General features: G+C 42.8%; 1 protein-coding gene across 1 annotated transcript; it reads left to right on the top strand.

Moving 5' to 3' along the window:
* Nucleotides 1-36,632: 36,632 nt before the first annotated feature.
* Nucleotides 36,633-142,233, top strand: ARMC2 (armadillo repeat containing 2). The gene is made up of 18 exons (XM_065888821.1): nt 36,633-36,848; nt 42,971-43,231; nt 43,715-43,787; nt 51,828-51,999; nt 59,123-59,324; nt 72,404-72,480; nt 76,839-76,937; nt 81,084-81,259; nt 86,329-86,431; nt 88,035-88,258; nt 102,312-102,457; nt 106,653-106,752; nt 121,143-121,458; nt 132,382-132,504; nt 132,817-132,930; nt 134,876-135,008; nt 135,358-135,518; nt 141,825-142,233. Exons 2-18 carry the CDS (start codon nt 43,014-43,016, stop codon nt 141,980-141,982), a joined length of 2,595 nt encoding a protein of 864 aa, XP_065744893.1. The 5' UTR covers nt 36,633-36,848; nt 42,971-43,013; the 3' UTR covers nt 141,983-142,233.
* The last annotated feature ends 1,946 nt before the right edge of the window (nt 142,234-144,179 follow it).

Raw genomic sequence — 144,179 nt, 5'->3', positions numbered from 1 at the left:
TGGCTGTGTCAATTTACATTCCCACCAACAATGCAAGAGGGTTCCCTTTTCTCCACACCCTCTCCAGCATTTGTTGTTTGTAGATTTTCTGATGATGCCCATTCTAACTGGTGTGAGGTGATACCTCATTGTAGTTTTTTCTTTTTTTTTTCTCATTGTAGTTTTGATTTGCATTTCTCTAATAATTAGTGATGTTGAGCAGCTTTTCACGTGCTTCTTGGCCATCTGTATGTCTTTGGAGAAATTTAGGTCTTTATTTAGGTCTTCTGCCCATTTTTGGATTGGGTTGTTTGTTTGTTTTTTTGATATTGAGCTGCATGAGCTGTTTATATATTTTGGAGATTAATCCTTTGTCCGTTGATTCGTTTGCAAATATTTTCTCCCATTCTAAGGGTTGTCTTTTCATCTTATTTGTAGTTTCCTTTGCTGCGCAAAAGCTTTTAAGTTTCATTAGGTCCCATTTGTTTATTTTTGTTTTTATTTCCATTACTCTAGGAGGTGGATCAAAAAAGATCTTGCTGTGATTTATGTCAAAGAATGTTCTTCCTATGTTTTCCTCTAAGAGTTTTATAGTGTCTGGTCTTACATTTAGGTGTCTAATCCATTTTGAGTTTATTTTTGTGTGTGGTGTTAGGGAGTGTTCTAATTTCATTCTTTCACATGTAGCTGTCCAGTTTTCCCAGCACCACTTATTGAAGAGACTGTCTTTTCTCCATTGCATATCCTTGCCTCCTTTGTCATAGATTAGTTGACCATAGGTGTGTGGGTTTATCTCTGGGCTTTCTATCCTGTTCCATTGATCTATATTTCTGTTTTTGTGCCAGTACCATATTGTCTTGATTATTGTAGCTTTGTAGTATAGTCTGAAGTCCGGGAGCCTAATTCCTCCAGCTCCGTTTTATTTCCCTCAAGACCGCTTTGGCCATTTGGGGTCTTTTGTGTCTCCATACAACTTTTAAGATTTTTTATTCTAGTTCTGTAAAAATTACCAATAAATGCCATTGGTAATTTGATAGGGATTGCATTGAATCTGTAGATTGCTTTGGGTAGTGTAGCCATTTTCACATTGTTGATTCTTCTAATCCAAGAACATGGTATATCTCTCCATCTATTTGTTTCATCTTTAATTTCTTTCATCAGTGTCTTATAGGTTTTTTAATTAATTAATTAATTAATGGCTGCTTTGGGTGTCTGTTGCTGCATGTGGGCTTCTCATTGCGGTGGCCTCTCCTGCCATGGAGCATGGGCTCCAGGCATGCGGGCTTCAGTAGCTGTGACTCAAAGGCTCCAGAGCCCAGGCTCAGCAGTTGTGGCACACGGGCCCAGTTGCTCTGCAGCATGTGGGATCCTCCTGGACCAGGGCTCAAACCCACGTCTCTTGTACCGGCAGGCAGATTCTCAATCACTGCGCCACCAGGGAAGCCCGAGTGTCTTATAGTTTTCTGCATACAGATTTTTGTCTCCCTTGGTAGGTTTATTCCTAGGTATTTTATTCTGTTTGTTGCAATGGTAATTGGGAGTTTTTCCTTAATTTCTCTTTCATATTTTTCATCATTAGTGTATAGGAATGCAAGAGATTTCTGTGCATTAATTTTGTATCCTGCAACTTTACCAAATTCATTGATCAGCTCTAGTAGTTTTCTGGTAACATCTTTAGGATTCTCTATGTATAGTATCATGTCATCTGCAAACAGTGACAGTTTTACTTCTTCTTTTCCAATTTGTATTCCTCTTTTTTCTTTTTCTTCTCTGATTGCTGTGGCTAGGACTTCCAAAACTATGTTGAATAATAGTGGTGAGACTGGACATACTTGTCTTGTTACTGATCTTAGAGGAAATGCTTTCAGTTTTTCACCATTGAGAATGATGTTTGCTGTGGGTTTGTTGTATATGGCCTTTATTATGTTGAGGTAGGTTCCCTGTATGCCCACTTTCTGGAGAGCTTTTATCATAAATGAGTGTTGAATTTTGTTAAAAGCTTTTTCTGCATCTATTGAGATGATCATATGGTTTTTATTCTTCAGTTTGTTAATATGGTCTATCACATTGATTGATTTGCATATATTGAAGAATCCTTGCATCCCTGGGATAAATCCCACTTGATCGTGGTGTGTGATCCTTTTAATGTGTTGTTGCATTCTGTTTGCTAGTATTTTGTTGAGGATTTTTGCATCTATATTCATCAGTGATATTGGTCTTTAATTTTCTTTTTTTGTAGTATCTTTGTCTGATTTTGGTATCAGGGTGATGGTGGCCTCATAGAATGAGTTTGGGAGTGTTCCTTCCTCTGCAATGTTTTGGAAGAGTTTGAGAAGGATGGGTGTTAGCTCTTCTCTAAATATTTGATAGAATTCACCTGTGAAGCCATCTGGTCCTGGACTTTTGTTTGTTGGAAGATTTTTAATCACAGTTTCAGTTTCAGTGCTTGTGATTGGTCTGTTCATATTTTCTGTTTCTTCCTGGTTCAGTCTTGGAAGGTTATACCTTTCTAAAAATTTATCTGTTTCTTCCAGGTTATCCATTTTATTGGCATAGAGTTGCTTTTAGTAGTCTCTTAGGATGCTTTGTATTTCTGCAGTGTCTGTTGTAACTTCTCCTTTTTCGTTTCTAATTTTATTTTATTATTTTATTTTTTGAATTTTATTTTTTTAGACAGCAGGTTCTTATTAGTTATGCATTTTATACATATTAGTGTATATATGTCAATTCAAATCGCCCAATTCATCACAGCCCCACCCACACCCCGCCACTTTACCCCTTCTAATTTTATTGATTTGGGTCCTCTCCCTTGTTTTCTTGATGAGTCTGGCTAATGGTTTATCAATTGTGTTTATCTTCTCAAAGAACCAGCTTTTAGTTTTATTGATGTTTGCTATTGTTTTCTTTGTTTCTATTTCATTTATTTCTGCTGTGATCTTTATGATTTCTTTCCTTCTACTAACTTTGGGTTTTGTTTATTCTTCTGTCTCTAGTTCTTTTAGGTGTAAGGTTAGATTGTTTATTTGAGATGTTTGTTGTTTCTTGAGGTAGGACTGTATTGCTATAAACTTCCCTCTTAGGACTGCTTTTGCTATGTCCCATAGGTTTTGGATCATCATGTTTATGTTGTCATTTGTCTCTAGGTATTTTTTGATTTCCTCTTTGATTTCTTCAGTGATGTCTTGGTTATTTAGTAACGTATTGTTTAACCTCCACGTGTTTGTGTTTTTCACGTTTTTTTCCCCTGTAATGGATTTCTAATCTCATAGCACTGTAGTCAGAAAATATGCTTGATATGATTTCAATTTTCTTAAATTTACTGAGGCTTGATCTGTGACCCACAGTGTGATCTACCCTGAGAATGTTCCGTGCGCACTTGAGAATAAAGTGTAATCTGCTCTTTTTGGAAGGAATGTCCTATAAATATCAATTAAATCTATCTGGTCTATTGTGTCATTTAAAGCTTGTGTTTCCTTATTAAGTTTCTGTTTGGATGATCTGTCCATTGGTGTAAGTGCGGTGTTAAAGTCCCCCACTATTATTGTGTTACTGTTGATTTCCTCTTTTATAGCTGTTAGCAGTTGCCTTATGTATTGTGCTCCTATGTTGGGTGCATATATATTTATAATTGTTATATCTTCTTCTTGGATTGATCCCTTGATCATTATGTAGTGTCCTTCCTTGTCTCTTGTAACATTCCTTATTTTAAAGTCTATTTTATCTGATATGAGTATTGGTGCTTCAGCTTTCTTTTGATTTCCATTTGCATGGAATATCTTTTTCCATCCCCACACTTCCAGTCTGTATGTGTCCCTAGGTCTGAAGTGGGTCTCTTGTAGACAGCATATATATGGGTCTTGTTTTTGTATCCATTCAGCAAGCCTGTGTCTTTTGGCTGGAGCGTTTAATCCATTCACGTTTAAGATAATTATCGATATGTATGTTCCTGTGACCATTTTCTCAATTGTGTTGGGTTTGTTTTTGTAGGTCCTTTTCTTCTCTTGTGTTTCCCACTTAGAGAAGTCCTTTAGCATTTGTTGTAGAGCTGGTTTGGTGGTGCTGAATTCTCTTAGCTTTTGCTTGTCTGTAAAGCTTTTGATTTCTCTGTCGAATCTGAATGAGATCCTTGCCGGATTAAGTAATCTTGGTTGTACGTTCTTCCCTTTCATCGCTTTAAATATGTCATGCCACTCCCTTCTGGCTTGTAGAGTTTCTGCTGAGAGATCAGCTGTTAACCTTATGGGAGTTCCCTTGTATGTTATTTGTCGTTTTTCCCTTGCTGCTTTCAATAATTTTTCTTTGTCTTTAATTTTTGCCAGTTTGATTACTATGTGTCTCGGCGTGTTTCTCTTTGGGTTTATCCTGTATGGGACTCACTGTGCTTCCTGGACTTGGGTGGCTATTTCCTTTCCCATGTTAGGGAAGTTTTTGACTATAATCTCTTCAAATATTTTCTTGGGTCCTTTCTCTCCCTCTTCTCCTTCTGGGATCCCTGTGATGCGAATGTTGTTGAGTTTAATGTTGTCCAGAGGTCTCTTTGGCTGTCTTCATTTCTTTTCATTCTTTTTTCTTTATTCTGTTCCGCAGCAGTGAATTCCACCATTCTGTCTTCCAGGTCACTTATCCATTCTTCTGCCTCAGTTGTTGTGCTATTGATTCCTTCTAGTGTAGTATTCATTTCAGTTATTGTATCGTTCATCTCTGTTTGTTCTTTAATTCTTCTAGGTCTTTGTTAAACATTTCTTTCACCTTCTCGATCTTTGCCTCCGTTGTTTTTCCATGGTCCTGGATCATCTTCACTATCATTATTCTGAATTCTTTTTCTGGAAGGTTGCCTATCTCCCCTTAATTTAGTTGTTTTTCTGGGGTTTTATCTTGTTCCTTCATCTGGTACATAGCCCTCTGCCTTTTCATCTTGTCTATCTTTCTGTGAATGCGGTTTTTGTTCCACAGGCTGAAGGATTGTAGTTCTTCTTGCTTCTGCTGTCTGCCCTCTGGTGGATTAGCTACAGGTGACTTTCAATTTTTATTTCTCTTATTTCTTTAATCAAATTCTTTATAATAATGAGCATATATTATTTTAGTAATCATTAAAAAATAAGATATTTCCACTTTGGAAAACTGAACAATAGTACATTTTTCTGTTACAGTGGTAATTGCACCAAACTTGGTCCCTTGAAGGAAGGGGCTACATGCTCTGCCCTGTGCGACTAGGGTCTGGCTTACTGGATGCCCCGAGATAGGTGCTCAACACATGTTTACACAAGTGTAATTGATCATGGTTCCTTATCTGGATAGCTCGATGGATAGTAGGTAATGACCTACTATTTCTGAGATGAGAAACATGAAAAAGGTATAAACTCAGAATATGTGCATTCTGAGTTTCTCATAGATCATTAATTGGGCACTGGGAATACAAATTTGGAGATCAGAGATGGAGATATGAAGCTCCTCTGAAGAGAGGTGATTAGTTGAATATGTGGGTATAGAGTGGGAGCATGGGCTTTCAGTTTCACCCCACTCCTCCCCACAAGACCAAGTCCAAATATTTTTCAACAATGACACCCATTCCACAGCAATTTTCTAAGCACCTACCACATACCAGGCACTAATGGTACAGGAGTGAACAAGAAATGTTCAAATGTCTCTGCCCTCGAGCAGTTTATGTTTTATGGTGAGAGGCAGACAACAAGCAATAGTGAAACAAATAATTAAAATATAGAGTGTATTCTATAGTGATAAGGAGGAAAAACATGGAAGGGGAAAGGGAACTCCGGGTGTTGCCATGTTTGACAGGGTAAGTCAGGGTAGGCCTTGCTGAGGACATAACACTTGAGTGTAAGACCTTAAGGAGGTACCAGGTAACTGTGACTACTGGGGAGCATAGTCCAGATAGAGGGAACAGAGAGGGCCAAGGCCTTGAGGTGGGAACATACTTGTGTTTAGAGAAGCAGCAAGGAGTTCAGTGTGTCTGGATGAGTAAGGGGGTCAGTGGTAGAGGAGTTTAGGGAGATAATGAGAAGTAGAAGGGAGGGGTGGACAGACCCCATGAGGCCTCATCAGCAGACTGTTGGAGGAACTTTGACTTTTACTCTAAGTGACATGGGAAGCTCCTGAAGTTCGATTAGAGGAGTAGGTAGCATAACCTGACTTGTGTTTTAAACTGACCGGCCTGGTTCCTATCTTGATAATGAATGGATAAAGGGCAAGGGAGAAGCTGGGAGAACATTAAGGAAGTTATGGCAGTAATAGGTGATGGGTGTGTGGGCTGGAATGGTGGCAGTGGAAGAGATAAGAAGAGGTCAGGTCCTGGATATATTTTGCAAGTGCAGCCAACATAATATACTCGTGGATTTGATGTGGCACATGAGAGAAAGAGGGAAACAAGGATAACTCCATGGTTTTGGGCATGAGCAACAGGAATGATGGAGTTGCTGAGAGGTGAAGACCTCAGGGAGAGTGGTTTGGGGTAGGAATTTAGGAGTTCAGTTATAGACATGATAACTTTGAGATGCCCTTAGATATCCAAGAGGAAATGGAAAGTAGGTGGTTGGCTATGTGAGCCTAGAGTTCAGGGGCGTGATCCAGGCTGAATACGTACATGGGAGAGTTCTCAGCAGATCAGTAATGTTTCAACTGTGAGAATGGATGAGATCATCTAGGAAAAAGTGCAGAGAGAAAAGGGGTCTGGGGACTGAGCTCTGGAGCCCCCCACCCTTTAAAGCAGAGGAGAAAAAGACCAAGCAGCAAAGGAAAATGAATGATTGGTCAGTGAGGGAGGAGGTCAACTGCGTCCCAGCGTGTTTCTAGGTAGAAGACCTGCTACAGCAGGGTCAAAGGCAATGAGAACCAAGAACTGTCCAATGAATTTAGCTGGGTGGAGGTCACAGGCGACCAGACAAGAACAATGTGGTGGAGGTGCGGGGTGGGAGGTGGGGTGACTGAAGGAGGTTCAAAGGAGAATTCAAAAAGAGGAATCGGAGACAGTTTAAACAACTGTTTTAGGGAATTTTGCTGCAAAGGAGAATAGGAGGCATGGAGCCTCCTGGAGAGAGAGATGAATCCAAGAAAGTATCTTCTTTCTTTTTTCTCTATTTTAAGGTGGGAGAAATGGCAGTGGTGTGTATCCCCCTAGCACCCAGCCCATCATACTCATTTGATAAGCATTTGTTGAACTGACACAAGCGGATCTAAGGGTAAGACATGAGCAAATATCCCCATCATCCCTGAATGATGTCAAATAAGTGAAATGAGAAAAAAATTTCGATGCTTCCTATAAGAGACTGAACATTAACACTTGGAGACTTGTGGCTATAGGGATTCCTTTACTTAATACTTGTACTTAATACTTGTACTTTACTTCCTTGTACTTAATACACTGCTTTTTAACAACACAGGGTCAGGATCTATTTTTAAGTGGAAACTTTTGGGTTGAAATTTTTTAAGGGCACACAAATATAGGGAAGAAAATAGCAATGACCCACATTCCCACCAGGCAGAATTAAGTACTGTTAACATGTGGGCATATTTGTTTCCAGCCTTTTCATTCAATGCTCTGTTTTTAAAACCTACACGGTGGAATTATGTGCTAAAAAACGATGTGTTCCAGTGTGTGTGTACACTGTGAACTCACACATACATACCTGCTCACACATTTGTGGCTTTTTGCTTGCTCTTTCCTGGAGTTTCCGAGTTGGTAGGTGCTGTGTTATAAACTGCTATGGCAATAATGGAATCGTGAAGCCATGACTTCACATGTCAGTATACAGAATGCACTGGCCGAAGAATACTTTTTTTAAACCTAAAAACTGTAAGTAATCTGTGCACACTGGAAAAAATTCCAACACTACCCTTCTGGCCTACAGTCCTTCGTTTTTTTTTCCCAGACACGACTGGCATTGCCAGCTCCTTGTGAATGTTTCCAGAAGTAGCACTTGCATATGCAAACATGTATTTTCTGATTTCCTACACAGGTGGTAGCATACTGTTGTATACGGTTTGGTACTTAAGCACAGGGTTTTGAAAATTTTGGAAGTGCTTCTTAGCAGTAAGCTTTCTTTTTTTTAAATTTGTTTCATTGAGGTGTAGTTGACATATAAAAACAGTAAGTTTTCTACATGTGCATATTAGCAATCATGCTCTTCCTTCTTGCCTGGTCTCAGACAATTAACTCAGGGTTGTGGGCGGGGGGGTGGTGTTAAGAATGTTCTACACTAGCTGGACAGGTCCCTTCAAATCACAGACTCCCATGTCAGTGCCACACAGTTTGTTCTGACTCTCTCTGGTTGAACTTACTTCACAGCTCACAAGAAAACCCTTTATATTTTTGGTAGCTAAACCAAAGTCCTGCAGAACACAACAAAACCAAACAGGGGGAAATTTGGGGCTCAGCTTAAAATACAGATGGGCAAGCCCATACTTAGCTGCTGGAATAACAACCAGCTGGGAGGGTCCAGCTAAATTTAGCTTGGAACCTTACACACTGGTCAGCTCCAAAGTCAACAGCCCCCATCCCCGCCACAGAGCACTCTCCCCCATCTCTGAAGCTGGTAGAGAAGAAGGAACAACCCTGCTTGTCCAAAATGCTGACTTTGCAAAAACCACCTAGTCGATCTGGTGTGACTTAATAGGTTGTAAAAGCTTCGATTTACAGCTGATCAATAGGCAAACAGTGGGATTTGTTGCCGGGGGAATATAGAGCACAGGGACCAGGATGAGGCCAAACAGTGGGAAAGGTTAATTAACATTGTAAATGTTCATTTAAAATTTTCTTTAAGAAAGCAAGAAGGGGAACAAACTGGAACTGTAGGTGGGTCTCGAAGTCAAGGCTGGCCTGAAGGAAAACGGATGTGAGCAGAACCGGTGTGCTCCACTAGCCCTCTTGGGAGGCCTCCACGTACACCCTGTCCCGGACCCCAGGGGAGGGCTGCAAAGGACAGGGAGCCCCATGCACGGGCTCAGTCTTGGCTTTATGACGTGGTGGGCCTCAGTTTCCTGGTTTGCTCAAGTGGTAGAGTTGGAGTAGATGAACCCCCCCAGGCCTGGAATTCTTGGTGATTTGGGCCTCCTACAACTACCTGCCTTGCAGCCTGGAGCTCGCTACACCCTCTACCCTCACTCTCTGGAAACCTAAGTAGGGAGGAGGGACACACAGGGCCCCTAGTGCCTCAAGATGAGACCACGTGTTGAAAACATAACTTGCTAAGTGGGGAGGATTAGGCCCCTGAGAGATCCTGCCATCCGTCCCGGCACTGGCACCTGGGGAGGCCTGACAACTTGCACAGAAACTCAGATGTGAGCTGGGCCTCCTCTAGGCGAGGCATGTGACATACTTTATGGAAAAAACAACAAGATGAGGTTGCCAAGTGTAGCCTAGGTGGTACCCAGGGAGTGATTGCAGTGAGAAGCAGGACTTCTGTTGTGTTCACTGTGCTTGCATGTGCAAAATAACGTATGTCGTGGTTTCTGTGAGGCCCCTACCCACTGGATGGAGGTAAAGGGAAGCCAGACTGAGTGACCAGTTTCGACTTCGATGCAGTGATCACTACACCGTCTTTAGGGTGACTTCTGTCTCCATGCTGCTCAATCTTCCAGGCTCGCCTCCACTCCTCTGCTCCTATCTTAGAAGCTGCCTAGCGGAGAGGCGGCAGCAGAGGCCTCCCAGGATGTCATGGCAGTTGGGGGTGGGATGGGCCCCCGGCCTTATGCTGGTCTGTGTGTGTGAACACTCTCTGGGACCCCTAAGCTGTGTTTGGCTGGTTTGATGTTTCACTGGTCTCAGCTGCCTGTGAACTCCTGGTGTGTTCTTTCTCAGCCTATTTGTGGGCTCGCTGCCCCTCCCTGTGGATCTGGGCTCCTCTTGCCTCTCTGTCATCACAGTCACCTCAGAATCTCTGCCATCCTCTCCCCCTGGGCCCCGGCCAGGCTGCCCCGCACAGCCTTGGGTGCAGGGTCACTTTGTCCCCCGCCACATTAGGGCCCTGGCAGATCTCCTGGCTCAAGGGGGCAAAAAGGTGCTCCAGATGCAAGCTAGACCCTCTCTCTTGCTGTGCCCTTCACATCTCGGAGGTGGGGTGTAGGGGTAGACGTCCCCCCCCGGAGACGGTGTCCTGCCTCCTCAGGTCCCGGTGGAACAGGGGAGGTCTTGGGGGTGTGCATTGCAATCAGGACTGAGGGTTCCGCAGTCTCACAGGCCTGCTTCAGCCCCAGCTTTGTACTGAGTGGGGGTATGGCTTCAGGCCAGGGCCTTGACCGCTGCTTAACCAGGAGAAGGATACACACCTCATGGGATGTGCTGATGGTCGATGAGATTTTCGTAAAGCAGCTTCTTTTTTTTTTAAACATCTTTATTGGGGTATAATTGCTTTACAATGGTGTGTTAGTTTCTGCTTTATAACAAAGTGAATCAGCTATACATATACATATGTTCCCATATGTCTTCCCTCTAAAGCAGCTCCTTTTTGAGGTAGGAGAGCTAGCGCGTAGAGGAAAGAAGTATCCTTTGCTAGCGAAGCAGCGGGTGGTAGGATTCCTCCCTAAGAATTCTCATCCTGCCCCTGCCCCATCCCCATGCATCACCTGAACTGGGCATGTGCCAGTTCCTGCTTTTTCTGAGTCTGTTTATCAATGTCTCAGTGACTGAAATACCACCCTCTGACTTGGCCAATAAGTCATTTTTAAAAATAGCAAATTTTATGTTACTTCAATTATCAAATCTCCTGGGGATGAAGTCAGTTTACAGTGATCGGTCGACATTGCCGTAAAGGGCGTGGCTTCCTCTCCGGGCTTGGACGCAGTGTGTGAAGGCGCCAGGAAGGCGGGCGTCATTGGCAAGTAGGGAGCTGGTTATGGCACCTCCCTCAGGAAGATGGTGAAGGAATTTGAAATCAACCTGTACACTTGCTCCTTCTGTGGCAGAACCAAAAGCAAGAGGTGAGCCGCTGGGGCTCTGGTGCTGTGGTGCCTGGAGCAACACCATCACCTCCACTGTCACCGTGAAGGCAGCCGTCAGATGACTGAAGGGACTGAAGGACCAGTAGACTGCCCCAGCGGAAACGCTGACAACTAGACCAAATGGGCGAACTTACATAACCAAGCAAAGAAGGGTCCTGGGGCCGCGCACTGCTTCCTTAGGCTAACCCGCGGCACGGTGTCTGCTGTCTTGGGTCCACTGAGGGTAACAGGGGGACTCCCCAGAGTCGGGACGCCTTCCAGGTCCCTCTTCTGTCGCAGGCTCTCCACTTCACAAGCTCCTCCCTCTCTCTTGACAGCCCACCCCCAGGTGAACGTCCAGTTCCCTGTAGCCGCCTTTGGCTGGAGGGAAGGTTAAGGTAACCGGTTCTTCCACAGGAGGTGTGACCCTGCCAAGCTTTCATTTCAAGCCTTCTGTCGTTACCTTTTTCCTCTTTAACAGGGTTTCAGGTCTCCGTAGGTAGGGGAGGAGAGGTCCATTTTCAGGGCAATGGCTGTGGGCCAGTAGGTGCTCCAGAATTGTCCCAGGCGTGGTGGTGACAGGTTGGCCCTTAGGGAACCCTGGGTAGTGAACCAGCGCCTAAGAGTCCCCTGCTTCCTCCAATCAGTGTGGTCCAGCGGGATGGGGCCTGACCCCAGGAGAGCTGATGAGAGGGGGAACTTGGGCCTCTTTTTGTGAGCCTCTCATGTTCACTTTCCTACCTAAAGACATCTCACATCTGTCCTCACATCTGTCCCTGCCTTGCCTGCTTTGACCCCGAGACTCCTAGACACATACATTATCATCCAAGTGACAGCATTTTAGATCATATTTAATGATTTCTTTCTACCAACCTTCCTGGCCTTATTTCCTATACCTTACCTCCCCTACCCCCGATTTTTTAAAATTAATTAATTAAATTTTGGCTGCGTTGGGTCTTTGTTGCTGCCCATAGGCATTCTGTAGTTGCGGCGAGTGGGGGCTACTCTTCCTTGCGGTGTGTGGGCTTTTCATTGCAGTGTCTTCTCTTGTTGTGGAGCACAGGCTCTAGGTGCGCGGGCTTCAGTAGTTGTGACTCACGGGCTCTAGAGCACAGGCTCAGTAGCTGTGGCGCACAGGCTTAGTTGCTCCACGGCATGTGGGATCTTCCAGGACCAGGGTTCAAACCCGTGTCCCCCGCGTTGGCAGGTGGATTCTTAACCACTGCGCCACCAGGGAAGCCTTCTCCTCCGATTTTATTTTTCCCTCTACTGATAAAGTGTCTGCCAAGGAAATGTCATTGGAACCATCCTTTTTGTTAATAGAGGTATTACTTTATAGGAAGTCCACAAGGCATTTTGAGGACATAAAATGCCCCATCAATAATATAACTAGAGCAGAAACATTGACTTGAGACTAAAAACCCAAAAGAGGAATTAGAACCATATTGTTCCTTAACTTCAGGGGCTGGAGAAGGGAAGGAAGCAGTTTAATTTGAGGGCTATTCCTGGTGGGGAATTTGGTCATGTCAGGAAAGTTGCAAGCCAGCGGGAAAATTTGGTAAAATCAGAAGAGGTTTGTTGTGTGACAATGCTATTACAATGTCTGCGCTCTTCTTGGAGGTGAACTCAGGCAACTGAAATAAGAGCAGGCAGGTCAAAATGTCAGGTTGCTGAGCTATGAGGACCTGCCCTCGCAAATATGTTGTTTGACTTCTGGTTACTTCTCTCCACGATTCAAGTTGTTTAGGTACCTTGTAGAATCCAGACAAGGCCATGGTAGCTCACAAACAGGCTGGTCCATTATCCGTTTGCTGGAGTGTAAGTTGGGACTTAGGCTCTTCATTCCACTTCTCTTTTAAAAGACAGTTTCATGTTTTGTCTTAAGCCACCACAAAACCGAATCTGGAGGTATGTGGTATCTAAATAAAAGGCAGTTAACATGTCCTTGCTGTCAGATGCAAATTCTTCAGGGCCCACACCCCATCACCCTTACTGCAAAATTGAGGACAAATACCTCGACCCCGAGTTCCAGGATCTCTATGGAGGGCCTCAGTGGGCCTCTCTGGTTCTTTCTCACTGTTCCCCACATGGAAACAACCACCTTCTTCTTCCGTGAAGCCAGCGCCCATCTTGGCCCCCAAACCAGACCCCGTCCTCTTCTGCATTCACAGTGCGTGTCCCTTTTCATGGCCCTGCCCTCCTTTTATCTTGCAGTAGATGCATTTACTTACCTTTCTGCCTACTTCTCCACACAAACCGTCTCCCAGACCACACATCGTAGGGCCTCGGAGGGCAAGGACTGTGCTTACTTGTCTTTGCAATCCTGCGAGTGCTGAGAATAATATCTTGAAATAGTTAAGAGCTGATAACTATATGTTGGTTAGTGGCGTGTCAGAAATTTTTTATAAGGACATTATGAAGAGAATTGTACCTCAGTCATCCATGGGAGTTACCTGTGCTAATTTTTTGAGCCAGAGGCAACAGGAATTCTACAACCTACCAGGTAAGCCCACCTTTCAATTGAATCACTTTCAGAACAAAGCTTTTATTATTTTGGCAAACTGGAAGACAATGCTTCTGCAAATTTAAACATTTTCTCTAATTTCAACTTTCATAAAGTTACAGAAAAGCTTGTTGACCCTTTATAAACTTGGAGAGAGATATTAAGTCAGTTTTTTTTTTTTTAAACGGCTAATAAGCAATTTGGTCTAAATAGGAAGGAATAAAAAAAAGAAGAAGAAGACGACTCAGCTTTGAGATGGGCACATTTAAAAATTGTTTTCCTACTTAGGGACTTCCCTGGTGGTGCAGTGGTTAAGAATCCGCCTGCCAATGCAGGGGACACAGGTTCGAGCCCTGGTCCGGGAAGGTCCCACATGCCACGGAACAACTAAGCCCGTGCGCCACAACTACTGAGCCTGCGCTCTAGAACCCGGGAGACACATCTACTGAAGCCCGTGGGTCTAGAACCCATGGTCCGCGACAAGAGAAGCCACCACAATGAGAAGCCCACGTGCCGCAACGAAAAGTAGCCCCCGCTCGCCGCAACTAGAGAAAGCCCGTGTGCAGCAATGAAGACCCAACAGTCAAAAATTTTTAAATAAATAAGTAAATTTATTTTTTAAAAAATTGTTTTCCTACTTAAAAGCAAGATTCATAGCTTGCTCAATAACTCATTTGATGAAGGATACCAAACAGCTCTAGTTCTTCTTGCCAAATAATGATGCATATACTGGCTATTAAAAGAGGCCTTACTTACTTATTTCCCCCACCTTACTCCCAAAAGGAATCGAGTCAGCTTTATACAAATACACACAATATATCAAACTAAGAATAAACAAATAGAGGTAGGGAAAAAGGAAAATAAAAGATAAAGAAAAGGATAAAGTTAGTTTGTAGAAATGTATGTCAGAAATTTTTGAACTTTTGAGTTTAGATCCGGGTGTCCTGGGGACCAAAGCAAAGAAAGGAACACAACTGACTGCAAATTTCACAGTGTGTCAAACCTTAGTTCCTCAGTGTCTGCGTGCCCACCTCTCAGTGGTTTTCTTCATTTGGGTTAGTTAGTCTGGTGCCTGCCGTGATGGGCCACATGTGTTTGAAACCATGGGATAGAGGGGAGTCCTCAGTTTAGCCTGTGGACCTGCTGTCTTTAAGCACAATGCCCATTCTTTTCAAGAGTCAACCCAATGAGGGTGAGAAAAATAAGTCAAAAGGGGAACTCATTTCCATGCCGGCATCACATGCAGGGTTTTCAGTAGTGATCAAAGTTATGAGAGTTGCCTCCAAAAAGACCCTAGAAAAGTCCAAAGAGGCAAAAGAGTCCTTAACATCTTTTTGACAATTAACATTTTCCTCTTCCTGCCCTCCAGAAGCTATGATATTCTCTGGTGCCTAAAGCACCAGCCTGCTTTCCCCAGAGTCCTCTGCCAAGTGCCCTGGCTCCACAATTGCCTCTCTTCCTTTTCCAAAGGGAAAAAAGAAAGATGACACGCTTCTCTCTCAGATAGCCATGTAAGTAAAATAATTAATACAATGATGTGCATGACTGATATATACGCCACCCAGGAATAGACTGTATTTTTTTAAGAGTGGCTTTTTAACCCACTTAAAACTCGAATTAACTGACTGGAGGGTTGATTGATTAATAGATTGTGTGTGTAGAGCAGAGTGAGAGATTTTAAAACGATGACACCTTCTTTATATGTCTGTCATGCCTTTAGTGACCATTTTGTCATCCATCAAAGGATTTAGCAACTTGACCTCCAGCTTCTAAAAACTGACTACTGTTTCCCTAGTGATATGTGAGACACACTGGAGTCACTTAAGCAGTTACCTCACCAAGCCTCAGTCTTAATTTATAAAGAGGAATAACAGTAGAAGTTACTTTAGGGAATTTGGATATGAAAGTAATAGGAGTGCTTTTTCTTCCCTCTTTTGCTATCAGCCACCCTCCCTCCCTCATGCCTTCGACAAATGTAAACCTACTAAACAACTGGTTTCATGCTTGAAATTGTATGTCCTCAAAAGCACTTTCCTTCCCACCCTGCCTGAAGTTGCACTGTTTCTGGAGAGTATACAGTGTCTGCTCATGTATCATTCCACTGTCCAACTTCCACATATATCTCTCCTATTGGTGTTGTCTCATAATTAAGGCTATACGCCTGATGGTTGGCTAGTTGTGCCAACGGGTTGGATGTGGAGTACTCACTGCTAACCACTCAGGATTTAGATGGTCCATGCCCCACCTGCCCCAAACTGCTTTGTCCTACATCAGTTGCCAATGGAGCAGAATTGTCAGCAGCAACCATCAAGGGATAGCACCTTGTGAATGGATATATATATATATATATGTATATGTGTATATACATAGATATATGTTCATTCTATGTGCTTTTTTGTATTGAGGTCCAAATTGTGCTTTATTTTGCCCTATGTATAGCTAGGTTCCAGATATGAGCACCTGGGTAATTTTGAGCTTCTCAATAAACAATTCCCAATATTTTGAATATGTTTTAAAATAATCACCAATAGTGACAGAGTACTTTGGTTAGACAAGCCTTCCCAAATAATAACTATAATATTTGGGAAAAGATTTTTAATGAAAATGGCTATCAGAAAGCACTGAAGAATAATCAAAAGCTGAGAGAAACTAGACAAGAATCTACCATGGTGGGATTTGCTATTTGCAGCAGCTGTTAGCTTCTGATAACTTCCCGATCTCTGTACAGCTCAGAGGCAGCGGAACTCCACAGTCTCACTGGGTCAGTGAGTTAGCTGGCAGAGTTTGGTATGGGATACCACCACATACCCAACAGAATTGCTAAAATTTAAAAGATTTATAAAGCTAAACGTTAGTGAGAATATGGAGTAACTGGAATTCTCATATGTTGATGTACAAAGTTGGATATACGTTGGACTACAAAATGGTACAACCACTTTGGAAAATGGCTTGACAGTGTCATACAATTAACATAGAGCTACACTTTGACTTAGCAATTCCATTCCTAGGCATTATCCAAGAGAAACGAAAACACACACACACACACTCACACACACATAAACAAAAACAAAAAAACCCCGCTTGTACAAGGATGTTCATAGCAGCTTTTTTTTTTTTAACAGTAGCCAAAAGCTGGAAGCAACTCACTGTCCATCAACCAAATAGTAAGACCCATCTAACAATGGTCCTTCCACTTAAGAACCAGTATTCTCACAATGGGATGCCTCGCAGCAGTAATCGAGAAGGAATTACTTAACAAAATGGATGACCCTCACAAATATTATGCCGAGTGGAAGAAGGCAGATTGAAAGAGGATGATTCCATTTATGTGCAGTTCTAGAACAGGCAAAAATAATCAAAAGCTAAAAAATCAAAACTGGCTTATCACTGATTGGGGAATGACTAAGAGGAGACATGAGGGAACTTTCTGAGGAGATGGGAAAGTTCTGTATTGTGATAGGAGTGGAGGTTATGTGGGAGTGTTTATTTGCCAGTATTACATGGTTAAGATTTGTGTATGTTAATGTGTAGAAATTACCTAAAAGAATGAACAATAATAGTTGTAACTGAGTGCGGGGGGGCGGGCAGTGGAGATATACATGAAACAAGAATGGCAGAATATTAATAATTGTTGCAGCTGGAGGTTGGGTACATGGGGGTTATTTTCTGTTCACTTTGTATGCATTGGAAATTTTCCATAATAGAAGTTTTAAAAAATATAAGAGCTAAAATATAATTCCTTTTGACTACAGCAAGACCCACTGAACATTATCCAGCATTTTTAATTAGCTGGAGGTTAAAAATGAGAAATTAAGTGGCTTTCATCATGAACCTGTTTCTCTTTATTTCTTGGATCATTTTCATTTGTTTCAGTGTTCAAAAATACGAGAGGTCATCACTGTAATGCAGTCTCAGTAGTAAACTTTATTTTATTTTATTTTATTTTTACATCTTATTGGAGTATAATTGCTTTACAATGGTATGTCAGTTATACATATACATATGTTCGCATGTCTCTTCCCTCTTGCGTCTCCCTCCCTCCCACCCTCCCTATCCCACCCCTCTAGGTGGTCACAAAGCACCGAGCTGATCTCCCTGTGCTATGCAGCTGCTTCCCACTAGCTATCAATTTTACGTTTGGTAGTGTATATATGTCCATGCCACTCTCTCACTTTGTCACAGCTTACCCTTCTCCCTCCCCATATCCTCAAGTCCATTCTCTAGTAGGTCTGTGTCTTTATTCCTGTCTTACCCCTAGGTTCTTAAATTCCATATATATGTGTTAGCATATGGTATTTGTCTTTCTCTTTCTGACTTACTTCACTCTGTATGACAGACTCTAGGTCCATCCACCTCACTACAAATAGCTCAATTTCGTTTCTTTTTATGGCTGAGTAATATTCCATTGTATATATGTGCCACATCTTCTTTATCCATTCATCTGATGATGGACATTGAGGTTGTTTCCATCTCCTGGCTATTGTAAATAGAGCTGCAATGAACATTTTGGTACATGACTCTTTTGGAATTATGGTTTTCTCAGGGTATATGCCCAGGAGTGGGATTGCTGGGTCATATGGTAGTTCTATTTGTAGTTTTTTAAGGAACCTCCATACTGTTCTCCATAGTGGCTGTACCAATTCACATTCCCACCAGCAGTGCAAGAGTGTTCCCTTTTCTCCACACACTCTCTAGCATTTGTTTCTAGATTTTTTGATGATGGCCATTCTAACTGGTGTGAGATGATATCTCATTGTAGTTTTGATTTGCATTTCCCTAATGATTAATGATGTTGAGCATTCTTTCATGTGTTTGTTGGCAGTCTATATATCTTCTTTGGAGAAATGTCTATTTAGGTCTTCTGCCCATTTTTGGATTGGGTTGTTTGTTTTTTTGTTATTGAGCTGCATGAGCTGCTTGTAAATTTTGGAGATTAATCCTTTGTCATTTGCAAATATTTTCTCCCATTCTGAGGGTTGTCTTTTGGTCTTGTTTATGGTTTCCTTTGCTGTGCAAAAGCTTTGCAGTTTCATTAGGTCCCATTTGTTTATTTTTGTTTTTATTTCCGTTTCTCTAGGAGATGGGTCAAAAAGGATCTTGCTGTGATTTATGTCATAGAGTGTTCTGCCTAAGTTTTCCTCTAAGAGTTTGATAGTTTCTGGCCTTACATTTAGGTCTTTAATCCATTTTGAGCTTATTTTTGTGTATGGTACTAGGGAGTGATCTAATCTCATACTTTTACATGTACCTGTCTAGTTTTCCAAGCACCACTTATTGAAGAGGCTGTCCTTTCTCCACTGTACATTCCTGCCTGCTTTATCAAAGATAAGGTGACCATATGTGCATGGGTTTATCTCTGGGCTTTCTATCTTGTTCCATTGATCTATATTTCTGTTTTTGTGTCAGTACCATACTGTCTTGATTACTGTAGCTTTGTAGTATAGTCTGAAGTCAGGGAGCCTGATTCCTCCAGCTCCGTTTTTCGTTCTCAAGATTGCTTTGGCTATTCGGGGTCTTTTGTGTTTCCATACAAATTGTGAAATATTTTGTTCTAGTTCTGTGAAAAATGCCAGTGGTAGTTTGATAGGAATTGCATTGAATCTGTAGATTGCTTTGGGTAATAGAGTCATTTTCACAATGTTGGTTCTTCCAATCCAAGAACAAGGTATATCTCTCCAACTATTTGTATCACCTTTAATTTCTTTCATCAGTGTCTTATAGTTTTCTGCATACAGGTCTTTTGTCTCCTTAGGTAGGTTTATTCCTAGATATTTTATTCTTTTTGTTGCAATGGTCAAGATTAGGTTGTTTATTTGAGATGTTTCCTGTTTCTTAAGGTAGGATTGTATTGCTATAAACTTCCCTCTTAGAACTGCTTTTGCTGCATCCCATAGGTTTTGGGTCATTGTGTCTCCATTGTCATTTGTGTCTAGGTATTTTTTGATTTCCTCTTTGATTTTTTCAGTGATCACTTCGTTATTAAGTAGTATATTGTTTAGCCTCCATGTGTTTGTATTTTTTACAGATCTTTTCCTGTAATTCATATCTAGTTTCATAGCGTTGTGGTCAGAAAAGATACTTGATACAATTTCAATTTTCTTAAATTTACCAAGGCTTGATTTGTGACCCAAGATACGATCTATCCTGGAGAATGTTCCATGAGCACTTGAGAAAAATATGCATTCTGTTGTTTTTGGATGGAATGTCCTATAAATATCAATTAAGTCCATCTTGTTTAATGTATCATTTAAAGCTTGTGTTTCCTTATTTATTTTCATTTTGGATGATCTGTCCATGGGTGAAAGTGGGGTGTTAAAGTCCCCTACTATGAATGTGTTACTGTCGATTTCCCCTTTTATGGCTGTTAGTATTTGCCTTATGTATTGAGGTGCTTCTATGTTGGGTGCACAAATATTTACAATGTTTATATCTTCTTGGATCGATCCCTTGATCATTATGTAGTGTCCTTCTTTGTCTCTTCTAATAGTCTTTATTTTAAAGTCTATTTTGTCTGATATGAGAATTGCTACTCCAGCTTTCTTTTGGTTTCCATTTGCATGGAATATCTTTTTCCATCCCCTTACTTTCAGTCTGTATGTGTCTCTAGGTCTGAAGTGGGTCTCTTGTAGACAGCATATATATGGGTCTTGTTTTTGTATCCATTCAGCCAGTCTGTGTCTTTTGGTGCGAGCATTTAATCCATTTACATTTAAGGTAATTATCGATATGTATGCTCCTATTCCCATTTTCTTAATTGTTTTGGGTTTGTTATTATAGGTGTTTTCCTTCTCTTGTGTTTCTTGCCTAGAGAAGATCCTTTAGCATTTGTTGTAAAGCTAGTTTGGTGGTGCTGAACTCTCTCAGCTTTTCCTTGTCTGTAAAGGTTTTAATTTCTCCGTCAAATCTGAATGAGATCCTTGCTGGGTAAAGTAATCTTGGTTGCAGATTTTTCTCCTTCATCACTTTAAATATGTCCTGCCAGTCCCTTCTGGCTTGCAGAGTTTCTGCTGAAAGATCAGTGGTTAACCTTATGGGGATTCCCTTGTGTGTTATTTGTTGTTTTTTCTTTGCTGCTTTTAATATGTTTTCTTTGTATTTAATTTTTGACAGTTTAATTAATATGTGTCTTGGCGTGTTTCTCCTTGGATTTATCCTGTATGGGAGAGTCTGTGCTTCCTGGACTTGATTAACTATTTCCTTTTCCATATTAGGGAAGTTTTCAACTATAATCTCTTCAAATATTTTCTCAGTCCCTTTCTTTTTCTTTTTGTCTTCTGGAACCCCTATAATTCGAATGTTGGTGCATTTAATGTTGTTCCAGAGATCTCCGTGACTGTCCTCAGTTCTTTTCATTCTTTTTTTCTTTATTCTGCCCTGCAGTAGTTATTTCCACTATTTTATCTTCCAGGTCACTTATCCGTTCTTCTGCCTCAGTTATTCTGCTATTGATCCCTTCTAGAGTATTTTTAATTTCATTTATTGTGTTGTTCATCATTGCTTGTTTCATCTTTAGTTCTTCTAGGTCCTTGTTAAATGTTTCTTGCATTTTGTCTATTCTATTTCCAAGATTTTGGATCATCTTTATTATCGTTATTCTGAATTCTTTTTCAGGTAGACTGCCTATTTCCTCTTCATTTGTTAGGTGTGGTGGGTTTTTATGTTGCTCCTTCATCTGCTGTGTGTTTTTCTGTCTTCTTATTTTGCTTATCGTACTGTGTTTGGGGTCTCCTTTTTGCAGGCTGCATGTTCAACTTTGGGGCTTCCTTCAAATGGTAGGATAGAAACAGGACACCTATCCAGCACACAGGTCAATGAATCAGTCTGCACACATCAACATCTGCTTCCTTTTTGACATTCCTTCACTGGTCAAGGTCGTTTTAATTGTTGCTAGCAAAAACTTGCACGCCCTCCAAGCCGCACTCAGCCTAAACATGATGAATGCCGGAGCCCAGTAGTAAACTTTATAACTAACATTTCTGCAGACAGCAGACTAAAGAATTCTAATTTTATGAGAAAATTCACAAGTGTTCATGGTAGCAAGTTGTATGAGCATATAATTTGATAAACCCAAAACATTCAATTGTCTAATTTTTTAAAAATTCTACTGAACTATACACTTTAAAATGGTTAGAATACTATGTGTATTTTACCACAATAAAAAATTTACATAAGAAAAATGTTCCAGATGAAGAGATAAAATGGTTTTCTTTTTCCTCCACATACTCAATATTTATTTCTCTTGCCCTTGGATGTCACATGTTACTCAGTATCACAGTTCCTGGAAATAAAATACTTTAAAAAATATTTCCAATAATTGTCTTCAAGTTTCCAACAAGCAAAGATCCAGGATTCCAGTATTCACTGAAATTTATAAACAGAAATGCTTCATGAACAGTTGCATCATCTGTAAACTTCTTGATGAGTTTAATTTTAGCAGCTTGTTTTATATCAGCCTTTTTATTTTATAATATAAAACCCCAATTTTGGGGTGGGGGTCCAGAAGGAGAAGAAATAATATGGCTTTCATGCATAAAGAACATTTCAGTATAAATTCACTGAAGCAATCCTTACAGAAAGAGGCGGCATTGTAGAAACAGCTTTTCGTAATGTTTTAATTCGGATTTTCTTCAAGTGTATAAGCTTTCACAGCTGGAATGTCTCTGGCTGGGCTACTGCGGTGGTTTTGAAATCTCTGTTTCCTGGGAACTCAGTGGTTTTAGAGACAGAACAGATATTCCTCCAGGGTAGCTTTGGGCAACGAGGCAGCAGGAACGACTCAGCAGTCCTGGCCAGGGAGTAGGGCTGGAGTGAGAGGTTTTTGGAATGAATGAATACCTACTACTACTTTCCGTCGTTGAGTCATTTGGTCGGAGAGATCAAGTCTTGAGAGAAAGAGTCTGATTGCCTGCGCTTAGGCCTGAGCCTGCCCCTGGCTGTCGGAGTGAGAGGGGATGCGGGTGGGGTTGTGACAGGAGGTTTCTGCCAGAAGGAACCTCCAGGAACTCCTTCAGCCTTCTCAGTGTCAGGACAGAGTGTCTTCAATTACTGGAGGAAATGAAATTCACAAAAGGAAATAGGATGTTGTTGCAGTCAGGGTATGGATGGGTCCACTTCTGAGAGGGAAAGCTCTTCAGAAGGGACTTTCCTAATATGGCCACATGTTATCCACCCATTTCATTTTCACGGATACATCCTCAGGCTCCTCCAGTACAAGAAGATGACCATGCCTATGTTCCCACTCATTCTCAATCATCCTTGCAATACTGGACAGAGTGGGTAGATCGGGATACTTTGGGCTGCAAGGAAAACCTCAACTGGCTCAGACAAGACAAAAGAGTATTATTTCACATAGCAAGTAGTCCTGAGATAGGATGGGTTGAGTCAGTGGCTAAGCAATGTTATCAAGGATCCACATGAATTCCATCTTTCTGCTCTGCCATTTTAAGTGTGTCAGTCACTGGACGGTGGTGGCAGCTCCAGAGTTCAAATCCCCACACACTATCCAGAGGCAGAACAAAGGGATTACTGTGTCCTTGTGTCTCTCCGTAAGAGCTAAGAAACCTTTCTCAGAAGACCCTCAGCAGATGTCTTTTCATGCCTCATTGGTCAGAATTGGGTCACACAACTTTTTTGGCCAGTTACCATGAAGGAAAATGGCATTTCCACAACTGGCTTAATCGAGATAGCTGGGAATGGGGCCAGCCTGCCCCAGAGCTCATGGCCAAAAAAAGTAAAATGGACAACTAGACAAAGTTGGGTTAAGTTTTGTGGACACATCACATTTGTGGCTCCCTATATTTGAGAAATTTCCCACATGATGAGTCCCAGATGGAAGCAGAACTCACCTTCCCAGTTGGTAGGTAAGTTTGGGTGCAGGTATGTTACCTGAACTCCACCAACCAGATACACCTGCACAAGACTTGGATTTAGAACCAAGCAAAGTGAGGGATCAGATGCCAGGCAGATTCCTTTTTCCAGTGAAGCTGGAGGAGCATTTCAGATAGACAATGCAGTTTTCTGAAACAGCTGAGTGGTAACATCTCGCGCATTGCATCCACGTTATAGGTGGCAATGGCCACGGGTCTCCACTGGAGCAATCTGGTGGTATAATTTGGGTATTGTTCCAGGTTATATAGTCTTCAAGCCTGATTTTCCAGCCCTCCTGGGGATTCTGTGAGCTCCCTGTGTCCTTAAAGAAACTCCTTTCTAGCTTAAACTAGCTTGAGTTGGTGCTGTTGTTTATTACCAGGAACTCTGCAAGGAAGAAGTGAAGAATAGCTGTTGGGTAGGCAAAACCATGTCTACTCCAGCAGGGGATCAGTAGGTAGTCAGCACTGCAAACCAGCAGGGGGCTGTATTCTGTGGGGTGCACCCCACTTATGATGCCCTGCTGCTGAACCTGGCTCCCTTTCTCCATTGTCCTCCTTGGGATAACTCAAGGATTACTACCTTTTTCTGGAAATCTGCTCTTACTGCCTCTCTTTTTAAGCAGTTCCAAATGGCTTCATACCCTGAGAATTTTCCCCCTTGGCCTAATGGGTAGGTGTAACTTAATACTGTGTGGAAGAAACCACAGACCAGTCTAGCCAAGTCAAGCCAAGCATAAATAAAATGGTTAAAAAAAAGAGACGTTGTATATGCATGATTCTGTATCCTCTTATAAATAACTAGAAGGTAATGAACCTTCCTTGCAATTTATTTAACATTTTTATTAAACAAACAAATAAATTTATGGTAACATTAGTGAAACTTTCAACAACAGAAGGAAAAACTGTACTTATAATTCTGCCCCTCCTGCTGCCTTGACAGAACTCCTTGTGCCTCTTAACACTATTATTTGCATATACCAATGCCTTTCATTAAGTGGGTATAACATATCTTACCTAACCACCAACTACACTCACTATTTAGGAGGCTTCCAAGCTTACAGACTTTTTTCTATTAATTTTGCATTAAGCAGGTGCAAAACATTGTTCTTCCTCTGAATAATGCAAATCACTGAATCAGATAAACATTTTGAATGGCTTTGCCTGGCATTGCTGTTTTGCATTGCCATCATCAGTGTACATGTGGACCCGTTTTGCTACACCATCTCCAGCAACGAGTGTGTTTAAAATATCTTATTAATTTAATAGAAGCAAAATGCAACCTTATTGCTCTTTTATTTCATATATTTTAATTATTATTGAGGTTTTCCTACGATTCTGATCGTGAAGATTCCCTCGTTCAGCATTATCATAGAATGTTCCAAGACAGAGTCAGCACCAGGCTCATGGGTTGTAAATGTAATAACGGCGTGCATATTATCAAGAATGTTTCAGAAGGTGCCATGTGGTTTTTTCAGGAGATGGTTTTAGGCAGAATTAATCCTTTTAGAGGGTTATTATATTGGATTGTCCTAGTTATGTCAAAGGATGGCCTGGGGGAGGGGACTTCTTCATTTGTTTGAACATTGCTGAACATTTAATTTCAAATTTTCTGCTTAGTACATAATGAAAAGTGTTCACTGAATTTGTGGCAGTAAATATAAACTGTAGTTTTGACATTTGAAAAATTTGAAATAGATTAATATTACAGAACTGCATTAGTTCTCTGTAGCATCCCTCCCAAAAATAGAACTGCTGTTTTTTAGATAAATGACTCCTCCTCTTTTTCTCTTATTTTCTCTGCTGCAAACAAACAGTCACTTTTAAAAAAAAATTAGCCATTAAAAGAAATTTACATTCTGGCAAACACTGCTTAATTTGGAATGCTAGTATAGAATTTCTCACAGAAAGCTGGGGTCCCGGAAAACAGAATGTTCTTTTTTGAACTGCACTTTGAAAAGGGAGACTAACTGTGACTCTTGCTTTTCCAGGCCTTGCCATCCTGGGGGAGGACAAACAAAAAAGTAACAAAAACAGTTTTTGCCTCCAAGTGCCCACCAGTGGAAATGCTGTAACCCATGTCCTCTAAGTTCTTTTCTTCCCCTCCCAGATGACCCTCTGGGTAAAACCTGCATCAGTGGTAGCCATTTAATGTGCTCCCACTTGGTACCCCCCCTCTGCTCTGCCCCCTGGTGGCTCGGTCAGCCATTGCTGCCTCCATATATTTTGACTTTTTGCCCGAAAGCCACCTGCCCTTTGTCACTGCCCCCACCCTCCTGCCAGCCTCAGGTGTCTGCGGAAGCTGTTCTCGCTGAGAAGGAAAGGAATTTGTTCCTTCAATGCATTACAGCAACCACTGCGCAGTCACTCTCTGGTGAGCTCATGCCCTCAGAATCTTACAGGCCCTTTTCCTGAAAACCTCTACTCAGGTTCCCTTGGCCCTAGATCAAAGGACATTTAAGTGACACAATGTTATTATTGCCTCAGAAAAAGTCTCTCACCTCTCTTCAACAGCTGGAACAACTTGGATAGTCACGTGCAAAACAATGAAGTTTGACCATTACTTACACCATATAAGAATTCACTCAAAATGGACCAAAGACGACTTTTTTTTTTTTTTTTTTTTTTTTTTTTGCGGTACGTGGGCCTCTCACTGTTGTGGCCTCTCTCGTTGCGGAGCACAGGCTCCGGACGCGCAGGCTCAGCGGCCATGGCTTACAGGCCCAGCTGCTACCGCGGCATGTGGGATCTCCCCAGACCGGGGCAACGAACCTGTGTCTCCTGCATTGGCAGGCGGACTCTCAACCACTGCGCCACCAGGGAAGCCCCAGACCAAAGACTTTTAAACTTAAGAGTTAAAACTGTAAAACTCTTAGAAGAAAAGAGGAAAAAATCTTCATGACCTTGGATTTGGCAATACGTTCTTAGATATGACACCAAAAACACAAGCAACAAAGGAAAAAAATAATCTTGACTAGGAGTGTGGCCAGCCATCCTGTATGACTGCACAAAAGAACCACATCTGCTTTTCATCCCGTGGAAGCTCCAAGAACCTAAGAGGTGACCTTGCCTAAGAGGTGTCTTTTATCTCTGCACTTGCTACAGAAGCTTCCCCTGTTAGCTCCTGGGGTGGGCTATCTCCTCCCCATGACCAGAGGGGCGCTCCCTTACATGCCTTTCCTGGCTAACCATTGATTTACCATGCCTCCAGCTGCTTCCCAGGCCTCTCGCCTTCACTTTCTTCTCCCTCACATAGCTCATGGTACCACAGACTGCTGGAACCCACTTTCCTTCACACACCCAGAAAGGAAGGCCCAAGAAACTCCCACAGATTCTTTCTCCCACGTTACAAAGCAGTCAGGGGAAAGATGTGAGGCTTGACCTCAGACTCCGGGCCCTAAGCCCAGGGCTCTTTCCTGGGTAGTTCATACCAGACCTCTGCTAACTGGAGACCTGGGAGGTTGGCGACCCCTGCAGGTGCCTGTCTGCAGGAGCCGATTTGCAGGAGAGCTTTCGGCTCACACTGACACTGACGGGAAAGGAAGGAGTTTCTTGGTGCCGAAAGGAATAGAGAAATAAGAAAAAGAGGGATGAAGGGGTTCTGACCCTTAGCCAGGCCTGTGGACCGGTTTTGAGCCCCCGAGGGAGGAGCAGGTGAGAAATGAGGATCCTCTGTTTGTGAATGGCTGTGTGAGGCTCTGGGCGGAAGCAGTGCTGGCCCCGGGCCCTGGAGACGAGGTGCACAGAGGACCAGGAGAGCCCACCCCAATGCTCCCACTCCAGGCTGGCACCAGACCACACTCTCCCAAAGAAAGGGCTCCCACAGCTGGGCAGTGAGATGGCGTGAGCTGAGGAGCGTGATGGGGCTTGTTTCTGATCAGAGGTGAGACTGCACAGCCACAGGCACTCCCAGAAATAACTGACAAGAGACTGGCGGTAGGCGGGGCTAGAGGGGGCTGGGGGTGGCTGTCAGTGGACTGATACCATGGAACATACAAGGTACACCTCATGACACTCTGGCCCTGAATATCATCTTCTCAAGCCCACATTCACTTGTTCATTTATTCAAGTATTTATTAAACATCTATGTGTTCTGGCTACCATTCTCGTATCAAGGATACCCAAAGGTGAGCGAGAGGGACAAACCCTCTGCTCGCAAGTACTTACCATCCTGCTTAGCTATGCAGTTCCAGTCTCTTCTCCTTGGGGTTCTCCTCTCTAGGACCCAAATGAACAAGAAGTATAATATGCAGTGAGAAAAATAATAACCAAGAAAGAGATGGTTTGGAGCATCTTTAAAAACTTGCTACAGAGGCATTAATCTTTCTTTTTGGTGAGGTTCTCGAAAACAAGGACTATCTGGGTGTGGGACACCTGTACTGAGGGCTCGGGGAACATGAAATGATGCTGTTCCATGCCGGATAAGCTTTCCTCATGGCAAATCATGACCTCAGAGTGTGTCCTGGCCAGAGAACTAAAGTGTGCTCTGCCTGGAGCTGTTTTAGGAGACCAGCTGGTACAAGATGCAATCACATGGCTTCTTAAGAACTTAAGCCACTTAGTGCAAAGCCTGGCAGATCTTTAGTGTTGGGTGCTAGGCTGAAACAGGAGGTGGCACAGTGCGTGGTGAGCAATGGTTGGCTAGGGGCTTGGCCCCTGCAGCTTAATTAGAGGGCAGGGGAAGGTAGGACCAGTGCGGGGGGTCTGGAGCAGCTGCAGCCAATGGGCAGAGAGTAGCAGGGGCCTGGAGGAGCCAGGGGGTCTCCACTCCTAGTAGAAAATGAGCTGCTTCGAACACGGTCATCTATGCCAAAAATTCCTTCTCTTAGTTTGAGTTTGAGCTCTCAAAATCAAAACGGTTTAAAACATTGAAAAGCTTCTGTTTCTATCCATACCCTAATAAGAACTGTCACAATGAAGTTAAAAACAACAACAACAAACCTGATTGACACACTGTTTATTTTAACAACCTCTGGGTGTGAACTTAGAAAACACCCAGAAAGAATACTTTCACTGAGACTTTCAGTGCTGAAACTTCACGTTTCTTGATCAGTCAAGGCCAATGCACTGTTTTCAAAGTTCAGACAGAAATTGTTTTATCCACACTGCATCCTGGGATAATCATCCTGTTTATTTCTGGATTTATATTTCCTCTGTGTTCCCATCATAGCTTTTCATTTTATGAGCCTTGTAGAGATGAAGTAGGAAGTGAGAGGGTGAAGTGGTTTATTTGAAACTTTTTACTTTGAGGTCTTGTAGATTCACATGCAGTTGTAAGAAACGACATGGTGAGGTCCTGTGTACCCCTTACCTAGTTTCCCAGTGGTAACATTTTGCAGAACTATGTACAACGTCACAGCCAGGACAATGACATTGTCACTAACAAAATCCATCATTGTCAGATTTCCTGTTTCACATGTACTGGTGTGTGTGTGTGTGTGTGTGTGTGTGTCTGTGTGTGTGTGTGTGTGTATTTAGCTCTATGAAATGTGAAGTGTCTGGGGCTCTGATGCAAAGTGCTTTGCAAGTACACAGTGATTATGATGAGGTTTTCATTGGTTTGTGGCTTTTACTTTTGCTTTCCTGGTAGATAATATTGTGGACCCAATTTATGTAATATCTTTTATCTGAATAGTATAAAGAATTGTATGATTCTTCTCATCTCAATGAACATAGGTGCTTAGCACCTTTAGCTCTTAAAGATACTGCTATTAGCAGCCCAGATACTATCAGCTAGATTTGGGACCTGCTAGGATTCCTTCTGCCTGAATGCTGAAACTCTACACTTCCTTGATCACCTGAATTCCCACAGCTAAATTAAACTTTTTTCCCTCTATTTAAATTTTCTTTCTTGTCATATTGCCAAGATAATATATTCTTGGGCTGGTAACTCAGTACAGAAGTACATTGTTTTGAAAATCAAACAAACTGAATTTGAGAGCCCCAAGGAGTGGCAAAGTAAGCCTCCTGGGTGAGCTCCTCTAGGCCCACGGGTCTCCAGACTGGTTAGGGGGCTCCTTCTCAGGGCAACTCATTGCCGTCACCACCCAAGAGCGCTGAGAAGCCTCTCTCTCCTAGGGCCTCAAGCCCTGGAGTCACAGCCTTCTCTGGGGCTGCCAGGTTCTGTGGGGAGACACTTGTACACGGGTGTTACTAGCATGAGAGTCGAGGAACAAACTACTTGATGGGTCAAGTTCTTCTCTCCCTCTGTCCCTGCCTTGTCAGCACTTCCTCTGGCCTCCTTAGGCCCCCGGCCACCCTGACTTTCCCCGGGGTAGTGGCCAGCCAGGCCACACCTTGGACCTCATTGTCTGGCTCTCACAGCTGAGCCACTTCTAAAATCTCTAGCCCTCAGCCCTCTCTCTGACTACAACCTCCTGCCGTGGAATGGCAGAGCTTGGCTGTATCTCAAGGGTCATGTAGTTCACCCTCCACATCTCACAGGCGAGAAAAGCACAGCTATTCGGGGACGTGCTGAAGCTAAGGAATGGCAGAGGCAGCATTTGAAGCAAGGTCTCCTGACTCCTGGTCCAGGACTCTTTCTACCGCAGCACACTCCTCATTCCCTCCCTCAAGACACCTCATCTGCTCTGTGCCCTGGCGTGACCTCTGTGCCCTGGCGTGACCTCCTCCCCCAAACCTTCAGACCAGCACACTCTCCTCTCCCTTTACTCCCCCATACAGCCTAGGCCTGTAGCCCTTCCCTTCAGCTTCAGACTTAAGCCTCTGGGCCAACCCCGGTCCTGGTCGTCCCCATACACACTATTTCTGCTCTTCTTCCTGGGCCACGGGGCATTGTACAGAAAGCCACAGAAGTGTCCTGACTAGATCCACCATGAACTTGACCAGTGGACAACAGGAGGCAGGAGGGAATGAGCAGATACATGTCATCGTCTTCCTCTCTCCTGTGGGCTACCCCAAGGTAAGTTCCACTTTGCAGTCCTTCCAGAGGAGTGCCTGGTTTGTGTAAACGTCCCTACTCAGTGCCCTGGCTTTCTAAGGGCAAGGGACCATTCAAAGCCAAGGCAAGGAGGTGGGGAGCTGTAGGAGTGTCCAGGGAATGGCAGCAGTTCAGTTTGTCTGAGTACATGGTATGTGTAGGAACATGGCCTCCAGAATCACACTAGCAGGGCTTGAGTCCTAGATCCACCATTTTTACCAACTGTGTGACCTGGGCAAATAAACTAAACTGCCGTTTCCTTGCATGTAAAGTGAGAATAATTGTAGAACTTCAGGGTTGAAAGATTTGCCAGTTTAAAGTCATCGAAGCACTTACTACACGGCTAAGTGCTGTTATACCCCCCAAATAAATCCTAGTTATTATAAAAAGGTAGAAGCAGCAGCTGCAGTACAGAACCCAGAGGATCTGGGATATACTTTGGTGGTCGATGGGCACACAGTGAGAGCTTGTGAGCAGAGACAGGCCCATCCAGGACTGTGGTCTATGACAGGTACTTTGGTTGCTGCCTGTAGGACAGACTTGGAGCAGGAGGAGAATGGACTGGGGTCAGAGGGACCAGGGGTACAGTAGATATAAAAAGTGCCAGGATGGCATGGTAACAGGATGGGGGCACATCAAGGATAGCACCCTGAGTCTCTGAGACTCATCTCTGAGTCATGCATCGTAAGAGGTCTCTCTTTTCCTTCTGCTCTGAAGCCAAGGATTCTTGGGACATCTCTGCCTCCTGTTTGGATCCTGGCTGAGGCCTTCAGACAGGGGAGCTCTGACCTTCACTGGGGCTGGGGTTCTCCATGCTGGTTGCTGCATGTTATAGCTTCCTCAGCAGCTCTAAAAAATGCCGAACCCTTTGCCCTGTGCTCCCCTCCACCAGCAACTGGACCAACATGGGGGTTGGTGCTGGGCACAGATGCTTTTTTTTTTTTAATTAATTAATTTGTTTTTGGTTGCGTTGGGTCTTCGTTGCTGCACGTGGGCTTTCTCTAGTTGCGGAGAGCGGGGGCTACTCTTCGTTACGGTGCGTGGGCTTCTCATTGTGGTGGCTTCTCTTGTTGTGGAGCACAGGCTCTAGGCGCGCGGGCTTCAGTAGTTGTGGCTCGTGGGCTCTAGACCGCAGGGTCAGCAGTTGTGGCACACGGGCTTAGTTGCTCCGCGGCATGTGGGATCTTCCTGGACCAGGGATCGAACTCATGTCCCCTGCATCGGCAGGCAGATTCTTAACCACTGTGTCACCAGGGAAGTCCCCAGATACGCTTTTTGAAGCTCTCTGGGTGATTCTAATGGCAGCCACGATTGGGCAGCAGTGAGACCAGGGACCACAGCCTCACTTCAGGACTTGGCACCAGAGCACCCTGTCTGGCATTACTCGTTTGGTTCTCTCGTTCCAATCAGGACGAGCAACTTTCAAAATCTCTTGCCTATCAGGAGACATTCTTCATTAGTTCACCCAGACATTGTGGCAGATGTTGTCGGCATCTACCCAACAGCCATTGCCCCTTCTCCCTGATGAACAGCCTCCAGTTTGGTTCAGGTTGTGGTGGCAAAGTACTGAGAGAAGATGGGCTCCTCCCCCAACCCCCAGGGGACGAAACTCGATTGATCTAAATCAATCATAGTCATAGTCATCCTCTTCATCTCTGCCAGCAACTGCTGTGGGGACACGTGACACAGTTCTGGCCAATGAGGTGTAAGGAGAACACAGCTGAGGCGTTGCTGGGACATTTTTTCCTTCTCGGTGTAAAGAGTGTATGGAGAGCACTCTGCCCCTTCTCTCTCTCTCTTCCCTGCTCTGAGACGCTATCATGTGAGAACGCACAGGTCAGTGCTGCCACCACTGTCTTGTGACAATGTGGGGAGGAGGCATGACTGACACTCCTTAATGCCATCCCTGAGCTTCAGGGCCAACCCTGAAATAGCCCACTTTGAGATTTAAACAACATAATAAACGTCCTTGGTATTTAAGCTACTTTTCATAGAGTATCCTGTTATTCACAGCTGAAAGCTTCCAAAAGATACAGGCATCCTCACTTAGTAATGCCTCACAGGTGAGTTTGACAAAGAATGGGGGTTTCTGATGGTCTCTTCTACAGGAGGTACTTCAGCAGTTGTTTTAAGATGAAGCAATTTGTAGCTAAGACTCCTGACTCAAAACTAGAGTAGTTAGAGACTCTTTGTGATCACCTGGTAATTAAATGCACCCTCTTTGTTAGCATCCTCAGCAATGCTTGACGTGGCTGCTCCTGCAGAGCGTGGCCCAGGTGGTGCAGGTTCCATGGTAAGATAATGTGTTTAAAGGCAAAGACCGAAGGTGCACAGATTAGAGCTGAGCTCCATTAAATAGACTTTTCATGTAATTTTTTTTTCAGTGAATACACTTTAGGACCTTTCCACAGTCTTTTGTCTATCCAGTTCCATGAAATTAGTTAACTTCCATTGCGCTGTAAATTTCCACCAAGTTGCATTCTAATGTATTTGTACCTTTAAATCTGCGTGCAAAGTCTGCATAGGCTATCAATTTGATGAACGCCTCATGGGGATACGTGATAAAAATAATTAAAGCACCGAGATTCCATATTGGCAAAAGCAGAAAGTATCTCAAACGGAATATTAGAATTCTAAACTGGTGATTTTTATTTCAAGCCAGAAGCAATTATTTTTTCTCTGTGAGTCACATCTTTGTTATGGTCGTAAAAACCATTGAAGGAATTGTGAGCATGAAAGAAGTATTTATTTAACTTGTATCTTTTCAAGAATATGTCTAATGTACAAATAAAGACAGGTTACAGATGTTAAATATGAAGTATATGTAATGTAAACTAGTATAAACTATAAAACACACTGGTCGTCTGTGGTTGAAAGTAGCTATCATTCTGTTGTACTTCTGCACCTTAGGGTACGTAAAATTATATTATTACCTGCTCTACCACCTATATAATGCTCACCTTAACCCCAAATCCAGAAATCCAGCAGACATTTTCAGGTGAATGTAAAGATTCTTAAGTTCCTCTTGCTCCCTATAGCCCCACACAGGATATACTTTGAGATAAGTGAGGGGAGAAAATGAAGAGCATATCTTAACAGCATCGGCAGCCTAGGAGGTACCTGTCAATGCTGTGAACAAGAGGCCTCAGCCTGAAAAATTACATTTACATGTGTACAATGGTGTATGACACATGGGACCTGGGCACCAAAAACACCAGGTCTCAGATCACTTTACTAGCTGTGTGACTGTGGGCAGGTCACTTACCCTCTCTGAACCTCAGTTTTGTCCACTCTCAAATTGGGATAATAATCCCCAAACCAACTACCTCTCAGGCTTACTGTAAACTCTAAATAAAACAATAAAAAGGAAATGCTCCAAATGAAAGCAGTTTAGAAACTATAAAGTGCTTTATAAATGTTAGAGACTAAATGTTTTCCTCTTTTTTTTTTTTTTTTTTTTTTTTTGCGGTACGCGGGCCTCTCACTGTTGTGGAGCACAGGCTCCGGACACGCAGGCTCAGCGGCCATGGCTCACAGGCCCAGCTGTTCCGCGGCACGTGGGATCTTTCCGGACCGGGGCACGAACCCGCGTCCCCTGCATCAGCAGGCGGACTCTCAACCGCTGCGCCACCAGGGAAGCCCTAAATGTTTTCCTCTTTAATACTTGTAAGGTATAAGGAATGTCAACAATTTTGTTTCTAAAATAATTCCACTTATAAGCTTAACTATGTCAAATTCGGTTAAATAGCCATCAGGTAACCATGGAGGAACAGCCAGGTCAATATAATAGGCCACTGCTATGATATCCTCAAGACTTTCCCATGTCGTGCCCTTCAGTGAGGTAAGCTGGGCAGCTTTATTGCTTTGAAATAACTGCTGCCTATAATTCTGCCCTTGTCATTCTTTTCAATCGTTCTGACTTGCCTGGCAGACATTTCCTGGCCAACTGAGCCGGTCACCTTCACGTTCCAGTAGTGTGCTTACGAGATCTATTTTAGCCCAAGATCCTAGGGTGCAAAGACCATAGTTAGTAATTGACTGTACAACAGGTTTTTAAACTGAAGTTTCAAATGAGATGGTAATTGTATAATCATCAGTTCCAAAATGAAGGTGAGGCAGAGTCTCCAGAGGGCCAGTTACAAAGAAACATACAGACTCCCTGGACCTAAGGGTCCAGGCTGAGGCTAAAAATAAGGAGTCAAAGAGTGGAGGAGGGGGAGGATGTATGAGAAAATTTCTTTGGAGTGTGGGGTTGCCAATTCCCTCATCTCAAACTCAGCAAGAGGGGCTTCCCAGAGACTGCAGTTAGGTGGTCGTGGGAAAACTAAAGCTCCATCCTAGGATAGCATGGAGGGGACTGCATGGACCTGCACTCTCAGAGTCTTAGGGGCAAGAGATGTGTGAGATTTCCCTGGGACAAGATGTGGGGCCATCTTGGGATCCATCTGAAGGGTCTGGAGTGAACCCTGGATTTCTAGGGGATGGGAAGGAGTTACAAGCAACCAATAGAATAGTACCGCACCCACCCAGAGTCTCAGGGAGAGAGAGTACCGCACCCACCCAGAGTCTCAGGGAGAGAGGTCCCCATTAACAGGAAACTCTGAAGGAATCAGGAAAGACCCATGTGGGTTGCTTTAATCACAGGCCAGGCACAGCAAGCTCAAAGCCATCAGCTCCAGGAACGAGTGCTCTAGCTCTTGGCTTCTCCTTTCCCAACTTCCTGCCCACCTCCACCCAGGCTGGGTCTTAAGGAGCCTCTATTCAATTGGGAAGTGGTGAGCCTAAGCCAATCGCATCCCCTCTGGGAAAGCCAATTACAGACCTTAAGCCTGAGAAGGGAAGAGAGTGATGAGGCCTTACTTCCAAGTTAAGTTTGATGCATTTGTTTATATCTTGTACCCAACATTAGAATTTTGGAACGAAGCTGTGGTTGAGACTTAGTTACTAGAGGACTATCAGTTATCTATAAATGAGCAGAAAATACAACTCTACCCAGCTTTCCATCCAGGGGCAGGGGAAGATAACCAACACTGAATATGTTTTTAAGTGGCAGTGAGACACAAAACTAAAGTAGCATTTGGGTCATATCTCACAAGTTGTGAACTCAAAGTACTAGTTATGGTTTATATTAAATGGGCAAAAGTCCCTTTGCACAATAGAGTCCAATGGCCAGTAAAAGGGACTTGATATGATAATTCAGGTCGAGTCACTAGAAAAGATTTCAACCCTGAAGAACGCAAATGCTTTGTTTCAGGCCCTAAAATTACCCAGTAATCTAATAAGTATTTATTGTTTGTTATATGTGAAATCCTGTTGGGTACTTTGAAGAATAATTAGATTCCTTTAGTTCAGGTTAGTATCATTTCCCACCTAACACCATGCCTTACGCATAGTAAGTGCTCAAAAATATTTTCAATTTAATTATTCTTTACAAGATACTTAGCACCAAGGGATGTGGCATTTTTCCAATGTTGACAACAACACTTCAGCTGAAAAATCCCCATATTTATAAAATGTGGTGCAATCCTGAATGGAGAGTGATTATGGTCTCACTTGTATTTAACACTGTAAAGTGTTGCTGAATGGTCTAACAGGAGAGAACAGAATTTAAACCAGAAACATATAAATGGGGTTCTTCTGCCAGTCAACTGTGATAATGCAGTAGGAGCAAAAAATGGCTGCTGATGGGAGGCCTAGACTTGCATCTACCGCTGTCACTCACTAGACCTCGGACCCCGATTTTGTTTCCTGTGAATGGGGATGCCAGGCTGGCTACCTCAGAGTGCCAGGGACGCTCAAAAAGATACTATACAGTGAAATACTCTTTGTAAACTCTAAAGTGCTTCACAAGTGCAAGGTCTTAATAATAGCAACAGTTTAACATTCGTTGACTGCCACATGCATAGCACTTTAAATCTGTTTTCTCATTCAATCTTCACAACCACCCCAAGACCTAGCTAGGTACTTTTATTCCCTCCATTTTACAGATGAGGAGAGACTGAGAGGGTTAAACAACTAGTTCAAGATTATACTGAACCGCAACTTGAACCAGTAAATCCTGAATCTTACTCCTAAACACTAAGCCGCTGTCCTGCTTATTGCGATTTAATACAGGCGCTGATATCTCATAAGGGCTCAATAAACGCGGTTCCGTAAATTGCTGATTTAAAAGCAGACGCCTTCCCACCCTCGCTCTTCCAAGCTTACCGGTTGCCCTTTCTCGCAGCACCTGATGCTCGTACTCCCGGCCACGGGCCCTCGCCCACGCTCCTCCCACTCCCCGCCTGCTGGCGCCCACGCCTCAGTGTTTCTACGCATGCGTTGGGGAGACCTGCGCAAGTCCAGTGGACCAGCGGGGGCTGAGGGACCTCTCAGACCCTCCTCGCCCGGCCCCACCCTGCTGGGCCCCGCCTGCTCTCGGTGGCTGCTGCTGCTGCCGTCGCCGCCTGGGGAAAGCTGGAGGATGAGCTGAATCTCCGCAGTTGTCACTGTCTCCACCGCTACCTACAGGTGCTTTGGGTCTGGCCGGAAGCCCCCTTCCCTGCGCCCACTCCCAACTCATTCCCTGGCCCACTCCGCCTGTCCAGCAGCTTCCTGGCTCTGCAGGGAGGCGGCCTGGGCGTCCCGGGTAAATAGTTTGTGTACGGTTACCATGGAGACACTGGCCGGCCCGGCCGAGTGGGCGAGCCCGCAGGCTGGCTAGCTGGCTGGCGGGCAGAGTGAAGATGCTGTTGCGGTCTGCTCTGGCCTGGACCGGTGGAGGAGGGGTAATTGCCGGGAGAGGGGAAGCCGCTGTCTGCGTGGGAGGTGAGGCGTCCCCCGCCGGTTCACCCGGCACCCCTCCTGCTGTCGTCCGCCTTCTGTCCCTGTATGGGGAGAGAGGTGATGAGAGTGTCCTGTGCACGCCTGTCGGGGTCGGGCCGCGGCTGTCTTTATTTCTATACACTGAGCATTTAGCCAAGCGCGTGGTGCTTAGTAGAAACTCAGTAGTATTTGTTGAATGAGAGTGATAGACTGAGGGACTTTGTTTAGGCATACAGTGACCCAGCCAAGGTCACACAAATTGTACCTGGGCTCCTCTAGGCAATACGTAGGGTCTTTTTTTTTTTTTTGCGGTACACGGGCCTCTCACTGTTGTGGCCTCTCCCGTTGCGGAGCACAGGCTCCGTGGCCATGGCTCACGGGCCCAGACGCTCCGCGGCACGCGGGATCCTCCCGGACCGGGGCACGAACCCGCGTCCCCTGCATCGGCAGGCGGACTCTCAACCACTGCGCCACCAGGGAAGCCCCAATACATAGGGTCTTAATAAATAAGTGTATATGTAACAATATGCACTAAAATATATTGTACATACATATAATGCCTTTTATAATCCATTCCTATGAGTATCACAGCACATCTTCCATCTCACCCTGATTTAGAATTATTTTACTTGGTAGAAAAGCAAGTACCACTCTTTATTTGTATCCTATTTTGTGGATCTATAAAATTCTGATCAGTTGTTTGACATAGCTGATATTCAGTAAGATACTTAAGATTCTTTTTTCACAAAGCAAAACACCCTGGTTTAAATTTTAAAACATAAAATGTATGACAACACTGAACAAACGTCATTTCCTTTCTTTTGCAATTTCTTTTTTTTAAATGCAGCTTTTCATTCATGGGTAAATTTTTTGTTGTATCCTTTTATCACACAGTGCTTGGACAGTATTTAATGTTTTTTAAGGGCCAGGCACCATGCTAAAGCCCTTTACATTAATTTTGTCATTTAATTCTCAAAACAATCCTATGAAGCAATTACTACGCACTTTTTACAGCTGAAGAAACTGAGGCTTAGAGATGTTAGAAGCCTTGCCCGAGGTTACATAGCTGCACATTGTCAGATTATTTGAACCTTTACTCCGGCATCTAAGCATTTAATCACTGCTTCTTTGGATACTCATATTAACACGAAAGTCATTCAGAATCATGGTAAGGGTCTTGAGTATTTGATTTGCAGGAAAAAGAGTATGGAGATGGCCAGTCTTTCCCCTGTTGCAAGCATCCTGATAGTGCCGTGTTACATTTAGCAAGAAGCCTGTTTCAGATGACTGTTAGCAGCAGAGGTAAAGACAGATCTTTATAATTAGGTATAAACTTATAAATGACAACACACAACTTTTCCCCTAACCAATAAGAAATATTTTGTTTGAAAAGGCTGCCAGTTTCAAATTTCCTACCGCTGGTGGTGGTCATCCGCTAGAGGTCCTGTGGACATCATAAACTCAAGACAGTGATGCAAGACAGAACTCAGCTGCTTCTTTCCCTTCAAAGTGCACATCCCCTCCTGTTTTATTTTTTTAAAAAAATATTTATTTATTTGGCTGTGCTGGGTCCTGCGACATGTGGGTTCTAGTTCCCCGACCAGGGATCGAACCCAGGCCCCCCGCATTGGAAGTGTGGAGTCTTAACCACTGGACCACCAGGGAAGTCCCTCCTCCTGTTTTTTTTTTGTTTGTTTTGTTTTTTTGCGGTACATGGGCCTCTCACTGTTGTGGTCTCTCCCGTTGCGGAGCACAGGCTCCGAACGCGCGGGCCCAGCCGCTCCGCGGCATGTGGGATCTTCCCAGACCGGGGCACGAACCCGTGTCCCCTGCATCGGCAGGCGGACTCTAAACCACTGCGCCACCAGGGAAGCCCCTCCTGTTTTCTTTTAAAAGGTCACCTTGCCCTCCCAACCTCCCTAAGTTTACATACCCAGTGTCACCTCTGCCCCCTTCTTGCCCTCTCAGATGCCAAATCCTGTTGGTTCTTGTGTTCTTGGTGCACCTTACTTGTTCTCATCTCTCTTCTTACTCTAGTTCACCTTCACTCCTATGCTTTGGGCTTTCAGTGCCCCATCCGCTAATCACAGCATTTATCAAGTCTTACTCCATGCTGGGCAACTTGAAGTGAAAGCAAGAAAGCAAAAAGGGGCTAAATTTGATCTCATATTACCCCATGGCATCAAGAATCAGATGCCATTTGAAATGAAGTCCCATGTGCTTTCTTAATCCACTGTAACAAATGCCTCCAATTCAGAAGCCATGCACCCTTCATCTGGATATTTTCTAGCTTGGGTCTGTATTTGAAAATGGAGTCCAGCGATTACACAAATGCTGACTTTAAGCTGTACTTCATGTGAAGAGCTAAGGCTCAGAGTCTGGTGGGGCAACACCAGGTGCGCGGGCAATTCTAACCCAGTGAGGGGTGGGGTGTGCTAACAGAGACCACGGGGGACCTTGCAGAGTATGGCGGAGGGACACCTAGTTGAGGGTGGGAGAGGCATGTACAGGAAAGCTTTTTTGAGGACCTCTAAGAGTTAGCTGGGTGGTTATATAAAAACTGCCTGATCTTGTCCCTTCTAGTTTTTTCCATCCTGCCCATTCCTGCCATCACATCATGCCTCAACATCTTTTAATTTGCTTATCAGCTTGTATTTACTTTCCTGACCTGCCATTCAGTTCTGTCTCTGCTACAACTCCAGTTTTCATTTCCAGAGCTCCTTCCTCTCCAGCACACACCCCATATGTCCTTGATACTCTGCCTTGCCTCACTCATTGACTTGGTTGGAAATTCCTCCTCTATTCCAGCCCCAGTGTCAGCTATTGTCATTTGTTCAAATTCAGACCATTTTCCAGAACCTAGCTCAAGCATCACCTCCTCTAGGATGTCTGCCTGACACTTCCCAATCAGAAATCCCTTTCTCTTTCATAATCACATGGTAGTTATCTCTATTTTTTGTATTGCCCCCATCAGTTTCTACCTTGTATTAAAAGCAGGTGGGTACAAGCAGGACTGATACCCAGCTGGTTCACACCAAGAAAGCTGCTCTACTTGTGAAAACACCGGCATGTTTCTATATTGGTGTGTAAATAGCTGTAGCCCCAGGGCCTCTGAGTCCCCACCTTCCATCACCGCATCCAGTGGGTAATAGTTTCAATATCAGCCCTGGGCGTATGTCTTAGGTTGTGTGTGTGCGTGTGTGTGCATGCTATTGCTTAAGACTTTATCCGCCTCATAGAGTTAATTGAGATGATGTACTTGGGAGTACTTAGCACACTGCTTGGTATTAAAGTAAATGTTGAATAGCATTAGTGGTTGGTCCTTGCCTGAGAGTGAAGACAGTGAAGTCTGTGTTCCCAGAGATCCAAGGGGAGGAAACAGTTCATCTATACTAGCTGAATGGATTTGTTCCAGTTGTCAGGAGAATTTTTGTAAAGTTAAAATTTCTGTGATACTATTGTGTTATTGTGTTATGGTTCAGGCATACTTTACTATAAATAGACAAGCTTTCAAACTCTGATCGTTTTTTAAATTGGCAAAAACCATCTCTAATAAGAATTTGTAATTTAATAATTATAAAGAAAATACTCCCCCCCTGAAAAAACCCCCACTTCTTACTCAGTTCACTTGCATTATTGAGCATTTCCATGTTTGAGTTAGTTACTAATATATTAATATTGATATGATAATAGGTTAACTGAGCAGATACTACATTATTGAAACAGTTTCTCACAATATAGCTGCTAAAGTGGGATTTGCGGGGAAGAGAGAGGCAAAGGGAGAAAGTTGTGTTAGAAGTTGTGGTAAAAATTTACAGACGAAAAGATTTTTAAACCCATTATGTACATCGTTTCCAGCAGTATTTGATCAGTCTAAACTCCTGTATGCCCAAATAATTTACAGAGGTCTTAGAATTTGACCTCCTTCATTACTCTATGAAAGGGTATAGTTTTCAATGTAAACTAAAATACAGCCAAGGACAACCTTAGTCAGGAATGATGGTGCGTTATTACTCATCCAAAGCACATTCTCTAATCTTAATTAGTTTTGCCAGATCACCTTTGGACATCCCTAAACTTATTAGTGCCGTGTGGGGCTAAGGCATCACAAACCTCATTTGGTCTTTGGAAGAAACTTGTTCATTGTACTGAAATGTCTTTTTTTCTTACTTCAGTGGGCCTTTTAAAGACAAACCAGCAAACAAACTTGCCATGGACACTGAAGTTAGATGTTGTGGTTCTGAATTTGTATTATTATGCATCAAAAAATTATATATATATACACACATATATATAGTGTGTATGAAACACTTTATATATTTATTTTTAATAATTAACATTGAATATTTTTTTAGGAAAGAGGATATCATATCATATTAGAAGTAAATGTACCAGGCCTGCCACAGTTTTTGTTAATTGTTCTAATGTACATAATTCCGGAGACCTTGCTTAAATTGGAACTCCTATATCAAAAATTCCTAGAATAGTGTTGCTTATCTAGTAATTTATTACTGTTTTACTTCAACACCTGGCCTTTCCATAGGAAAGGAACAGCATATTGTTTGCAGTTATCATATTCTTTTCCTCAGAAACTCTTATGGAGGGTAGAACTAAACAAATGTTCTTGTTGTCTGTTGTTAAGTAACACCTTAATGTATAGAATCATAATACAGTTAAGTCCTCTTTAGTTGTCTAAGGAATCACCTGTAGATTCTACTTACAAAAATGGTGTCTTTTTAGTTTCCTTGGGCATATGTCACAAAACTTTTTTCTTTTTCGCAGAAGTTATTCTAAAATTGGGCAACTGAGATATATGAATAATTTACAGACCTTAGTCTCCCTGGAGATACAACATTTTTTTTTAATGAACACTGAATGTACTGATTAGAATTAAGTTTTTAAAATCTCGACTATTTTAAAGTGTAGAGCTGTCAGAGGTGTGTTGCCAGGTTAGCCAGGCCTCCATGGGCACACGAGCGTAAAGAAGGATCTGCATTCTCATGGCCCTTATGCGTGACTTTAACTTTTTAACCGAGGGCGGTGGCCTGGGAAAGAATCATTTGATATCGATATTCGGTATTTATTCATGTAGGACATTATCTCAAATTGAAGGTGATTTGAATCAACTCATTCAAATATATCATAGGCAAATGTAAGGCTGAACCTTTCTCTGAGGCTACATTTATAAAAGCTACATTTTTTAAAATGTACATTTATGAAAGCTGATATAGTTTGGATAGAGGCCCCATCTGACTGACTTTAATCTTTTTTTTTTTTTTTTTTTTTTTTGCGGTATGCGGGCCTCTCACTGTTGTGGCCTCTCCTGTTGCGGAGCACAGGCTCTGGACGCGCAGGCTCAACGGCCATGGCTCACGGGCCCAGCCGCTCTGCGGCATGTGGGATCTTCCCGGACCAGGGCATGAACCCGTGTCCCCTGCATCGGCAGGTGGACTCTCAACCACTGAGCCACCAGGGAAGCCCTAACTTTAATCTTATACTAGCATTTTATGTGGAGGGCAGTGGGAAAAAAAAGGGAAACTTCAGTTAAACATTTTAGCAGAACCCCTCTGCCCTGCCACCCAGTGTGTTTTTTATAGATTGGAGACTATGAGATGGTTTTCCCTTCCTGGGGTGTCTTCTTTCACGATTTATCCTCTTTCTCTCCAGGTTTAGCTTTCACTCTAGGTCTCTTCCCTGCACGTCATTTCCCTTAATCGCATGTATTCCCAAAGGCATCACTGTGCACGTCAACCTATTTTTTTGAAAGCTCTTTTCCCTTCCTGATCTTCTAAGTGTAACTGCGTGGTAGGTTTTTAATTAAAAGTTGTGATTTTTTTTTTCAAGTTTAATATACAGGAATGGTTTAAGTATGTATGGTTGGGTTTGAGCACTCCTTTCTAAATGACTGGATGAAAATAGTTGATATTTTGTACCCTGTATTTGCAGGGTGTGGTGTCTACCTGAAGAACATTGCACTTTAAAAGGAAAGATGCTGTCTCCAAATGATAAAAAGTTAGAAAAGCTAGATCCGTTTTACCGACCTTCAGTGTCCGAGCAGAAGACTAGTGCAGAAATCATAAGTGAAGCACGAAATGCCTTAAGAACTGTTAGGACCCAAAGACCATTTACACCACGGGAAGACCAAAGAAAACTATTTGGACGTGCATCTTCAAGAACACCAGAAAATAGACCCCCGTCTTCCTTCAGGTATTTAAAATTTCTCTTGCCTATACACTCAAGTATATATATGTATGAAGATGACGTTTTCCCTTAATTCTAGTTATGGATAGTTGCTTTTCTAAGTGTGACTTCTGCTAATTATACCTCTTATATCTGTTCAAGATTTCTAAAGATATTTCCAGACCTTGGGTCCAAGAAGTTGCTTTGGTTTGAAATGGTTAATAATGATTGTCATACCAACTTTATAAGTGATATGAACAAAGTTTTTTTAAAAATTACAGTATACATTCCTTCTTTTCATTATTCAATATTTACAATCCTTCTAAAAGCAAGAAAAGAGTTGTTAATAAAATGTTTAAAGTACTATGTTTTTTAAAAATCGCTTCTTCCTTAAGGCTTATGCATTGAATGCTTTTACTTGTTTGGGGTCTAGAGTTAACTAACATATACTAGAAATTTTTAAAAATGATTCTTTACAAACTAACACTTCTCTTCTGTCTCCTATGCTAGCGTCCATGCATCCAGTTTTGAGTCCTCTGATTCCAGGCCCATCTTTGGCACACGTCTCAGTCCACTAGAGCTTGTGAGTACTTTATATTACCACAGGTGCTATGAAATGGCATTGGCCCTAGTACTTGGAATCAGCACTTCTATATGCTAAGAAAATGATCACATAGACCTAAATGTATTAATAATTTAATATGAAAGCAAATTCTTTTATACTTTTTCAAATATAATGGTTTGTATATAATGAAACACGTTTATTATTCACCTATAGTTTCATAACAAAGAGGAATTTTAGAGATATATAGTAACTTGGCAAACAGAAATGTTTCACAGTATCTTTTAAATTATGCATATGTATTTTATTTTCAGTAGTTACATATACAAATAAATTATAGATGCATGTACATAATCAAAGATTTGTTACCAAGAAAACCCTCCAGCAGTCTTCCATCCCCTTATTTTTCCTTCTCCACTCCCCAGTGGCTCTCACTTTAAACTCTTTTGGCACATTCTTTTGGTATTTACATCCAAATTTTAAAATAATACAGTGTCTTGCTGCTCTCTGACTTAGGAGCTTGGGGAATTATCTAATGACTTCCTGCTAGGGAAGATGAAGATTCAACCCTTGTCTGTCTTCCCACACACCTCCTCACAACACATTCACCCTTTCTGTCCCCACTGCTACTCCCAGTATAGATATATCGTAATTTTGGTTAGATCCCTTTTCTCTGAGTGTGATTATATAAATTCTGTTTATAGCTGAGCCTTGAACTAATGATGATTAATGATGATTACTTCTCCTTCCCTGCATCACTCTTTGTCTTCCCTGGTGTTAATAATTGCCTTGCTCTTTTAGTTTTGTATTATTATTGTTTCAACTCCAAACTCTTCTCCAGTGGCCTAAATTTCCTTCATATATTCAGACACATGAGGTATTGATTCATCTCCTTGGAGAACTTTTCACACTCCCTCCTGGACCACTTGCCCTGGGCATCTGCACACAGCTTGCTACTCCTTCCTGTGCTGGTTTTGTATTTCCTGTATCCCAAGTCCTCCTTTTTCTTGATTTACTCTTGTTTTAGCAGAGTACTCCCTCCAATACCTTCTTGAGAAAGGGTGTATGGGAAATGAATTATTTGAGACCTTGACTGCTGTTTTTTCTTTCTGGAAGTTTATAGGATTTTTTCTTTTTGTTCCCAGTGTTCTGAAATGTCCTGATGCTGAGCACTTTCAATGTGAAATCTTGTACCCTTCAGCTCTGGGAAATGTCCTTGAATCATTTTGATGTGTCTTCCCCTCTTTTCTGTTCTTTTTGCCCTTTCTGGAATTTATTATTCGGATATAGGATCCCCTGGACTGGCCCTTCAATGTTCTTATTTTCTCTTTTCTGGTTCTCATCATTTTTTGGATGAGCCTTTATCTTCTAATCCTTTTATTGAGTCCTTTTCATTTCTGCTATGATATTTTTAATTTCCTAAAGCTTTTCGCCCTCTAAATTGTCTTTTTTTAAATATACAGTATTCTGTTCTTATTTAATGGTTGCAGCATCTTATCTCAGTATATTAATGGTAGTTTTGATTTTTTAATTGTTTTCTTCTTTTAAAATCTCTGTTGCTTTTGTGTATGTTGGGGGGAGGGCTTGAAAAAGAGAAATTTATTTTCTCACAGTTCTGAAGATTAGAAGTTCAAGATCAAGCTGGCAGCAGGGTTGATTTCTTCTCAGATCTTTCTCCTTGGCTTATAGATGGCCATCTTCTTCCTGTGTCGTCACATGGTCTGTCCTCTGTGTCTCTGTTGCAGTTTTATATTTGCCTTGGTCTCTCTTTTTTTCATAAGAGACTCTCCTCTGATAGCTCACGCTGCTTGTTTGGCTGTTCTTATTTGAGAGTGGAAGCATGTGGAATGGATTGGTCAACCTACAGGTGATACCTACCCAAACCTACATTTAGGGGGATTTGGCTGGGCTGTGTTGTTTGTGAGACCCTCAATAGCAATATCTTTAGGGCTTTCCTTGTGGGCTGCTCAGTTCTCTGTAGAATATTTCTTGGAGGAGAAAGACTGGTTGCTAACTGTTGGGCTGCACCCTGCAGGCCTGCAACGCCTGCGCTTGCCCAGCTTTAAGACTGAAGAAAGAGCCCAGAGTCGGCAATAGAGACATCAGTTATAGGGGGCAATTTCTCTGGCTCATTAGTTACCAGGGGAACCAGCAGGGGTGCATGCCCTTCACTTCCCCTTTGATAAGCTATCAGGTGGAGATGTTCTGATCTAAAGACTAGAACAGTCACCAGCGGGGTCAGGGGCGAATATGTAGGAAGGTCAGTCATGTGAGTAGGGTTTAGGTGAAGCAGATGCTGCTCATGCAGGGGATGTACAGAGAGCAAGAGATCGGTCATTTTGAGTGGCCTGACCATACATACACTGACTTCTAGGAGCCAGGAGGAAGAAGGTAGGAATGCCTAGCATTCCGTATGTAAATATTCAGTTAACATCTGTGTTTACATTAAGTACCCTGACTCTTGACTGTGCCTGGTTAGCCTGATTCAGAGACCCTCTGTTTCATCCTCTCCGAAGAACACACTCCCCATCTAATCCTGGGTTCAGTAGCCTGACTGCGTAGAGCTGGGAGGGAAGGAGTTACACAGACTTTCAACCAATTTTCCTTAGGCACCCCTGCCTTTATGCCCCTGCTACCGCAAGTACCTGGTGATACCAGTTCCTTAGACTTTCATGGAACTGGGCGTCAGCCAAGCTGCTTCTCAATTTTTATTACTGTTTATGTGTGTGTATGTTTGTGTGTGCATATGTTTGGGGCTTTTTGGTTTTTGCGGTATGCGGGCCTCTCACTGTTGTGGCCTCTCCCGTTGCGGAGCACAGGCTCCGGATGTGCAGGCTCAGTGGCCACAGCTCACGGGCCCAGCCGCTCTGCAGCATGTGGGATATTCCCGGACCAGGGCACGAACCCGTGTCCCCTGCATCGGCAGGCGGACTCTCAACCACTGCGCCACCAGGGAAGCCCCGTATGTTTGTTTTTGATGAACTATTTTAAAGTAAGTTGTAGCCCTTATAAGACTTTTTCCACACAAAGTTAAGCATGCATCTCATATTAACAGGGACAGTCTCCTACACCACAATGCTATCATCACAGATCAGAAAATTAACATTACTCAGTAGTATCATTTAATGTATAGTCCATGCCCAGATGACCCCGATTGTTTCAAAATGCATCATATATTCCCAAAGCACTCATCAAAATGCCTCTGTGAGGAAGATTATACTTGTTCTTATATTGCAGATGACAAAAATAAGATTCCAAAATAGGAAGCATGAACCAGTGTGCAATAAGTATTGTATTTTGTCAGCCATCGTTGACGTATGGCTTCTTGTACCTACAGCCTTGGAAACCACTTGGGTTTTGAGCCAGCAACAGCAAGAGGGCCCCCGGTTTAGCAGCCCAGTAGGTCTGACTTGTTGAAGAGTGGCTCTCCATTCTACAGTTCTGTCGTTTGACTCCTATGCTTTGTTTTTAATATTGCTGTAATTTGGGGGGACTCACTCTTTCCTAAAAATCTAAATTTCTAGAGTTCACATGGTCCCTGTCAAAGTATAGTTCTTGGACTGCAGGATTAGGTGTTAGGCAAAGCTAATGTTGGCATTTGCCTCTGTTTAGGATCACTGCAGTTAAATTTCTTTACTGCAGAATGGTTGGGTGCTATGTGCAAATCAGGCTAAGAATAACTCCGTTAGTTTGAGTTTTTTTGTTAGAGTGGATTATTTAAGGGTCTCAGGTATATTTCGTTTTAAACCATAATTAAAGTTTGGAGCTCCCAGTCAAAAAAACTTGAAAGTGGCCTCATAACTACCTCCCCTTCCACCTTTTCTCCTCCTTTCCACTAGACCTTTTAAAGAACCCTTTGACTCTGGTGACCACTAAATTGACAAAGAGGGGAGATCAGGGGCAATGGGAGCCCAGGGAGAGGGAGGGAGGTAATGACCCCTAGAGGGTGGGGGAGGGGTGGTACATACTTAAGTCCCTTAAGGATGCAGTTGCTGAAAGAATTTGTGAAGACCTAAACAATTGAATTTCAGCACTTTTTGGATCTGGGACACTTTCTCAGGCTGGTTTGCCTTTTAATAGTTCCTCGTGCAGCAGTCAGGGAAGAGGGACCCATTCCAGCTCCTACATTTAACAAATCCTCTCAACCCTTTGCACCTGTAGGCTGACAGCTCTCTCTGTCCCCTCCCCGACCACCCCCTCCCCTTATCGGCCTGTGCTCCTCCCACAGCCTCCAGCAGGTGTGGGCTGCCTACACTTAGAAGCGCCCTGGGCTTCTGAGAATGACAGGAGAACTGACACTCCTGGTCCCGGCTCACCAGGGTTCCCGTTAGCACCTGTAATCTTACAAGTCAGGGGTAAGCACTGCAGTTTGCAGTCTGCCATGAGCATTTATATCCACCTTCTATGTAGGTGTGCCGTGCACAGCTTTCTCTTCCCACGACAGCTCTGAGACGTCGGGCTGTTGTGTAGTGATAGTTATTTCCATTCTGCCACTCGGGTTAGTTAGCTGATGTTCCAATTTACAGGGTTGTGTAAAGTAGGAAAAGAGATTGAGGAAATAGGAAGTTTTGTCTTTCGTCATTATCATTGTCAAAACAGAGTTCTCCTTATGTTTCTGAAACTTACAAAGCCTAGTTATTTAAGCTCCAAGTATTTTTTTTTTTTTTGGCTGCACCATGCGGCATGTGGGATCTTAGTTCCCCGACCAGGGATGGAACCTGTGCCCCCTGCAGTGGAAGCATGGAGTCTTAACCACTGGACCACCAGGGAAGTCCCCAGGTATTTTTATTAATTAAACTTTTTATTGACATACTGAAAAGACACATCATAAGAGTAGAGCTTGATAAATTTACGCAAACTCCGCAGACTCGGTAACCAGCGTTGAAGAAGAAAGAAACAGGCCATTACCAGCGCCCCAGAAACCACCTTCCCAGGGTGACCACCGTTCTGACTTCTCACAGCATAGATTAGTTTCAGCCCGTTTTTGTGTTTTATAGGAACCAAGTTCCAAGTATTTGACAAGTAAAACAAAACTGAATATATTTTTTAAAAAAAGGGACTTAGAAGCCCATATATACCTTTGGATTAGGGGAGGTCCAGGGTAAGAAAGAGCAGAATGCGAATGTCAAAGCAGTGTTTTTTCTTTCACTGTTTCTGAAACGGAAGGGTGACATTACAGCAGTGAATCACATGCTGGGAGTGACAGAGGAGCCCAGAGGACCTGTGGAGAAAATCATAGTAATAGAAATGCACCTACAATTGCCACATCCAAAGAGGGGTGTGTGTGTGTGTGTGTGTGTGTGTGTGTGTGTGTGTGTGTGTTCTGTTGCCTTACAGATTAAATTACAGCAACTTTCTGAGATGGGAGGTCTTGGACCCCCTTTTCCAGTCCTCATGTAGAGTGGGACCCCACCTTCCCAGCTGGTGATCCGGAGGACCCAGGTCAGAAGCTGGTCAGGGCCCACTGTGCTGGGATGAGAGTCAAGGCCAGCCAGACCCCTTAAATATTCTAGGGGGTTTGTCTTCATTGATTGGGTTGTTCTATGAAAATAGTCTTTCAGTCTTCAAGGGACTCTAGCAGTTTCCTCTAACAGGACAGATCTTGAAATCTGACTTTTCCAGTACCTTGGTTATATGCCAGTCACTGGCTAGTATTATGACACGAAACTTGAGGGAGGTAAGGTTCTCAAGTGAAGATTTAAACCCACTTGCAACATTCTCTGAATTATAAAATGAAGTGAATTTTACAAGAAAAAATTTTTACTCTTGTGCTTCAAAAAAGCCATTTTGCCCCACAGAGTGAAAGAACATTTTGTAGAACCTGGCGTGATAGAAATTGGTGGCTTGTTTCGTCTTCCCTTGGAGAATTAAAAGTGCTTCACATGCATCACTTTGTATTTTAAGTAGTCCAGTGAGGTATAGCTTTAAATGGGATACATAATTTAGTAAAGGTCCGTAGTAAAATGGAACTAATTTTTTATTATGCAAGCAATGACTAATTTTGCACTAGGAAAATAATGCCTTTTATCAAGGAGCAGTTAAGGGGATTTATCTTGCCATCCAGAGATAATTCGGTTATTCCCTTCTGGGTAAAAATTAGCATTGCAAAACCACATTTTCTATTTTATAAGATCGTTTATTTAGTACCCAAAACATTTCTAATAGTTACAGCATCTGTAAAAGCAGCCATTTACTTTGTCTGCATTATTATTATTTGGCAGACTTCTCGATCTTTGTTTCAGATGCAAGGTACCTGCAGAGTACAGACATTTTGAGATAAGAAAACCTTGAATCCACATTCAGTATTGAGAAGGTTATACTTATGTGTTTCATCTTTCATAATTAAATATAAAGCACTTATTTGCCTATATCGTGCTCTTAGATTTTTTTGTTGCTATTAGTTTCATGGCCTAAGTCACATTCTTATGAATATTTTGTAACAAATTAAGGAGGCTGTAAAGTAAACCGACTCTTTATTAAACAAATATAATTTATGCAGATAGATGAGTGTTGTCTCTTTCAGAATAAACCTCTCTGAATTCGGGATCTTTTTTCCAGCAAGGCTGCCTCAGGATCTAGGGCCTTAGCTTTTGAGACTTAAAAGTAACTTGGAACCAAATCTGGTAAATACGTAAAGGGTGAGCAGCTTACCGAGATATGCTAGGGAGGAAGCTAGCATATCTTGAGTCTCCATAAGAAGACTTGTATATACATCAGTGCCCCTGCAAGAAGGGAACTGCTGTCTCCATTTGATAGCTGGGCAAGTTCAAAGAAGTAAATGGCCCACCCAAGTTCACATAACTAGTAAGTGGGTTTGATCTCAGAGTCATTTACTCTTCCTGTCTATTATGCTGATTATTTTATTTATGCTTTTTTAACTGTGTTTAGAAGAATGTATCTCTATAGTCATAAAACCGATTTTTTTTTGGTCTGGTTTATGAACTGTTTACAGATGTAAATGACCAAGAGGATACAAAAAATATTTAGAAAAATGTTACCGTTATTGAAATAAGCAGCTTCTTGAGAGGAGAACACTAATATAGATGTCTGTGTTCTATTAATGTATATGAGAAAATGAGTGAAATTCTGTGTCATATATGATAGAGGACCTCACCCATTTTTCTAAATTATCTGACTTGAATGTCACACTAGAGTTTTAAAAAATTTGTTAGTTAACCTGTTGGATTGAGAGTCACTCACTTCGCACAGTATGTGAGTGACTTGAGGAACTTGAACTTGACTGCTTTTGGCTGGAGAGCCAGAAGCACTTGCTGCATAAGGTCGTGCTTTCACAGACAGATAATCTTGTTGCCTTGGACCACCAGGCAACACTGAAAGTGGGAGTTTAGGCCCCTGTGAGGCTGCGGCCCCAGGTTGGGTTGGAGGCCACTGCCACCTGGAGGTTAGGCCAGAGGGTGCTCTGGGTGGCACAGTGCTTGGTGCAGGTGGTTTTAAGTCTTTAAGGAACTGGAATTTTGCTAGTAATGTTCCTTTTCTAAGGGTATCAGCATAGAATTTTTGAGATGTAGCAAATAAAACATTTTCATAAGTCCAAGACTACTTATTGCTCTTCTGTTTTGTGACGTTTTAATCTACATTGTTAAAAAAATTTTTATATCATTAAAAAGATACTTCTGTCGAGTCCAAAATATATAAAGGTAGTATTTAAATTCCACACAGTTCTTGGCACATACGGGTGCCCAATAAATGTTTTCTGAGCTGAATCGAACACAAAAATTTACAAAGTATGTTGAATGTACTATACCATATTTTATAGTCTCTTGTAGAGATCTGTTTGCTGGCATGGGTAAACCATTTTTTTTCAAATACACTAAGCAGGACAGTAGAGTATTTCGTACAATATAATTGACAAAACAATAAAAAAGTGTTATATACCTAACACATTAAGTAAGGTGGGCCAATGAGACGGAGAACCAGGGGGCTGGGGAGAAGCCAGGCAGGAAGCCCTGTGCTCCTCTGAAGTGTCAGGGCCAGCTCCGGCTGGTGAGTCTTATTCAAGACAAACTCGTGCCAATCATTAAAAAAAAAATCTCTTTCCAGAAACCAAAAACTCCAGCATCTCCTGCCACAGAAGAGGATCCCTGCCCTTCCTTTCCAAAACCCCCAGTGGACCCCACGAAGACTAGAAGGATAAGCAGTGCCCGGGCGCGCTTACTCAGGGCGGCCTCGCAGGGGGCTCTTCTGCCAGACGTGACCCTTCCTCCTGCTCAGCGTAAGGCCACATAACATCCTTTAAAACCTGGGGGCAAGCATGTTTCTTGAGTTTGCACACGAGTTATTTTTATATGATTTTTTCAAACTGCACATGATTTTTTATGTTAACTTCGTTAATCTTGTGCAAAAGCTGGTTAAGAAACATTTTATGGGTGTTCATTAAGGTTTTTTTAAAAAAAGTTACTTGGGGCTTCCCTGGTGGCGCAGTGGTTGGGGGTCCGCCTGCCGATGCAGGGGACGCAGGTTCGTGCCCCGGTCCGGGAAGATCCCACATGCTGCGGAGCGGCTGGGCCCGTGAGCCATGGCCGCTGAGCCTGCACGTCCGGAGCCTGTGCTCCGCAACGGGAGAGGCCACAACAGTGAGAGGCCCGTGTACCGCAAAAAAAAAAAAAAAAAAAAAGAAAAGTTACTTGGTAGAAAAAGAATATTAGGATAAGTGTTCTTTAATGAATGCGTTTACCTATTGATATATTGGAAATCATTTCTAAATTAGAGTTCAAAAAGTTGTTAATTTCATTAGGCATATTTAAGATTCATATAATGTATGCTAAGCTTAGGTCTTTGAAAATACCTTTCTGATCCCATGTGAAAATGTAAGCACAGGTTGAATGGGGCTTATCCTGTGGCCACAGAAGTGCTGGCATGTGTCTAAACCTGGAAACAGAGAAGCTAAAAGCCTCACATCCTAAGGAATGCCCCCAATAATTGGAATCACCCCCTGTCCAGGGCACACTAAGAGTTTTTCAAACTGTAGGAAATGTCCGATTAGTTGGATGACAATCGATTTAGTGGATCACACCAACATTTAAAACAATGAAGTAGAATAAAATAGAATGGAAAATGTCAGGGCATATTGCAGACAATAAATGTTAGTATGGCTTCAAGGACTTGACTTCAGTCACGTACATGTGTGTTCAGGCTCATATTACAAGTTTACTATACATTATATTTATATTGCAAATTTATCATTACTATATGTAGCCCCAAAAGTTAGAAATCCACTTTAACAGGGGGTGATAGAATTGGCCCTCCTTCAGTCAACAGGATAGATGAAGAGGAGGGATAGGTTTACACTCAGAGGAGATAATCTGAAGATCCCGAAAGTTACAGGCCACCACCTTAGGATCCTACTTGTTTGACATACAAGCCTTTTCTTTTAATTAGTCACCAACATTTAAATGTAGAAGATTTCATGGAAGAATCTAGATGTATGACTTTTTGTGAAAAATTGGAAGATCTCGCAACGCTGGGCCCGCTTTCTGTGCAGCCCCCGTGGGGACTGATTGAGCTGAGTAGCCCCCAGCCCCATTAGCCCGGCGTATGATCTGCAGTCCCCATGTCTCCCCCGCCCACTGCACTCATTTTCCTGTCTGGTCCCTAATGATCCCTGATGCAGCTGAAGAGGTAGAATCAAGGAGAAAGGAAAAGACAGAGACAGCGCAGGGTGTGCGTGCCACACCTCGATGGCGTACGGAGTGTGTAATTAGGCAACCTGCTTTACCTTGATGTCCCAGTTTGTTTCTTTTCTAACAGTCAATCAGGTATTTATTGAGCCCCTACTAACTGCCAGGTGCTAGTCTAGGCCAACAGAGTCCTGCCCTCAAAGAGCTTGTGAGGGGAGACAGGCAATAAACTGGAAAGCCAAGAAGTAAGACAGCAGTTGGGTTCTGAGTGCTAAGAAGAAGGTGAGCTAGATGCTGGGCTAGGGGGTGACTGTGGCAGGAGGAATCGTGTCACCTCTGGAAGGTGTCTTTGAGGAGGTGGCCTCTGAGTTGAAATGTGAATAATGAGGAGAAGGCAGCCGGGTGGAAATCTGTAAACACAGTGCCCAGGCTGAAGCCGAGGCCGGAGATGGGCGCAGACTCGGCTGGTGGACCCCAAGGCCCATGTGGCTGGAACGGGGAGGGAGCTGAGGACACAGGGCCCATTCAGGGCCGGGCCAGGGGGGACATGGCCAGGACTTTATTCTTTCTGCAGTGAAAAGCCAGGGCAGGGTTTGAGCAAGGGAGAGACATCATCTGATTTCTGTTTCTTAATAGTAGCTGCACGTTTAGACTCACCCGAGGGACTTTTCAGATGTTGCACCACCAGGGCCCCAGTCAGACCAGTTACATCAGAAAGAATTGGTACTTACTGGAGCTGAGTCCTTGCCAAGGTGAGAGGCAATGGGCTCAGGAGCCACGGTGCAGGGTGAGGTCAGACTCAGATAGGAACAGGGTCACTTCTTGTAAACAGGATGGCAGAGCTGGAGTGAGGGTTGCTGAGCTGTTGTTTATCAGATGTTTTTGCTTCTGAGCCTGAATGCCGCACACATTTAACTCTCGGTGGCTTCCATTTGAAAATCCTGCTGCTTGCTGAGCTGTTGCCATGTATGTGAAGGTGACAGGAGAGACAGATGTTTCCCCACCTGCCGAGGCACGTCTCTGTTTCTGTTCTTCCATCCACCCTGTTGGCAGTTGCCCCCTTCACCACTCCCATCATCCCTGGGGTCTGCGTCAGCACCCAGGAAACAGAGGCAGTAAAAAGTCATTGTCTTTTAAAAGCACACATCACCCAATTTAAAAAACCATTCTAATGCTCCAGCCTTGGACTCATTTTCCTTTGTACAGGAGCTCCCTGGGCTTGTTTCAGAGTCCCTATTGTTTAGAAAAGGTATCCTTTGTTGGGTAACAGGCTATAAAGGCCTGTGGTGGAGACTGAGACAGAGGGAAGGTCCCTGCCCCTGGTGTGAAGTCATTAGTAGCTGACACCTCCCCAGGCAGGGCTGGTTTGGTGCCGTGGCAGGTTTGGAATTCCTGTTTGAAGAAAGTGAAAGAAAAGATGTGTGTCGTCATGTTTGTAGGGCCAGCAGTTTAATCACTTGTGTTCAAATAGGGTTTTTGGCTGGAGGTGACCGTGTTGCTAACGCCCCCCTTACTCCAGCTGGACGGAGACCTCAGTGCAGGCTCCACCTTCTCACGATCTCTGTCATCTTAGCCACCATGGACAGGCTTCCTATGTGGGCTTCCTAAATATCCCCGGGTCTGTATTCTCCATCCCAACACTGCCCCACTGCTTTTATCACCTCTTGCCTTGTCCCTGGTCATCCAGCGCTCCTTTCCTGCTCCACCCTCCGCTCGCTGGGGGGCTGCAGGTGGGTCAGCACAAGGACCCTGGCCCTTGGAGCAGCCAGCAGAACGTGGGCACCAAGCGCCCACGCAGACATGGCTGTGAGCAGCAGCCTTGTCCCTTCATCCCAGTGGGCCATGAAAGACGATGGTTTTCTCTCCGTGTGCCATAAGGGACAAGAGGTCGGGAAGCAAATAAAAATTAGATTTGCATCATCTTCTTGCTGAAAACCTTTCAGAGGGCCCCCCGTGCCTAAAGGAGAGCTTGCCAAACAGTTCCAGGGAACACTTTTGGCAAAAATATTAATAGCTTTTCCTTGGAGGAAGGGTCCTGTGCTCAATCTGTGCCTACTTCCCCTCCCTCTTGGAGAGCCACAGTGCACGTGAGCATGTTAAAGGGTGGGGAAGGCCGTCTAGTAAAGTCACCTGTTTCATTTAAATTCAGCCCAGCATTTTACAAACCTACTTGACTGTGGAATCTGTCTTTTGGGGAACACAGTTTGGGAAACACCGACCTAGCGCAGAAGTTGGCAAACTTCTTCTGTAAAGGGCCAGAGAGTGAATGTTTTAGACCTAGTGGTCCACAGAGTCTCTGTTCAACCTACTCAGCTCTGCCATTGCAGTAGACTGATTTATGGCTGCTAAAATCTGAATTTCATATAATTTTCACATGTTACAAAATATTGTTCTTTTGATTTCTTTTTTTTTTTTTTTGCTCAACCATTTAAAAATATAAAAGCCATTCTTAGCTTGCAGGCTATACAGAAACAGGCGACAGGCCAGATTTGGTGGGGCTGCAGTTTGCTGACTCCTGGTCCAGGGGATGAAGTCTTCACTGTGCAGCGTGCATAGTTCTGCCCCAGCCTAACATTCCAGGCCCTTCTCGCCCCTCTCCTTTACCTGCCTACAGCCCCTGCCTCTGGTCTGCGCACCAGCAATATGGAACCCTTACAGTTCCCCGCACCCATCCTGCTGTTTCATGCCTCATGCAGTCTGCTAAATAATTCTCTGGACCCAGGCATAATGAGAATGTGGAGCTCTTTGTTCAAAAATTGTTTAGAATTTCAAGATGGCAACAGCAAATCATTAAACCAAGTTCAAGGCCCTTCTAAGCATGGGGTCCTGCTTGACTGTACAGCTTCGACACACTTGAAGCTGACTCTCACGCCAGACTTTTGTTCCCTTTTCTCAGAACTCTTTTTTGGCCTCCTATTAACCCTTTGGAATGCTTTTCAGGCTCCACCTTCTCTATGAATCTTTCCCTGACCAACTCCAACCCCTCAGGACTCCCCTGCTCTCTTACTCGTCCTTACCCGGCGTAGGCCACACTGTACTGAATCTCTGTCTGGATGCATCTGCCTCTCTGTTTCCCCTACTAGACTGAACAACTTCAGTAGGAAAAGGGGTTTTCTCTATTTGAAGCCCGAGAGCATGAAACAGGGTGTAGTCTATAGTAAGTGCCAAAGAAAATATCTGTGAAACAGGACAGTTCCTACACGGTAAGGCTACTGGTTGTAGAATCCTTTTGAAGTGTACCATGATCTGTTACAAAATTAGTACAACATGCTGCACATATTTTCCAGAGAGACCTAGGGCATCGTTACTCGTGTTCAGTTGAATGGTGGACATCTAGCGGGAGTAAGAGTGAGCCCCGGGGCCACTCTTTTTTTTTTTTTTTTTTTTTTTTTTTTGCCGTACGCGGGCCTCTCACTGTTGTGGCCTCTCCCGCTGTGGGGCACAGGCTCCGGACGCACAGGCTCAGTGGCCATGGCTCATGGTCTCAGCCGCTCCGCAGCATGTGGGATCTTCCCGGACTGGGGCACGAACTCGTGTCCCCTGCATCGGCAGGCGGACTCTCAACCACTGCACCACCAGGGAAGCCCCCCGGGGCCACTCTTCGCTGTAGTAATAACTGACAGCTCGCTCCAGTAGATTGTGAAGACAGAGGGGCTGCAGCTCCTCCGTCCACAAGTAGGGTTGCATTTTTCCCTCTAGAACAGAAGCTTCATGGTGGCTGGGACTTCTCAGTTCACCACTGGACTACCAGCCCCTGCAACAGCATCTGGCACATGGCAGTGGATGCTTCATAAATATTTGTGGAGTGAAAGAAATGAATACTAAAATACAGGGACAGGCTAACAATGCTTTGTAACCTAAAATGAAGTATGTGCTTTGTAATTCAGACCTAAAGATATTTAAGGTTGTCTGGTGCTGTGGAGAGAGCCCTGGACTAGAAGTCAGGATTCGTGGGTTCCATTAATAATAGTGATCATAACTTCTGGGTTTTGAGTGTGCTAGCACCACAGAAGTCACTTTACCAGGCCATTATCACTTGGGGACCACTTGAGGAAGGGGAGAGAAGCTGAGTGAGCTGCCTGCATCACACAGCCTGTACTTGACCCCAAGTCTGATGGAATGCCAAGCCCATGCTCTCCCCACCATACAGTCTCGGCTCTCCCCGAACCTGCTCTGTGACCTTAGACTGGTCACCTTACTTTTTGGGTTCTCCATTTTCTCATCTGAAAAATGAAGGTTAGACTAGCCAATCTCTAAGGTTCCTTTCTGTTGTAAAATTCAGTGTTTGGCAAGCGTGGAGCTTAGAGGAGCAGACGAGGTGGGTTTGTTATTGGTTTGATGGTTCAAGTGCAGAAAAGGAAACCTTGAGTCATTTTGGAAAAGCTTGCAAAACTATTTCTCTATATGAAGCTCATCCCTCTTGCCCCTTTGAAAAACATATTTTATCATGGACTAGAGTATAGTAGCAGCATCGTGGGTAGGCTATTCCTAATGTCACTTTGCTGATGAAGAAACAGTGTTGTATTTTAAGTCTAAGGATCTGTAGCCGTAAACACAGTAGGTGTTTCAGTTCAGAGACTGGACTTCTTTTTTGCAACTTTATCTTATTCCTTTTTAGAAAGCCTTCTAAGTGTTTCAGTGCCCTCCTGTGTCCCCGCCTGGGAGTCGTCTGCTGGGCCTCCAAGAGCCGGCCCCTGCTTCTCTGATCACCTTTCTCCTCCCCTTCCCGTCACACACTCCACTTGAGCATGCCAGGCACACTCCTGCCTTTGGGCCTCCACACCAGCTGTTCCCTCTGCTGGAAGTACTGTCCCTCATCATCTGATGGCTTGATGCCTTACCTCCAGTAAGGGTTTGCCTGCCATGCCCACCTGTTCAAAATTACTACCTGCCCCAATTCCCAATCCCCTTTTACCCTTCTCCACTTTTCTACTTTTTCTTTTTTCCATAGCACTTATTATCTATATATTTCATTTATTATGGTCTGTTACTTATTGTCTATTGTGTAAACAGGTGTATTGTTAGGATGTAAGCCCTATGAGGGCAGGGATCTTTGTTCTGTCACTGATGCATCCCAAGTGCTTAGGACAGTGCCTGACATCAGGAAGGTACTCAATAAATATTTCTGAATGAAAAGTTACTAACATGATCAAATTCAGGAAGAAGAATTGTTATGGGACACAGGAGTATTTATGTGGACTTAGGTAGTTCATAAACCTCAATTAGAGTAGTTACCTACAGGTAGACTCAAAGCTAATAGAGCTAAGATTCTATTCATTTTTACCTGCTATATTGATGATGTGAAACCTAAAATAGTGGTGAGGTCTAGCATACGTTCAGGGAGGCTTTATCCATACAATTCCAGACTTGATCACTATAAGTCATATGTAGTTTTTTTGTTTGTTTTTTTTTTTTGCGGTACACGGGCCTCTCACTGTTGTGGCCTCTCCCGTTGCGGAGCGCAGGCTCCGGACACGCAGGCTCAGCGGCCATGGCTTACGGGCCCAGCTGCTCCGCGGCATGTGGGATCCTCCCGGACCGGGACACAAACCCGTGTCCCCTGCATTGGCAGGCGGACTCTCAACCACTGCGCCACCAGGCAAGCCCCATATGTAGTTTTAAAATTGTATAAATTCTTGGATTGAAAAAAATATATTGAAAGATAGTGATTCCTAAAATAAGAAATGCTTTGACAAAACGTTTCCTTGGTTATTACAGCAAAGAGAGTGGAATCCAAAGAAACAGTTACGATGGGGGACTCTGTGGTGAAAATACATGGGATTTATTTAACAGAATCAAATGCCATTGGCCACTTGAGTCACCCACCTCAGCTAACGTATGACGGAGACTTCGGTGAAATCAAGGAGCAAGAAATTTTCAAAGGGGCAGCATCCTTGCCATCTCATCTCAGAAGTGGAAGGTCAGTATTCTTTTCATTTAACTTTCCAGTCAGGACAACTATGTCATTTACCAGTTTGCTCTCCGTCTTATGTAGATGATTGATTTGCATTTTCCCCTTTTATATAAACAAAATTTAAGTTAATGATGCATGAGTAGGAGAGATTTCTTCTCACAGCTGAATGGGGTTGATTTTACATCTCGCTCTTTAATCCTTAGGAAAACATTCATACCTGCCAAAATGCTGCTTTGATAGGACTGTCAGAATAACGTCTCTGCTTTATTTGGGCTGTTCCAGCAAGCCCTCGAGTGATGACTGATCATTCTGTTTGTGTTACTTGGGATTCTTGCCCAGGCTGGAATGTCTCATTACCTCCCTTTAGGTTAGTGCGCTGTTGTTGACGCCACCAAAGAGTGGACACTTGATTTATTTTATTCTCCAGTAGGAACTTGGATTAGAATATTGATTTTGGAAACTAATAGTTAAAACAGGAGAGCCCTATGGATTTCTCTTATCTATGATATCTCACTACTAATCCCTCATAAAATGAATGATTGAGGATTACTCTATTTCATACCATGTTCCTAGATAAGGCTTTTTTCACCCCAGTCTGTGATCCTTTCACCCCCATCCCATCTAGGAACCCCTAAATTCATACCGTGTTCCTGTATAGGGCTTTCTAGGCTTCCCCTAGAAAATTGAGGAGCAATTTTCCTACCATATTAAGAAGTTGTAGAGAATGTTCACTGTATGGACTGTGTGAATTCTTACACTGGTATTTTCCTAAAGAAGCCTTGACTAACTGGGGAGCCAGGGTGGGGAACAGAGCAGGCTCTGTTTTCCAGTCCCAGCCAGTAGTGATGCTAAGATAGGCAGAAGGTCTTGCACTGGACAGGGGCACTCAGTTAGAGATATTTTTCTACGACTTTCCATTGGGTCATTGTGGGCAACTGCCCAGTTCGAATTTGCTTAACAAGATTAAATTCCATGGGCCATTTTAAGACCAAATGCTTGTTGCCCTCACTTAGATTTGGGTCTGACTTTGGCTTGTCCACATGTTGTGTGCTTAAAACTCCTCCCACCCCTACTGGCTGCTTGGCAGCTGGTTAGTTTAGCTGAACTGACCTTGTCTGCTGACACAGCCTGAAGAGCTTTGCACACACAGAATTTATATTAGGCAACCTAGTAGTCCTTGTAATGTCGCTTTGCATTCAGAACATTTTTTAAATTAAAGTAAAAATGAAATGTCTCCTTAAGTGGAAGAGGACTTCAAATTGGGACTTTGGGAGTTGAGCACAAAACATCAAACTAGCCATTGCGACAAATCTTTTCCAGTTAGTGAATAAGAATAGGCTGCGGACCTCAGAGCTTAAACATAAAAGGCAGCAGGAAAACTTGTGTTTCTTTCAGCAGTGAACTGAAAAGGAAACATTTATCTTGCTGCACCCATCCTTACAGTAATTAAAGTTGACTAGGAAAAACCAGACAAGAGCTGTTTTCTTTTTTTCTTTTTTCTTCTTGCAAGCCTTCAGATGTTGCAGTATAATCTGGCAAGCCAGGGTTCATTATGTCTTCCTCAGTCTGGGACAGCAAAGGCATTTTCAGTTACATATTTTATCCCACGAACAGCAAAGGAGAAATCAATTAGGGACTGGAGGCACTTCTTCCTGACTGTCCAAAATTATGAGGCCCTGGCGGCAGCACTAATTGTTTTCTTTTTGCCTTGTTAGGATGGCTTTTGCATCGTATAGTGATTGTGTCTGTTTTGGGTTTGCCATACACCCTGGCAAGTTTAACTTCCAGTAACATTTTGGCTTTCGGAATCTTTACCTCCTTTAGTCATTGGATGGAACTTTTGTTGAGGTGATTCCCCCACAAAATATTTTTATACAGTAGGATTAAAACAAACCAGAAAATGGAAACTATTCGCAGTTCTTTCACTAATTACATTTGTGAATCAGTCTGGAACACTTGATAGTTGTTTCTGGTAAACATTTAAGTGAATAATTCCAAGAAATGATCTTTGCTCTGCAGTGGAGTATTCCCAGTCTTGATGCTAAAGCCCTACCCTCAATTAACATGTTTCCATGTTTACACCAGAAAGTGGAAAATGAAGACTCTTGTCAGTGAACTGGGCTGGCAGGAGAAGGGAGGGAAGGGATTGCGTAAGTGGAAGAGGGAGCAGCAGGAACTGACAGCGGGCTGAGGGCTGAGAATGAGTGCGAGCAGCTTGCGTAGGGGACAGAGGAAGTAAGGTCACGCTCCCCGCACAGGGTCCTTGCTGCCAGTCCAGCGTGGGAGCCTCCACCTTCATGTCAGGGCTTCTTGGGCCAGGGAGAGAAAGGAGTAGTTTAATTCAATGAAACCACATTGATTTTAGGGGAACCTATAATTTAGAATAAGCTCAGACCTGGGATGGACTGGAGTTTAACTTTATGCTGGTCATGATGGAAAAAGGACTTGCTGGGCTTCCCTGGTGGCGCAGTGGTTGAGAGTCCGCCTGCCGATGCAGGGGACACGGGTTCGTGCCCCGGCCCGGGAAGATCCCACATACCGCGGAGCGGCTGGGCCCGTGAGCCACGGCCGCTGAGCCTGCGCGTCGGGAGCCTGTGCTCCGCAACGGGAGAGGCCACAACAGTGAGAGGCCCGCGTACCGCAAAAAAAAAAAAAAAAAAAATGCTGAGCAGGCATCATTGCAAGCAAGGTGGGCGGGGGGCGGGGAGGAAGCACTGGCTCACTTTCCAGAAGAGAACGCAATCTCTAGCCCCTATTGAACTGTCGTCTTCAAACAGCGTGCCAGTTACGGCAGTCTGTGTGTCTGTTTGAGGATTCAGTCAAGGTTTGGCAGGCCTGCTCTTAACAACACTCTGTCTTCTCTTACTTTATGTTGCCATGTTTTGAAAATAGCTTCCATTAGAATACGTATGTGTGTATATCTCCATCCATCATCCATCCAGTGGTTCTATCTGATGAGCCCCTTTATACATCTGCTTTTTAAAACCTTTTAAGGCTTCCTGTATAAACATTGTTCAAACTCTCACGGTTTGGAAATGTGATTTTTAGGAGGAAAGCCCAACAGCACTCAGTTGTGGAGAGTCAAGAACTCTTTGTTGGGGGACCGGAGTCTGGGGATTTAGGATTGGTTCTCTCTCAGCCACATGATTCAGCTGTATGTTCTTTGACAAGTCTCTGAACACTTTCAGGGAGTCAGTTTTCTAATCTATAAAGTGGAAAAAACTGTGCTCCTTCACTTTCATCTCCTCCCAGCCCTCACTATAGGCTGTGGAATGATAGCTGTTGGTTTAGAGGTGGGTACATGATCCAAGCCAGACCAATTGAATCCTTCCCTGGGACTTTTGCCAAAGCCTTTGGGGTAAGTGCTCTTTCTCCAAGTTCACAAGCTGTAAAGATGATGTTGACTTGGAGCCAACAGTGGCTATTTCATTGCCTTGTGGAGGGTGAGTCTGTCTGGGAAGTGATGTAGAAACAAACAGAGCCGAGGAATGGAGACAGTGACTGAGTTCAAGGATGACATATAAACCCCTAGATCCAGCTGTGCCTGAGGCCACCACATCCACACTGCAGACTGCTCTGTTTCATGAGCCAATATGTTCCTTTTTCTTTCTCTCTCTCTTACACTCTTCTTCCTTCCTTCCTTTTTCTTTTCTTTCCTTTTTATCTTTCTTTCTTCTTTCCTTTATTGATTTATTTTGACAGGAACAGCTTATGGTACTTAAGATTAGGTTTATGTCACTTGGAATACTGCAACCAAAAGAGTCTAGTTAACCTACTAGACTTTATGAAATATAGATGAGGACAGGGGGGTAATTTGAGAGCAGACACCTCCTCAGACTCCAGCAAGAAACAAATTTCACTAAAAGCAAGTCTCTTAGTTAAGAAAGGTATATCCAGTAGTCTTTAATGAAAGAAATGACAAGAGAAGTGGGGAAGCCACAGTAGAGGCCCCCTTCAAGATCCAGAGTGTGGGGAATTCCCTGGTGGTCCAGTGGTTAGTGCTCCGTGTTTTCATTGCTGAGGGCCCAGGTTCAATCCCTGGTCAGGGAACTAAGATCCCATAAGCTGTGCGGCACGGCCAAAAAAAAAGAAAAAGATCCAGAGTGTGAAGTGACACAGGGGGAATGGAGCTGAGGGTGACACGCTCTCCTCGTTTCCTGTGATCCAGTCATTTGGTGTGTGTGTTTATGGGGGAGGGTGTTTGATAGATTAGAACCCAAGGAACCTAGCCTGTAAAGGGGCTTTTCTGTGAGTCATGAAACCTGGTACATACAAACCAAGGGAACACACTGCAGGTCAAGAAAAATAACCAGGCCTGGTGGATAGATGTTCAGGAAAACTAAAGTTGAAGCTACCGAGTACCCCCGTTCTCTCCCTCCATGGACCATTTTCATTCTTCAACAAATACATGGCTGTGTTTCAAGATAAGTAATGTTAGCACAAGAGTTAACATGGAACTTGAGTATGGGCTTTGTAAGGAACATAACAAAAGACAGATGAAGGAAATGGATCGCAAAAGGAACTATCCTCCAAGAATAAGGAGAGTTAAAACAATTGTCCATAGTGTCAAAGAAATTACAGATAATGTTGTTACCCTCTTTTTAAAAAAAGAGGAAAAGAGCTCTTTGTTGGGTTATAAGAATTCAAATTAGAGATTTTAAGCCCACGTAAAGAATGCAGATATGCTCACAGTTCTCAAAAAAGAACGAAAGAAAAATGTATAAACATGGAGAGAAAAGCCACATTAGAAATTAAAAGTGAGAATAAAAGCAGCTGAAAATGCAATCAGACATGGTGGATAAGCTAGAGGAAGTCATACATAAAGAAGTGAATAAGAAAATAGAAAAATGATCAGAGAGATTGAGATAGGTGTGGAAGGAACGGCACTTGCATTCCTGAAGAGGAAAGGCATCCTCGTCCTCCCCCTCCCCCTCCCCGTCCTCCATCTTACTTTGACTAAGTGCTAGGCACTCTTCCAAGTGATTTACACGTATTAACTCATTTAATATTCACAACAACCCACTGAGAATGGCAGAGAGAATGAAAAGAAAAATATCAACATAATAGAAGACAGCTTTCTGAAATAAAGATTTGAATTTGAAGCTCAAATGGACACATCATGTCCCAACAAAATTTGATACGGAGTCATCCACACTAAGACGTCTCCAGTAGTGCTCAGCACTGGAATACTACCCAGTACATAGTACACACTCCATTAGTAATTGTTGATTGGATGGGTAAATGCGAGAAGGTATCCTATGGCCATCAGGCTGAACAAGCAAGTCACTTAGAAGGAACAAAAGGCAGGCTGCCTCTGGCTCTGTTAGAGCTCCTCTCGGTGCCACAAGACAGTGGAGTAAGGCTTATGAAGTCCTAAGTACAAGAAGGATAACCCAAGAATTATATTGCCAGCCAAGTTCCTTCAGCAAAAAGGCAACAGACATTTTCAAACACGAATGGATTTGGGGACTATGGTACTCATGCGCTTTCTAGAAAACTTTTTGACAACAAAACGGTGAGTCAAAATTCAGAACTCAAATGGAGAAGCTATGGTAAAAGCATTCGTGGTGAGTACTGACTTTGTTTTCATACTGAATTAAAGGTAAACAACTCAGGGGCTTCCCTGGTGGCGCAGTGGTTGAGAGTCCACCTGCCGATTCAGGGGACACGGGTTCGTGCCCCAGTCTGGGAAGATCCCACATGCTGCGGAGCGGCTGGGCCCGTGAGCCATGGCCGCTGAGCCTGCGCGTCCGGAGCCTGTGCTCTGCAACAGGAGAGGCCACAGCAGTGAGAGGCCCGCATACCGCAAAAAAAAAAAAAAAAAAAAAAAAGTAAACAACTCTGAAAACGATGGTTATGGAACAGAAACCTTGACAGTGTAATATTAGCATAAAGAACCAAAACTGGTACTTGGGAGGAAGTGTGAGTACTAATCGCTTCACTTCATAGTAGGGAATAGATTTGTCAGTAGCTACAGTCTGAAATTGAAATATATAGTTAAAAAAGTGATTTCATCCTGCTAATGTTTTTCATTCTTTTCTTAACTTTAGAGAGATCTTTTAGAAACTAATGTCTCTTGTGAAGACCCATTCATCTGAAGTTCTACAATTCCTTCAGTTTCACCTCAATTTCTGTTTCTGTGTCATATTCAAGTAAAATTTATACTTCATACTTTTTAATTACAATGACACGTATGGTATGATCCCATTTATATGTATCTTTTATCTGCCCTTCCCTCCAAGTCATCCTTCTGTTCTTTCATTCTTTTATCTTTTCATCTGAATATATGCAAAATATGTCTGGAAGGATGTTTGCCACACATTAACGATATTTATTTCTGGGTGGTGGGATCTTAGATGGTTTTCTAAATCTTCTTTGTACTTCTTATATTGCCTGGCCTTAAAAAATAATAAATACATCATTTTTTCAAAAATAATGAAGTCATTATTCTTTTAAGAAATTAAGTAAATGTGGCTGAGAAACTTTGCATTCGGAAAAGACAGTCATCGATCAAAATGACTTTGTAGAATCCCACCTTATTTGACAGCTTCCATTCGATAAGAATTTGTTGATAAGCAAAGCCCTGCACTAGCAGGGTTGGGAGATACACAAATGGACCCTGTCCATGAGAACCTTACCAGCATGTCAGGCTCTGAGGCTCAAGTGCGGTCCCTAGACCAGCAGCATCAGTATCACGTGGAAGCTTGTTAGAAATGCAGGATCTCACGCTCCACCCCAGACCTGCTGAATTAGAATCTGCATTTTCATAAGGTATCCAAGTGATTTGAATTCACACAAAGTTTTAGAAGCACTGTTCAATGATTGACTCTAATGCTGGAGGAATGAAAGGAGAATTGAAAGAAAGCGCCTTGGGAGTTTAGAGATGAGAGCACCTAACTCTGACTTAAAGATCAGGGAAGGTTTCCTGGGGTCTGTGGAGTCTGGGATGCCCCTTGAGGCTGGTTTTCAATAGAGGTGGGGCTCTGTGTTCTTTGCTAAAGGAGCAGCATAAGCAGAGGGGGGATTTGACTTGGTGGCGGCAGGTTCAAAGAAAGGCAGATGACCCAGTGTAGTGGAAGCATGGGTCCTAAGGCTGTAGACTACGTGGAGTGCTGAGGGGTTCTCGGGAGAGTGACGCTGGCAGCCGCGTGAAGGACGATTGGAGACGGGAGAGCAGTAGCAGTTCTGGTGGGAGATGGTGATGTGTGAGCTGGAGCAGCCCACTAGGACATTGGGATGGAGAGCAGATTGTGGAAACCGGTGTGTAATCATGTCCACAATAACGCCACGGAAGAGGGTAGTGCCAGCAACTCTCCCCTGTGCTGAAGTACCCGTAGCTGCTGCGGTGAAAAATTACAGCGCTCTTCACGTGAGGCGCCTTGAAACTGGAGCTGTGAAGGTGAAGGGGAGCGTGAAACTGTGGGCTTTTACTCTAAGCTAAGGGAATTTAAGCCTAACTAAGTTAAGCTAATGTGGTTAGCTACAAAGCAGTGTCTAATCAACTTTCTGCATATAGAACTTGAGTAATAAGCAGTTAGTGATCATTGAAAAAGGTACAAGAATATATGCATAATCTTTAAAAATGTATATTTTAAATCTTGGACCACCAACCCAAGGCTATGGTTACCTTTGAGGACTTTATCAAAATTTTGATCTTAGGACCATTCCTTTAAAATCATGTTCTTCAGTTTCACTGTGTTTCTATTTAACCATTTAAGTAGAATTCTATTTTAGTGTTAGTTATTAAGACAGTACTAATGTCTAGAAACTGTGTATCTGGTGTTTCAGGCTGTGAAGACATGATAAAGGGACCACCACCTTTTGGTGGTGGTACTCTTAAATTGCAGTAAAAAAAATCAAAGAGACTACAAAGCAGGGGCCAGCAAACTAAGGCCCATGGGCCAAATCCAGCCTATTCCCTGTTTTTATAAATAAAGTTTTACTGGAACACAGCCACGCCCATTCATTTACCTACTGTCCCTGGCTGCTTTCACACTATAGCCACAGAACTGAGTAGTTGTGACAGAGACTGAGTGACTGCAGAGCCTAAGATATTTACTACCTGACTGGAATCTATACAACTTGAGTCTAATTCTAAAAATGAAGTGTCATCTTCTTAGGGCAAGGAAAATGTTAGCTCAAATTTCCTAAATTTCTTTTTATCATATATATCCTTTAAAATTTCCTTTTCCATTTTTTTACACGTAATTTTTTCCCAAATGGAAATAAATTTATTATATATTTTTTCTTAATTCCAAATCCTACTGTTTAGTCTGCTTCTTAATATCTTTTTAGCTATTGCTCCAGAGAAGGAGTCAACAAACTATGGTCCTGGAGCAAGATCTGGCCAGCCATCTGGTTTTTTGTTTGTTTGTTTGTTTTATAGCCCTTAAGCCGAGAATTTTTTTCTGCATTTTAAAATAATTACATTTTAAATGGTTACAAAAGTACCTACATTAATAGCCTCTGTTTTGCCACTTGGCCCACAAAGTGTAAAATATATACTGTCTGGCTGTTTAAGAAAAAGTTGCTGACTCCTGAGTAAAGAACCTCAGTCATAATAATTGGAAGAACTGTCTGAATTATAGCAAAATCTGAATTTTGGAATACTTTTAAAGAAATATACTTTTCTTTCTTTGGAGTGTAAATGATCCAGAAGTAGATGTTACCAATGTGACTGGTGCATGTATGGGCAGTAGTAACTCAGTCAGTGTGTGACGTTGCCTTGGCTACAGAGCTTGGTTCTGGTTGTTCAGAGTGAAAGATGGGACTCTTGTTAATGATTGGGAAGAGAGGACCTTGTTTTTGCTCTGAAATATGTGGGCTACAGCAGAGAGACCTGGGAGTGCCATACCCACTATGCTTTCCTCAGGACTCCAACCTGATTACAGATGGAACCAGAGGAAGGGCAGAGGTAAGAGAATTGCAGAAAGATGGAGCCAGTGCCCTGATCACACCACAGCTAAAACCCACCCCTAGTGCTTGACTTTTGGATTACATGAGCCAATAAATTCCATTTACTGTTTAAGTCAGTTAGAATCAGGTTTCTGTTATTTGTAGATGAAGATATCCTAATGAAATGGTCTTATTGGGGCTTTAAGAAGGATTTCACAAAAGAGCTTTAAAGAATATTTTCTGGAATTGTTTTATTCTTGGTACATCAAAAGATATTCCAAAAAAATTTAATTATGGTCTTTAACAGCATGGAACAGAAAGCTGAGAAGAAGAACAATTATACTGGATGTTTGAATCAAGATCTAGAAACATTTAATAGGCAGAAACCCTTTGCCAAGTATAACACTGAAATTTAATAAGAAGGAGTCCAACATAGATGGGGGAAATCTGCCTTTAGCTGCATATAGAAGAAAAGGCGAGAATTGACCAACACTGTGATGTGACCACCAAAACCGCTCACGCAGTTTTAGGCTGCATCATTTTAGAAGCTCTCCTCTTTGCTCCTCAGGCCATATCTTTAGCTCAGTGCTGGGTTCCAGACAAACTGACACTCACTCTGAGTAACTGAACAGGCTGACGAAGAGATTTGATGAGGAACAGTTGAAGGGACTGGAGTTTGTCAATGAGAACAGTGGTGACAGCCATGATAATAGTAAACACTTGCTGAGTATTTACTGTGTGCCTGGAACTGTGCTAAGCGATTCCACATCACGTTGTTTAATCCTCACAACAGCCTTACGTTGAGGGGCACTGTTATTTACCACCCCCTCATATGCAGATAAGGAAACCAAAGCTTAGGTTAAAAACTTAACCCAAGGTCACACAGCTAAGAAGTGGCGGAACCATAGGATTTAAGCCGTAGGAGATGAACTTAAGTGGTGACCACGACATATTTAAATATTTGAAGGATGGTCAAGAGGAAGAAGTATAAAGATTTGTTTCATAAGTAGAGCCAAGATCAATGGGTAGAATTTACAGTGAGACAGTTCTTCTTTGAGTACAAGGGCATCTAGTCTTGAGCAGAGAGGGAATTTCTTTTCTGGATGCCTCTCTCCCCGCTTCATGCTTTCTGTGGGTCCTGAGCTGCATGCTCCACAGAAACCCTTTTAGGCTTACCCTCTCCAGACCGGACGGTTCGTCCTCCGTCTTCATCTTCCTGGACCTGTCAATCACGCTCACTTTCTCAACATGCTGGACTGCACAAGAGCATGTTTTCTCTGTCTTCTCGCTTTGGACTTCTTTTTCTATTTCTGTCCTTTACTTGTGACTGTCTGAGACAAGGCCGTGTCCTGAGATTCTGGTCTTTGAGCCACTCTTCTGATAACTCTAGTCCCAGTGTACTGCTTTGACTTCTAACGGAGCTCCTTTCCTGATCTCCACATCTCCTTTGCTGATGCTCCGTCTTTCATCAGAAACTCAACATGGCAAAACAGAGATCTGCTTTACCCCTCAAACTGTGCTGCTCTCTCACCTCCCCATTTCTGTTATGGCAACCCTGCTGTCCTGTTCCTCCAGGTCTGCCTTTTCATCTTTCTTCTGCCTGAAATCATCCACTGAATCCTATCAACTTTTCATTTATAGGGTCTCTTGAATTTGTTCCTGCTTCTCCAGTCCCACTATCACCTTCAAAGAATTAGTCCTTGTTACCTCCCGCCAAGTCTCCTAAATACTTTTGTCATCACAGAACTCCAAATCTCATCATTTCCTCGTATAAGAACCTAGGACAGATCCTTATTGCCCATCTAATTGGGCCCATTGATTCAACACAGAGTTTCAGACAGCTGTTCCTGATACCTGCCAGCAGAAACCTATTCCTAAGTTGCTGGCCCTGTGCAGTTACCCCCTTACGCTACCCACCAGGCTTCTCATGTTCCTCTTTACCTTCACTCACGCTACTCCCCCCACTGAGAGCAGTGTTGTCATTTGTCGGTTTGACTTTTATGCTTTTAAGTCCCACCCTGTGGTCCACTTCTCCCTCTCAGTAATCACTTCCTCCTCAGCATCCCTCTAGTCCTTGTAACCTGCTGAATTTCACGTTCTAGTATTTGATTAGAGAATCCATTAGAATTTTCCATTAAAAAAAAAAAACTTCCTTAGTTCCTCAAAGTAGATTTTAAACTTCTGGGCAATGTCTTATACATTCTTTATCACAGTAACACCCAGCACTGGGCTGCTCAGACAGGTGCTTGTTGACTCGGAACAAAAGAGAGAAAGAATATTGACAATTTATTAAGTTCTTCAAATGTACCAGTCACTGTGCTAAGTAGAGACATTGCCCTCATTTTAAGAAAAGGAAAACAAGGCCAAGAGGTTAAGTAACTTACCAAGGCCACATGGCTGACAATACTTGTACCGAGGATTTGACCCCAGGTAGTTTAGGTCCAGAGCCTGCACACTCAACCACTGTACCATGATGATCACACAGAGGATTAGTGGGTGCCAACCCTGTGCTCTTCTTGAGAACCAGTAAGACCCAGCACTGTCAAGGTTTGGTATTTGATAAGAAGGACCCTTCTTAACCGCCCCTCCAAATGGGGACACACAAATGTGGTATTTACGGAGGCAGCCTCATCACGGCCATGTCCTCAGGTAGGATGGATCAGGGACTTGCATTAGATGCAAACTATCCTGCTTGATTTCAGTAGCTGTTTAGGACCATAATGAAAAGAAAGGCTTGTCTCTGTGGTCCTCAGACTTTCTTATTTGTGGAATTGAAGTCTGGGAACTTCCTTGGCCTTACACCCTGCCAAACTTTTGGTATTCTGCCTTTTCATAGTGTTGACTTTATTTATTTCTGTCTTCTTTGAGATCTCCATTTGCATCTCTACCCTGAGAGTGTTGACGGAAAGGATCCCATCCCCATTTCTTTCTTGGATTGGCCAGAACATTTTGCTACCAGATCTATGATTTTACTGTATATAAAAATAAAGCAATTGTTTCAGAGTATTAAATAATTAGACCCTTTTGGGGAGAGTAACACGATCTTTTCTCTATTGTACGATAAAAGGAAGTGTTAAATCAGGTGTTTTTTAAAAAAGGAAATGTTTATGGAAAAAACGACATTTGGAGAAACGAATCCTTGGGGCAGTAGTCAAAGCCAAGGTCCAAGACACAGCACTGAACATTTGCTGCGGGTCTCACTACGCAGGAAGCAGGAGCAGTGGGCAGCCACAGATGTTCATGGGTGACCCTGGCCACATGAGTGTGCATTCTTTATGATTTTTGCGGCAAATATTATATTTGATGGCGAAAATGAAATTTTTGTTGTAAAACTTGCGCTATTATTCTCTAAGTAGTTTTTCTTTTTTACCTTGGAATTTTGTACAGATATTTAAAAGTAAGTGTTTTAAGTATCAGCTCTAGCTAAAGAGAAGTTATGTCCTTCATAGACCATCTCTACATTGTATATAAGTTTCAAAACAAAAAACCCAGGCATATAATCCTGCTGTTGGCCAGCCACCAAATTTTCATTTGAAACACAAAATATTTGTCATCTGGGGACTGCTTGAATTTACCTTCGATTTTTTATCATGTCAAATATTTCTTTAAAAAAATTTTTTTAGAGAATATTAATTAATTTTAAAATTATAAAATGGAGACAGGAGACTTAGTGATTTGGTGGGAAGAGCAGTGAGTTGGAAAAATGAGACGTGGGTTCCAGATCTGACCCTGCCGTGTGATCCTCGCCACATCTGACCAATTTGGGAACAGTCTTCTTGCCTGGAGCACGTGTGTACCAGAGTGTGAGAGAAAGAGGTCTTTTCCAGCCCCTAAACACTACTAGGCTTTTGTGATTCAAGCGTACCAGAGTTCTTTCTTACTGCAACAGTGACCTCTTGTGGTGTAGATCCTTAATCAGTTTTTTTTTGATTTGCAAAATAAACTTTGGATTTATTTTGTTGTTGTTTCTAGTAGCTGTATTTCATACTGTAAAGCAAATCTGACTTGTCTTTAAAAGATAAATCTCAGTTGAAAACCAGAGGTTGCTTGAAATGAGGTATGGAGTACCAAACTCCATTTCTGGTTTCTTTAGAAATTATATTTAGCCAACTCTTGACTCTTGACACTTACAAAAAGAGAACTGCTTTGGCATTTGTGCTGAGTGTTGTGTGTATTCCTTTTCCTCCCAGGGACCAGGGGAAGAGGCGTTCAGGGGCCTCCTTATGCTCCCGAAGCTCAGACCGGAGCAGGCTAGACACCGAAACAGGTGAGGCTCCCGTGTTCTTAGAGGTCCCCAGCACTCCTTCATCTTATCCTCAGAATCTCCGTCTGTAGGATAATCATTTGCACTAAAGAGGTCTGATGTTGGCTCACTCTTTGAAAATTCCAGGAACTTAGTCCAGCTTGGTCACACATGTCAGCATTTATTTTGATAAATTTTTATTATTTTCACAACAGTCTTAGCACTCTTACCATTACCCAGCTCTAGTGCCTCAAGCATCTGTAGATTACAATCTTAATGACTGCACAGAAATTATTTTGCAAAAGCACTTGGAAGGTTGCAAAACTTGACATCCACATTGTCCTTAAGTTCAGTACTTGAGTCAAAATCATGGCTCCCTTAAATGAAACTGTATTAACTATAGGAAATCAGCCCTTTGCAACTTGAACTGTTTGAGAAAGTATATAACAATATAAATCACAGGCTAGAAATGCTACAGAGTGTATTCATACAATGGAACATAGCAGTTAGAAAAATGAACCAGAGCACATTTATAATATTGAATGAAATGACTACAAACATAACATTACATGAAAAAATTAAGTTGGAAAAACAATGACATGTGTTGTTTATGGTTACAGATCTGTGTGGTAAACATGTAAAGTCAAGCATGATAAAAATAATCATTGAATTTAGAGTGGTGGTAACCCCTGGGGAGGGGAATGGATGGGGTAGGCACACAGAGAGCCTTAACAATATCTGTAATGTTTATTTCTTTGAAATAAGGAGGAGAATGAAAATACAGTTAGTATCTGACCAAACTATTTGTGGGTACACAGGTGTTTGTTACCTTCTTCATACTTTTTTTGGTGCACGTGATCTTTTATGAAACCAAATTAATATTCAGTTCAAAAATATTTTATTACCTTCAGAACTAATTTCTTATCAATCAGATGACTTTTGTGACCAGTGGGAATTTCTGTAGTACTCAGGAAAATCTTAGATAGACTGATTTCCTCATCAGCATTGTTGCTAAGCGTCTTACGTGTACGTGCTAAAAACAGCAGCCAATAAACATTGTGTCAAGTTTTTGTGTCCAGAACTCAGAGCTGCGGTTAAGAACTATAACAACTGAGACAGCAAAATCTTCACAAACATGCTGAAATTTCTGCTTGACTTACCCAATTTCCTGTTGAATCATAATTTTTATATTTAGCAAACTGTGAACCTAGATGAAAGTGCTTTCTAAATGGGTTGTTGCCCGGGACGGAGACAAACTGTATTTATTTGTCATCTGTGGATCTTAAAAAGTAGTCACATGACTCCAGGCTTCAGTTTCTAGGGTAGAAGCTGGGTTAGTGTATAAAATGGGGGTTTTGTGGAGAGCAGAGTTGGAGGAGATGTGGGAGGCGAAAGGCCATAGCCGGACACCACTGCTTGCACAGGGGTTCCTGGGAGAGGGTTGAAAGCCGACTTACACCACAGTGTCTGGCAAACTTCTGTTCTGAGAAGAAACAAATCTCAGAAACATTCAGAAGGGCCTACGAGGGCCTTTCCTTTCCAAAGGCTAAATAAACTGCTCTGTGATTTCTGGCTCACCCCTGTAATTCAGCTCTTCCTGGGGTGAACATGTTATCAGTTTTGTTTGTCCTGACAAACGGTTTGATAATCGTGGTTTCTCATAGAGCGGTCCTGCTAAAGAGCATGTCGCATAGAAGGTGAAAAGGCTGCTTTGAACTGATTGGACTTGAGGTCTGTATTTCTAATAAATTTAAGTGTGTCATAAATAGTCGTCTATTATATTTTTTGCCTGGCTTATTATCTCCTGGCTTTCCCCTTGCCTTGATATATGTTGAATTTATTCACATACTTTGGACTTTGACTATGTCTGATACCTGGGAATATGAGCCACTATGGCTTTTTCATATTGCTTGAATAGTCATGTTTACTTTTAGGATCCATAACCATGATTTATCAATGTGAGGGAAGATTCATAAAAGTAATAATCCAAAAGATGGAGATGGTGGTCTGCAATCCTTTTCCTGCAATTCTGAAACCCCAAAAGCTCTGAAAGCTGAAATACTGCACAAACTCACTTAGTGACAATGCCTGACCCGCACTGATGGGAGGCCAGTTATAGTCTTTGTTTCTTTAGTGTGAGTATTCACGTGTTTTGCTGCAGGGTGCTGCCTCAGGAGACCCCGCTGGTGGTGGTATGTCATGCAGTGTGGGCACCATATTGCCTTACTCAAATTCAACATTTTCTGAATCCCCAACCACGTCTGGTCCCAAAGGTTTTGGCTGAGGGGATTGTGAACTGATATGGACTGGTTTTGTCCTAAAGACAATTCAACTATGTGTTTTGGTGAATTCTTCCTTTGGGGTTGGGCAGATTCTGTGCAACCTTGCTATTAAAACCATTGACCGCACCTACATTGTTTAATAACAGCTTTGTTGACATCCTTTCTATCTGCTTTGGCTGCTCAAATGCTCTTCATGCCCAGTGTGCATCGGCCCCTCTTGATATTAGGAAGGGTTGATAAAAGCAAGCCTGGACTCACAGCAGCTGGGGGTGGCCGTTTCCAGCACGGAGTGTCAGGGAAAGGCCTGTACACTGGGGGGGAGAGCTGTCCAGGTTCTCCTGGGTGATATCACCACTGCTTGGAAAATTTAATATGTGTTGGGTATTTTTTTCTCAAGAGTAATACAAGTACATGAGAGGTTTGGGAAAATACAGGAGCACATAAGAGAAGATAATAACCTGTAATCCCATTACTTGGAGATGCTCACTGTTACCCCATTTTACAGAGGGAAAGTGAAGCAACTTGCCCAGAGTCAGCTAGTAGGTGACAGAGCTAGGAGTCAAACCCAGACAGTGACTCTAGAACCAGTGCTCTTAGCAGGCTTCCCTGGTCAGCTTGTCTTGGTTTTGAGTTAAAACACCCTAAAAATATACAAGCCACACACCCTTTCACTACTCTCTCTCTCTCTGCAGAACCTTCTGATTGCCCCTATGATTTCTAACTCTCCGTGTGACATTTTTAGGGTCCAGGCACCCACTGCGGGGGCACTTATTTGGTACCAGGTCTGCTCTAAGCAGGCACGGACTCCCTGAACCAGTATAGGCTGGGTGCCAGGTGAGGGCCTTAGGGGGTGGCCTTCAGAGAAGGAAGCCTGAGGATTTTGTCTGTAGCACTGCTGCTTAGTGCCCAGCACAGCGGTGCCCCCTCCGGCTAGACTGTCAGTGTTTTAGACCTGGAGATCTTGCCTGTATGAAATGTAATCATGATTTGCAGTTTCTAATGTGATTTACATTTCTCCCCAAAGTTACCTTCTAGTTTTCCTGTTTGCTTCAGGCAGAATGGCCCTGAAGAGGTCAAGTGCAAGGGCTCTGGAGCTCTATGACCTTGGGCAGGTCACTTAATAACCCTGAGCCCCACTTTCTTCATCTGGAACATAGTGACAGTTTGGGGACCTCCTCATAGTGTGACAAAAATTAAATACAGGCCTGCTAGATCTAAAGTACACAAGCTGTGGGAGCTGTTACTCTTCCACAGCCTGCATCCTCAGGCAGCATCTCTTCCCGGTGATGTGGTGACATCATACAGCCCGATACGCTTCAGACAGTGATGATCTGTTTGTTGGTTTTTTAATCAGGGAAGTGAAATCCATATTGATTGAGTGTTACTAGATGCTAGGCACTGGGCTCAGAGCTTTGCCTATATCATGTCTTTGAATTCTCATAACCCTGAAGGCAAATATTTTAATCTCTGTTTTGCTGATGAGGCTCAGGAAGGATAAGAAACCAGACCCCTGTCACCCAGTGCATCAGTAATGGAGTTGGGATTTGAAATGAGATCTGCCAGCACCCAGAGCTCGGGCTTCCCGCTGCCCCACACAAAGCCACGGGCGTGAACAGCACTGGCCTCACAATAATGTGGACATTTTATTTTCTATAGGAAAGATAGTCCCTGCAGGCCTCCCTTTCAGAAAATTTTTCATTAAACATTTTCAAAATCCTTATTCTTTTCATATCGATAGTTTTCTATTTATTTTATATTACAGAGGGATACGTTTAAGTAAAAAAACAAACAAACAAAAAAAAACTCCAAACTCTTTGCCACACTGATAATAATTTCAACATTTACAAAGCTGAAGACTTTATGCAGTATCCCAGAGTTTAAAGTTCTGATTTCTTTACATTATCTTATCTGAGTTTAATTTGGGATGATTTGATTAGAAGAAATGTAGTTCTAATTAGAATTAGTTGGGCTTGGGGGGCAAAGCGTAATGTAATTCTAGAGTTTGTTAATTATACGGATGGGTAACACAGTCTCATGGCGGTGCTCCAGTTATAACTCCTTTTTCATGGCTCTTTCTCCTCTTCTGGGTTTTTATTGCAGACTCAAAACTCGACTTGCAAGAAAAAGATACAGAAATAGAAGTAGGTGAAGTCTTTTGGAATACAAGGATCGTACCGATTTTGCGTGAATTAGAAAAAGGTAAAAAAGAAAAAAGTTGTTTTACATTAAAAATATCTGCACTTATTTATATGTTCCTCATTGCCCTGATATTTTCAGCATACTTTGACTATCATTTCTGTGAACATGTTCAAAAACAAATGAAGTCATCTATTTTATTTACCCAGTAATGTATGTATTAGATGTTATCAATACATGTAAACTTAATTTTCAATGAGTAAAATTATACTTTAAATGCAGCAAAAGAACCTACTTCTGAAATTCCCTTTGGAATATAAATTATCACCTCCTCTTCCCAAGGAAATGCCAGTTTGAACACTGTAGAGTGGCAGTTCATGAAAAACGGTGAAAAATTAAAACATTTCAGGCCTCTGAAACCCTAAGTCTCATAGACTGGCATCCTTGGCAGGTGTGCCTGTGGTTTTCTAGATCCAAACATATACAGTCGGCCCTCCATGGCTACAGGTTCCACACCCACAGATTCAACCAACTGCAAATGGAATTTTGATCTGTGGTGGTTTGAATTCGAGGACGCAGAACCCGCGGATGTGGAGGGCCGACTATACTATGTCATTTTATACAAGGGACTTGAGCATCCATGGATTTTGGTATATGCAGGGGTCCTAGAACCAATCCCCTGTGGATCCTGAGGGAGGACTGTATGTCCTCTTTCCTAAGGTTGAGCATGCATGTCAGGGAGGCCACTCAGAACAGGAAGTGGCCTGGGATATGCCCAACCCTTACACTCTGGAATGCCCCAGCAAGGAAGGCTCACAACCCATGGGTCTCTGCCAAGGTGACCTATGGAAAGCTTGACCTATGGAATGCCCACCCCCCATCCCACCTTCTGCCCCCTTGCTGCTCCTCAGGGATTCCACTTCTGAAGTTGAAATGGGCTCCTCTGGAGCTGCAGTCCTGGCCCAGGGCCGAGCCCAGTGCCTGGCCCACAGCACACATGAGGCCCTCACTAACAACTGTGGAATGAGTGCTCCTTGGATGAGCGAACCAGCATGGTAGCCACTGGAAGAAGCCCTAGGAGAAGCAGGGTAAATGAGTCCTTCCCACCAACGAACCAGGGAAGTTGTGCAAAAGACCTACTTCCTTAAAGGTTCAAATGACCTCACGCCTCCTGGGCTCTCTGATGGTGCTTGGCAGTGTTGCTGGTTAACGTGGGAGCCCTGGATGGGGTTTCTGGTCCTGGTGCTGCTAACGAAGCAGATGGCTGGGAATCACCTGATCTCTGTGCGCAGAGGTGCTCTCACCTGCCAGGTGAGGCATAGCCGAGGCTAGAACATCACCAAAGTCCACTGCAGCTCAAAACCCTGAGAATAAGACCATGATGAATTTGTTCCCCCTAGGGTCAGTCATTTTCACCCTCATGATAGCCTGATTAACATTGGGTCCTTTATTTTAGGAGATGTGCCTAAAAACTAATGGGAAGAGCAATCAATCTGGGCAAAGGTAAAAGAAAAAAACATACCAGGAGGAGCACAGTGGGGAGGATAGGGGCAGCACAAAGGCCTGTCTTGGAGAAAGTCTTCAGCTTGAAGGATTTTAAGAGGGTTCTGAGGGCTCTGTCACCACAGGTACTAACAGAGAAAACTTAGCAGGAGTTTGGGATTTGAAATGTGGATGAATCTCCCTTCTTGGGGGATTATTAAATGCTGAAGGATGACATCTCTTCCACAGACAACTTTAAGAACAAGTGGTGGTAGGACTAGGTTACTTGACCCTTTGAGATCTTTCCTTCCTCCCTTCCCTCCCTCCCTCCCTCCCTCCCTCCTTTCTTTCTTTGACTTTTTATTTTGACCTAATTTCAGACTTTTAGAAAAGTTGCAAGAATAGTACAAAGAAATCCTGTATGCTCTTCCCCCAGATTCCAAAAATATTAACATTTTACCACATAAGCTTTATCATTCTCTCTCTCCCTGCCCGCCTCTCTCCCTCTTGCTCTCTTTTTCTGTACACACCCCCCCAATACACGCACACATTGTCTTTTCCCCTTTTTTGAACCGTTTGAGAACAAATAGCCATCATGATACCCCATATCCCTAAGTACTCTAGCATGTATTTTTAGAAACAAGGGCATTCTGTTACGTATCTGGAAGTTACAGACCTTATTCAGATTGTGCCCGTTATCCTAATGATTTCCTTTATAGGAAGAAAAGACAGTTGTTTGTCATGTCTCTTTCAGGATCTTGATGTATTTGAGGAGAAAAGGCCAATTATTTTATAGACTGCCCCACAAACTGGGTTTGTCTGGTTTGTTCTCACCATTGGATGCTTGTGAGGTGTTTGGGGCAGTGTGCAGTACGAGTGGTGCTGTGTCCTTCCCAGTGTGTCCTATCCGGACGCACGTGATGCTGATTTGGTCCTTTACTGGTGACGTGGACTTCGATCACTTGGGGAAGGTGGTGTCTGCCAGGTTTTTCCACTGTAAAATCACTGTTTTTCACTTTCTAATGAATAGGTATCTTATGGGGAGAAGTTACTTTGAGTCTGCCTTGCTTTCCATTACTCATCAGACTTTCACCCACTAGCTTTAGCCCCTTAAGGATCTTGATGGCTCTTAGATTCAAGCTGTCTTTTGAGGCTACGTGGCAGTTCTAACAGACCAACTGGTAGAAAGAGGCAATTTGATCAACAGTTTAAAATTTGACCCGGGAGCCTTCCTTTTTAATTTCTTGTAAGCTAAAACAGCTACTCTTAAGTAGAACCCACCAGGCTGAAGAGTTTGCGGAGGGAAGTATTAGAAAAATACCTTGACGTCTACCCACTGCCACAGAGTAGCCCTCAGCCTGGACTTGGGCTTTGTGAAGAAACTGCCAGTAACAGAAGAATAAAACAACAAAACAAAACTATTTCTTACAGTAGAGCTCAGGTTTTTCCCTTTATTTAAAGTTAGTCGAAGTCATTTCCCATCAATTCATTTATTTAAGCGCGTAACTGAAAGGCATGGAAGGTTACTTAGCTATTGAGGTTTAAAATTTTTTCTTAGATGTTATTGTTGAAAAGAGCTAAAAATGGCCTGAGTCATTTCCTTCTGCAGGCGCACACTTCCTCTATGCGGGCTTTCAAGAGCACATTATGGTATTTGTTTAAGATTGGTTTCCTACTTTTAAATTTTGTGACGGAATCTATCAGAGATAATATTTTTCAACTGAATGCCTTATACCTTGGATCCTTGTATTCCCCTCCTGTTCTAGTTTGTGTGCTACTTTTCTTCCTTGTATGCCTGTTGGTAGGGCTACCACTTGCAAAAATTGCTTTCCTCAGAATCCCAATTATAAAATGAAGTGGTCTAGGTCTCCCGTTTCCTAACTAAAGTCTTCTTTTTATTATCCTCTCTGCTAATACGCACCTCCAGATAATGGTGGATGTGGTGACATTTTGAGATTTTGTTCCACTTGCACCTTCCTCTCTCAGATAATGAGCATTATTCTCATAGGAAAATGTTGATCAGCGTTTTTATCAATAGACATACTAGAAAATGAATCTGCATTGAACTACATTATAGGCTGTCAGTACAGTATTTTCACTGCACCATGCACTATCGGTACAAAGATGTGTCAAACATGGTTCCTACTCACTTAGCATGACATCTATTTGAGGGCATTGGGCATGTAACACAACATGCATATATATGTGAAAGATAACAGTATTTGTTGAATGTTGCATGGTGCACCTTTTCTAGAGGAGCCAGAAAGTAAACAGAGCCTTGAAGGACCAAAATCAGTAGGGACGAGGGTAAGGAGAACATTCTGGGCCCTTGGAACTGTGTGGCGGAGGGTCGACGGCAGAGTCGTGAGTGGAATGCTTCTGGGGCCCTGAGCAGAGCATTGGTGGGTGGCTCATCAGGAATAAAGGAGAGCAGCTGAGATAATGCAGTTCCACTTCTCAATACACTCTTTGAAAGGCTGTGTGTTTTAGATAAGCTAACTGATTAGTAAAGAAGTCAACATGGTAGGAGATGGAGCAACAAAATGGAAAAAAAAAATAAGGTAGATGGAAATGATAAGAAACGGAAAAAAAAAGAAACATAGTTGAGGAATTTGAAGATGTCTGGGGAACGAATTATGGGGTTTTACTTAACACCTTCTGTGTTTGACACACTTGTAAACTTGACCTCAATGAGTAAGTTCTGCTTTGCTCTCTTTGCCCTGACAGAAGAAAACATTGAAACGGTTTGTGCTGCTTGCACACAGCTTCACCACGCTTTAGAGGAAGGAAACATGCTTGGAAGTAAATTTAAGAGAAGAAGTATTCTCCTGAAGACCCTATATAAACTTGTTGATGTTGGCTCAGACTTGCTGAGCCTTAAACTTGCAAAAATTATTCTAGCAGTAAGTTTTTCCTTCCTCTGGTCTCGTAGACTGTAGCATGTAAAAGTTCTGTTTAATGCTTTATTTGTAAATATAACAAAGGTGATTAGAAATGCAGTGTGTTTGTTTAGAATCTTGAAAAAAAATTAAGGTGGTAAACTGACATCCCAGCATTTTGACCAGAAAGTACCATCTAAGGAACTAAGGCCGAGTACAGATAAAATGTTCAAATAAACGCTTACACATGGACTGTGGCAAGGTTTTTAAAAAAAAAAGTGACAATAGGCAAACACATTCAAAACAGTTGTTCAGGTAACCTGACTGGAGATCAGTATCGGAGAGCAGACTGTGGTTTCTGCCCTACGGTTTCTGCTGGGTGCTTGGTTCTATCACGTGATTTAATAAATAACTTCAGATAACTTGGGCTGTGGTCATAGTGGCCAGGTGCTTTATGAGGCCGCGTGAAACAGAACCAGCTGCTTGGTGGTCATAGAAGGCTCCTGTGAGGTGTTAGAAGAAAAGGCCAGACACCTTTAATAAAAGTATGTAGAAGCTCTGTCTCAAACAAAATGATATCATTGTTTGAGGGCAGCCCTTTGTTGTCACAGCCATAAACAGTTGGAACCAAAAGATAAGACACAATTATTATAGACCGTTCTAAGAGAGCCGCTAAAACAAATGAATGAAGCTTTGTTTACCTGGTTTCATAAAAGTAAAAGCTATTAACACCCGTAATTCATATAATTTAAAATCTTAAAGTACACAGTGAAGGTAAGTGTTGGCATACTTACTCATAGTTTAGTAAGGGTGCCCTCTATTTCTTACTTTGAAGCATTTCATAAAGCAGAATATTCTGACTACACATTCCATGCAGTGTTTTGGAGAAGTACGTTCTTATTTAGCTGCCACCCTAAACTATTCACCCTCTTTGTAAAAACTGTGATATGATACGTGATGCAGAAAGCAACATTTCCTTGAAATAATGATTTCAGTAGTAGTTTAATCCCATCTCATTGATGAAAATGGATCAGATTTAATGAAACGGAAAGACCATAAACCACAGGGAGGATTTAAAGTCAGAAGTTATAAGTAGAGATGAAAAGATAACTGCACGCTTGCCCAGTTCCTTCTCCAGCCCTGGATTTGGGGCACCTCCTGGCCCAGGAGACCCCAGTGTGAGGCTGGAGGGCTCTACTGGTGTAGCTGCCCTGGGCTGGACCCAAGCAACCAGCTGCCCAACCTCTGCCTTTGTTTTTCATCCTAGGCATTGTGCTCTGTACCAAGTAAGTAAATAAATAAAAGAGAGAAAGGAAGAAGGAAAATGCCATGAATTTGTTAATGCTCTGCAGAGAAAATGTCATCTTGGTTATTAAAGGTGCCATTCAAATTAATTATATACATGGCACAATTTAAATATTTTAGGGCAAAAGGCTGCGATCTGCCAGGCAGTGAACACATTGTGAACGAAACATACGTTTAGATAAAGCCCTTTCCATGACACTGACCGCCTGGCTGAATTGGGCAAAGACCGCTAGGCTACAGTCCAGAGTGCGGAGGTGGGTGGGCTGTCCTTTTTGATTGAGTGTAGATGGCGGCCAGGATGGACCAACAAGTCCCACTTCCCATCTGCCACGTGAATCTTCTGTAATGCTCCAGGCAAGACATTGCTTCCCTTAGACCTTGGTAATGGGGTTCTATGTAAATTTTTTTTTAAAGGACATCATAAAAAGCTGTTGAAGAAAAAAAATTTGACAAAAAACTGAAGATAATAGGAGTAAATTTTTTTAAAATAACTTCTGCTAAGATTTTATCTACCAGTTTAATATTATAATTCAGACATTTAAAATTATTTATAGTTAAAAAAAATCCAGTGAGTTTAATGTTAGTTCTGATTTCTTGCATTCTTTGGTTAAGTGGGGTTTGCCAGATAGCCATTTTCATTTTAACCTTTGTATCCAAAAAATCTTACAAAAATATATCTGCCTATTTTAAGATTTTTTAAGAGTACAAACATATATACAGTGTGAAAGCAACTACATTCAGGAAGGGAAGACAATCTAACATCCTATACAGGGGGAAAACCAGAAAAGAAATAGCAGTATGTCAACAGTGACTATATATAGTGGCAGTGTTATGAGTGATTTTTAAACTTCCCTTTTCTTTAATTTTCCAAATTTGCTTTAAATAAAATAAACTCCTATGTTTAACATAAAGGTGAACTACCCCACTGCAAGAGCCTACTTTGTGCCAGGGAATGAAAGTGAATAAAATAACCCCTGCCCTGCAGGCTGGCCATGTAGCAGGAGAGACAGAGAGTAAACACCTGAAGTGCTAAAGGGGCTGATGAGCACTGTGGGAAAAAAATAAAGCAGAGTAAAGGGAATGGCCTGTGTTGGGGCAAGTGCTGTTTTATACAGGGTAGTCTGTATTCCTTGCATATAATTTAATGTTTTATTGTCTTTTTTTTGTCTCAAAGTCATAATTTTACAGTTACCAAAAGAGAAGGTATAGGAATTTGCTCTGAATGTAAACTGACCTTATAGCAGGCCTGGAAATGGTGGGGTTTGTTGGGGTTTTTTTTTAATGAAAACTCTGATACCAGGTGTTCTTTTTTTGTTGTTGTTGTTTTCTTTCCCACTTTTCACTAAAAATGTAAGTCTTGGAGTGGGGAGTGTGGTTAGTTGTATTCATTCATTTATTCAACAAGTTTCACTAAGTACATAGCAGATGCTATGTTCCACATGTAGAAAGAGTAACAAATCATGGTTTTGACCTCAAAGGCTCATAATGTAGTGGAAGATTGCCAAGAGATTAAAATATATTCCCAAATATAAAGGGCAATATATATTTCCATTGATGCAGATTCTTTTTCTCTCTAGTCAGCTTTTTTTCCCTAGGTTTTTAAACAACATTTTAAAAATACCTAAACATTGAAAACATTTTTTTTAAGTTTCCATTTCCTTTTTTCATCCTGAGAACAAAGAATTTCCATTCTGCCACGTGTGACAGTTTCTGAGCCTTCCATAACAGAGCTTCTCAGACTTGAATGTACACACGATCCCCTGGCAAAGTTGTAAAATGCAGGTTCTGGTTCAATACGGCTGGTGGGGCCTGAGATTCTGCATTTCTAATACACACCCAGGTGATGCTGAGATGAGATGACATGGCCTGTCTGAGGAGCAGACTCTTCAGTTGCAAAATGGGAATGACTACAGCTAATTTGCAGGGTTTGCTCTGAGATGTCATGAAAAGCACCAGAGCAGAGGGTCAGACAGAAGCTGCTCCATGAATAATACTCACCTCCCCCTTTCTCTCCAGCTCGGGGCTGACCACGTTCACCTTGGTATTTCCTACAGCAAACAGCACAGTGCCTGGTACACAATAGGAGCTCAATAATATTTGTGGATCAAATATAGAATGAATCTTTTAAAAATATGTCTGACAAATTCCATTTTCTTTTTTCTTTTTTTACTAGCTGAAAACTCATTAATAAACAATATTGAGGGCTTCCCTGGTGGCGCAGTGGTTGGGAATCCGCCTGCCAATGCAGGGGACACGGGTTTGATCCCTGGTCTGGGAAGATCCCACATGCCGCGGAGCAGCTAAGCCCGTGCACCACAACTACTGAGCCTGCGCTCTTGTAGCAGCGCGTGGTCTCTAGGCATGCGGGCTTCAGTAGTTGTGGCCCTAAATAAATAAAATTTAAAGAATAAGTAAACAATATTGAAGATATAAGGATACTTTTTTTCTAAAGGAATTTTTTCTTTTTTTTAGATTAATTATTTTTGGCTGCGTTGGGTCTTTGTTGCTGCACGCAGGCTTTCTCTACTTGGCGGTGAGCAGGAGCTACTCTTTGTTGCGGTGCGCGGCCTTCTCACTGCGGTGGCTTCTCTTGTTGTGGAGCACGGGCTCTAGGCACGTGGGCTCAGTAGTTGTGGCTCCAGAGTGCAGGCTCAGTAGTTATGACACACGGGCTTAGTTGCTCCGCGGCACGTGGGATCGTCCCAGACTAGTACTTGAATCCGTGTCCCCTGCGTTGGCAGGCTTATTCTTAACCACTGTGCCACCAGGGAAGACCCTTTTTTTTAAGGATACTTTTTAATTATAAAATAATGACCTATATGCCATCCTTTTCACACAGATATATTTATTTGTTCAGATGACCTCATTGCTACAAATATATTCTACACTCTTGCAATGAGGGCACATGGTGTTTCCATCTTACAGTAGGTTATGTCTTCTTATGCGTGGTGCTCACTGTTACACTTTTGTGATGGCTTAATATGAATAGTATTGATGTTCCCCAATTTATTAAATTATTCTTAAATGTTGGGCATTTAGGATTTTTTATTTTAACTTTTACTACTTTACATAAATATGCAGCTAATTTAGACCATTTGATTCAGTCCTCCTATACTGTGTTTTCTTTTTAAAGAGTATACTTCCTTATTGCTTAATTTACTTGAATCTTTTTCTGTGATTTAGAAGGTAATTTTAACCTTTGAACGTTACTTGCGATTTTCTCAAAGCATTCCAGAAATAGGCTTAAATATTGTAATAAGTACATATGTATTATCTAATCAAAGAATATTACTTTTTCATTTTATTTTATACAAATGATAAATATAATTGTACCTTTCCCCTTTCTTTTCTTTCCTTCACCTCCATGATGTATTCTTTTCTAGGTTAGTTTAATCTGAAATTTTAGTATCCATCTTCCTTTACTTTTGTGGAAGGCGATTACTCCATTTAATTAAATTTATCAACATCAGCCCCCCCTTTTCCTCATATATTCTTTGAAAAATAATAATTTCACATATAAGCATGAGACTTTATGAAGTAAGAAATAAAGGCTTATCATTAAAAGGTGCTTACTCTAAATATCACTTACATTGTTTACTATAAGTGAGTTAATTAGATACCATAGTTGGCAAATATGAGGCCAAAACTTTTGAAAGTTGATTTCCTTGGAACTTTTATTTATGTTTTAAAAATTCTCTTGCCGCACTTTTTAAATTAGGTGTTTATGTTTAAAAATTATGGCATATCTTTATTCCCCTGCAGTGGAAATGTGATTTCTTTCTCTGCAGCTTAAAGTGAGTGGAAAGAATCTTCTTAATGTCTGTAAGCTTATATTTAAAATTAGCAGGAGTGAGAAGAATGATTCTCTGATTCAAAATGATGGCATTCTGGGTGAGTATTATTCAGCACTACCATTGAGCAAATGTTGTACTTGAGTATGAATGAAAAGTTTGGAGAGCAAAGTTATAATTAATGATAACTGGAATATTTTATTTTCTCATAATATGCAGAAGTTAGGTGATGCCTGTTTTTTCTCTGTCCTCTATGTTTTCCATGTTTCACTTAATGTATCCTTCGGAACCTAGGAGGATAGCCTGCTATTTTTTTTTTAAATGCCTGTAGTAATAATATATAATTTATAAAGTGGTTCCTATTTAAAAATTCATTTCCTAGTCTTGGTTTTATTACTAGAAAAAATACATTTAATAGTGTTTGACATAATTGAAATGTTTGATCTTTTGATATAGTAGGAATGATTAGAACTGGGAAAACATCTATAACTGTTGTATAAAATTGACATCACAGTGTGTCAAATGTGTTTCAAATATGTAGGTAGAGGAGTTTTAATACATTCTAATTATCTAGCTAATAATGTGTAATTCTTTATATACCCTTAAATAATTAAGATGCTTAAATAGTTACCTAAACAGAAATCTTTTATGAATTAGTATTGTTGATCTAAGGGAAGGCAGCAACATGGAAAAGGCTTTAAGTCCTCTTTTTGCAACATAGGATAAATGGTCTTCTTCTTTCTTTCTTTTTTTTTTTTTTTTTTTAATCCCAGCAGACAGGGACAAAGCCAGTACTGAAAGAAATTTCTAACACTGAATCAGCTCATTGAGAGTAAGAGACTAAAAACAAAGAAAGGTTCTGACAGATGATCACATTGACATTAATAAAAATTAATGTGAGATAGGCATGTTTAACTTTATCAGAGCTGCCTGGATTAATCCTAAAACCTAGTACTTGTATGTTATTTGGATGGATGTTCTTTAAGTTGTCTTGGGAAAGGGTGGATGTTATATTCGAAGCACCCCTTTCTACTGTTGAGATACTTTTAAAAGTTCCTATCTTGATTAACTTTCCATTCATACAGCAACCAGTATATTCTTAAAGGTTTGTTGAAATTTAACTCTTAAATTGCTTTGATTATTAGTTATTCTATAATAACTCAAACTGTTTGTAACCAAAAATAAAGTTTGGCAAATATTAATAAGGGGCAAGGAATGGTGGCCTTCCCTGGTGGCGCAGTGGTTGAGAGTCCGCCTGCTAATGCAGGGGACACGGGTTCGTGCCCCGGTCCAGGAGGATCCCACATGCCGCGGAGCGGCTGGGCCCGTGAGACATGGCCGCTGAGCCTGCGCGTCTGGAGCCTGTGCTCCGCAACGGGAGAGGCCACAACAGTGAGAGGCCCGCGTACCACAAAAAAAAAAAAAAAAAAAAAAAGGCAAGGAATGGCACTCAGTTAAAAGAACACTTTCTTATTTACATATAATAATCCCATCTTTTTGCTGTCATTACTGTTACAGAGATTTGTCTTAGCTAAAAGTAAGCTTTCCTGTTTATGCCATGTGAGCAACTCTTCACAAGCATTTGAATGTAGGTTCTGGCTAACATTTTACAAATCGTATTTGATGTTCACATACAAGTGCTTTAATATCTCTCTTTCCAGCTGTTCTACTCATCCATTTGTAATAATTCATCTTTTTGACAGAATCATTATTGGAGGTCCTGAGAAGTGAAGAGCTGCAAGCTAACACCGAAGCTTTCTTATACTGCATGGGGGTGATCAAATTCATTTCTGGAAATCCAGGATTTCTTCATGAAATGATTGGCAAAGGTGCTGTAGAAATATTGATGAATTTGATGACACAGATAAACGAGAACACCAAGAAGTCTGGTACATGTTTGCCTAATTCAGGCCACTTGTTAGTCCAAGTAAGTATTTTACTTGAAAGAGTTAGACGTGTAAAGTTAGTCTTCACGTTGTCTAATGCCGCTTACCTGCCAGTGGGTGTAATGGGAAACAGTTGGGCTGTTACCTGTAGCCAGGTGAGGGTGCCCAGCCTCGGGGATCAGGGTGGCACTCCTAGCCACACCTCTGCCCCGTGTGTGCCCATTTCCTCTGGAAAGGCTATTCCATAGCTTTTCACGGAGCATGTCTCCAGCATGTAGACATCTATTTCCACTACCCTGCGGAGAAAGCAAGACTGGAAGAATGAAAAATCAGCACCTCTTCAAAACAATTGCATGTTATAATCAGAATTTTAATAGGCAGAGTGTTAACTTTCAGAGTTTAAGACAGGTCTAGCCTGGAGATTGTTCATGAAGATTGGTAGCTTATATCATAAATATTGTATCTACAGTAAAGAAAACAGAATTTAATGACACTGAGTGGACAGTTGTTGAGGGCGTGTGTAGACGGCGGTAGCAAAGCCAGATACATTTAGTATGACCAGGGCAGGAAGAAAAAATGTGTTATGTGTTAGAGTTTCATGACTTCTTTTGCGGCAGATTAAATTTCATAGTTGAATTATTTTCATTGGAGCTGCTTCAGGTCTCATACTCTTCTTTAAAAGAGATTTTACTCTTTAATAGCATTTGTATATCAGATAATAGCATCTTTGGTGTAATAATTGATGAGATTTGAAATGTGCTTGTCAGTTAATGGGGCTTGATCAAGGACTGCGTGCTCGAAGCCTTGGGGAAAGTGTGCTAAAAATTAGATTTAGGCCCTGCCTTAAAGATGCTAAAAGTGTATATGATAATTATTAATTTTGGACTTTGTGGTCTGTCTCCATTTCAAAAAAGACTGTGAAAACCTCCTTTAGTTATGAGTGATTCAAAATTCTACTGGATGTGTCATCTTTTGGCTAGGGAGACTTAAGTAACATTATTTTCATGCTGACAGTGTTATGGAGTTATTTAAATTTTTCCCTCAATGAAAATAGTTATTTGGGTTATATAATTATTATGTTTCTTGTTAAAATGTAAAAAAAGAAGTATGAGAAAGAGTATAAAAATCACCTGAATTATTTTCACCCTTAGATAATCCACCTCCAACATTTTAGTAACCATTCTTCCATGCATTTTACATGCATATGTATTATATACACTTACATAGGTATAATTTTATATAATTCTTGATTTTTATCATGAACTTCCTCTTTCTAAGAGTTTTTTTTGCTTGTTTTCCGTCACCCTCTTTTCCTCCTTGTTTCTCCTCCTGGTTCTCCCTGTTAGCCAATATTGTTCACACAGATGTGCTCAGCACCTTTTAATACACTCATAGGTTTTCTTTTTTTTTTAATATAAATTTATTTTTTTTTATTTTTGGCTGCATTGGGTCTTCATTGCTGTGTGCGGGCTTTCTCTAGTTGCGGTGAGCAGGGGCTACTCTTCGTTGAGGTGCGTGGGCTTCTCATTGAGGTGGTTTCTCTTGTTGCGGATCACATGGTCTAGGTACGTGGGCTTCGGTAGTTGTGGCATGTGGGCTCAGTAGTTGTGGCTTGCGGGCTCTAGAGCGCAGGCTCAGTAGTTGTGGTGCACGGGCTTAGTTGCTCCGCAGCATGTGGGATCTTACCGGACCAGGGCTCAAGCCCATGTCACCTGCATTGGCAGGCAGGTTCTTAACCACAGTGCCACCAGGGAAACCCCACTCATAGGTTTTCAAAAATGGAATATTCTGTGCATGTCTCTTTTCTATTTTAACAATACATAGTAAAAAAACTCAATAGACTTATTCTTTTTATTGGCAGCATAATATTCTGTGATGAAGATGTACCTCAGATTCTCAACCATTCTTCCATTGAGATACTCTGCTTTTAATTTTTATGTAAAAGCTTTTGGAATTCTTGTCTTGTTTTAAAAAGCTCTTTCATGTATATATATATATAGTTGTCCCTCAGCATCCATGGGGGACCTGCCCCAGATACTAAAGTCCACAGATGCTCAGGTCCCATACTCGGTCCTCTGTATCCACGGATACAGTACACCGTCCGTGGTTAGTTAAATCTGTAGATGCGGAACCTACAGATAGGAGTGCTGACTGGATATATGTATATGCATTTATATATTTATACATAATTTATAAATTTAAAAATAAAAACAAATATATAAATGTATTTGTATAGAATAAAAATATATAATTAAATCAGTTGGTATAAAGGAGAATTGAGTATTATTGTGACCAAAAATACATCAAATCCAGAGCTAGAACCTCTGGTATGCCAGTATGTACTGTGCACTTCTCCCTACACTCCTCTCCTTTCCCTCTTCCCTTGCTTCGGCCTCCTCAAATGCAAACTGACTCAGTGGGTCAGATGCCCCTGTCTTGTCCCGAGGTCCTTGCGTCCCTCTAGGGTGTGGGGGAAAGGTCACTATAGTAACTCCCTCCTCGCTGCCCACCACCACTCACCGGGCACTGTCATCATCTCCAAAGCCTTCCTCTGAGCCTGCCTGGCATCTGGCGGGGGAGGGGCTTGCACAGCCCGAGGCCTCTCTCAGGAGCGCAGTCAGCAGCCCACATCCCAGTCCAGCAGGAGAAAGGGGCCCATTATTGCCTCCACCTGAGAATGTGCTCCTGCTGTGGTCACCAAGAGCCATTTGTGTCAGCTGTACACTGTCACTATGTGTATGTACGTTTACAAATTCGGGGGAAGGGAGATATAGTTTTAGGGTATTTCATTTGCAGAATCCCCTGAACTGGACGTTCCCTTGTGTTTAATGAAAACAAAGAAAAACTGTTTTGTATCATCCAAATGATAAAAATGTAAGCAACTTGACTTCACTATAAGAACAGATGAAAATCTCTGCTCTTGCGAACATGTCGCACTGACTGGCTTTTCACCAGCTCGCTCATGTGCACATTGACCCAAACAGATCTGGCCACGGGCAGAATTGTTCAATTACACCAGCCTTCAGAACCGGTAACTCTAGCTCAAGGCATTTTTTAAAAGCAACTTTGTTCGATTGAAAAAATAAATAAATGACTTGCGGCTGTACTAATAGAATAATGTCTGTAAGCCAGAGAGAACACAGCAAGGCAAAAAGATAAGGGCAGGACTTCCTCTCCTTTATGACTTTAACTGCTGTTAAAGAATGCTGTGCATCCTGCCATCTGACCCAGTGCTAGAGTTGTCCTGTCTCCCTAAAGCAGCCCTGTTGGAGGCCATCGAATGAGTAGAAGGCGTGTGAAGCTGGGTCCTGCAGGTTGTGTAGGATTTGGGAAACTGTCACCGAGGAAAAGGGATACGGTGTGTTTGGGGGCTGCTGAAAAGGTAGGTCTGTCCAGAGCAGAGAGTTCCGTGGGGGAGGCGTGGGAGGTGAGATTCAGAGGCTACGGTCATGGGCCTTGAATACCAGGCTGCAGAGTGCAGACTTGGAGTAACACAGAGCGGTTGGAGGTCAGTGCAAGGGGAGGAGGAGATGAGATCAGAGTGGCAGACAGGTGGGCATGTGCAAGATGTTAAACTGATAAAGGCCGAAAAGCTGAAATGTGGCAGGAGGAAAGTGTGTCAGTGGTACGGACGGATTGGAGGGTTAAGATCTCACACACAGCAGCCCCAATTAAGAGGTGTTGCTGCAGTTATTAGATTTTAGACTGATTATAATGGAGCTAAAGGATCGAGATCAAGGAATGGGCACGAAAGAAAAAAAAGCTCCTCCACAGCATAGGGGCCAGTGATGCTTAGAGGAAAAAATACTGAAGTGTTGAGATTTTTGAAAGTTTCCTTTGCATTGTTTCTTACATATATGTATTTGTGTACACATACATGTATGTTTATTACTGCACCACTGACATCAAGAGACATTGATTTCACAAGTGTTTATGCGGTGGCTGCTCTGTGCCAGGCGTGCTTTGGGTGGTTAGTAAGGCAGTGGAGGGCAAGAGAGCTGCCAGTAGGGGCCTACTTTTTAAATTTATTTATTTATTTATTTATTTTTGGCTGTGTTGGGTCTTCGTTTCTGTGCGAGGGCTTTCTCTAGTTGTGGCGAGCGGGGGCCACTCTTCATCGCGGTGCGCGGGCCTCTCACTGTCATAGCCTCTCCCGTTGCGGAGCACAGGCTCCGGACGCGCAGGCTCAGCGGCCATGGCTCACAGGCCCAGTTGCTCCGTGGCATGTGGGATCCTCCCAGACCAGGGCCCAAACCTGTGTCCCCTGCATTGGCAGGCAGGTTCTCAACCACTGCGCCATCAGGGAAGCCCAGGGGGCCTACTTTTTGATGATCCGCATGTCCAGATAATAGTATTCTGATGCCCTATTCTTTGACAAAACTCTGGTACTTCCATGAGTTCAGTTCTACCTGTCAGTTGCTTAATAGCATTTTGAGAAGGTTGAGAGGATGATTGTTGATGCTCAGAGGGACCAGCGCCACTTCCCACTAAGTGGAAGGATTAATATTCCCAGTCTGGCAAAACTGGAGACGGGCGTTTGTCTGCAAAATCATTAGCGTAAAGAAGGTTAATCTGTGCATGATTACTAAATTCCAGAATGTTAGGCTTTCGGGAGAGCTCCTCGAAACCTGGGGAAAGAGAAATACGGGCCAGATAAAAGGCTAGGCCCTCTAGATCCCAGCATTAAATTGCATCACTTAAGGAGGTGACACAGACGAAATAGAGGTTTGTCAATATTAATCTCAGTGGATTATCAGGAGGTGTTAGGGTTCATTTCTGGCTTATAAGGCCCAACAATTGGGAAGGGATAATACAGGAACTGAGGAAAATTCCTGGAGTCACCTCCATCAGGAAGTCTGTTGTGGTTTCCATCGTGCCCCCTTTCTGGGGACTGGAGAAGAGTCTTTTGTATGCGTCACAATCACAAACAAGCCCCAATTTCCCTGGTGTCTCATTTGTCCTCTTGTGTCTTGGGGACACTATGTACAAAGCTGCTTTACCGTAATTGAAGAAAATCTCAAGGTACTCACATTTACAGTTAGGTAATTTGTAGGTATATAACGTAACTATTAAACCCAGGTTGATTTAAACTAATGTTCCTATTTTTATGGATTCCTTCATATTTCCAGCCTTTTCTTCTTTACCGCCTGACCCACTTGATTTTGAGTTCAATTCCTAGAGAAATATATTCTTTCCCTGCTTCAGATTTAACATTTTTGAACTTAGAACTGTCTGGCACCCCCCCCCTCCCAGATAACATGGTTTCTTTCCTTCGTCTTACACCTGATCTCTCTTCTCTGACCTCCAAACCTGCCTCCCAGAGGGTCCTTCAAGTCCTAATCTTTCACCCTTCTTGCTCAGTACAGCTCCACTGTCCAATTCTTCCTTTTTCTGAGCGCAAGTTTCTCAGGAAGGTCGGTCCTCCCACCCCTTGGCAGTCCCTCTCCTCCACTTTGGCTCTAGAGTGTGGGGAAAAGGAGAGTGAATTAAACAGAGATTTGACCCTGGGTAGCTCAGAAAATGATAATGTTACTGTCAGAAATTAGAGGGTTACGTAAGGGAACTGATTTGGCGAGAGGAGGGAGGGAAATGATGTAATTAGCCCTCGTGTAAAACTTTAAGGTGCCAGCAGAACAGCCAAGTGGGACTGTCCGGTGGGAAACTGGAGAGAAGAACCCATGCTTAGCAGAGAAATTAAAGCCAGAAAAGCAGACTTAGCGTCATCTACATGGAGTTGACCGTTGAAGTCAAGAAAGACGATGATACTACTCAAGGGGAGAGTAGAGGGAGAGAGGAGGGCTAGAGGAGGGCTGAGGACAGGTTCCATAAAATGGCCACATTTGTGGAATAGGGAGAGACAAGAGAAGTGACCAGAAAATTCAGAAAGGACAGTGTGTGGAAGAGGGTAGAGAATTTAAGAGCAAGGATTGGTCAGCTTTGGCAAGTGCTACGGCAAGCACACGGGGGAAGAGGAATTCCGCTACTGTGTGGGGCAATTTGAGTGGGCAGGTGGGGTCGCGTCCTGTTGCAGGGGGTCTGTCCACACTCTCTTTAAATCTTAAATGATTTCTTTATCTCTACCCTTTTAAATTAAGAGATGTTTTAGGGGCTTCCCTGGTGGCGCAGTGGTTGAGAGTCCGCCTGCCGATGCAGGGGACACGGGTTCGTGCCCCCGTCCGGGAAGATCCCACATGCCGCAGAGCGGTTGGGCCCGTGATCCATGGCCGCTGAGCCTGCACGTCTGGAGCCTGCATGTCTGGAGCCTGTGCTCTGCAACGGGAGAGGCCACAACAGTGAGAGGCCCGCGTACCGCAAAAAAAAAAAAAAAGCTTGAAGCTTCAAAGAGCAATTATTTCTGATAAGAAAAAATTAACCACGACAATTAAGATGACAGAGTTAAAGATGGGTTTCATCTTTGTGTATTTTGTGTATGTGTGGCTTTCCTTTTTATCTTTTATTTTGAACTCAGTATAGGTTCATAAGATGTTGCAAAAATAGTAGAGGGGTCCTATTTACCCAATCACCCTGCTTCTCCCAGTGATGACATTTTATGTAACTGTAGGACATTATTTAAAGGGGGAAACTGATATGGGTATGGTACCATTAACTGTTTTACTTATTTGCATATTATTTTTGAGATTAGGTGAGTCTCTTTTTTTGTCACAGTATTTAGTTTGGTTATTAGGCTTGCTAATTTTTTAATGATGTATTTGTTAGTGGGAAGGGGAGCTATTCCTGCTTATGAGGTTTCCTTCCTATAGAGGAATACCCAGTAGTGTAATGACCACTCAGTCATCCAACTGGCATGAGAGAGCGGGCAGTCAGAGCCTACTCTTCCCTTTCCCGGGAAAGGGCTACGTATAGGCAACTCTTGTTCAACTTTGACTCTCCGCGGATGGCATACCTGAAGATTTGGGGTGAGTCAGAGATCCCAAACATGTAACGCCTTGGGCTTTGAATTAGAAATAAGAGAGAGACTAAGGCAGATGGGGAAGAAAGTTGAAGGATGTAGTTTATAGCTGAGGTGGGTGTGCTTTCTAATCCTGAGCCCCTGAATCAGATTTGCCCACCCAGTCACAGGCCACGCCTGCCCCAGGAGGAGCAGAGGAGAACACCTGTGCTCACCAAGCAGGAAGTGAAGGGTGGAGAGTGACCAGGAGATTATGCTAAGAAATGTCACCTCACAAGGAAGGAACATCAGGTGCGGGAAGTAAGTATTCCTGTACCACCTGCTTCTGGGGAGAGCCATTTGCTTTTCAATTCTGTCATATCTGCTCAGTCTCTTCCCTGTAGACATATTAGTTGTGGCAATAAAGAAGTGTCACTAACTTTAACATGTAATTCTGAAAATCAGTGTTATTACTCTGCAGTTCTTAAAGCATTATCTTTTTCAGACTCATTTTCCTTATTTTACTGCTCTGGCATTCTGTATAGTCTCGATGACATTCAAATTTCAGCTGTATTGATACATATAATGGCCACAACTGGAAGAATCAGCTACCTACTCATTTTACCAAGGTAACTGACATAGTGGCAGTAAATGGAGAAACAATAACAAACATAGGCAAATGTTAAATAAGAGTCTCAAAGTAGGGCACTGGAGCTTGAGGGCAGAACCGTTTCCTGCAGAAGTAGGACACTCATGGTAGGAGTGTGCCAAGTAGGCTCCACAGCCAGGCACCAAGCATTGCTGAGGATTGGGAATTAATATCACTTTCACATGCATGTATCTTAACTCCAAGAAAATGCGTAGGAACTTTTGGAACTAGTGGTTTCCTGTATAGAGTGGCATCTTACAGTTGGTTTCCTTTTTCTCGGGCAGGACTGTACTGATCATACATGAGACAATATGAAACTTCTTGGGTTACCACGTGGGCTCTGGTTTGGGCATATATGTGGTCTCAATCGGGCACAAATCCAGAAAATGAATATGCTTTCATTAATAGAGGGAGATGGTTTTGCTGAGGTTGGAAAATGGTGTGGCTTTGGTCTTAAATCATTTGACACTGTTTGTGGTCTCTGGCGGCTGTGTTTATTCTTTCACATCATCAGCGGGAAGTGAACCATTTTGCAGTTGGCAGTTAAGTTGAGATAAAGCTCTAGGGATTGGGGTTATGGATATTCCAGATGATTTAGCAATAAAATGAATGCTTTTAGGAGACAGTCAAATGGAGCAGGGGAGACAACAGATGAGGAGTCGTTAGAGCCCCAGATGCCCACCTACCTGGAGCTGGTAGACTTTCTGAGCTTCAGTTTCCTCATCTGAAAGTTGGAGCTCAGGATACCTTTCCTGTCTACAACATTCAGGGAGCAAATGAGATCAAGCTCACAAGATAGCTTTATAAAAAATAAAGTAGCTGCTCATATTTTTTTCATAATAACATTCAATGTATAAAAATAAAATGACTCCTGATGCTAATTTTGGTAGAGGAAGCATAATAACTTTCAGACTGTTGGTGCAATTTTCAATTGCATTATGTCCCAGAGTTTTCTTTGAAAGCCGGTTTTTTGAAATTGGGAAAATATTTCTCCAAGGAATAATACCATGATTGACGGTGAAGTTCCTGGGCTAGCCGAAGAGCCTGTTCAATTTTCTGATGCACCTAAACGGGAATTCTCTGGTGGGCTGTGAGCTGCAAGCCCCTCTGATCTGGGCCAGCTCTGATGGCTGAATGCCTCCCAGGGCAGAAGAATCTGGTGAGTTCCCTGGCGACTGAGGACTCTGATGTAGGGAGAGTGCAAAGGGAGTAGAGAAGTCATCCACTCGAGAAATGAGCAGTATATGGAGGCCCAGGTGGACCAACCAGCCCTCCCCACCGTGCGCACAGCCCCCTGCAGTAGAGAAAGCTGGGGATGAGGCCACAGCTGCTGGGCCTGCACTGTCATTCTTAAGTTCATTGATCTAAATCAGGAGGGCCTCATATTTTAAGGCAAATATTTCATGTGTTTGCTTAGGTTTTTCAAATAATTAATAATTGGAAACATAATTTAAAATCGATAATGAAGTACCTAAATTGATTTTTTTAAATGCTAAATCTTTTGAATTCTAATTTTGCTTTACTAAAATGCTTTTAGAGCCCTTATAAAATAATCACTTCTTGATAGAATTTTTCCCTTTAAAATGGGTCTCTCAATGTTGACTGCATGGTGAAGACTTTGAGGCCCAACTAATTCAGTGTGAGATAGGACAGCTTTGCCAAACTCACCAGGTGTTTTACCTGGAGATGCTGATTGAGTTTGGGGCCCAATCTGACGATCAAGGAGTTTGGGGAAACCCAGAGAGAAAAAGCTGCCTCAGGAAAAGTGAGCACCGCAAAGCTGTAGAGTGTGTGTGTGGCTCAGTCATTTTCCAGCAGTAGATTAGCAACCAGAATCACACCGGCATGTTTCTTCCCTGATACATACCAAACATTTAGGTCCCCTTTTGTCCCAGACATCATCTAACAGCTGCTAATACAAGAACACTTAAATTTTTATCAATCCTTCTTGTGGATTACCAGTTCCATATTCTTCTCCTTTTTCTTCTTCCCACTGGTTGCCTTCTGACTCAGTATATCTGTCCCAAGGGGTTGCACATTAAGTGATGGGAAAAAGAAGCATGGAAACTCCTGTTTTTCAGTTTGCTATTGCTTGGTGAGATGACAGTTAAGAGGTTGGGAATTGTTCCAGTAAAGTCCTTTAGAAGCTAAACAAGCATCTGTGTGTGCATCTGACTTCTACTTCTTTTTCTTTTTTTGTCATAAAGTGTTTGACATGGCTTAAAAGATTATATGCAGTAAAATAGAAGAGTACATAACTCAGTGGGATTAGGAGCAATATAAGCTAGAATAGAAAGTTAAGAAAGGAACAGATACATTTCTCCCAGCATGAAGCTCGGACTTCGGTGAACTCCTGCTTTGGGTGCAGGCCCAGTGGGTGGGCTTTCCTGCGGGGTGGAAAACAAAGACTCAGCGGCAGAGCACACGGCTCATTAACAATTTCTGCAAATACATCTCTGTTAAAAAGTTGGAGCGAGGCTGAGAGTTAGGTGGGTTGACTTGGAATTTGCCTTTACTGTTACCACAGTATTTAGCTAGACTCTCTTCCCACTGATCTCTATATTTTTCCCAGAAAAAGCCACTTGTCTGTGCTCAGCGTTCAGCCCCAGCCCCTCCCGCAGTGAGATCATTGGCTCACAGCCAGCCTTTCAAATGGGGGGCCTTCAGGGCTGCATCTGCCTGGCGACCTCCTCCTGACCCTCCTCCCCGGGGATTTAAGCTCTGGTTTACCACCAGCCCTCTGCTAATGCTGGCACTTTCTTGTCAGAGGCTTCTTAAAGGGGAAAAGCCTCCTTTTCTGTCTCCTGTCTCCCTTGTCCCTTCATTTCCTTCCTCCTCCTCCTTTCCTTCTTTCCCTTCCTCATCCCCTCTTCCTTCCCTTCTCCTGATGTGTATCATCCAGTAAGCTTTTTTTTTGCGGTACGCGGGCCTCTCACTGTTGTGGCCTCTCCCGTTTTGGAGCACAGGCTCCGGATGCGCAGGCTCAGCGGCCATGGCTCACGGGCCCAGCCGTTCCGCAGCATGTGGGATCTTCCCGGACTGGGGCACGAACCCGCGTCCCCTGCATCGGCAGGCGGACTCTCAACCACTGCGCCACCAGGGAAGCCCCATCCAGTAAGCTTTTTATGGGCATATTTATTGTCCTCTGGGTAGGAAGAGGAATAAGAAACTGTTTGGACTGTGGAGGAGCTCACAGTGGGAGAGAAGGTACCTGAAACTAGTGGTTAGGAGTCTGTGATGGGTGTGGAGCAGGAAGGTCTGTTCACCTGGAAGAGAAGCAATCAACCGCTGAAAAGTCTTCACAGAGGAGAAGTGAGCCTGAGCTGGGTCCATAAACCCGAGCAGGAGGTGAGCAGGTTGGAGAGGGGGTGGCGGAGTGTGATGGAGGGGGACATGCTGGGCAGAGGCAGTGGTCCATTCAAAGGCTTGGAATTGTGAAAGGATGAGGTGCAGAGTCTGAAAGATAGAGAGGGAGGAAGGGGGAGGTGAAGGAGATGAGCTTGAGGGGGGTGAACCGCGCTTTAGAGAGTGAATAGCCTTTAGGATATGGATTTTGCCCAGTAGGCCACCGGAAGTCAGAGGAAGTCTTTGAACAGGGAAGGTTGGGTTTCAAGATGCTCCCTCTGGCAGCAGGGAAATGCTGTGGGGAGATGAGCCCAACAGTGGAGAGAGTGGAAGGAGCCCATGCGGGGAGTGTAGAGTTTGGGAGAGAGATGAAATGGGCTTAAACAGAACCAGCAGCCTTGAAGATGGGGAGAAGAGGTAGAACAGGTGATCCATCAGCTGTTGAAAGGGAAGGAGGGAGAAGAGTTAGGAGCCTAGGAAGGAGCTGCTGTCGTGAATGAGATGAATAGGGAATACACTAGTCCCCCTCCAGGAAGTCCATTTTTCTTTCATCGATTATTTTTTTATTCCTCCGCTCCTTTTAAATCATCTTAAAATCCATCTACCTGAGATATTGTCTGATTCATCCATGGTTTTCTGAATCCCAACCTTTCTATTTATACCAGTGTTTCCTTTGTAGGTATTAATCCATTCGTCCGTTCCATCAACAAATGTTTATTGAGGACCCACTGTGTGCCAGGCACCAGATTTGGGCCTGGGGGGCACAATGGTGAAAAGACAAAGTGTATCCCCTCACTGAAGCTTCTAGTATAGAGAAATAGACAATAAAACATATTATTAAATAACCTAACATGAAGTAGTTTGTGGGGGGTGTGTGGTATGAGGTGAAGTTTCAGGGGTTGGCAAGAGTCAGACCATACCAGGCCCTGTACACCAAGGTCAGGAAATGGAGTCATATTCTAGGAGCAATAGACAAAAAACCAGCAGGGCTTCAGGTGACAGAAAGCGGAAAGGCAAGATTCTGGAATGTGTCTGAAGTTTTGCGACTTGAGGCACTGTGTTGATGGTAGTGTCATATATTGAGGCATCACTATGTATTTTTCAAGTGCATGGTATATGTTTCATGTATATTATTCTGCTAGCATCACAACTGACTCAACTCACTCAACTCCCTGTGCTCCATACAATGTGATTGATACAGGCAGTAAATAGATAGGGATTTAAAATCAGGTGATGTGTCACATATAAATGTGTGCTTCCACTCTTGATTGGGGCCATTTATAAAAGTTATGTATTCGGGGCAGAAGAACCATGAGCTGTCATAACTTTTTCTAATGAGGTGAGGAAAAGGGTTGAAAGGGAGAAAAAAAAACCCACCAAAACTGAGGTTGAAACAAGAAAATCTCCTAAGAAAAGTCTGGTCCCTCCTGCTGACAGCGCCCCCTGCCAGAGGTTGAGTTGGGGAGCCAGAAGATGACAACAGATTGAGGTGCCCAATCTGTGAAGCCTTGGGGGCCAGGGAAGGGGAGGCGTTTGTGTGCACCGTGGGTGGAATGAATGTTCCATGATCTGCCACGGTCTCTGTCTGGTTCAGGCCAGGATTCACTTGGGCCTCTGTGCTGTTTGGTGTCGGAGTGGGGAAGCCTCTGAGTTTCCCTTTGGATTGACATAAACCAGCAGTGCTCCAGTGCCTGGGCTGTCTCTGAAGAAGGAGAACAGGTAGAGCCAGGGTCCGATGATGAGAATTTTCCATTTTCTGTCAGTGATGGCTTGAAATGCCTAGAATGGTTTGTTAGCCTTCCTTAGCTTAAGAGACTGCATTGTAGATCCCTGGTAAAGTGGAATGCTAGAATAGTTCGTTTCCCCTCCAGTGTTTTGGATACTGAACCTTTCAGGGAAGAATTTACTAAATTGCTACATAAGTGAATTGACTACGAAAGACTTGCACACATTTATTTGAAACATTAATTTTATTTTCTCTGCTTTAGAAGGTAGTGGGTTATATTTTAAAATCTTTTTGTTGCGGTTGTTACAAAGGAAAACTAATCAAAGGTACATGTCATCTTAATAATTGTTTTCAAAGTTTATTAATTATGGCTTTATATTTACATAATGCTCTACAGTGTACAAAAACAGTGTTACATTTTTTCCACCTGATACACACAACCCTGGCTGGTGAGCAGGGGTTGTAACCCCCTTTTCACAGATGAGGAACTGAGGGAGCTGAGGAACGAGTGAGTGCCTCAGTCACTTACTTAGGAAGAGATTTCAGACTTGAATCTCCATCCTTTCATTCCACGGCCAGCGATCTCCCTTCTTCTGCATTTTGGGTGTGAAGACCCACAACAAAGGCGGGGATGGGACCCATGACTTTTGAGCTCCTGTCAGTTAATCAGCAGTGGCAATGCCACTCATGCATCTCATCTCACTGAATCCTAATAACTCCAGGGCAATTATCACCATCCCCACTTTACTGTTGAGAAAAATGTGCTCTGGGAGGTTAACTAACCTAAACTGGTGAGTGGTAGGGCTGGGATTTGATCAGGCCATCCAACTTCCAAGCTGACTCTCTTAACCAGTAGCCTGTCTGTACTATCTCACGAGGAAAGATCACCCTGCGTATTTAAAATTATTAGATAATGGCAACTTTCATTTTATGGATTTATTAAATTGTTCTCCACTTTCAGACAAGGTTAAAAGTACATAGCTTTTCTGAACATTTTTTACAAAATAAGACAAATTTGCAAGACATCAATTCTTGCCACTTGGAGGAGAATGAGACTAACAGTCTTAAATATTCTTTGGCTCCAGCATTGTTATTTGATGGTATTTATAAGAATATGGAACAAGGAATTTCTGTCCTGTGGAACTCACGTGGCATGTCACAGGATCAGTGGATGATCTTAGGACTTCTACTGAACCCAGATGACGATTTGCTTAACCCTGGGGTTTTGGTATACTAATTGCTTCTTAACACGAATATTTCATTCATTACTTTTGAACCAAAGTAGGCTTTCTTTGTATTCATTTCTTGGTTTTCATTTTGTGCTACTTGTGCATATAGGCCCATGTTCTCTGATGGGAGATGCATAACAGGGCCTCGGTTTAGCTACTGATGTAGCGAAACTTATGGTATGAATTATTCTGTGGCGATTAGTGTTGCTGTATTTTCTAATTTTAAAAAATGACACTAATGTGTTTTTTTTCGTAGATGACTGCTACGCTGAGAAACTTGGTTGACTCACCACTAGCAAGAAGTAAGTTGCTAAGCATCAGTGCCCTTCCCCAGCTCTGCACGGTGATGGGACAGTACATAGGTGACAAGGAGGTCTGCACCAATGTTGCCAGAATATTCAGGTAGGTAGACTAGGAAAACAAAGTAGCCTTACAAAAATGCTAATGTTTAGATGTAGGGGGTTATTTTTAATATTTGTGTGTGTGACTGGCAAGGAATCCTGTTTTTACTTTTTATGTCACCTCAAAGAAAAGGTAAATCTAGTGGCCTGAGTTTTTAAAAAAATGATTTAAACTAATGACTTCATTTCTTATGTATTTCTATTGTGATTCTAAACTCATTGATTTTAAGTTACTGTAACTAAAGTTGTGAGTTGTCCTAGTATTTTTACAAAACAAACAAACAAAACTTCCTCTCAGCTTATTGGAGATAAAGAGCTATATCACAAAACATGGCAAACCTTCTGGTGCGCTTGGAAGCAATGCTTACGGATTTTAACTGAAAAAGGAGGCCATTGCTTAGAAATACTGATCTGATTAACTTGTAATTGAAGGTCATTTTATTTCAGTTGTTTGGCTGAACTTTGGCTCACACATTCACTAGTCATGTTTATACTTACTTTTCTCCAGAAGCAATGATCACCTGAATCCAGGCTGCCTCAAAGCAAGATGTGGCTAAATTTCGGAACTGTCTTTAAATTATGCATTTATATTTCTTCCCTCACTGCTCTTTGCCATTGTTTTTACATAATGATCCTTCTCAAGAGACCTGGACCTTTCTTGAACTATAATATTGTAGTTGTTTAATTAAATACAAAATTTCCTGAAGACTGAATTGGTAATTGACCCCAATATGAGGATGTGAGTCCAGCTTTGATCTTTTAGCACTGTGCTTTCCTGTCTGGGAACTTAGTCCCATTTTGAAGCACTATAAAATCATAAAAAGTTTATTTTTGTATATGGTGGCATGTAGAGATCCAATTTAATTTTTTTTTTCCCATGTGGACAGTTTTCCCAGCACATGTTATTGAATACACCATCCTCTTTTCACTGTGTTTGAATGCCTAGTCAGTAGAACACGAGGTTCCATATACTTGCAGGCCTGTTTGTGGACATTCTGTTTGGTCCGTCTTCAGACCAGTTCAATGCTGTTTTTACTATTCTGGATTTAAGTCTTGCTGTAGGATAAGATGAATCCCTCACTTCTTTTCTCCTTTAAGATCCAAATTCTTATTTTCTCTTCCTCGTGAATTGGAGAATCAGCTAAAGTCCATGACAGGAACTTTGGATTTTTTTTCATGAAACTACATTGACTGTGTAGAGTATCTGGGACAGACGTGGGGATAATTGATTAGCATCTGTATGATATCGAGTCTTCCATCCACAAACATTTGTGATGTCTTCTTCTTTTAATAAAATTGTATAACTGTCTCCAAAAAGATTCTGTACATCTTTTGTTAGATACATTTCTTCACAGGGCTTGCTGCAATTATGAATGCAATCTTCAAAAAAAAACCAATTCTAATGAGTGTTGCTAGTATATATGGATAGTACTGAGGTTTGCTTATTAATCTTGTATCCAGGACTTCTTTTTTTTTTTTTTTGCGGTACACGGGCCTCTCACTGTTGTGGCCTCTCCTGTTGTGGAGCACAGGCTCCGGACGCACAGGCTCAGCGGCCATGGCTCACGGGCCCAGCCGCTCCGTGGCCTGTGGGATCTTCCCGGACCGGAGCACGAACCTGCGTCCCCTGCATCGGCAGGCGGACTCTCAACCACTGCGCCACCAGGGAAGCCCCAGGACATCTTGATTAACATTAGGTCTAAGAGTTAGTGTATAGATTCTCTTCCATGTTCTATGCAAATTGTATGCAAATAAGTCTACTTTGGGGTTTTTTTTCCCATGATTACAACTCTTGGCCCCTGTCCCCACCTTTTTCTTAGGTGTGTGGCTTAGGATGTCCAATACAAAGTTGTGAGAGTGTTGAACCAGCTGACTTTCTCCTGAGTTGAAAGGAAATATTTTTGTGGTTTTGCCAGTTGAAATTAATGTTTGTTGTAGGTTTCTGTAGCTACCCTTGGACAGTTAAGGAACAATTTTCTCTCATTAATGGATTTTAAGTTTCCTTGAATACTTGCCTCGAATGTATTTTGATTATGTGGATTTTCTTAACAGATTTTCTCATGTTAAGCCATTATATATTGCTAGATTTGCTTAACTAATATTCTGTTTAGTATTTTTCATCTATGGTTATGAGTTACATTGACCTGTATGTTTCCTTTCTCATATTGTCCGTGTCTGGTTTTAGTGTCAAGTTTATACCAGCCTCATAAAATGAGCTGGGATATATTCCAACATTTTCTCTCTTCTAGAAGAATTTCTGAAAATTAAACTTACCTGTTTCTTGAAAAGTTTGTAGAACTTGCTTGAAAGCTGTTTTATCCTGGTGTGTGTATATGTGTGTGTGCATGCATGCATGCATGCATGTGTGAATGTCATTGACAACTGATTCACTTTCTTTAATAGTTATATGTCTAGTCATATTCCTGTTTCTACTTGATTCAGTTTCTAAAAGTTATATTTTTATAGGAATTTGTCCATTTAAGTTTTCAAACTGTATAAAGTCATCCCAAATATTCTATTATCCTTTTAATCTCTATTGCATCTCTAATTATGCCCCTTTTGTTTATACTATTTATTTAAGAAATACTTATACAGTGCCTACTATGTGCCAGGCAATGTTCTAAGCACTTTCCAAATACTAATTTATTTATTCCTTATAACAGCTTTAAAAGGTGGGTACTATTATTATTATTATGTTCATTGTACATATGAGGAGACTGAGGCATAGAGAGGTTTGGTAGTTTTCCCAGAGTCACACAGCCATGATTTAAACCAGGTAGTACGGCTCTAGAATTCATACATTTAAAAGCTATATTAGACCGCCTCTTCTTTTTTTTTTTTTTTTTTTTTTTTTTGCTGTATGTGGACCTCTCACTGCTGTGGCCACTCCCATCGCGGAGCACAGGCTCCAGACGCACAGGCCCAGCGGCCATGGCCCACGGGCCCAGCCGCTCCGTGGCATGCAGGATCCTCCTGAACCGGGGCACGAACCCGCGTCCCCTGCATCGGCAGGCAGACTCTCAACCACTGCGCCACCAGGGAAGCCCCCGCCGCTTCATTTTGATATTGATTTGTATTCCTTATTTTGATGATTTGTGATGTTTCTCTTTTTCTCTTGATCAGTCTTGCCAAAGGTTTGACAATTTATTAGTTTTTGTGAAGAACCAACAGATTATCGAACCACTCTGTTGTATGTTTATTTTGTATTTTATTCCTTCTGTTCTTATCCTTAATAATTCCTATCTTCTATTCTTTTGGGATATATTATATTTTCTTCTGTTTTGATTAGAAATTCAATTCCTTTCTTTTCAGCTTTCTTAAGGTTATAAATTTTCCTCTAACTACTGCTGTAGCTGCGTCTCACAAATTTTGATTTGTAGTGTTTTTGTTATTATTCACATATGTGTTTTTCTATTTTCTTATTTATTTGACCCACAAGTTATGTGTTTTTAAATTTCCAAAAGTAAGTTTTTTAAACAATGTGTTTTTCATTGATTTCTAATTTAATTGTACTTTGACCAGAGAATGTGATCTGAGACACTGGTTCTCTGAAAATTTACTGAGGCTTGTTAATGGCCTGGCACATGATCAAGTTTTTAAAATATTAGTGATGTTTTACCTATTAATCTATCACTTCATGAGAAATTTATGGACATCTCCCAATTTGAGGTAGGTTTGTCAACTCCACCTTGTGAGTTTCATTGTTTTCTTGCTTACTTTTGAAAATTTGAAGCTATTTTCAAGGCTTTTTGCCTTAAGGTCTATCTTGCCTGATATTAATATACCACTAACAGCCTAGTATATTTGAGCATTTTAACGTTTACTTTTACTGGAGTCCCAGGAGATTGACTGATTGATGTCCAGCCAGATTTTGTGTAAATTTCTTCGCTTGTGTTTTCTGAACCACATGGGCAGTGTAAATTCATACCTTGTACATGTGTTAGAGGCTTCAGGTTTCTCTTTTTCAAAGAACTTGAAAAAAAATCTTCCCTCCTCCCACTCTGTGCCCCTGGAGTCTAGAGCAGACAGCGCACCTCCTTGAGGCTTCTCTGGACCGGTGTGTACAGTATTTCCAGACTGCTTTTCATGCACAGAACAGTGCTTTGAAGGTCTACATTTAAAGTGACCCTAGGTATAGTTGAACTTTATTGAAAAACAAAGTTTATTTTTATTTTTTCCATTTGACATTTCTGCAGCAAAGTTACTACTTATCATGACTGCTGTGTAGCCTTGGCCAACTACTCCAGATGTTATGCCTTGTTTTTGAATCTGATAAACAAATACCAGAAGAAGCAGGTCAGTTTTTCATACATTTAATTCTTCAGTGTGTCTTTGCATTGGTGTATTTGTGTAAGCCCATGTTTTTTAAAATATTTATTTATTTGACTGTGTTGGGTCTTAGCTGCGGCACGTAGGCTCAGTAGTTGCAGCCAGCGGGCTTAGTTGCCCCACAGCATGTGGGATCTTAGTTCCCTGACCAGGGATCAAACCTGCGTCCCCTGCATTGGAAGGCAGATTCTTTACCACTGGACTGCCAGTCAAGTCCCTGTGTAATCCCATGTTGAATAACTTTATGTTTTGAATGTATAGGTTTCTATTAGAAGCTTCCATCCGATGTGTAACGAGCTTCCCCAGGAGGCAGAGTTCCACGGGGGAGGTGGGGAGGGAGCAGTTTGAGGGAGAAATGACCTCAGTAGGATGTGGATGCAGTAGGAGGATTCACGATTTGGGGTGCAGGGTGGGTGGACCCCCCCAGTGTTGCTCCTCCCAGGGATCTGTGGACCCGTACATGAGAGGCATCTTTGGGTGGGGTGGGGTTAACCGGGTTATTTCCAGGCCCCACCCCAGGCCTGCTGAGCCAGCTGGGTGCACATGGGCCTAGCCATCTGCACTTTAACAAGAACTGCAGGGACTCCTGATGCAGACTAAAGTTGGGGATCTCCTACGCTGTATATAGTCTAAAGATTCTTCTGGCCCTGAAATTCTCTAATTCCTTGACACTGCTGTATTTAGAAGATGACATTTCTAGGTAAGTATTTAAAGGAAATAATTTGGTTTTAATGGATTGGACAAAAATGTGTATAGCTGTTTAAAAAGAAAAAAAGGGAAGAACTCACAAATGACTTCCCCTTCATAAAATTATAATAGTACAAATGTTAAGTTTTATTAGAAGTTTTTGAATATTCATTAAATGCAGTATATAAATAAAATGCTTAAAGTGACATCAACTCTTTAGTGGAGACGATTTATACATGAAGACAGTATATATTCATTTGAGATACAGTAAATTTTCAAAATCACATAGTAGGTATCACCAGTTTAAAACCAAATAATTTATGTATATATAAGACCATTTTAATATAAAGCTTTGTGTTTATTTATATTAACCATATCAAAACCACCTCAAAATATAATCCCTGTTTGCCACAAACAGCATTGAACTTATTCTTACCCAGCCAAGTACTTCTGCTGAGCGTGACTAAATTTGTCATATTTTACACTATTATCAGCTATTTATTAAATGGTTACTAGCGTCTTTTCGGGTATATAGATGGTAGAGAAATTTCTGTGCTCATATCACACCATTACTACATTTTAAAGGTGGTAAAACTTTGCTTAAAGTGTTAATGTTTCCATTTAACTTTAAAAATCTGACTCACAAATAGGCACTTGAGTTCCTGATTCTGAGCATTTGGATTACAAATGCTTTCCCCTATGTATTTTGTATTTTCTTTAAATTACATACCTTGAAAGATTTCCTGGTATAAGAATTTGCTGTGTCAGGTGGAGAATGAATTTGATTAATGTACCTTAAAGTAGTCACAGTGTTAATTTAAGTGTCCATTAAGTATTTATTGATTTAGATTTTGGTACAATATATTACCAGAACTCTAATCTTTAGACAAGTGAATTAACCCCATAGGAGCTTAGGCACTCCTAGTCCTCGTTTTCTTTTTTAAGGAAAAAATTAAAAGGGTAGAAAAGATAGTTTGCTATAACATTAAAAGAAACTTTTCAATATTATATCTAAAAAGGGATTTAGTTATGGATTTTATTTTGCAGTTTTGTTTTATGGGATTCCTTTATGGGTTTTAATTGTAATATTATTTTATCATCATTGTTTCTCTTTTGCTTTGGTGTTTTGATCATGGATGACTTAGATTAGACATAACCGGAGAAGATGTTTTCAAATGTGGATGAAAGAAAACACTTCTGTTTTACAGTTTGATTTTAAGTTATGTCGTAACCTGTAATCTGTTTGAAAAGGAAGAAAACCTATCAGTTCAGTACTGACAAATAGCCCTGTTGTCTTACGGCATTATGAGCACATAACTGTTTCTCTGATTGTAGCTTAGATGATGGTCATATTTAATAAACAGTGAAAAGTCCTGGTATCCCGCTAATATTAGATACTTGAGATGTCAGTATGGTTAAGGATATGCTTTTTCTGACTCAAGGGACTAAATGTCTTAAAGTTTAATTGGCATAAAATTTTAACGCACTTCTTACTGAACTACTTTTCACTTTGGACCAATAGTTGTCTGTAAAGCAAAATTGGTGTTTAAAGGCCATATTCTTCTCTATTGATTTATGTTTTAATTTTGTGTTCCCGTTAAAGTTATTTTGGTCCAAAGAAGAATAAAAGAGCACCTTGCAAACTAGGTACAGTAATATGTTGTTTTCAGAACCATCAAGGAAATGTGTAATTTATCCCCTTAATCACCAAAATTATTTTAATCATTGTGGTAGAATCATATTCAAATATATTGCATATTTCCTTGCCTTCTTAGAGGATATTAAAAATAATTTAACCTCTTCTTGATGCCAAAGGTCAATATTACAGGTATTAATTGTTACTCTAGAGGTTATTTGTCCTACATTGGGAGCATGAGTCTACTGATAAGGTTCTTTAAATGTCTGCATCTTCTTCTTGTAGATTTCTCTCTCCCTTTCCGTGGTTATTAACTTTGCCTTTGGTAATCATTAACTGTCTTTTGCATTTATTTGCAATTAGCAGGGGAACCTGATAATCAACCTTGTTAAAAGTAACACCTAAATAGTCTAAAAGTTGAACGTGAATAGGTTCTTAGCGAGAAAGGCTTGAGGGACTCTCTGATGAAGTTTCTCTTGTCCCTTCTCATCTTCAAAAGACAATTCATGTTTCAAGATGTAGCGCTCATGTTCCCTTCTCTGTGAAGCCTTCTAAGACCAGCCAATTTTTCCCTCATCAGTGCTTCATTTTATTTTTATTTTTAAAATGTTTGTAGCAGCTTTATATGTAATAGTCAAAAACTAGAAACAACCAGATGTCCTTCACTGGATAAATGGCTAAACAAACTGTGGAAGATCCATACCATGGAATACTATTCAGCAGTAAAAAAAAGAGTGAAATATTTATACACACTACAACTTGGACGAATCTCCAATTATGCTGAGTGAAAAAAAGCCAATCCCAAAAGTTTACATACTGCGCGCATCATTTTGAAGACTTTAATGTAGCTAGCACACCCAGTTAGTATAGCCAGAGCTAAGGACCCAAGCAGTATGTCCCTGACCTCAACCACTTCACTATTATTAAGAAAAACTAACAAAAACTTAGAACTAGGGTGTAGGGTAGGAGCCTAGATGTCCTGACAAAGTCATGCTAGGGCATTAATGGGCAGGGCTTAATTCTCAAGGAGAATATATCTTTGTTTAAACTTGCTGTTTACTATTTGATTAGAACCCAGACGCTATAAAGTTACACATTAATTTGTAGATTTCTCTCTGGTAGACAAGATAACCTCAAAGTTACGTTTTGTTACCTTTAGGCTATTAGCCAGGTGTGTATCTAACCTAGTAATCTTAATTCTAACATTCTTTTTAATGCCTGTAAACCCCCCAGTTCTTTGATTGTTCGTGGAGCCCACTTTACCATTGTATTGGCTTCCCTCATTAAACGAGATAATTTTTTAAATTGTGTTAATTTTATATTTCTTTGAGAGCCATGTTAACTTTTTAAAAATTATACTTTGACTCTATATTGTCTTTTACTTATGTAGAAGAATGAAATATTACAGTTTTGAACCATCTTTGATTTTTTTCTAGTAAGAAAAAATATGTATAATTCATATTTTCCTCAAAACCAAAATATTTTAGAAGAGCATGGAAATTGTTCAGGCTACAAGGAAGTAGTTATGTGTCCCAACTATTTCCTAAAATCACTAACCAGAAGCTCTCATAGGTCTTTGTAAATATTTCTTCTGTGATTCTCCAAATGGTTATCATTTGCGTAGCTACCTCACCCACTGTTGGGATTTCCTGAGGACACAATCTTTGTCTTTATAAACCTGAGATGATTCTTGGCATAACAGACTCATGATAAAAGTGCTGAAAGAATGAATTTTCAGTATGTGAGATGCTTTGGAATCTGTAAAGTATTATACAGTATTTTTTTCTAGTCATCTAGTACTTCTTCCTTAAATGTTTACTTTCTTCTTCCTACTTTGGAGGAGGAAATAATAATTTTCCACACATTTTTCACATTGGTGGGCTGCCATACACAATGGCAAAACAGAAATGATGGATCTTAAATTACTTTGGACCAGCACAGCATCTTAGGTTCCTGTTCCCCTCAGCCCAGGTGACCAGTTGGATAAGATTTGTTTTTCCTCTTTGCCTAGAGATAAAAGTGATTTTCAGAAACCGCACATGACATTCTGATGTGAGTGTATTAATCTTTGGTGGCTCAAACTTTGCTCCATCTGAGGTTTACTTGGACGCTGAGGCTTTGAACTGATCTTTGAAACATACACCAGTCCTCCAGCAACTTTTAAAATAGAGTTATTACTTCCTGGAACTATTTTTGTTTCAGCTCTAGGAAATGTTTCTCTTAGGCTAACTTGGATTGTGGACACATATGTACTTTGGAGGCTTTATAGTCTCTTAATGTACACAGATATCACCCAGGGATTAATAATCAGAAAGAGTCTATAGACTTTGTTCTGAGAGGTTAGTGTTGCCTTTGTCTTAAAAGTCTGAAGACTACATTGGCAATTGGGAGATTTCATTTTTCTGGGCCTTAGCCATAACATAAATCATGAATCATGGGGAGGGGGAAGGGCAAGCTGTGACGAGGCGAGAGAGTGGCATGGACATATATACACACTACCAAGCATAAGATAGATAGCTAGTGGGAGGCAGCCGCATAGCACAGGGAGATTAGCTCGGTGCTTTGTGACCACCTGGAGGGGTGGGACAGGGAGAGTGGGAGGGAGGGAGATGCAGGAGGGAGGAGATATGGGAACATATGTATATGTATAACTGATTCACTTTGTTATAAAGCAGAAACTAACGCACCATTGTAAAGCAATTATACTCCAATAAAGATGTAAAAAAAAAATCATAAATCACGTTATGGCTAAGTGTATTTTCGAAGAACATAGAAACAAAAATCTAAAACAAACAAAAACAAAAAGAAAAATCCTCTCTAGTAAGAAATGAACTGTCACCTACACACACCTCTTTAAGTGTTTTTTATCAACCAGGTGAGGAGCTTGGCAGGAAACTGCCCAGCCACTCCCACAGTCCACCTGGGAGGAAATCCTGCTTGGAACTAGGTAATACGAGAGCTGATGGCTGATGGGAGAAGTAGGATATTTCCTCCTCCCTCATCCGATGTTGTTTCCCATTAAAGGAAAAAAAAAAAAAAAAAAGAAACGAAATTGTTTGAGAAAATGTCAAAAGTAAAAATTGTTTTCCTGTTTTTTATTTTTTTACATTATTCATATTCATCTCTTTTCAAGGATAAAGTCTGACTTCAGCATATGAGAACCGGTCTTTTTGGAAAGTCCTTAATCTGTCTCTGTTGAGTCAGTTGATAATGAAGGGTAGGAGCAGCATTTTCACTTTTATTTTCTACACATCTGTGTTGTGGGAATTATTTACAAGGAACATGGATTCATATTATTTTTAAACATGATATTATAAGAACAGTTAGTAGGTATTAAGGTGGTGAGATTTCTCATACTTTCTTGATTTGAATCAGTGTCTCCTAAACTTGCAGAGCTTTAAAAATATAGGTTCTCACAGGGAACTCTACTCAGTGCCCTCTGGTGACCTAAATGGGAAGGAAATCCAAGGAAGAGGGGATATATGTATACGTGTGGCTGATTCACTTTGCTGTACAGCAGAAACTAACACAATATTGTAAAGCAACTATACTCTAATACAAAAAATAAAATACAGGTTCTCAGGCCCCACCTGGGAGATCTTGATTCAGATCTGGGACAGGGCTCAAGAACCTATTTTTAAGAGGCTCCACAGGTGATTCAAATGAAGAGCAGGTTGAGAACCTGTGGTATACATTATTAAGATGGCTCCTGAAAACAATTTTTTCCCCCGTATCGACAGCAGAGGGGTTTCTACAAAACCTCAAGAGATTTTAAAGTGATTAAAAAAAAGCAGCCACACAGGGTCAGTCTTTCTCTACAGGCATGCGGCTGAAACTGAATCTCCCTCACAAAGTAGGAACCAAATTAGCAAGACATGCCAGGTGTTGGTGTAGGTTTCGCCAGTGAGTGGTGATAACCACATGCCTTGTGCTGTTTGCAACAATAGCTGAGGAGCACTTTCTTAGCCAGAGAAAATGAGATGGGTCATTAGACCCTTACAGGAATTTTCTCTGCCAGATTTGTGTCCAAACAAGTCATCCTGAGACCAAACCCAATTTGATAACTAGGCCATCGCACCGATGGGGCTTCAGGCACTGGTCAGAGTTGGCTACGGGGAAAGGTGAGCACGGGCCCCCAGGACCCTTGAATTGGCTGCAGAAGGGAGGGCTCGTTATCCTCCGTTAGCTAGACAAGCACGAGCTGCTGTTGATTCATTTGTCAGTGAAACAACCACCAAGCTTTATGTCTGCTTTGCGACATTTCAGTAGATAGCCATATCTTAACCGTGTAAGTTTGCAAGAGATAAAGTTGAGGGCGATTTGTTCATTTTAAATAACGCAGCGTTTGGTTTATAACACCCCCCTCCACACACAGCCCTTCAGTGACGGGGGCATGTCAGAATATGATGGCTGTGGTATAAGCCAAGGGTTTCTAGTTATCAACAGTCTCAGAGAAAAGGAATCCACTCCTCCCAGCTCTAACGAGGGACTTCCCCAAGGAGAACAAGGGAAACTTCTTTGGCTCATGTCTGTCTCTGAGGTTGATTTGTCCAAGATCCATGGTCCAACTAGTAACTCCCAGTTCCTACACACATAGAACCTGAGACCGAAAAATGCAGCACTTCAGTCAGCTGGGTGCAGTTTGGAAGCTAGACTCTAACATCAAGTAAAGCATCTATTTAGAATGCTGACTGAAATTCAATTAAATGGCAAATCACATTTAGGAATAAGCACATATTGTATGCTTTATGGTATAAACTGCGTTTGGTACAACCAAATGTGCAAACAGATGGGCCTAGTGTCGAAGGCATGGGCAGGGGCTGGCCATAGCAGCCTTGCGAAGCAGACCCGCCTCAGGAGGTGCCTCTGACGTCAGCATTGCCGCATTTAGCAGCTCAGCAAAATGTGTTTGGGTTTGCTTTTTTGGAAAAAAGTGAAAGGATTTTCCCCCATTTCTTCTGTAAATATCTACTAGGCAGGAGATCTGGTAAAATGTCTCAAATAAGACTTATAAGACTGGCACTATTTTGCAAAGGTCACAGTCCAAAAGGAATAACCTTTACCTACATTCCCATCACTTGTGTCCATTGAACAACTGTCTGTCTAACCCTCTCCACTTTTAGATATGGTCAACGTCTTGTGTTTCTTTTTTTAAACAGAACCTCCAAATGCAGGGCAATCATCAGCACCTCAGAGAGCACTGACTGGGAATCCCCCGACATGTCCTTGCTTGTGCTGCTTTTAAAGTCATGCCTCTCTCGTCCCGTTTAAACCTCTTCCTGGGCAAGCAGCTGTCTCCAGCCATGATGAACACTGTCTGATTTGGAGCGCTCAGGCAGCGTGATGTCGAAAACGAGACCTGGAATGTCTGGAGAGTATAGGCTGAAAGCAAAAACATCTGCCCTTTTTGGAGCTGTTCACCTCCAATGCAGCCACAGCCAAGGAGCAGGCCAGAGACAGCACGACCTCTCTCTCCCTCCCCTCCATCCTCTTTGGGGCCGGAGAGGATTGGTGAGGGAGGCGCCTCCACCCCTTCCCCTGACGCCTTTATATGGTGACTTGGCTCCCCGCTTGCCCTCCGCCTCCTGCCTGGCAGGAGCGCGCCCTGTGGCTCTCTTCCCAGCCCCTCTGCAGGCACATTCCCAGTGGGTGCCGCGAGCGTTTGGCTGAGCTGGCTCCTTCTTTCGGCCTTGGCCTTGGTCTGTACCCCTGACCGGGCGGGTAGCACAATAAGCCCTTAGCTTGTTCATTCTTTCCAGCTCCTGCTGCTTTGCCCTTGTGGAACTGGCTCTTCCCCCTACTCAGCACGGAACCCAAATGCCTGATTTATGTCTGCTGACTTAGAAAAGAACTGAGCCCAGTGAAATTCTAGCATCGTCCTGGTGCTTTTGAGTGATAGCCGCATTCAGAAGCATATAGTGGGCGCTCAGTAAACGATTGTTGACGGAATGGATAGATGGATGGAAGCATCAAGGATAATCTCTTCTGGTTTTCAAATGATTTTCTACTTAGATTCTGGTTTTGCGTCTCCAACATCTCAGATTCTTTCGCTTTGTATGGCTCAGCACTTCAGCAAACCATTGACCCACTTTCAGTAGCCTAAGATTAATTAGCATTTCTGCAGCACTGCAGTCTGTCTTCCCGATTGGTAAACTTTATCTGTTCTTCAAGCCACGTATAAGCTCAATTAATGTTGGGGTTTTGTTTGAGGGTGAGAAGTTGGATAAATGTTGCAAATTGCAAATCCTGACTGAGCTGTCAGATCCAGACTGCATGAGAACTTTTTAACCCAGATTTAAACAGGGCATCTTGGTTAGTTTAATTTTCTGGTTAAGAGAGGGTTCTGATTTTAAGTCTGTTTACAGCTCTTTCAATTTCAACCCATTCTTGAAAACCTTTCGCAAATATTTTCCTTGACTTAGAAGAAGTAGTCCTCTCCCAAGTAAGTAATGGAGTCTGCTGAACCTCGTTGATTCTTTCTGTGACAGCTCGATATGGTTCCTTCCCCATGGTCAACATGACGCACATGGGCTGTTTTAAGGGTTATTTTAAGGTACTACGGTAGGAAGCGTGTGGGGGTGGGGGGGGAGTGCGATCCCATTGGTGGGCCGTGGGTGGGGAATAACGTGAGGCAGTGTAGAAGTGGTCACATGGGGCCAGATGGCGTGTTAGATGCTGGCTTTGGCATTTAATAGGCAGTGGATGTTTTTGAGCAAGGGGATGACGTAAGAGCTGCGTTTCAAGAAGTGGAGTTAACCTTGGTTGCAGAGGGAGGAGCCCGTCGAGGGTCTCTGACAAGAGTCTACAGACGGGGGAGCCAGGGTTGATTTTAAGATGACAGGTTGGAGGGAACTTGGTGACTGGTTGCTGAGGGGAGTGAGATAGGGAGGAATGGAAGATGCCTCTGGGGCTGAGCCTGGGGAAGATGAGCAGGTGCGCTTAGGTGGTTTTGGAATCCATCTGTGAGTATAGAAGTGATTGTCCAAGTCCTGCCTCTTCTCTTCACCAGTGTGGGACTTTGGGGCCAGGGAGCCTCTTGAAGCCTCAGTTTCTACATCTCTGAGTAGGGGGGAATCTCCTCCATTGACTTTAGGCCGGTCATCCTCACGTGGAAAGTAACAGTCAACACGGTGGCCGCTGCTGGAACTTGACAGAGACCATTCTTTTCAGCAGTGTCCTGCTCCTTGTTTTGTTCCAGTTAATTTTATTTACAGGCATGGGGAGCCCATTCAGACTGAGTAACATGCTTGCTCATGAGGGCATAGCTTATGCTAAACCAAGGAGAACATCCCATAGGCTATACCTGGGATGCACAGTTGAGTCGGGCTTTGTCCGGTAGGTGTACCTGTCTGAGCTCTGGTTGGCCGGAGCTGTTGCTGGGCTGATTCCATTTTAAGCAAAATTAGAGTCGCTATGAACTGGTTATACTAGACTGCCTTCTTAAAAAAGAAAAATAAGATTCTGTCTCCTGATTCATCTTCATTTTGCTGTTTCAAAACTACATAGTTGTGGTATGAATATGCAGCTTTGGGTTCAGTTTAATAAGAAGGCTATAAAAAGTGCAGTGTTGATTTATAGGTGGTTCTCAGATGTTGTCTAAGAATAAAGGAGAGCCTCTGTACCTCAAAGGAGAATGGCCCCTCGATGAAATCGTTTTCTGCACATTGTTTCTCTACAGATTGATGATTTTGGCCTTCGCCTAATTTTTCAAATCTTTACAGGATTTTAACTAAGTGATGTTTAAGATAGATTGGGCTGTGGAACAATAAACAACCTCTCCGTACACCATCCAGGGGCAGTGCTCTGCATGGCGCAGAGGCCACCCGCAGGGAGCTGAGGGGGCCCTGCTAAGCCCTCTTGGTCAGCCTCCTTGTTCCGGATTCCAGATGAGTCCAGACAAGCACTGGCATGAGAGTAAGGAAACACCACCGCCGCCAGCCTCCTGTGAGACTGCTGCTCTTGTGGCCTATTCCCTCGATTCACAGAGAATATATTTGAGAGAGGGGATGGGGGGGAGAAAAAAAAAAAAGATGCCTTAGACAACTCTGAGAAAGAGGACAGAAACAGCAAGCATAGCAGTTGCTGCAAGTTTGCTGCTGCAATCTGCCAGCCCATTTGTTGATTCTGCATGCCATCCTTCAGTTGGCACCACTGCTGCCAGGAACCACCCCCTCCTTTTTCCATCTGAAGGAAGGGAGAGAGGTGCTGCGGCAGGGTTAACTCTTCCTGCCCTGAAGCCTCTTCTTCCCACATCAGGCTTAATAATCTGTGCCATGTTAGGACCCACAGGGATATTTGAATCCAAGAATTTTAGAAGTGGAAGGGGCCTGAGGCGATTTTTCAACCAAGAAAAGCAGCATCAGTCTTCCCAGATTTGACCACGTGTGACAGGGGGTAGAGGTCATTTGAATTATGAAGAATGAGGACCTCTAAGGAAACCTGCTTTTTTTTTTTTTTTTTTTTACCTGCAGCCAGGGATCTGGTCAGCAAATCAGCAGGGACAGGTGGAGGTGGTACAGGGTCAGAGAAGCCTTCTGAGTTAGACCAACCAGAAAAACAAACATCAGAGGTGGAGGTAAAGCAGCAGAGCTAGGAAGAGGGAGAAAGGAGAAAAAAAGTCTAGCATCCTTCAGAAGACGGCAGTGACATTTTAGGAGGTAACTTGATTAGTCCTGGTAATGATTTAACCAATAGAATGCAATTATTTATCATATTCTTTATGAAGTCATTTAAGAGCACCGATCATGTCTTTCCTGCCTTGCTTAATGTGCTTTTGTGGAAATAAGAGCACAATCCAGGGAATACCGGGAAGTCCAAAAATATTGGCCATAACTGCTGTCTAGGGCATGAGGGAGGCGGCTATCCGGATTGTGGAGATTGGGAACGTTTTGTTCAACTTAAAGAACTGCAAATTGTCACTTTTAGCGCGTTAGTTAATTTGTGTACCTAGGTGCTTGGAACAGTGCCTGGTGCATCATAAACAGTGTATTAGTTGCTGCTACTACTATCAGTAGTAATAGTAATTATTACAATTTTCAGAGGTAGGACTAGTGTAGAGTGTGTTTAATCAGAAATCTTGTATCAGTTTGTGTGAAAAACTCATATTCCTCAATTTAGAAAATACAGTGGAATTTTCCTTCAGGGAGCCTAGCTCTCAGAAATAGCCTCTGTCCTGGTTGGAAAATGGTCTGCTTTGCTGCTGGGTGTTGCCAGGGTGGAGGAGTACGCTCCTTCCAGAGCCCAGGGAGGAGCCTGCACCATCGGGAATTACATGAAGTAACCACTGGTTTCACGCGAAGGGAGACTGGAGTATTGTAACGAAACTTTGTGTGCTTGGTTTAGATTTAAGGCCTACAGGCTTCGGCTTCTTTAGGGAACTGTCTGGTGATCAGACACAAACAAGGTGACCCCAGGCCACGGAAAGGGACGGCTCTAGGTCCTCTGTCTCAAGACATGCTCCTTTTCCCCGTGCCAACCCACCTGTGTTCCCCGCCACGTCTCTGCTTTCATTCATTTTTCAAGGTTGAACTTATCATGGTTAACGCTACTAACATTTTATTGATAGTAAAGGGTTCTTAACAGTGCCTGAGGGGAGTTCCCTCGTGGTCTAGTGGTTGGGATTCGGAGCTGTCTCGTAGCCCGGGTTCAATCCCTGGTCAGAGAACTGAGATCCCACAAGCCACGTGGTGTAACCAAAAAAAAAAAAAAAAAACTCAAAACAGTGCCTGAATCATCACTCACCACAATCTGTGCTTTACCTGTTTTTTTTTTTTAATGAATTTATTTATTTTTGGCTGTGTTGGGTCTTCGTTGCTGTGCGCAGGGCTTTCTCTAGTTCCAGTGAGCGGGGGCTACTCTTTGTTGCAGTGCGCGGGCTTTTCATTGCACGGGCTCTAGAGCGCAGGCTCAGTAGTTGTGGCTTGCAGGCTCTAGAGTGCCGGCTCAGTAGTTGTGGTGCACGGGCTTAGTTGCTCCGCGGCATGTGGGATCTTCCCAGACCAGGGATCAAATCCATGTCCCCTGCATTGGCAGGTGGATTCTTAACCACTGAGCCACCAGGGAAGTCCCTGTGCTTTATCTGTTTTGTCTTAATTTTGCAACACAATATTCCCCCCATTTTACAGGTGAGTTAATCGAGTCACAGAGAAGCTAAGTGAAGTGTGACGCAGGCTGCTTGGCTCTCTTGCTGGGAGTCGTAATCCCCTAGGGTGTCTAGCTTCTTCCTTATTAGCCTCTCAGTCTTTGCTGTGTCCCCTCATGCACTAGCCTTGTCTTCTCAAGTCGATTCTAACTCTTCAGAGCACCTTGCCTTATCCTTGTTTGTGTGTGTGTATTTCCCCCAGACCCCAGCATTCAAAATATACCCAAGGACTAGCATTCCAGTTGGGGTGGGGGCAGGAGTGGGTCCCCTGACTGGACCACCTGCTGTGATTGGTTGCACACTGCCCAGCTGAGGTTCCCCAACCCCCCACACACACACCCCCGGTGTGAATGCTCTCCTGGGCCAGCGCATCCATCATGTTAGACTCCATCCTTCCTTAATGTTGCCAAATGATTCCCAGCTTCACAAGCAGCAGCTTGGCTGCTTCTTCACCAGGGCCAGGGAAGACTTTTTCAGGAACAAGCAGGAACAAGTTGGTATTGGCAGAGCAGACCCAGGCAAACCCCAGTGTCTTGTCCTTTGTCCTGGATCACCCACTCTCTCTAGGCCACACACAGTGCTCAGTGCTGCTCCCATCCCCCCAGGTCCCACCTGGAGAAAAACCAACCCAGCCCTTTGCCCTTTGTCCCAGTTCCTTAAGGCTATTGCTGACTACAGATCTGATAAATTAACCTTTATCAGAATCCCTCCTGGTGACATATTTACATTTAAAAGGAGATAATTCCTTTACTGCTCTGAAAGCAGGGTAGGCCTAAGGAGGTTCGTAAATAACAGGCCAGGTGAGAGGCATGGGTGTAGGAAGGACTCCAGGTCTGGGTAATCCTGGGTTCAAATCCTGACTCCACCCCTCACTGGCTGTGACCAAGGCAGCTTCTCCAAGCCAGTTTCTTGTCTGTAAATAGCACAGCGCCTGCACAGTGAGCATTAGCACCCTGGCCAGTTGTAGCCCCTCAGTAAGTTTTCCTTTAACAACTGAACTGGTATGTCTGCCTGCTGTTGTCAAACTAAGAACGTAATTGTATCTGTTTCTTGTTCGGTTGTAAAGTGGTCTCAGCTTGGGATTTTTTAGAAACGTTTATTTATTGTGAAATATGGCTTATATACAGAAAAGTGCACAAAACACATTTGTACCATTTAGCAAACAGTTATAAAAGTGTCACCCATGTAACCACTACCCTGGTCAAGAAAGACAAATACTGCTTTAAAGTAGTGAACACTTTGTAACAGTGGTTCTCACCTGGGGGCCATTTTGCCCTCAGGGGACGTTGAAACATTTTTGGTTGTGGTATCTGGGGAAGTGCTTCTGGTATCTGGTAGGAAAGGAATGCCACTAAACATAAACAGCCCCCCAGAGCAAAGAATTATCCAGCCCCCAAAGTCCGCAGTGCCCAGGCTGAGAAAGCCTGCTGTAACACAATGATTAGCCACCATGGGACAGACACCGGGTTTAGAAACACAGTGCCTCAGCAAGAGGTGAACTTTTAGGAAAAGATTTGGATACTCAAGAAGCCTGTTTGGGTCAAGACTTAGATTTATGTGACACATTGCTAGTAATGTCATCCCACTCAACTAATTGCTCTCCAGGAAAAAAAAAAAAAAAGCCAGGCAGCATTTCAGATGAAGGATCTGAAGTTAATAGACCTTGCTAACAGCATCAATCAGTTTGTATTCTTTCATTGTTGCCAAATGCTTTTAATCTCCTCTGTCACTTTGCACCAATCTTGGGAATCAAATACTGTACAAGTCAGAAGAAGCCAGATGTGTTCCATTTTACTATTAATTAAATTGTGAATTAATTAAATACTGTCCTCTTCCCAACAACTTGTCTCAACCCCTTCGGTCTTGTGACTCTTTGTCTTTAATTTATTGCAGGATTTAGTCGTTCGTATTGTTTTTATTCTTGGCAACCTGACAGCGAAAAATAACCAGGCTCGTGAGCAGTTTTCCAAAGAGAAAGGGAGCATCCCAACTCTGCTGTCTTTATTCCATACATTCTACAAACTGGATCTGCATTCCCAGAAGCCCCTGGGGGAAGGAGAAGAGAGGCCCAAGGCGCCGAGGCCGGCCCAGGCGGAGGACGTACTCATCAAGCTGACCCGCGTGCTCGCCAACCTGGCCATCCACCCGAGCGTGGGCCCAGCCATCGCCGCCCACCCGCGCATCGTGGGCCTGCTCCTCGCCATGCTGGGTAAGAAACGAGGCCCCCTGGCGGCAAGGGCGTTGCTGGGAGATGGACCGGGTCTCGGGTGCCATGGGGGCTTTAGCAGTACAGTCGGCTAGCTTTAACAGGCCTTCTCAGCTGTGAAGGAAAATTCATTCCTTTTCTGTTCAGAACTGCCTTAAAAGTCGTCCAGATTTTTGTAAAAAAAGATACAAAAGAAAAAAATAGTAATACAAATTATTACTAAAACTCACTGAACTGTACAATTTAAAAGAGTGAATTTTACAGTATGTGGATTATATCACAATTTTTTTTGAAAGCATGCCAATCAAGTTGTAAAAAATTGGCCAAAGGAACCACAGAGTTTAAAATCCCAAATTTTTCCTGGGGTAGTCCACGCGATTAAAGTTTATTTCTCTTTTTATTTTTTTCACCTTTTACATTATCAGTAATTAGAGCCCCTGGTCATTCAGGTCCCATTCCCCCGCCCACCCCACATGAGTCAGTTGGAGCTGCCATAACAAAATGCTGCAGACTGGGTGGCTTAAGCAACCCAAGTTTATTTCTCACAGCTCTGGAGGCTGGAAACCCAAGATCAAAGTGCCCGCTGATTCTGCTCTGGGGAGAGCCCTCTTCCTGGCTTGCAGGTGGCTACATTCTCACTAAGTCTTACTGTGGCTTTTCTTCAATGTGTGCATGTGCACATGGGAAAGAGAATGATCTTTCTCTTCTGTGAGACCACCCTATCAGATACGGACACCACCCTTACGACCTCATTTAACTTGACCTCCTAAAATCCCTGTCTCCAAAAATAATCACATTAGGGGTTAGGGCTTCAACGTATGAATTTGGGGGAAGGGACACAATTCAGTCAATAGTATTTGACCCCAGGTCCCCCAAATTCATGTCCTTCTCACATGCAAAATACATTCATTCCATCCCAGCAGCCCCCCAAATTTTAACTCATTCCAGCATCAACTTTAAAGTCTAAGGTCCAAAATCTCATTTAAATATCATCTAAATCAGATAGATATGATACATCCTGAGGAACAATTCCTCTCCTGCTTGAAGCTGTGAAACCAGACACGTTATATGCAAGATACAATGGTGGGGCAGGCACAGGATAGACATTCCCATTCCAGAAGAGAGAAATAGGAAAAAAAAGAAAGTGTGATGGGTCCCAAGCAAGTCCCAAACCTAGTAAGGCGAATTCCATCAGATCTTTTTTTTTTTAAACAAATTTATTTATTTTATTTATTTTTGGCTGCGTGCGGGCTTTCTCTAGTTGCGGCGAGCAGGGGTTACTCTTCGTTGCAGTGCAGGGGCTACTCTTTGTTGCGGTGCGTGGGCTTCTCATTGCGGTGGCTTCTCTTGTTGTGAAGCTGGGCTCTAGGGGCGTGGACTTGAGTACTTGTGGCATGCGAGCTCAGTAGTCATGGCTCGCAGGCTCTAGAGCACAGGCTCAGTAGTTGCGGTGCATGGGCTTAGCCGCTCCACGGCATGTGGGATTTTCCTGGACCAGGGCTTGAACCTGTGTCCCCTGCATTGGCAGGCGGATTCTTAAGCACTGCACCACCAGGGAAGCCCCCATCAGATCTTAAGGCTTGAGAATAATCCTCTTTGGTTAGGTGCTTTGCCTTGCAGACGCACTGGGGCAGTGGCCCTTCTTCCACAGCTCTGTCAGTTAGGCCACCAGGGCTCTGCAGGGCAGTCTTGCCCTCAAAGCTTTGGGGTGAAGGCCAGTGTGGCCTGTTGAAACTGAGGCAGTGGCCCTGGTGATCTCTGAATCACCACTGGGGTCATTTTCTTCTCTACTAGAAGAATAGTGCATATTCACAGCCAAATAGCTGTACACTCTGTCCTGTCAAATCCAAGGAGTCTGACAGCCTTCCTTCGTTTGGTCCTGTCTCAGCTTCAGTTCAAATTGGCAGTGTTTCTGCTCACATAATCCCGTAAACTCTTTACTGAGTGATAGGCCAACCACACCCTTGGTATTCTCTCCAGCACATGCTTTCTTCTTTCTTGCAATATGGAAAGGCTGAGAATTTTCCAAATCTTCAAGTTCTAGTTCCTTTTGCTTAACAACTTCTTCAGTTCATCCCTCTCTTCTTATATGTTACTGTAAGCAGTCAGGAAGAGCCAAGCCTCTCCTTAAACACTTTGCTTGGAATTCTCAACTAAATACCCAGTATCATTGCTCGCAAACTAGACCTTCCACAAAACACTAGAACACAAACAATTCAGACAAATTCTTTGCCACTTTATAACAAGGATCACCTTTCCTGCAGTTTCCAAGGACCTGTTCCTCCTTTCCATCTGAGGCTTTGTCAGAGTGGCCTTTAATGTCCATCTTCCTAACAGCATTGTATTCATGATTATTTCTGTGTTCTCTAAGAAGATGGAAGCTTTCTCTCCAGCTCTCTCTTGTCTTTGAGCTTTTGCCGGAATCACCCTGTTGACAAAAAATGAATCAGTAGTGGGCTTCCCTGGTGGTGCAGTGGTTAAGAATCTGCCTGCCAATGCAGCGGACACAGGTTCAAGCCCTGGTCTGGGAAGATCCCACATGCCACGGAGCAGCTAAGCCCATGCGCCACAACTACCGAGCCTGCGCTCTAGAGCCCGCGAGCTGCAGCTGCAGAGCCTATGTGCCACAACTACTGAGCCCGTGTGTCACAACTACTGAAGCCTGTGAGCCTAGAGCCCTTGCTCTGCAGTGAGAAGCCCACTCACTGTAACAAAGAGTAGCCCCCGCTCGCCGCAACTAGAGAAAGCCCGTGTGCAGCAATGAAGACTCAACGCAGCCCAAAATAATAAATAAATAAATTTACATTAAAAAAAAATCAGTGGATCAAAGAAAGAATTGGAAAATTTTATTTGAGCCAAATTTGAGGATTATAACCCAGGAAGAGCATCTCAGAAAGCTTTGAGAACTGTTCCACTGGTTAGAAATCAAGGCACAGTTACATAAGTTTTTTTGAGGCAGAAGGCTGTACGTCAAATGATGTGTTATCGACAGTTGACATAATCCAGATCTAAGGGGTCATGTGACCCCTTACAAGACAAGAAGGAATGTTATCTTTTAAGGAAGGAGTCGTCTTGATGCTAGGAGAATGTTGCTCTTTATGGTTGAACAGGTATTCCTACTGATGGGAGAGGTTTGGTCGATGCATAAGGCAGATACACAAAGCACAGTGTGGGGAGAGAGGAGGCCAAAGAGCAGAGAAGAAGTTCTATGTTTAAATTTTTCTTGTCTTGCCATAAAATATGAATTTTATTTCACAACCTTTGACATCCGTATTTCTTGTATACATCTCAGAACTCCTCCAGCCTCTACCCATTACCCAGTTCCAAAGCCACCTCCATACTTTTAGGTATTTGTTACAGTATCACCTCACTGCTAGGCACCCAAACCTGTCTCAGTCTGTTTAGGGTGCCACAACAAAATAGCATAGCCTGGGTGGCTCAAACAACAGACACTTTCTCGCACTTCTGGAGGCTGAAAGTCTGAGATCAGGGTGCCGGCGTGGTTGGTTCTGGTGAGGCCTCTCTTCCTGGCTTATAGACAGCTGCCTTCTCTCTCTCTTCCTCTTCTTCTAATGCCACCAATCCTATTGGATAAAGACTCCACCCATCTAACCCTAATTACCTCCTAACAGCCCTACCTCCAAATACAGGCGCATTAGAGGTGAGGGCCTCAACAAACAAATTTGGGAGGGGCACAGTTCAGTCCATAGCACCCCCCTTCCACTTTTTAGGCCTTGTCATTTCCCATGGGCACCTCTGCCTACTAGTGTGCAAGGAAATTGACTGTCATCTAGAGTGATCTACTTCGCCACTACTTACCAGACTCTGAAAGATCGTGTTGTTGTGGAAGAAGCATTCATGCCTGATGAAAATGATGTGTTGGGGTAATCTTTGAACTTTGCCCCTTTGCCACTCATTTACTGAGTCTTCACTGCATAATCAGTCCTACGCTGTATGTTAAAAGAGGTTTGTCTTAGTTTGCTCAGGATGCCATAACAAAATACCACAGACTGGGTAGCTTAAGCAATAGAAATCTATTTCTCACAGTCTGTAGGCTGGAATTCCAAGGTCAAGGTGCCAGCAGGGTTGGTGTCTGGTGAGAATCCTCTTTCTGGCTTGTCTATGGCCACCTTCTTGCAGTGTCCTCACATGGTGGAGAGAGAGCTCTTGTGTCTCCTCCTTTTCTTCTAAGGGCACCAGCCCTATCGGATGAGGACCCCACCTTTACGACCTCATTTAACTTTTACCACCTCACAGGCCCTATCTCCAAATATAGTCACATTGCGGGTAGGGCTTCAACATATGAATTTGGAGGGGAACACAAACACTCAGGCCAGCACAACGTTTAAAAAAGTATAGGTTGGTATCTGCTTTCAGGGAACTCAGGGTACGTGGTGGAGGAATATCAGGTGTATAGACAAGAAGCTTATGGAAAGTGCCAGCAGCAAGGGGTACACAGAACGTGAAAGCTGAGAGGACAGAGCCACAGAGCCCAGCTTTTGGTGTGTGGGAGTATAAGTGACCGTGCCTTCCCTTGTTGTGGAGCGGTGTAATTTATTTTTATTTTATTTATTTATTTAATTTTAAAAATAAACTTATTTATTTATTTATGGCTCTGTTGGGTCCTCGTTGCTGTGCGCGGGCCCTCTCCAGTTGTAGTGAGCGGGGGCTACCCCTTGCCGCGGTGCGCGGGCCTCTCATCGTCGTGGCCTCTCCCGCTGTGGAACACGGGCTCCAGGCGTGCAGGCCCCAGCAGCTGTGGCACGTGGGCCCCAGAGCTCAGGCCCAGCAGTTGCGGCGCACAGGCCTAGCTGCTCTGCAGCATGTGGGACCCTCCCGGGCCAGGGCTTGAACCCGTGTCCCCAGCGTTGGCAGGCAGACTCCCAACCGCCGCGCCACCAAGGAAGCCCTATTTTATTTATTCTTTAACTGGGGTATAGTTGACCGAAAACATTATGTTAGTTCCAGGTACACAACATAGTGATTTGATATTTCTGTACATTACAAAATGATCACCATCATAGCCGCACAGTTTAAGAAGCATGTTCACATCTGTTACCTCACAGCAGCTGTGCGACAGTAGGTTGTTGTTATTTTAGCCATTTCACAGAGGAGGAAACAGGCTTAGTGAGATAAAGTGACTTTTAGAGGTCACAAAGTTAGTAAGTGACAGGGTTACTCTGCATGTTGCTGATCCTTTTTTGTTGTTTTCTTTTTTAATGTTTATTTATTTATTTGGCTCTGCGGGGTCTTAGTTGAAGCACGCAGGATCTTTGTTGCTGCACTTGGGATCTTAGTTCCTCGACTAGGGATCGAGCTAGATTGGGAGCTCCGAGTCTTAGCTACTGGACCACCAGGGAAGTCCCTACATGTTGCTGGTCTTAAGGAAGGATTATTAAATTCTGACTGAGGTCTTTCCTTGTGACTTAATCACTTCCACATGATAACTCAAAAACCTACACATTTAGTGTGGGACTGTCTTCCAAGCTGCTGACGGCACGTTAAACCGTCTGTGCAAACCTGCATCGAGCTGTTCCAGAAATTCAGTTTCTCTAACAACCTCAAAACTTTCAGCACCTGGACCGTACTATCTCCCTGTCTTCTGATGATCCTTCTGCATCTGGAGGATCAATTCTTCTCCACCCAGAAGTCAGGGATCCAGCTGCCTCAGAGTCAGCTATGGGGCTCATTAAAATACCCTTTCCAGTTTCTGGTCTTACCTAGAAAAAGGCTTTACCTGAAGGACGGTTTTAGGGTCTTGAAATATGCATTTCAACTACTCCCCTGCCCCCAGGTGATTCTTCTGCCCCTTAAATGTTGAAACCCACTGCTCAGAGAATCACCTTTAGCCTCTCTGGCTAGTGAGGTGCTGGCAGGTGTCTGAAACCCACCCGGTGAGTTCTCATCTGCTGGCAGGCCAAATCGCTTCACCTGACTGTAGCTACCTGGGGAGAGCCTGAGGACCTGCCCTTAGACACCTGGACACATCGCTGTGGATAGTCAAGTTAAGAAATAAAGCTCTGCCTGATTCATTTTCCTGCAATTATTAATATTCACATGTGAAGTGAGAAAATTCCTGGTCTTATATGTATTTTCTGAGCTTAGAAATTACATTTCTTCCTATGAACTAAAGGTACAATGGATAATTTGTGTTTGACTTCTAGGAAACTGATGCTTTGGAGGCAGAAGAAAGGCTGAGAAGCAGATTTGGCCAGAGCTGAAAGGGTTAACCAGGGGGGCCTGGCTAGAGTCCTTAGGAGGCTAGGGCCTGTCCCCTCCGTTCCTCCATCACCAAGTCCTTTGGGAGGGTAAAGTTTTCTTGTCTTGCACCTACAGGGTAGGTGCTCTGTCTTGGTCACTGGGGGACCAAGAGGAGTGAGGACTAAGTGAGCGCTGGGGACTAACAGGGCAAGTCCTCACTCCTCCTAGCCTGACACCTTTGCTGTACTGCACCCTCCCCCCAGGCACGTGGGAAAGGCATCCCTTGGGACCTTGTCCTCCACCTCTCCCCAGCCCTACTCCCCTCACAGAGGAGTTGCTTGTACCCCAGGACTCCCCTCCAGAGGCCAGTCTCATTGCAGAGGGTGTTTTAAAATAAAAAATATTTCTAGTAAGGACCAGCCTTCTCAGCAAGCGCCCAGATGCAGCGATTTGCTGCCTTAGTGGAATCTCCAAATTCCAGATTCTCTTCTATTCATGAGTCAGCTACAGAGGGCTGGGTGGGTGTCTCATGCTCTTTGGAGGCAAATTATTGCCCCAACTGGCTCTAATAGGCACTCAGCAAGATGCTGTGGAAAGAGCAGGATGGATGAGTCAGGCAGACCTGGATTCACATGTGTGCTCTGTGAAATCAGGCAAGGTATTTTTCTCTAAGCCTCAATGTTCTCATCTGGGAGGAGAAAATGGGATATTAGGAGGCTGCTATGGACTAAACTGTGTCCCTCAAATTCATGTGTTGAAGTGCTAACCCCCAGTTTGATGGTATTTGGAGATGGAGCATTTGGGAAATAACTAGGTTTAGATGAGGACACAGAGAGAAAGCAGCCATCTGCAAGCCATGAAGAGCCCTCACCAGAAGCCAGCCATACTGGCTCCCTGATCTTGGACTTTTCACCTCCAGAGCTGTTAAATAATTTCCTGTTGTTTGAGCCACTCAGTTTACGGCATTCTGTTACGGCAGCCTGAGCTGACTGAGGCAGGTGTACCTTTAGAGTATTAATTATTGCGGGTTTAAATGTAAGTGCATTTAAAGCATTATTAATAAATAACTTCTGTGGGGTTAAATGCATGGAAAGTGCTTGGTGCTGTTCATGATAGATGCCTAGTAGCTGTGAATGTCTCTCCTCTTGCCCCAGATGCCAGACGTTATCCCTGCTCCCAAACGTGAGGTCCTACAGGGGGGTGGTGACACATAAGAGCTACATTCCTTTTTCTGGGCAAACTAATAAATTCTCCTACCAAGGCAAGAGAAAAAAACAGATCCCTAGACACTGCCCAAGATCTTTTGTCATCACTCCAGGGATGGAGGGAACCAGGGATGAGAATTCCTCTTTGCTAAGTTTTAGACATTCAATCAAGCCATTCCCCATGAGCCATCATTCTGGATAGCCCTCCTGTTCATTAACAGATGTTTATTTAGCACCCATAGTGTGCCACGCACTTTTATAAGCCCTTCACAAGTATTAACGCATGTAAACTTTGTAACAAATCTGTAATGTAGGTGCAGTTATTATCCCACTTTGCAGACAAGGAAACTGAGGCCCAAGGAGGTTAAATGACTTGAACAAGGTCACACAGCCAGCAGGTAGAAGATCAGGATTCCAGCTCCAGAGTCCCAGCGAAGCAAGCGAGGATACTTTTGGGGGTCCTATGTCCCTACTTTTACCTTGCCTCCCTCAAAAACACCTGGGATCTTTTTACAGATCTCCTAGAAACCTGAGGCCACTAGGATATTTCCTTGCTGTAGAATCCATACTGAAGTCCAAGATAATTCTGTTCTTTATTCCCTTCCCATGTATTTAAACTAACAAACCAGGCAATTAGGGCCTCATTTATTCTTTCTTTCTCCAGGTATTCATTGAGTGTCTGCCAGGTACTGGACCCATGCTGGCTGCTGTGGGTGGAGGAACCACTGGCTGAAGGGCCAGTGCGTGTTTTCTGTAGCGTAACAAATGCCTGAGTTTCCCTTTGAATAGAGTAAACTGTAAAAAGGTCATTCTCTTTAATGAAAAGAAGGCCGAAAGGAGGGAGATTTAAATCAGAGAATGTAAGAGCTAGCACAGTCCTCCTGCTCAGCTCACAGCCTCCCTCTTATCCCGGAGGAACTTTGGTTTCATACAAGAGATAAAAGGCACTTCCTTACTCATAAAAAAGAATGAAATTTTGCCATTCGCAGCAACACGGAGGGACCTAGAGGGTATTATACTAAGTGAAGTAAGTCAGACAGAGAAAGACATACTGTAATGATTTCACTTATATGTGGAATCCAAAAAAAGAAAACAAACAAATGAAGACAACAAAACAGAAATAGACTCATAGAGATAGAGAACTAGTTGTTACCAGTAGGCAGAGGCAAGGGGGAGGGGCAAGATGGGGTAGGGGATTGAGGTACAAGCTACTGTGTATAAAATAGATAAGCAACGAGGATATATCGTACAGCACAGGGAATATAGCCAATATTTTATAATAACTTTAAATGGAGTATAATTTGTAAAAATATTGAATCACTGTGTTCTATACCTGAGGTAATATTGTTTATCAACTATACTTCAATTTTTTAAAAAAAGAGGTACAAGGCACTTCTTAACCAGTAAAGCTCAGTGGGCAAATCAGGGCCCAAGACATGTGTGGGCACTGAGATTATTCCCTCCCAGGCTGGGGAAGGGCTTCCCAGTCAGGTGGTGACTGATGCCTGGGTGGAGAGGGGAGTGAATGTACTCCAGGCACGGGGCAGGGCGGGGGGTGAAGTGGAGGGGGCGTGTGCAGGGTCAGAGGTGAGAGGCAGAGGCTGCTATAGCTAGTTTAGTATAACCAGACTCCTGGCGTTTTCCTCTGACTCCCAGACCCGTATGTCCAACTGCCTTACCTGATCTCATCAACTGTGGGTACTTGAGAAGTACCTCAAGATGTCTAACTCATGACCTTTCCTCCACCTGGCCCTTCTTCCCATTAATTCAGAGTATGGGATTGCCGTCCATCCAATTATGTAATCCAGAAACCCAGAGCTCATCCTGAGTGATTCCTCTCCCTCATCCCCCAATCTAGTCTTCACCACACACTGTCCGTTTTCCTCCCTAAATAGTTTTCCAGCCTGGCTTCCCTGTTCCATCTCCACCGTCACCCCAGCCTCAGCATTATTTGCCATCTGGAACACCACAGGAGGTTCCGGACTGGCATCCCTGCATCTGCCCTTCTCTGCACTGTGGTCTCAGTCACCAGGAGATGAGTCTGGAGGCTGAGTGGAAGGCAGGGACAAAATAACTAAGGGTCTTATGTGCTAAGCTAAAGGGTTCATTCATTCATTCATTCATTCTTGCATTCAGCAACCACTTATTTATTTTTTTTACAACAATGAAGTTTATTATTATTATTATTTTGCTTCAAAAGTTTATCATCTAGGTTTTATTCTGATCCACCCCAAGACACTGAAATACTACAGTTTTCTGTTTTGTTAGTCGATATTTCCGGGGGGAATTCCAGAGGGAATGATTTCTTTTCTTTTTTTAAATTTTTACTGGAGTATAGTTAATTTACAATATTGTGTTTATATATATGCACACATCCACTCTTTTTTAGATTCCTTTCCCATGTAGGTCATTACAGAGTATTGAGTAGAGTTCCCTGTGCTGTACAGTAGGTTCTTATTAGTTCTCTATTGAGCACCGCTCTGTGCAGACACTGTTCTAGATGCTGGGAATGCAGTGATGAATAAAAGAAGTCCCTAGTCTTGTGGAGCTTACACCTTAGAGCTGGAAGACAGACATTAAACACATAACAAGTCAGGTGGTCACATGTGTTACAGAGAAGAGGGGGAGGGGAAAGTAACAGTGCTATTTTATATAGGGTGGCTGAGGAAAGTATGTCCAATAAGGTGACAGCTAAGCAGCAGCCCAAAGGACATGAGGAGTGAGCCTGGATAACTGGAGGAAGGACTGTGCCAGACCGGGGGACTATCAGTGCAGAGGTTCTTGGGCAGGATCAGGCTGACGTGCTCAAAAAGAGCAAGAAGACTGGTGAGGTTGGCGTGGGGACGGGGGGAGCTGGGGGCTGGAGCAGCAAATGAGGCCAGGGAGGTAAGGACTGGGGCAGCTGGGTCAGGCCTGTGGGCCGGATGAGAGGAGTGGTGTTATCTGAGTGAATTTTAAAGGACCACCATGTTGAGGACAGGCTCAGAGAGGCAAAGGCAGAAGAAGAGAAGCCAGTGGGGAGGTGAAAGATGGACTAGGTGGTAGCAGAGGAGCTGAGAGGCGATCAGACTGCGTGTTTCGAAGGCAGCTGTTTATAGGAGTTATAGATGGATTATGACCCGAGGGCCATTCTTTTGGGAGGGGGCAGGTCTGGGGAACAGACTTCCAGGGTGGGGGGCCCGGGGGACCTCTGGGTCAGGGCAAACAAGCTCTGCTCAGTGGTGTTGGCACCTTTGTACACAGGAACTAGATCAGCCTGACTTTTCCAGACCCTTGGCTGGAGGGACTGAGCTTAGAGTGTTCCAAACCCTGGCCCAGAGTGGTCCCCTGCCTTTGGCGCATTTCCCTGCAGGAAGAGTCATGGGAAATAAAGCAGCAAACAGCGAGGGCAAACACTGCCCTCACACAGCCCTTGCCTGGGACAACGGCTTGTCCCTGCCACTGCTGGGGTTGCAGTGAGGATGTTGTGGTTTCTGCCCTGCAGTGAGTCTTTGACACCCTTGTCCTCACTTTATTTCAGAATCTAAGTCCATTGATGATTGTGAGGAGCTGGTGATCAACAGTACGGCAGCGATCAACAACTTGTCTTACTACCAAGTGAAGAATTCCATAATTCAAGACAAAAAGCTCTATATTGCTGAATGTAAGGTTCAGAGTTGGGTTTGGGTAGATGCATGTTCATTTAAGGTTTTGACTTTACTAACTAAACACAGAACTGGAGGCATTTATATTTTCTGATTTCTGGTGCTACTATCTAAGAGCCTGATTTAATTCTAAGAAAGTTGAATACGGGGACACATTAGTTTCTTAGTACTGGCTAAAATCCCCTATGGTTGGAATTTTATTATCATTTTTAATTTTAAAATTATCAGTATTTAGCATGATATTGGTTTCTAATAGACTTTAAACTGAAACTTAAGTTCACTAATTTTATTTCTCTTGTCACAAAACCCAGTGCTCTTAAAGCTCCTTGTGAGTCACAACATGGATGGAATCCTGGAGGCTGTGCGCGTTTTTGGAAATCTCTCCCAGGACCATGACATCTGTGATTTCATTGTGCAGAAAAATGGTGGGTTAATGACACTCACATTCATAAACAGGCATGTCTTGCCAATAAACAGCTGAGCGGTTTTGCAGCTTGGGTCATGACAATGTGATACTTGTTTCTGCTTTGGGACAAGTGGTGCCTCACATTCTGTCCCGTCCATCCGTAAGGCTCTCAGCTCAGGATGCCAAGACGGACCTAGGCTGTGTTCTTAGCGTTTCCCTCTCCTTCACAAGGGGTCTTCTGAGTTTTGAGATGGCGCATGTGTGCCTGTGTGTGTGTGTGTGTGTGTGTGTGCGTGTGCGTGTGTTTAAGAGAAACAATTAATCTGTACACATCATTTCTGTCCATGGGAATGGACTCAAAAGACATTCTCCATCACGTACTGGAATGTCTATTATAGTACTGCTTGTAATAGTGAAAACTGGAAATAACCTAAATGTCATCAACAGGTAAGAGGATAAATACATTACGGTATATTCACGCAACCAAGTTTCTACAGCAATGAAAATAAATGAGCTAGAAGTTCATATATCACCATGCGTCAACCTCAAACGTGTAATATAGGAGCAAAAAGGCTAGTAATCGGAGGACATATATGAAATAATGCCATTAATATAGTTTTCAAACCTGCAAAACAACCTTGGATATTATTTATGTAATACTCACATGGTAATGGAATAGGGTATAAATGTAGTTGGAAATGATAAACTCCACATTTAAGACAAAGTTACATTTGAATGGTTGCCCCCAAATATAAAATTGAATCTGTAATGTTTTATTTCTTAAACTGGGTAGCAGGTACACAAGAGTGTATACTAAACATACTGTTTGTATGTCTTAAATATTTCATGTAAAAACGGTAACAGATACCTAATTATTTATGTTCGTGATAGAAACTTTGGATAATACAGATTAAAAAAAACACTACCCCAGAGATAACTGTTAACATTTTAGTGTATATTCTTTTTTTTTTTTTTTTTTTTTGCGGTACGCGGGCCTCTCACTGTTGTGACCTCTCCCGTTACGGAGCACAGGCTCCGGACGCGCAGGCTAAGCGGCCATGGCGCACGGGCCCAGCCGGTCCGCGGCACGTGGGATCTTCCCAGACCGGGGCACGAACCCGCATCAGCAGGCGGACTCTCAACCACTGCGCCACCAGGGAAGCCCTAGTGTATATTCTTTAGACTCTTAAAAACACACTTACATGTGATGCAGCCTTTGCCAAGCTCACTGTGTGACACATCAGTAGGCCAAGGTCAGCACAGGGTGGCCACCTCTCAGGTGAGCAGTAGAACAGAGCACGCACCTTATTCATTCTCCCCCAACCCTTCGCCCAGCCCCTGCTGGGGGATGAGAAGACAGGACAAACAGTTCCATTTCTAGGAGTAAGGGAAGGCTGGGAGCCTGTCCTGATATGAGACATCCCCTGCCCTGGAAGTCCGGCCTCACTACAGGCTTGTTTCCTGCGGTCTGCGCAAGTCTTGTCTTACAAACTGTGGCCCTGGAAGACTTCCAGGAAGATCTCCACTGGAGCCTGTGCTCCCCTCTCCCAGGGCTGTGTATTTAAAGAAAGTTGCTGCTGGAGGTTCATAAGGGCCCTGGAGAACAACCAGAAGTTAGAGATGAAATGAATGGCACCTGTGTGATTGGAAGGCCCGTGGTTCCCTCCTCTCCACGGGCGGGGGCTCTACCACTGCCTGGGAGGGGGAGCTGATGCCTGCATCAGATACAGCAATATCAGGGGACAGGGGGCCTAGGGGGCGGGGAGCAGGTTCTGAAGTGGTGGATGTTGGGGAAGGTGCTTCTGAGCAGTGGGTGAAGTCCACTTAGGAAGAGTGGACCGAGTCCCCGAGCAGGGTTTCCAGTTTTGCAAGCTGTTCCCCATTTCCCCTTTGCCATTTGAGAAATGAAATACAGCTGGGGCCCCTGAGCTTTACTGGCCTGCATTCGTTCTCTGCCCTCCCAGTTCACAAGTTCATGATTGCTCTGCTGGATGCTAAGCACCAGGATATTTGCTTTTCTGCCTGTGGCGTTCTTCTAAACCTCACCGTGGATAAAGACAAGCGTGTCATCCTAAAAGAAGGAGGTGGCATTAAAAAGTAAGTTCAAGGCATGGGGTCCTGACTCTGTCAGGATTCAGAGGACACAGTATTCCGGGGAGCTTGGGTCCCTCTCCTCATTTCTCCCAGGCAGAGGTATTTCAACATTTGGAAGTGCCAAGCTAGGGCTAGAGAGGGGATTTAGGTTCCATTGGATGTTTAAAATAATTCAGAAGTAGGTTATTGCTACTTTAGAGCTGCTTAAATTTGTAGATACGAAATTAATTTTAATAAGACTGAATTATATATAATGCACATGAAATCTCACAGAAAGTTAAGCATGTTAACGATATAAAAATTAAAGAGATCCTGTCCTAATAACTTCTCAATTTGACTTTTATTAACTCAGGTTAGTGGATTGTTTAAGGGATTTTGGTCCCACTGATTGGCAGCTGGCCTGCTTGGTGTGCAAAACTTTATGGAACTTCAGTGAAAATATCACCAGTGCTTCGTCATGTTTTGGAGATGAGGCCGCCAACACACTCTTAGTCCTGCTCTCATCGTTTTTAGGTAAGACCCTGACTGTGAGTCTGTGAGCTTTATCAAAATGAGAAAAAACTTTTTTCTGTGACCTGTATGGGTAAAGATTGGTAGGCGTATGGGTGGTTTTGTTTCTATAAGTAACAAGAGCATGTTAAAGATTATTATAATTTGGAGCTCTCTGGAAGAGGCTGAATGTTATTGACAGTGGGATGCAAGGACTTTTAACTCATTGCCTGATGTCATGATTTCTTCTGTGGCTTTCCCCCCTTGTTTGCATTTTCTGTAAACCGCATAAATAGAAGATCTAGGCATAAATGTATTGCTGTTGTTTAAAAAGTATATAGACGTTGTCGTAATTGAGAAATACAGCTGAAAGCTACTCTGAATTAAGTCACGCTTTTCATGAACCCGTACGTGTTGATTAGCATCTATGTTAATTATGTGAGGGAGGGTCTGTGAAACTATGTGACATTACAGTGGGGCCCTACATTGAACGGTGGGAAATCACTGATGCAAACCAAAGGAAAGATGAGAGTGTCTTACCTTGAAAAATTTCTATTTTTAGGATAATTTTTTCATCCTTGGTTAGGTCTAACAGCAGTGGTTTGGGTCAGTAAATGAGTTTGAGTGTTTAAATAATCTCTTTTCCAAAACGGAGGTGTCCCTACCATTGCCTAGGCACTGTGCTGGATCAGCAAGGCCGTGTGGAAAGACTCGGTTTGACTCAGAGGCTGTGGCTTCAAATCCAGCCTCTCTCGGGGGGTGGGGTGACTCGACAGGAGAAGCTCTCAGAGCCTGTCTTTTCGTCTGTAAAATGGGGACGTGATATCCCTGCCCTGTTGCAGGGAGTCGTGAAAATCAAACAAGCATCCTAAGAACACTCCAGGAAGACCAGAAGGCTGTAGTCAGACAATTCTGAGTTAAGGCCTCGCTTTATCAAGCTTTTAACCTTGGGCTTAACCTCTCTGAGCTTATATTTTCTCATGTCTAAGATGGGGATGATTGATGTCCGCTCTGCAGACTTGTAAGGATAATAAATGAGCAGACCTGTACAAAGAACCTGATACAGAGCTTGACAGACAGCAAGGCCTCAAATCACGGTTGTGAAAGTGCTTCATAAACGCTGTGTCGTAACAACACGTTATTAAACAGGAACTCGGAACCTGAAGCTATTTGAAAGAATCGGGTGTGCTAGGTTGATGTGAAATTTGCTTTTTTCCACGTAAATAAAATTTTGCATAAGAGTAGGAAAAATGAGCGTGACTTTAAATCATTGAGGTTCACAATCTGCTCCGTGGACGTGACGCTTTCTCAGGTTGCCAGGAGCAGAAGCCTGTTCAACTTGCCTTAATTCAGTTCTCAACTGTGGCAGAACATTGGAATCAGCTGTGGAATTAAAAAACAAAAACAACAACAAAAAAACACTTGTCCTGGCCCCATCCCCCGGAATTGATTCAGGAGCTCTGGGTGGGAGGCTGATTATCTGCATCATTAAAAAGTCCCACAGGTGAGTCTGCTCTTCAGGCAGCACTGAGAACCTCTGCCCTGGTTAATGAAGGAGTTGAAGGAGAGGATGTCCGGGGAAGAAGGAAGCCGGGAAACAAGCGCATTGCCCAGAGCCTGCTAGACAGGCACTCAGGACCAGGAAAGTTGTTCTAGGTGGAACCGGAGACCCCAAGTGGCCCCCTCAGTAGCGGGCGTCATCTGCTCCACCCTGCTGAGACCGAGCCGTGCTCTGTCTCAGCTCTTGTAGGAAAAGCCCTTCCTCCCCCTCGTTCCCTCTAGGCTCCTGCATGGCTGTGGCTTCAGCTGCCTCGAGTCTTCTTGCCGCGCTCCGTGAGTGGGACTCTGTCTCCTCTGTTGTTGGCATGACTTTCTGTGTCCCATTGGGGAGATGTGACTGGTTCCGTGAGTCACTTTCCTGAGGTGTCGGGCTTTCGTGCCTCAGGCAGCAGCTGCCTCGACCACAGGCTGTCTGTGGTTTGCTTTGGCACCTAAGTCTGGGGCAGTCAATGATATATAACAAAATGGTGGGGCCGTGTGGCACCTTGAAGGGATGTGGGCACGGCCGGCTGCGCGGCAAGGGGCAGCACACCGGGCGGACACTCGACTGTAACGGGCCTGTTCCTACCTCTTCCCTCCCCCAACCTTCCCTACAGCCGGGTTGGGCTTCGCGTGCTTCCCTAACCTTGTACCTTTGCTCATGCCATATCCCTTACCTACCTGGCCCAATGCTGCCGGTCCTTGCAGGCCCTTCCCATGAGCTTTTCAAGCCCATGGTCATAGGAAATCTATACTACTTATATAGCAATTAATCATGAGCTGTGTAACTTGTCCTGTATTATTGTTTTGTAACTTTTATCTTTTTTTTCCCCACTCCAGTGGAGACACTTTAGGGGAAGGATATTGCCTTGTGCAAAGCAGGTTCTTGATGCTTGTGGATTAACTGACAATAGTGTTATCTTTAATAGTGCTGTATACTTTTAAAAGCACGTTCATTCTATCCTTGTAAGATCTCTCTAAGGTCATCAGCTAGGTGACAGATGAGGTAGGTAGGTCGAGGAGGGTTAGGTGACTTGTGTAAGATCATACTGTAGCAAGGCCAGGGCTCTTCATCAGAAAGTAACCATCTAGCCCCTGTGTTTTTCTGCTGTTCCATTACATAGTATACCCTTACCCTACCCTGCCGTGGAAGGGGACAGAGGCATGAGGAACAAAAATCAACATAGTCCATCAGGGAGCCAGGTCATCACACTGTGGAGGACCGGCTGCCTGCTGGCTCTTCTCTCCACAGTGTGGGCATCAGACCCTTACTTCTGACAGGGTTGTAGCTGTGTCTGGCCAGTTGGGTGGCACCAGGTGAAATTGATACATGAGTGAGAGTATACTTAAATTTCAATTCTTTTACAAAAATAGCTGAAAAACAGGCCATTTTGAAAACAGGATGAGCTGTTAGATCACAAAAGTCCCACACTGAAGTGTGAGCACTGTTTTTAGAAATGATGGTAGGGCAGTTGATAAAGCAATGTAATAAGTCAACCAACTTTTTCTTGATGGGGAACTGGAAAAAGAAAGTAATGGTCCTCAATGTGGTTGGGATGTTGACAGTCTTTTAGAAAAGTGGCTTAAAAAGAATGTTGTCTGAAACTTCCTGATGTACTGCAGCCACTCCTTATAAACTCATTAGCAATGTGTTTATCTTGAAGTTCTTAAGTGGTGTGCCCTGGCACGCTAGGCTACTCTGAGCTTCTCTCAGGATCGCCAGAAAATGGTGATTAGTGTGTGCAGTTTGTTATTGTGAAGTAAACGACACTAGGTTATTTTACGTTCGTCTGTGGTATGTGGAACTTAGCACCTAGGTTATATGATGGGGTAGAGGGGGACCCAGTGTTCAAGTTAGAGGAGCACATCACCAAGCCCATGCCAAAGAGCCATCAGGTGCTTCTGGAACATGTAAGGACTGTGCCTTATAATAAGTCACAACAATAATCGAACCCTCAAGAGACACCTGGTGCTGAACAGCAAGCTAGGAAATGGTGCCGTGAGTAGAGGAAGCTTTTATTGCTGCTGCAGGATCCTTCAACTGTAATAGATAGAGATTGTGTTCTAATGGTCACTGACAAACTTGTTTTGAGTCCTTTAATCCTTTCTAATATCTCACCTAAAATTCTAGTATTTGGAAGTGTGTTGTGCACAAAGAAAGTTTAAGAATAATTGGTTATCTAAATGAGCACTTTTCACACTGTGACCAGCATCTTTAAAAAATGAAGTAGCAAAGAAACAGAATATCAGAATTTAGTACATGGGGCTTCCCTGGTGGTGCAGTGGTTGAGAATCCTCCTGCCAATGTAGGGGATATGGGTTCGATCCCTGGTCCAGGAAGATCCCACATGCTGGAGGGCAACTAAGCCCGTGCGCCACAACTACTGGACCTACCTCTAGAGCCCGTGAGCCACAACTACTGAGCCCACGTGCCACAACTGCTGAAGCCCGTGCGCCTAGAGCCTGTGCTTCACAACAAGAGAAGCCACTGCAATGAGTAGCCCCCGCTCACTGCAACTAGAAAAAGCCCACACACAGCAACAAAGGCCCAGCGCAGCCAAAAATAAATAAATAAATTTATTTAAAAAAATATATAGTACATGTAGTAATATATAAATAAGTAAAATAAGTAAAGTAAGTATTCTATTGTGAAACATTTGCTATTTGTATATGAATATTTAAGTGTGTGTATATAGTCATCATGTAATATGGACTTCTTAGGTCACAGTAAAAAAAAAGTTTGAAAATCATAGACCTAAATTTTTCTTGGATTAGCCTCTGCTATTCTTTGCAGTACAAGTTCCAAAATTTAATACCTAGTGCAATATGACACATTTTAGGCATTTGCTGTATTTACTTTGAAACTTGAGACTGCTTTTATCTTACCTATAGGTATTTGGCCACTTTTGTTATCTTGCCTAACCCAATTTACAATTAATAGGGTCTGAGTGTAGATTAACTAATTATGTGCTAAGCCTTAAGAAAAGTAACATAGTCTTGACGTTAGATTAAAAAACCCCCAAACACCAAAATAGTGACTTGGCTAAAACCATCAAATCCAACCAAAAGCCCTGGGCAGAGGAAAGGACTGTGGGGTGCCTGGGCAGCCCTCAGCCCTAAGCTGCTTGGGTAAGAAGGGCATGAAACAAGAGAATTCATTTTTAATGAAAGTTTAGTGCTCAGAAAATCTGGAGAAGAGTGAGCAGGAAGAAGATCTAGAAATTCAAAAGCACTCAGTCTCTCACAGACTCCTTTTGTTTGGAAGTAGCCCAACGTGAAGGACTTTGAAGGCATTGAACACCATCTGTATTCTCTTTCTTTCAAGGCCCTGATTATCAAATGGGTAGGGAGAGCCAGGTTTGCTTACAGGGGTCTCCATGGAGAGCCTCGCTGAAGTGTGTGTGTCTGCCCGGAACTTATCTCAGAGCTGCATAGCTGTCCACTTGGCTGGAGGAGAGGAGGGGAAGGTACAGACTGGGATTCCAGACTTATCTTATCCTGGATGGTGACACTAACACCAATAGTGCCAAAGTACACTCTGTGTACTGAAAATATTCAGGGTAGAAAATTTGATGTAAACACTAATGAAGCATTTTATGGTAGGATTTTAATTGGCCTTATGAAAAAAGTTTGCGAATTATGCAAGTAGCAATATTTGTGGTCACTTTAGGACTTAGTGGTTACCACTTAAGAAGGCCTCAGACCTAGGAAGTAGCAGAGCAACCTTCTGACTGGCAGGCCAGTGCATTGTCCTGAAGTCCTTCACATGGGGTCCAATATGAACAAAGAAAAATGCAGTGGCAGGTCGGTGCAGAAACCTCAGTAGCCATTTGTCTTCCTACGTGCGTTGGATATACTTATGACATTCACAGAATTCAGAGTGCCCTTGGATTAAGAAGCAAATCAAGGGCTTCCCTGGTGGCGCAGTGGTTGAGAGTCCGCCTGCCGATGCAGGGGACACGGGTTCGTGCCCCGGCCCGGGAAGATTCCCACATGCCGTGGAGTGCCTAGGCCCGTGAGCCATGGCCGCTGAGCCTGCGCGTCCGCAGCCTGTGCTCCGCAACGGGAGAGGCCACAACAGTGAGAAGGCCGCGTACCGCAAAAAAAAAAAAAAAAAAAAGCAAATCAGGGTTGTAATATTGCATTTTTTTTTTTTACAAGTGCCTTTCTGCATTATCCATGGACTCACTTGGGATTCTGATACTCCTTAGGATTCTCAGTCTCCCACTTTTCACTTTTATTGGTGAGAGCATAAGGTGGCAGAGGGAGGAGTTGTCTTTTCAAAGAAGTATGTCTGGCCTGCTCTGAAATGAGCAATTTGATTTTTAGTCAAGTTGACAGTGTCAAATTCACCTGTGCTACTTTCCCCAAAGATTTCCTAACTTCTTTTATACCTGTTAACCACTGAAGTAATTAACTTTTCTCATGTGCAGATGAGGAAATAAACTATTAATACTTTGTTTATTCTGAGAAATTGTGATCTGACTTTTGGATGTAGACTAACATGTAAGCGTTAGGGATAGATTGAAGTAAGAGCTCAAGTCAATCTAGGATTTTTTTTTTGAGAAGATTATTATCTTTTTTAAATTAAGAGACTAACCTATACTTATTTAAAAGTTTTTGTAAAGAACAGAAAAGAGTTAAAGAACTCCTCCCATAAAAAAAAAAGCCTTGTTGGAATTAATTAGAGATGATCCAGGATGAGTTTAACTCATGCCCTCAAAAATTAAACTTAATTCAGTAGGATTATGTTTCTAAATAATTGCTGTAATGTTAATTTTTCTGATACAGATGAAGAACTAGCACTGAATGGGAGTTTTGACCAAGACCTAAAAAACTATCACAAACTCCATTGGGAAACAGAATTCAAACCGGTGGCACAGCAGCTTCTAAACCGAATTCAGAGTCATCACACCTTCCTGGAACCCCTGCCTGTTCCTTCTTGCTAACATGATGCCGATTAACAACAGAAACAGGAAGTCAGGTCTCCTTCATTCTTAAGAAGTGGCAACATATGTGAACTTTTTTTCAGTATTAACAAATATTGGAAGTTTTTCAGGTACTGATTTTAGTGAGTAGTCTTAGTATTTTAAAAGAAATAAGCATTTCTTCTTGTTAGGTATTATGGAAAAATGAATATACATTTTGTACTTTCTGCTATGAGAAATGTAAGATGAAAATATATGCATGGGATTTCTAAGTAAATGACTTTTTCTTCTATTCTCTATTAAATAATTTAGTTCTAGTCTTAAAATCCTGACTTAACAATTCTAGAATTTAAGTGCTTGTCAGTTCAGTAAATCAACTGTGCAATGAAGACTATTAGGTTTTGTGTATAGAAATAATGGTGGTCAACACTATTAGGAATACATTACTACATAAGCATCTGCACTAATTCTTACAGCATCTAATAATAATTTTCTGGTTAGGTACCGTATTTTTCTGGTTGTCATATTAAGAGAAGGGGTAAGCAGAAACGTTTAGAGAAGATTGCCTGGGGCCATCTACTCTTTACTAAATAAGTAAAATAGATGGAAAAGGAAGTATTTTACCTTTTTATTTTCATTTGAAATAAAATGAGTAGACCAGACAATTCTTCTACTTATAACTCTCTGTGACTAGGGAGGTGATATAATGTACTAGAAAGAGTGTAGGCTTAAGTGTACGGCAGATCTCAGTTTGAATCCTAGCTCTCTCCTGCTTGGGCCTTGGGCAAATAACTTAATTTTTTTTAGCTTCAACTGTAAAATGGCATTAATATCTATTTTAATATCGTGTAGTTTAGGGAAAAAAACAAAATGGGCAAATTGTCCAGTATAGTGACTGATGTATAGTAGGTGATGGTAGTTAATTAGTTTGCCACTCTACTCTTTGTAGGATAAGTTTGGCCTTTGAATAAATGATAAAAACCAAAGAAATTGAGATAACCGTTGTTATCCCATATTAGCCAAAGGCGATTTGGAAATAAAAGTAGATTTACTACTCTACTCTGTAGGGTAAGAGATGAGCCATTAATAACCAAAAAGCTCATCCCATACCAAGACTAATGGGATGAAGGCAGGCATCCCAGACTAGATGGGCTCTTAAAATCTATTAGAAAAAACCTAAATTTCCAGGAACAAATAGACTTACCAAGGGCTCCTCTAGTTTGGGGCTCATCCCTGGTTAGGGCTCAGCAAAATCCTCTAGAGACACTCACCTTCTCCATAAGTCTTTCATCTGTAATTATATGCTAGTAGATTCACTCCAATAGTTGAAATCGTTTTTAAAAAGTCTGACAGGCTAATCTCTCAAAAACATTTGAAGATCTAAGTCTTTATTTTAACCATAGCAGGCTATATATTCTACTTTCAGTGAAAAAGATAAAACTCTCTTCCCCCTAAAAAAGCACTCTCTGTATTTATAACTAATGTAATAACTCATAGTGGAATACCATTGTACCTGTTCTCCATGTTATACTCAGACTCATGTGCAAGCTGGACCATTTGGAACCATCTACCTGCCTTAAAAATTATGGTGAAAAACACATAAATTTTACCATCTTAACTTTTTTTTTAATTTAAAAAGAAATTTTTTATTTTGGGGGGGGTGCACTGTGTGGCATGTAGGATCTTAGTTCCCCAACCAGGGGTCGAACCCACATCCCCTGTGGAGGAAGTGTGCAGTCTTAACCACTAGACTGCTAGGAAAGTCCCCATCTTAACTATTTTTAAATGTACAGTTCAGTAGTGTTAGCTTTATTCACATTGTTCTGCAACAGTTCTCCAGAACTTTTTCATCTTGCAAAACTGAAATTCTATAATTCATTAAACAACTCTCCATTTCCTCCTCTCCCCAGGCCCTAGAAAACACCATTCTACTTTGTTTCCAAGAATTTGATTTGACTAGTTTAGATATTTCATACAGCATTTGTCTTTTTGTGATTGGCTTATTTTACTTAGCCATAATGTCCTCAAAGTTCATCCATGTTGTGGCATGTGATGGGATTTCCTTCCTTTTTAAGGCTGAATAATATTTCCTTGTATGTTTATATCACACTTTTTTATCCATCCACTCATCAAAGGACATTTGGGTTGCTTCTCTCTCAGGGCTATTGTGAATAATGCTACTATGAACATGGGTGTGTAAATACATCTTTGAGATCCT

The sequence above is a fragment of the Phocoena phocoena genome, chromosome 12, assembly GCF_963924675.1.
Source record: "Phocoena phocoena chromosome 12, mPhoPho1.1, whole genome shotgun sequence".
Taxonomy (NCBI): Eukaryota; Metazoa; Chordata; class Mammalia; order Artiodactyla; family Phocoenidae; genus Phocoena; species Phocoena phocoena.
The sequence above is the reverse complement of the archived record's forward strand: the minus strand, read 5'-3'. Positions and strand labels throughout refer to the sequence as shown.

Bases quoted from the DNA above. Each gene is read 5' to 3' on its own strand.
- ARMC2 (XM_065888821.1), top strand. From the start codon at position 43,014: ATGCTGTCTCCAAATGATAAAAAGTTAGAAAAGCTAGATCCGTTTTAC. The intron at 72,481-76,838 runs GTGAGGCTCCCG...TTTTTATTGCAG, and splicing joins CAGGCTAGACACCGAAACAG to ACTCAAAACTCGACTTGCAA. The intron at 121,459-132,381 runs GTAAGAAACGAG...ACTTTATTTCAG, and splicing joins CCTGCTCCTCGCCATGCTGG to AATCTAAGTCCATTGATGAT.